The sequence below is a fragment of the Mustela nigripes genome, chromosome 16 (assembly GCF_022355385.1).
Source record: "Mustela nigripes isolate SB6536 chromosome 16, MUSNIG.SB6536, whole genome shotgun sequence".
Taxonomy (NCBI): Eukaryota; Metazoa; Chordata; class Mammalia; order Carnivora; family Mustelidae; genus Mustela; species Mustela nigripes.
Genome location: NC_081572.1, coordinates 4690699 through 4816201, shown reverse-complemented (window position 1 = coordinate 4816201; position 125503 = coordinate 4690699). Strand labels below are relative to the sequence as shown.

Here is a 125503-nt window from a genome sequence, read left to right as displayed (position 1 = left end):
CGACCTGAGCCGAAGGCAGCTGCTTAACCAACTGAGCCACCCAGGCGTCCCTGCTGTTTTGTTTTTAAGTAACCTCTAGGCCCTATCTGGGGCTTGAACTCATGACCCCAAGATCAAGAGTTGGAGGCTAACACTCACTGAGCCAGCCAGGTGCCCCGGATATAGGTGTGCGTAGTAAACCCATTTTATCAATGAGGAAACAGGATCCAAGAATTCAGCGTCTAAGGTCACAACATAGTAACATGCAGGGCCAAGTTGGAATCCAGTTTTCCTGACTCGAAGTGCAGGGGCTTTTCTAGTTCCTCTGTCTAGCAAGGGTTGGGGGAGGGGGCGAGCAAGTGAGGTGAGGGGGCAGGGCAATGCGGGCCCCAAATCCTTGATGTCAAAAATCTAGTGAGTTTTGCACTCTACACCAGCTTATGCCTGTGTTCATTTTAATATAAAAAGAATGTCCTTCTTCCCTAAACATTGAGTAAAATTGGCTCTCCAGGAAGACGTGCCATGTTTATTCTCCGGCTTCTTGTAATAATGGCTAATAATAGCTCCCAGTCATTTTGCTGTAACTTAATACCAGGTACTGTACTAAGTGTTTTGCATAGATTATCCACCTCTACATAGATTAGTCCTCGGTGAGAGAGCAAGCATGAGCCCCCCCTTCTGTGAAACACGCTCTGCTGCCTGCCCTCCCCCAGGAAACTGCTAGGTTGTAGGTAAGATCCCTTGGTTTCAAATGCCGATCTCTCCCTCACTAACTAACCCCCTTTTGAGCACGTGGGTCATATCCTAGGTATGCGTGTCACCCCAGTGCCTAGTACAGCGCCTGTCATAGTCCTAGTGCTCAGTGATGTGCTGTATCAGGGGTTGTCAAAGCCCTGAGATTCCTGTCCCTCCGGCTGGTCCATTTCCCATCCTCCCCCTATATACCCAAGGAGCTGCCCCACACTATCTCTCAGCCCTTTTTTTTTTTTTTTAAAGATTATTTATTTACTTATTTACTTGAGAGAGAGACAGTGAGAGAGAACATGAGCGAGGAGAAGGTCAGAGGGAGAAGCAGACTCCCCATGGAGCTGGGAGCCCGATGCAGGACTCGATCCCCGGACTCCTGGATCATGACCTGAATCGAAGGCAGTCGTCCAACCAACTGAGCCACCCAGGCGTTGCTCTCTCAGCCCTTTTGTGGCCCTAGTTTGAGCTACATCAGAGTCCTTCTAGAAGAGGGTCAGTATGTTCCTCCTCTACATCCCCCCCCCTCAGGTCTAAGATGCTCCAGTCAAAGTTGGAGGCTTTTTTTTTTTTTTAAAGATTTTATTTATTTATTTGACAGAGATCACAAGTAGGCAGAGAGAGAGGAAGGGAAGCAGGCTCCCCACTGAGCAGAAAACCCGATATGGGGCTGGATCCCAGGACCCTGAGATCATGACCTGAGCTGAAGGCAGAGGCTTAACCCACTGAGCCACCCAGGCGCCTCAAAGTTGGGGGCTTGACTCCTCCCCAGTCCCTGAGCCCCCAACCACAGTCTGCACGGCCAAGCTGGTAAGTGGGGTGAGCTGGGATGAGAGCATTGGCCGAGTTCTTATTTTCATAATTGCCGAATGAAAACAAACAGACAACAAAGAAACCCCCTTCATTCCCCAACGGAGAAACCCCCAACACCCAGCCCTCTTTGGAGGATAGAGATTCTTCTCAGGGGAATTTTGCTTATTTACAAATATGCCTGCAAGAAACTGAGCTGGTCTGGCCACTCCCTTTGCTAAGGGGCTGGCAGGGTGCAGGAGGCAACCGGGCTGGCAGCACTCTGAGCTGATCTCTGGGAAGCAGGCCCTGTCTTATCCCTATCTCAAACAGCCACTGGGTTAAGAAATGTGCACTTCCCACTGGCCCATGCGGGAGCCTCAGCCTGCTTGGCCTCTCCAAGCTTCCCCCTCCGAGAGAATCCAGATGGGCCCAAAGAACTCCTTCTACCCTGGAGTGCGTATTTGGAGGCTCTAGGGTGCCTTCAGCACCTGGATCTTAGGCTAGGAAGGTGGAGTGGAAGGGGAGCTCCCCTGGGGATCCATCCCACACCCCCATCGCTAGCCTAGCTGGAGAAATGCCCATGCCTGCGGCTCCAGCTGACAACTGCTCAAGAATCATGGGCTTTTGGAATCAAAGGGGTCCTTCTTGCCCCTGGAGCCTTACCCCTTTTTGTGTGGATGCCCTGGGAGATCTGTGAGATTTGCCCAACCAAGTTCACCCTGCAGTACAGTCAGGATTGGGGCCCAGAGGGGCTGGCCCTGAGCCATTCTCACTCCCGACTCGGGAATGGTTGCAGTCCACAGGGCACACTACTTTGTGCTGGGGGCACCAGACAGTTGAGCAATAAGTGAGAGCCCAGGTTTGGCAGGTGCACCCTGTTTCCCCCCTTTCTTCAGCTGCTGGGGCCAAGGACAGCATCTCCACTGAACCAGCTTGAAGGACAATTGGGGGCTACGGTCACTCCACCATCCACCTCTTCACCACCAAGTCCCGGATCGCCGGCACCAACTCATGGGTACCTCCTGGATGACCAGCCAGATGTCCCAAATCCATTTCCCCTAAACCCATGCCTTCTCCCAGACTCCTCTTCCAAGTGGATTGCAGCGTCACTTATCTGGGTACCAAGTAGCCGCCAAGGGTTAACCCTTGATCTGAAGCTCCACAGGCGATCAAAGCCCAGGTCATGGCCCCTCTACCCTCTTTCCAGGCTCCCCCCCAGGTCCAGGGTGTCTCCCCTGGGGGCTGCTCCACGGGGAGATAGGGTGGCACCGTGGTGTCATGGCTAGGAGTGGGATTCCAGATTCCATGGACTTGGGTTTGAGAGGCCTGTGATGCCACCGACTCACTCTGTGGACAAGCTATTTCACTCTCTGAAACTCAGCTTTCTTTCTGTGAAATAAGTTACAATAGTACCTACTTCTCAGGGCTGTTGGCAGTGTAACTGGCGTGGTCTCTACACGGTGGTTTGCGTGGAGCCTGTTCAGTTAGCGGGGACTGATAAACGTTACCTGCCGGTATGAGTTCATCTCCATCTCTTGAGTGCACCGCGACTGTAGCCGCCTTGCTCTACTCCCGCCACCTATCCATCCACCACCTTGCTCCCAGGGACACTGAAAATGCAAACAGGATTCTCCAGCTTCTAGGCTTCCCGTCTCTCTGCGGCTCTCCTGGTCCAGCAGAGAATGACACAGGTAGCCCTTCTAGACTCGGTCCCCTCCACCTACCTCTAACCTTGTCTTCCAGTTCTATGCCCTGCACACATGCGCCATGCTCCAGCCCCGGCTGCACCCCTCAGGACCCCAGGTTTTACTGCCTGGTGCCTTTTCCCTTGCTCACCATCTGCCAGGAAGTTTCAACCCCTGTTTTTCACCAAAAGAATTCCTTTTCATCTCACAAAACCCAGATCGGGCCTTCTTCTCCATGATGTCCTCCAAGCACTGCGCTCCCTGATGATTCTCCCCACTTACCTGGTAAGACCTGTGTGGCTGTGTTGATTCCCCTCTTCATCTCTGTACCCCAGCATCCAGCACAGGTCTGACCCATAGCGCGGGCTCCAGAGATTTTTGTTGAGTGAACAAAACCAGCCAGCCAAACTTTCCCAATGGTTCGAAATGTGTCAGCAAGTCTCCAGGACACCTCTGTCTTTCCTCAAGTCTGTTGCTCTCCGCGTTTGCTAGATATGGGGAGGAGCATACACATATGCCACACACACACACACACACACACGCGCGCGCGCGCGCAAACATGCATACACACACTTGCTCTTTCCTCAGTTTTCAGCCTCTAGGTCTATACTGTCTGGTGTGGCAACCCCTAACCACATGTAGCCCTTGAGCCCTTAAAATGTGGCTCGTCTGAATTGACATGTGTTGGAAGTGTAAAATATACACTGAATTTTGGAGACTTGTTTGGCGAGGGGGAAAGAATCTAAAGTAATCTTAATTTTATAATGATTACTTGTTGAAGTGTCAATACTTTATATGTATTAGGTTAAATGAAATATATTATTAAAATCAAGTTTACCGGGACGCCTGGGTGGCTCAGTTGGTTAAGCAGCTGCCTTCAGCTCAGGTCATGATCCCAGCGTCCTGGGATCGAGTCCCACATCGGGCTCCTTGCTCCGCAGGGAGCCTGCTTCTCCCTCTGACTCTGCCTGCCATTCTGTCTGCCTGTGCTCGCTCTTGCTCGCTCTCGCTTGCTCTCTGACAAATAAATAAATAAAATCCTTAAAAAAAAAAAATTAAAAAAAAATCAAGTTTACCTGCTTTATTTTGGATCTTTTTCATGTGGCTACTATAAAATTGAAAATCACATTATGGGGCTCACATGACCTCTGTGTTGGCCTGCCAGGCTCCAGATGCTCGGGGAGCCGTAGGTCCCTTCTTTCTCCAGGAGGTGGCGATCCCTCCCTGCCTTTGACACCTTCCTTCCAGAAAAGTCTGGAAGGTTCCTGAGGAAACAGCCTGTGTCATCTTTCAGATATCAAACCCCAAATAAGGATGGGGCTCTGCTCAACCATGCACCGAAGCCAACCTATTTATGCAAATGAGGCTTCAAAATAAATCCATAGGAAGTCAAGAAGCTAAATGCCATGCGACTCAACAGAAGAATCAAGACCTAGTTGATAGACACCTGATCTGGGCGGGGAGGGGCACATGGCCTTACTTTCAACCTGATCTCTGTTTTCCAGAGGTTTATAAAGCCCATGGGGTGGGGTGGGGGGCACCTGGGTGGCTAGCCTCTGCTTTCAGCTCAGGTCATGATCTCAGGGTCCTGGGATGGAGCCCCATGTCGGGCGCTCTGCTCAGCAGGGAGTCGGCTTCCCTCTCTCTCTGCCTGCTGCTCTGCCTACTTGTGATTTCTCTCTCTGTCAAGTAAGTAAATAAAAATCTTATGAAAAGTAAATAAAGCCTGTCAGAGAGATGGGCATCAGTGGACACACTGTGTACCCAGCCCGAGTCCACTTTCCGATCCCAGGAACCCTTCCCCCAGCTGCCAGGCACTGGCTGCTGAAACTGAAGGCTTTGGTACCTTTTCAGGGATTGGCCTTGGCTGCAAAAAGGTGCCTCACCCGTCCAATGACTGCCCTTAAGGAGGAGCAAAGCCCAGCCTCTCACCTCCATTCAGGATCCCTCGAAAGGGGCACCCCAGCTTCAGAGCTTCTCCTGGGATCAGCTGAGGTCTCCACCGGAACTGGGTCTTCACGGTTAAATGCCCTCTGCCCACCTCTGCTGACCTTGCTCCCTGATGGCACTTCTGGTAGGTGTCTTCACGCAGATCTGAGCCTCTAAGTCTATTTCCTGGGGAGTCTGACCCATAAGCATTGGTGCTGAGTGTGGTGGGAGGCAACAGACTCTAAAGTGGGTTCTAGAGCCTGCTCACTTGCCTGTTAATGAGGATCCCCACCGTGGTGGGAGGTGTAGTATTCTGGGTCCTAGCACACGACAGTGGTGCAATCATTACAACTTTGGTGGACAGTGACCTAGTGGAAGGAACGGTGGGTGGGGGAAGCGAACAGTGAGTGTCAGGCACCTGCCGCGTATGGGAGAGCAGTCCTTATAAGGACGATGGGACCTCATGACTATTGCTGGGGGCAGTCGCCCTGGAGAAAAACAGCGAAAAGCTGTGGGTGATGGGTCACCAATAGAAGGCTCAGTATTAAAACCGGAGGGTCTCGGGGTGCCTGAGTGGCTCTGTGGTTTAAGCCTCTGCATTTGGATCAGGTCATGATCTCAGCATCCTAGGATGGAGCCCTGCATCAGGCTCTCTGTTCAGCGGGGAGCCTGCTTCCCCCTCTCTCTCTGCCTGCCTCTCTGCCTACTTGTGATCTCTGTCTGTCAAATAAATGAATAAACTCTTGGGAAGAAAAAAAAATAAGCCAGAGGGTCTTCTTGGCAGCATGTAGTGAAACTCACCTCCTGAAGTTAGGGAACAGAGAAAGCTAGAGAAGCAGTTTCCAGACGTACTTACTAAGGGCAACAGGCTCCTAGAGGAGGTTGAAGTCCCAGCCTTAGTGAGCCAGCAATGCCAAGGAGGACCCTCACTGGGAAGAGAGGGGACTCTGAGACATCTGGGGAAATCTGGGTCTCTGGACTCAAAAATCTCAAAGTGCCAGGTTCCCCTTGAGCCTTCTGGACCCTCATAGCCGTGGCCCCCTCTTAAGTGACCCCCTCCTGCCTGGCACAGGTTAGTGTTTTCTCCTTGCCTGAAGATGGAACTCCTCCCTGTGAGACAGACGCGAACCCTCCCCCGACTGGAGGATCTACTCCAGCTCCTCTCTCTGTCCCAGATCAATGACTTGGTCTAAATCACAACTCAACTCGGTTGGTAGCTCGCCGGGCCACTGAAAGGGAGAAAAAAGTTGTCCCCGGAAGGGGCTGCAGGTCCCAGCCAATGTTGCCGACAGGAGCTGGGAGAATGTGGGGCTGCAGTCAAGGGTACTGGGTCAGGAGAGGCAGAACATTAAGTTGGGCAAGGCGAGAGTGTTATTCTGGGAGCACTTTTCCCTGCCGCAAGATTTATCTCCCTGGCAAGGCCCCCGGAAGTCGGTGCTAGCACTCTGCTGGGGCAGCTCTTGGCAGCTTGATGAAAATGATCCCAAGCTCCCACCCCTTGGCTGGCAGGACTGCCCTCCGCTTGCTCAGGAAGCTTGTCTCTACCAAGGTCAATGCAGGGCAGAAGGTCTGCCCCCTGCCGTGGGCTGGGCGTCTCTGCAGGGCTTCCTGGCTCCTGAGCTCCCACAACAGGGGCTGAGGCCTCTGTGGCAACCCATCAGGGCGGCATCATCGGCATCATCGTGGCTGCCTTCTCCCTCTGCCCAGGGGAAAGAGCGCTCCCCGCAAACCATCTGCACGCAGTCCTCCATCCCAGGTTGTGTTTCCTGGGGAACCTGCTTATAACAGGTGAAGGTTGAAAAGGTAAATACAGTTAGGCAAAAGGTGCTCAGAGCCAGGTGTGCAGGGCAGACCTTAGGGCCGGGGAAGGAGTTGATAGAAAGAAACCACCCTCAAAACCACCAAACACTGAGGGCGCCTGGGTGGCTCCGTCGTTAGGCTCTGCCTTCGGCTGAGGTTATGATCCTGGGGTCCTGGAATCGAGCCCGCATCGGGCTCCCTGGTCAGCGGGGAGCCTGCTTCTCCCTCTCCCACTCCCCCTGCTTGTGTTCTCTCTCTCACTGTCTCTCCCTCTGCCAAATGAATAAATAAAAAAACAACAACAAAAAGCCCACCAAAAGCTGGTCGCGCAGACACCATTAGGGAGAGCAGCCTTCCCTGCCTGTTATGGCCTTTCCGCGGCTCTGCATGGAAATCTGGGGTCTCAGAAACGTCATCAGGGTGTCTCTGGGCCCGGTCTCTCAGGGCACCCACCTCTCAGTCTCCCTCAGGTCAGCTCCCCTGGGCCCTGCCGTGGGAACCAGGCAGTTGTCACACTGAGGGGAGGAGAGAGGTCCTGGGCCCGGGTGGATGCTGACGGCCACACCAGGCCAGGCTCCGCAGGTTATCAGAGTTGTTACGGTGCTGGGGGCAGGGGAGTGGGGGCTGGAGGAATACTGTGGGGGATGCAGGAAGTCGTCTCCAGGCCCCAGACACGCCAATGGGTCAGCGTATCTTTAACAGACAGCCTCTGCCCTGTGACCTCTGTTCTGTCACTATGAGTCGGCTCCCCTGCATCTGGCCTCCCTCCCCACCCCCTCTCTCCTGAAGGACTTAAAGGCCACCAGGGGCCTCCTTTTTAAGAGCATCTGAGACCTTTTCTCCTTTTTGTCTGCGTTTGACACTGCTGACCCCCATCCCTTGGATTCTGGGACATGTCTTGAGTCTCCCCTTTCTTCCTGCTAATGTCCCCCCCCCCCCCACCGCCCTGAAGAGCAGACATCCCTTAGCTTTCCAGTAGCACCATGCAGCTCCTCTCAACACTCTTCCTATACCGAGACCTCTGTTGTCTACTTGATCATGAGGACAGCCGCCTCCGTGCCTGTGATCCTTACTGCTGCGGATTGCTGGTGGGATAGGGACTCAGTTGGGTCAGAGGTGAGGCTGTGTGGGGACAGGTGGGGAGTTTGGTAACACGGGCCTCTGGTGGGGGGGAGAGATCTCTATGTGCCTTGCATAATCTGGCTCTAAACCCATAGAATGTTCTGGAGCCCTGAAGCAGAGCCAAGCCACAGCCCATGGTTCACTTGGGACCAAAGAGCCTTGTGGGAAAGAACTGGAACCCAGCCCATAGCTGTCGTTCGGACGTGCATGGACCTGTCTGGTGGACTGGGAGGCCAGAGCGGAGGAAGTGAGGGTAGCACCCCTAAGGGGAGCGGTGCTGGGAGAAGCAGTGTGGTTTGGAGGCCAACGGGCAGAAGCAGAGCTGGGGAGCCATGGTTATGACAGGACCCTCCCCAGGGAGCTGGTTCTGGAAGGAGAAGACTGGCATAAAAAGCAGAACTGTATCAGTAAGGGGTCTCACATGAAGCACCCCGAACCAATGGTCCCCACGCGGGACATTGGATTACACGGACTGTATATCAGATACGCAGCTCATCTGTGGTTCTGCCGGTGATGTCCCCTGTGATGACTCTCAGATAGATGGCACTCTTCTCTTGCCCCCTGAGTCTGGACAGAGCCTCAGAACCTGCCGGGGGGGGGGGGGGGGTTCAAGGGCCAGGGGCGCAGGACGCTCTGAGATGAGTCTGTGCCTCTGAGGTCAGTGCATTTCTCCCCAGGGGCCTGTGGTGGGACCCATATTGTCCCAGCTTCATGGGACATCCAGCCTGGGGTGGAGGTCAGGGCTCTTGGTTTGTTTTACGTGTAAGTGCTCTGCCAAAGACTGCAATTGCAAAAGGGTACAAGGTTTGAACCCCCGCTCTCTGCACATGGCTAGCCGGGCATACTCTTTCCCCACAAGGAAGACCAATAAGATACCAAATTACAGCTCCGAGAATGCGCACTTTCTCAAAAAAACAAAAAAACAACTCCACACCAAAGTGGGGCTCGAACTCATGACCCAGAGATCAAGAGTCACATGCTCTACTGACTGCGCCAGCCAGATGCCCCTAAAAACTTCTTTTCTACTTTGAATAGGGTTGACATATAATGTTGCATTAGTGCGAGGTGGAAATCAGAATTTTGGATAAACAATTTTTTAGTAAAAGTATGTCCCAAATATCACATGGGACAAAGTTCTCTTAAAAAATTACTTGTGAGGGCGCCTGGGTGGCTCAGTGGGTTAAAACCTCTGCCTTCGGCTCAGGTCATGATCTCAGGGTCGTGGGATCAAGCCCCGCGTTGGGCTCTCTGCTTGGAGGGGAGCCTGCTTCACCCTCTCTCTCTCTGTCTGCCTCTCTGACTACTTGTGATCTCTGTCAAATAAATAAAATCTTAAAAAAAATAAAATTACTTGTGGGGCACCTGTTTGGCTCAGTCAGTGGATCGTTGTAGCTCTTGATCTCAGGGTGGTGAGTTTGAGCCCCACGTTGGGTGCAGAGATTACTTAAAAATAAAATTTTTTTTTTAAGATTTTATTTATTTATTTGACAGAGAGAGATCCCAAGCAGGCAGAGAGACAGACGGGGCGGGGCAGTGAAGCAGGCTCCCCGCCAAGCTCCAGCCCAGGATACTGGGATCATTACCTGAGCTGAAGGCAGAGGTTTAACCTACTGAGCCACCCAGGCATCCCTTAAAAATAAAATCTTAAAAAAAGGTTGTTTACCTAAAATTTAAATTTCAACGGGGCTTCCTGAATTTTTATTTGCTAAATAAGGCAACCTCATTCAGTAGGTCCATCTCCTGAGGCTACTCCGCAGGCCAGATGAATTTGATGACAGCCCCTGGGGGAGTATGCTCTGGAGTCAGGACCCAGTTAGCTTCAGAAATGCTTTAGCAGATTATCACTCAGCAAGGCTGGGACTAGAAACACATGAAGTCACTCTCCATCTTGGTGTTTGACATTTTTTTTTCTAGGAGTGTATTTTTGGGGCACCTGGGTGGGCTCAATCGGTTAAACATCTGACTCTTGGTTTTGGTCCAGGTTGTTGGGTCATGACCTGAGCCAAAACCAGGCTCCCTGCTCAGCAGGAGTCTGCTTGTCTCCCTTTCTCCCTGCCCCTCCCCCAGCTTGCGCCATTTCCTCGCTCTAAAATAAATAAATAAATCTTAAAAAAAAAATTAGGGGCACCTGGGTGGCTCAATGGGTTAAACCTCTGCCTTCAGCTCAGGTCATGATCTCAGGGTCCGGGGATCGAGCCCCGCAGTTGGACTCTCTGCACAGCAGGGAGCCTGCTTCCCCCTCGCTCTGTCTCTGCCTACTTGTGATCTCTCTGTCTCTGTCAAATAAATAAAATATTTTTTTAAAAAAGATTTTATTTTTGGGGCGCCTGGGTAGCTCAGTTGTTAGACATCTGCCTTCGGCTCAGGGCATGATCCCAAGGTCCTGGGATGGAACTCCCTGCGCAGTGGGAGGCCTGCTTCTCCCTCTCCCACTCGCCCTGCTCGTGTTCCCTCTTTTGCTGTGTCTCTCTCTGTCAAATGAATAAATAAAATCTTTTTTAAAAATTATTATTATTATTTTTTTTAATTTTAAGCAGTCTCTGCACCCAATGCGGCATTTGAATTTGCAGCCAGCAGATGAAGAGTCACGAGCGCCACCAACGGAGTCAGCCCGGCGCCCCGGGTCGGTTCTCCTAACTTCCCGGCAGAGGGCGCCCTTCTCCCCGTGCTCGTCCACCCCGCACGCCTCTCATCTCTTTCTTTCCCTCCCAGGCGCCTTGTCCTGTTACTCCAGTTGACCAGGATAGATCCCCTTCGCTCGCCCTCCCCTGCCCCCCACGGGGGTTCGGATCCCCCGGTCTAGTCATGTTGAGTGTCCTGTCTTGTCTTGCTTTCTGAGGTTCCGCGTGTCTGGGGATGTTTTCCGCGAAGAGTAGGGCCCGCTCGGCCGATCTGTAACCTGCTCTTCTCCGGCGGGCCGTGAGGGGGCGCCGTGGAGCCACAGGTCTACGAAGGATGGAGAAGGTCTTTACCTTAGACCTTGAGGTTGGAGGCGGGGGTGCCCAGCCCAGGTCCTGACCAAGCCCCCAGAGCCAAGCCTGAGAGCTCAGTCGTAGGTTCCGGGAAGCAGCTTCGTAGCAGTTGAGGTGGGGGTGTGGTAAGCTCTGTGGGTTTTGCTGGGCGTCAGGCAGCAGAGCGGCCCTGGGAGGGGAGGACCCCACAGACAGAAGTGTGGGTGCCCGGGGGGGTGGGGGGGCCGTCTGGGCTGGCCTGGGGTCACCCCAGTGTCAGAGCCGTATAAGCGACCCCGGAATCATGGTCGAGAGCAGGAGTTGGCCCGGCCTTGCGGGTGTAGAAGCCAGGCCCTGGCAGGGTAGGGAGTGCGCTGGCAGGAGCGAGGGGGTGAGTGCTGGCCAGGGAGGGGCTCAGGGCTGTGGGAGGGGTGTGGGCCGGAGGGAAAGCAGAGAAGCCAGGGCTGCCTGCGGGTCTGAGGGCCTGGAGGGGGTAAGACTTGGAGGCAGTCGCCTGGGGCTCAAGGCTCGGGAGGGAGAACTCCCATCAGCTGCTGCGCGACCCTGGGGCTGCCTTGGCCGTGGGGCAGAGCCAAGGTCATTGGTAATCAGGGACATTGGGTGAAACAAGATCTGTGATATTTAAGCAAACTTCAAGTAGAGCATGCAGAAACTAAAGTGCACAAATTGGCAGCCTGCTGAGTTCCCACCACCTTCCTCCTTCAGCTGAAGAGCTGAATGTTGGGGGCGCCTGGGCGGTCCCCAGGTGAGGCGTCTGCCTTCGGCTCCAGTCGTGATCTCGGGGTCCTGGGATCGAGCCCCACATTGGGCTCCCCACTCAGCGGGGAATCTGTCTCTCCCCCTCTCTGCCCCTTGCCCCACTTGAGGTCTCTCTGTCTCTCAAATAAATAAATAAATAAAATATTAAAAAAAAAAAAAGAACTGAATCTTCCGTCACCAGCACCCCAGAAGTCCCCCCTTGGGCGACCGCTGCCTCCCATACACAGATTAGAACAGACTCCAGGGACTCAGAACCCCTCTTGTTGGGGGCTTCTTTCCTTCCCTGTTGCACTGGCGAGGGTCTCGGTGACGCCATGTGTCCTCGGGGTCCTTTGCTCTCACAGCTGGATGAGTTCGCTAAGGAGCTAGGAACGAATTCCCTAGTCCCTTACTGCTGATGGTCATTTGGGCTGTTCCCAGTTGGGGAAGCTTCTAGCTCTATCAGCATTCGAGTGGGGATTGTGGGTCCCAGGGCGTAAGCCCCAATGTAGCAGGTACTGCAAGGTCTTCCAAAGTGGCGGCCGCACCCCCCTCGGGGTTCTTTAAGTACCCCAGGGTAATGGCAGGTGTGGGAGGCCAGGCAGGGTACCGGGAGATGGGAGAGGGCGCGAGTCGCGAAGGACCTCTTGCTTGTCTGGGTTGGTTTTTGCTACAGGTGACCAGCTAGTACGCAGAAGGACTTGACTCTCACGTCTGGATCTGGGGGAAGGACCTCCGAGGTGGGGGTGTCCGAGCTTCCAGAGCACAAAGGGTGAATGCCCAGGCCCCGCCAGGCAGAGCCAGAACAGAGATTAGAGCCGGACCCCTGAGGTTTAGCCCTGTGTGCCTCCCCCAGATTCCAGGCCCTCGGTCAGTCACTGTAATCCCCCGCGTGCAATGTGTCACTCTGATGTTTGACCCTCAGCAGGCGGGGACAGGGCAGCAGCACAGCCGTGCAGGCTCCGTCCTGCTGGTGTAACACAGAGGCGGGGCAGGGATTATAAATCGGAGAACATCCCATGTTCCCCAGTGACATCTCAGCAGCCAAGCGGACCGAAGTCCCAGATTTCCCTGCCTCCCTCGACTGCTGACGACCTCCAGGGTGAGTGGCTCTGCAGTGGAAACACTGGGCCCCTGCTCAGAGTCCTGGTAAGGGCCCCCCCATCTCTCACTCCTCCCCCAACCCCGGGCTCCCAGCCTTCCGGAACAGGAGCTACCCTGCTTGGGGCTTCTGGGCATAGGGAGAAAAAGCGGAGGAGAGAGGGCAAGACCATCATGGGAGAGAAGTCCAAGGCGCCCTAGGGACCCAGTCAGATGCCCTCCAGGCCTGCTCCTCCATACTTCCCCAGACGCCCCCCATCTTCCCGCTGCCCTCATGTGTGCGTGGTCCAGTCCGAGGCCCTCTGAGTAAACATGAAGGCTCCTTGAGAACCCACTCGACTAAGGGTCTTTTTCTCCAGGGCCGATGGCTGAAGCAGCCTAAGAAGCTGGACCCACTCCATCTTTCACAGGCGAAGGACGGGGAAGCCCCTTTCTAGGCAGGTGAGACAGACCGACCCACACCTCTCATCGTTGTTAGATGTGGTCAGTGGCCACCCCTCCCACCGCCTCCTGAGACTTAGATGTACCCGGAGGTCAATGAGGGCAGGATCCGGAGGTTTAGAAGGGCTGCTCCATGGGTACTTCTGGCTGAGAGGGAAAGATGGGGACAGGGTACCAACATTTTACAGCTCCCAGAATCCGCACTGGGTGGGACTCGCCCAAACCCAGGTCCGGCTACTAAAGAGGCAAGAGATGAGGTGCACCGCCACCCTGGCCTGCTCCTGTTGAAGACCGCACCCGTGACCCTCACTCCTCTCTGGTAACAGGTGCCAGAGGGCCCTTTTAGGTGACAAAGGCCACTTCTGAAGTTGGGGCATCCCAGGAGACACCAGCAGCCAAGATGTCCACACAGAGCAAACCCGACCTGGAGCCCGAGGCCTCGGACCTGCAGCCTGGGACCCCAGAGGCCCCCGGCCGCCAGCGGCGCCACACGCTTCCCGCCAGTGAGTTCCGCTGCCTCACTGCGGAAGATGCCGCCGGCGTGTTTGAGATCGAGCGAGAAGGTGAGCGGGCCCCGCCGGGGGTCTGAATGAACCCACCCCCCGGGGGTCTGAACGCCAACACACTCTGCCACGGCTGCCCTTTGGGGAGGAGCCTCTGTCCTCGGTGGCTGGGCCCCGGAGGAGCAGATTGGTCGTGCATTTCTGTGTGTGTGTGCGTGCGTGGGTGTTCAAGAAGGCGGGGATGGGAACCACCCTGGATCCCATTTTCCTGTGGGAGAGGGTGGGGGTGAGGTGCTGGGAGGTGTGGTGGGGGAGACCCCGCCCGGGGCTGCTGAGCTGATGCTTGCTGCCACCGAGTCACCTGCCGTGCCTCCCCCTGCAGCCTTCATCTCTGTCTTGGGCACCTGCCCCTTATATCTGGACGAGGTCAAGCATTTCCTGACCCTGTGTCCAGAGCTGTCCCTGGGCTGGTTCCAGGAGGGGTGCCTCGTAGCCTTCATCATCGGTTCGCTTTGGGACCAGGAGAGACTCACTCAGGTGAGGGCAGGCTGGGGCTGGGATGCCCGACTGCTGGGAAACTTCTGGAAGGGAGGCTGCCACCCCGGGGCCTTGGCTTCTCTTGCTTAGGAGGCAGAGGAGCCCAGGGCCTGGAATGTCTTCCTCTGGTCTTCTCCCAGGTCAAAGGACTTTGGGGCTCAAAGGCCTTCATGAAGGGTCCTCCAAGGGGCGGAGGGTAGGGTACCCACTGGGGGCCCTCCACAGGTGGGAAGGAGCCCCGTTCGGAGGCACTCGGGAGCCACTTGCTCCTGGCCCGGCGGGGGTAGCTGGGGAGCCAAGGATGGGCAGAGACGGAGCCGGACTCACATCCCTGCTCATTCCCAGGAGTCGCTGACGCTGCACCGGCCGGGGGGCCACACTGCCCACCTGCACGTGCTGGCCGTGCACCAAGCTTGCCGGCGCCAGGGCAAGGGCTCCACACTGATGCGGCGCTACCTGCAGCACTTGGGCGGCCAGCCGGCGGTGAGCCGGGCCGCGCTCATGTGCGAGGACAGACTGGTGCCCTTCTACCAGGGGTTCGGCTTCAGCCCCGTGGGCCCCTGCGCCATCACCCTGGGCCCGCTTGCCTTCACGGAGCTCCAGTGCTCCATGCGAGGCCACGCGTCCCGGCGTCGGAACAGCGGCTGCTGAGCCCGGCGCCCTGCCCTCCCGGCTGCCGCCCCACGGCACCCACGGCCACATGCTGGGGCTGCGGGGAGGCAGGCTGGGGCTCCCACCCGGCCCCAGGGTCCCCTTCTCTGCCCTGCCCAGGCTGCCTGCTGAACGGTGCCGGAGGTAGGGCTGGGTTGGGAACTGGGGACAGCAGGTGTCCCCGGACCGCCTCGGTGACTCCCTCATTCTCGGGAACCAAAGGGAAGGGGGACCCTCTGGGCAGACAGCCTCCTTCTCCCCAGCCTCAGGGATTCCCCTTCTCGTCCTCAGCCCCGGAATAGGGAGGAGCTGGGCGCAGGGCAGTGCGGGGGTTATCTCCCAGCTCCCCCCATGGGCCCCCACCCCTTGCCTCGGATACCCCGGATCCTCTTCCCTCTAATAAAGAGTTGTGCTGCATACCCTCCCAGGAGGCTTCCTGTGTGGGGTGAGGGCTGCGGGTGAGGTACGGTGAACGGACGAGGGCTGTGTCTCCCCTCCGCCGCCGTCTCTGCCGGGGCAGCCAGCCCCTCAATGCCCCTGGGGTCCAAGGATCTGACCCGGCCCTCTCAAGGGACCCCCTGAGGCTTTCCATGGGACCCCAAACCTGATTTCCGGTCCAACCAACCCCGCCCAGGTTTTCCACCATCCCTTTGGGCCCAAGCCCTGCCCCTGAGCTCATGGCCGACCCCCCCATCAACAAAGAGTCCCAGCTTTCACTCTGCCAGAACCCCTCCACTCACAAAACGATACTTCTAGAGACTATCATTTACTGCATTTGAGTCTTCATCCATATAAAGTTAGCGTTACTTTTAAAAATTAGAACCATGATATAAACCGGTAGAAAAAGGGCCTGACTGAGCCTTGGGCAACCCTGGGAGCAGGTCCCTGAGGCGGCCCGGCCCCCGCCCCGACTTGGGCAGGAGTGAGGCAGAGAGGGGGAGGGCTGGCCTCCTCAGAGCCAGCCCACAGGGCAGAACACTGACTCCAACGGAGGCCCAGGACAGAGGGAGGACGGCCTCTCTTTGCCACCAGCAAGCAGAGGCTCTCAGCTTCCCAGCCTCGCTGTGTCTCCGTGCTCGGCCTCTGCCCCAGACCACGGCAGAGCCCGTCCCACACGTCTGGTCCAGGAGCAGGAGGGGCGGGCTCGCCGGCCTCTGCAGAATGAGGGGCATGAGCTCATAGGGCAGGGAGGGTGAGGCAGAGGCGGGAACCTGGTGGGAACCCTGGCCACGTCCCAGTGAGGGCACATGCACGGTAATGGTGCGTGTGTGTGTGGCGGGGGGTGGGGGCAGCACGAGCAGGGGCTGAGGGAGGAGGTGGGCAAAGCCCAGGACCTGGGGACGGAGAGAAGCCCATGCCGGAGCAAGGGTCCCGCCAGCAGGGGAGCAGCAGAGGAGCACGTGATCAGGGTGTCCCCCAGACTGAGGAAGGGGGGCCTCCCTCCCGGGAGGAACCGGCCTCTGTGACTGTCCCCATGGAGTTGGCGTGGCTGGCGGAGGGAGGGCCGGGGCCCCCCCGGTGGCGGGTGTCCAGGGTGCGGGCTGGGGCGCTCCGCAGACAGGCAGCCCGTCCCTCGGGGGTCAGTGCAGCACCTGGTCCAGCTCGTACTTCTCGCAGAAGCGGCTGGTGAAGGGCAGGCAGGTGAGGTATTCGATCCAGGGCCAGTGGATGGGGTAGACGTAGAGCCAGATGACGAGAGAGGCGAAGAGGCCGGCAAAGACCAGCAGCGACACGAGGATAAGGGCGCGTTTGCGGTACTTGTCGCTCGTGCCGAAGGTGATGTAGGGCAGGAAGGCGAAGGCCAGCAGCAGGCCACTGAGGAAGCCGAAGATGTGGGCGATGTTGTCGATCCAAGGCAGGAGGCCACAGATGAACAGGAACAGCACGACGGCCGACAGGTTGAGGAAGGCCTTCCAGGGCCGCTCCAGCAGCTGCCAGCTCTGGAAGAGCTCCACGAAGAGGCAGGCGAGGAGGCCGAACTGCGAACCCGCTGGGCCCACCTGGGGCAGGGCGGGGAAGGGAGCAGCGTCAATCCCAGGGGCCCGGTGCAAAGTCGGGGCGCAGCCGGGTGATGGGAGCACCGGGACCCGGCTCCTCCTACGGGTGGGCTCTTCCCAGGGCTGGGGACCCCGCAGCTGAGGCTCCTGGACCAGAGCTGCACCCACTCTTTCTGCAAACACCAAGGACCGACCACGTGCCCAGTGCGCGGCCCGTGCTGTAAGCAGGACAGACAGGCCGACATCAGGCAGCAGACGGCGGGATGGACAAGACACCGAACAAGCCGAGGGCATGGGGTTGAACCGATGGGGAACCTGTCCCTGCTTCTGTGGGTCACGAACGGTTGCACATTACAGATTTCATACAGCTCAACCCACAGATAGGTGACATGCGGGTAGGCAGGCAAGGGTCACGGTCACGAAGAGAAATGAAGCAGAGAAAGAGAGCAAAGCGGGGGACAGGGGCTGGGAAGGTCTTTCTGGAGGTGATGCCTGAGCATGACGCAAAGGCATCACTGTCCGATGCCCCCGGGGACTAGGGGATCAGCCAATAAGCCCACAGCTTAGCTGTCCATCTGCCGTCTGGCCCTGGAGGGGCCGCGCATCCCTCTGGCGGCTCCTGGGGGAGGGGCGGAAGCAGCAGAGCTGGCCCTCCCCGCCCTGTCCACTGTCCCTACCTCCGCCCGGTATGGGAGGAAGATGGCACTGGCGAGGTTGCCGGTGATGCCACTGAGAATAAAGATGATGGCGATGCGGTGCCAGCCGGCCAGCTTCTCCAGGTCCCGCAGGATGGTCATTTGGAAGACCACGGACACGAGGCAGTGCACCACGCTGGGGAGGGGGGCAGAGCAGGCGTCAGCTGTCCCCTATCTGCCCCGGGCTGCCAGCCAGGAGTCCTCATCCACGGGCCAGAGCGGAGGAGGGGGGAGGGGGGCACATGGGCAGCGCAGGGGGCACAGGGGTGTGGGGGGAGGGGAGGGGCCTTTTACCCCGCGTGGAGGAACAGAGACAGCCAGAGCCTGTAGAACTGATCGGGGACCTCGGGGTTGAGGAAGGGCAGCAGCCCGCACACCTTGTCCAAGCAGTGCACCTGAGGGCAAGCACGGGGCAGTCAGTGCCTGTGGCCTAGCTGGCCCCGAGGTGGGGGTGGGGGGCACAAACCTGCAGGCGGTGGGGGGGACACATGGCCGCCGTGCTCACCTCCTCACGCCTGGGGCCCCAGCAGGCCCCACCTTACCTGGGAGCAGAGTGTTGCCTCTTCGTGGAAATAGCCGTGCATGAACTCACAGAACTCGCGGGTGGTGATCTCACAGCTGCGGGCCAGGGAGACGAGGGCATCCGTCAGCCGTCAGAGCCCCGAGGGCCCCTGCCCACTGGCAGGAAGGGGTGCCCCTCTGCGGGGACCCTAGCTCTGGGGCAGGCTCCCCTTCATCCTGCTCACACCATGGGCGACCCCTGAGTTGGGGAGGGAGGAAACTAGCAACTAGCCCGGGGGGTGGAAGTGGGGCGACCAAGGGGCATGGGGCCAGCTGACCTGCCCTTGGTGCCAATGCAGCAGGGGCGGCCCTTGATCTGGCAATCCATGTGTAGGAAGCCGGTGCGGTTACTCCTGGCCTGCTCGGTGCAGATCTGCAGGGGGCGAGGGGGGACGCCCACACTGGGTTGGGCCCCTGTGGCGGCAGGCACCCCGCCCCCCACCTTTCCTAGACCATTCTCCACCCCAGACACTCACGGGCCACTTGGTGATGTCATCGGGCCAGATGTGGGCGCCGCTCGAGGCTGGTTCCTCGCAGGTTCTGGAGGCAGAGGTCAGAGGGGGCAAAATGAGGAGCTGTGGGCGTCCCCCCAGCCTGCCACACCCACCCCCCCGCTAACATCCCCGGGGAGGCATCTAGGACACTCAACCCTGTCTTCTCACAGCCCAGCTGGGCCACCCTGGGACGGTACCTGGGGTCTTGGTGGCACACTGCCCCTGATGTCCGCTTCTGGCCCAGATCAGACTTATCCATGGGGGGCCCTGTATCATCCTGCCACTTCACAAAAGTGGCTAAAGTCTCCTGGAGGATGAAGGAAGGTTGGTTATGCCTAGGATCACACCATATCCACTAGTGAGTAAGGGACCCTCTGAATGGGGGCTCTTCCCCTGGTCCCCAGGGCTCAGGCCCACCTCCCAGACCTCCACCCACCGCTGACATTCCTAAGATCTGGGAATATCACTTCTTTCACTTCTGCGGGGCTGGGGAGGTCAGCACTCTCCCTGTGCTGGGCCAGGTACAGGGGTGTATGGGGCCCAGAAGGAGAGAGGGGATGTTGTCACTGCTCTTGAGGGCCCCTCCGCTATGCCAGGGGCAAGGGAAGGTGGTGTGCAGGGCCAGAGTGGGGCTGGCAGGGGCTGGAGGGCCTGGCCGCACCGAGCAGTCCTTCCGCTGGGTCTGAATGCAGCCTGAGTGGTCGTTCTGGACACAGCAGCCCGAGTCCCGCTCTAAGTCTCGCTCCCGAAGCACCAGCTGCTCGATCTGCTGGTCCTTCCGGATGCAGGGGGAGAACTTGGCTCCCAGGTGGATCAAATCAATCTGGAGGAGGGCAAAGAGTGAGCCTGGGCTCGGAGCTGGCCGCTCGCTTTAGTTTCCCCTGGAGTCCCCTGGTAAGAGGGGCTCCTGGGCGGGCGACAGGGCCCCAGGGTTCCCTGCTGAGATGCTGCCCATCCCTCTGGGCTCCTCACCGAGCTGGGGCCAATCCAGAAGTTCTCCTGCTGGATATACTTCACGCTCTCATACACACCTTTGTTCCTGAGCACCTGGTGCAGGGGCGAGGGGGGGCGGTCAGGGGTTTCCCCATCCCAGGGTAGGGACTCCAGCATGGGGCTGAGAGGTAAAGCTACGTTGAGCCCAGAGCACCCTCCTGCATGGGCCAGGCTGTGGCCACGGGAGGGACTCCAGGGCTGACGATGCTGATGTCTCAGGGGTCTCAGGACCCTCCAAGGGGAGCACCCCTTCCTTAGCCTGACTCACCAGCTGGGTGGTGACGTGCTGGGCAAAGCCCACAGGTGCGATGCCGTACGTGCAGATCACCAGCAGCGTGATGATGATGTGGACAAAGGTGAGCCAGTAGGTGAAGTAGGGCCTGGGGACAGAGGCCCTGGGTCAGCAGAGCCAAACCCACATCCCAACCTCAGCCTGCGGAGCCCAGCCCCCGTCAGCTCTCACTTGGTCTCTCCCTTCCCATTCTGTTCCCCTCCAACTCATCCTTCACCACCGTGACTTTGAAAATCACCCCCAGGTCTCTCTCCCAGCTTAAACCCTTAGAGGTCTTCCTGCTTCTCCAGGCGTAAAGGCTGACACTACTGCCTCCTGCTGGCCACAGGGCCTTACTGCGCCCGCCCGCTTTCTCCTCTTACAGCTCCTGCAACAAACCATGATCCCTGCAGCCCCAGGGCCTTTGCACCTGGCATTTCCTTTGCCAGGGATGCTCTTCACATCTCTTTCTATCAGGCGACCTCCTGCTCATGCTGGCTGCAGCCCTCACCGCCGGCCCGTCCACTCATGCTCTGTCCTCCTGGGACACTTGCTACACTTGTTACTCAGTTTTTGGTTTTGGGTTTGATGTCGATCGGGTCACCACCTGTGGCACATGGTGAGAACTGCCCCTCCCCAAACCTCTGGTTTCCCCCCGACGGTCCCCTCACTCACAGAGCTTCTAACTGTCCCTCTGGCCCACCCTGCACCCCGTCCCTCCTGCTGGAGCTGTTCCAGGGCTCAATGAATCCTTGACGGCTGTTGGGGGCGGGACTAAGGACACAGGCCAAGAAAGCCAGGAGGGTGAAGAGGCAGCAAAGGGCCCAAGGAGCCTTCCCAGGCGACACGTGAGCTCGTGGGGACACCCTGAGGGCTTGTCCCCGCTCTCCTCTCCCATGCCTGCTGAATATGGGGTGCCGCGGGAGAGGGACCCTCGGGGGATGGGCCGGTTGTCCGCTCTTCTCATCCTGCCTACCGCAGTGAGACTCCGGAGGGCGGGATGCTCAGCTGGCTCGACCCCAGCAGGCAGCCCCGGGCCCGCCGGCCGCTCACCGGTGGCTGTCGAAGCTCTCCAGCTGGCGCTGCACGGTGCTGCTGATGCTGCGGCGGTAGCTCCGGTTCAGCCAGTTGCCCACCACGCCCAGCCCGTAGTGCCGCTTCTTGCGGTCAAAGGCGAAGTGCTTCACCCTGGAGGCGATGCGCTTGCCGCGCCTGGCCCCGTCCAGTGGGCCTCGGCCGTGCTCCTTTTTCCTGAGGGGTGGGGGGACGGCTCTCAGCCTGCTGCCCCCGCCCCTCACATTCTAGAAGGGGGCTTGAGGGAGGACTGGGTGTCTGGGGAGCCCTCCCGAGCTGCGCCTTCTCCCTTCGCCCCGGAGGAGGGATGCCCAGACTCACAGAGGCGTCTGCACCCCCTCGGGGGAGACCGGAGAGGCCGAGCGTGGGATGCCCCGGAAGTAGCTGGCCGAGAGTGGGGGAGACTCAAACACGTCATCGGGCATGGAGCTCATTTCCTCCTGCGGTGGGGTGGAGCGGGGGACACAGAAAAAGACAGGACCTCAGTTCAAGGACAGGACAAAGCTAGACGGCTCTTCGGGAGGGAAGCGGAAGGCTGGTGCCCATCCACCCTGACCGTGGTCCTCCAGGCTGGCCCCTCACCCTGCCAGGTCCTCCACAGGAAGACAGGGGCCCAGGAGTTCCACCCATGGGCCTCTGGATCCCTCAGGGGCTTCCGGCACAGCATGATCAAGGCCAGGTTGCCTCTCCTCACCCCCAGGCCACCCCATGCCCTGTGCCCGAGGCCCACACCCCATGCTTGCCTTACTAAAAAACGAGGAGTCAAATGTGTCCGCGCCATCCACCACGTCCTCCTCCAGGAAGCTGGGGTAGGCGAAGCTGCGTTTGACCACGCGGCACCGCTGGCCCGTGGCATCCAGCACGGAGCGGCCCTGTGACAGGGCAGAGGCCCGGCCATCAGGCCCAGATCAGGGGCCACCACCCCTGTCCCCTCCAAAGGAACTGTGAAGCCCCTTCTCCCGGGGCATCACCCTGGGAGATACGAGCTGGGACTCTGCCCAGAGCATGGAGCGAAGCTTCCGTAGCCCCGAACCCATGGCTCTCTCCAAGAGTTTCGGTTCTTCTCACCCTGCTGACCTCACTACCTCTGGCTGGGGCGGCTCCTCCCGCGCTCTCGTTCTGTACCCTCGCCCCCCACACTCGGGCCATCTCCCCCAGCTGCAGCTTCCTGGCACAGCACCGCCGGCCCACGTCTGCCTCTTGGACTCTAGTCGGTGGCTTCTCCTCCCATAAGCCCCTCCTCACTAAAATCCCATCAAACCACACGCTGCTCCCCTGATGGGCCAGGCCCCCTCCACCTCCAGGCCTTTGCATGGGCCCTTCCCTTCACTGAGAATACTGTTCCTTTCCTTCCTTCCCTGGGGAGCTTTCCCTTATTTTTCTGGATTCCAGCCCAAATGCTATCCCAACATCAGCCCCTCTCCTACGCAGGCCACCCCCCCCACCATCACGCTGAGGAGTGACACCGGCCCCCTCGCGGATGAGAGCCCTTCCAGGGCAGTGACACTGGCTCTATCTGCTCCACAGTCCCCATGCCCAGCATGTCACAGGCGCTGAGTGAACTTGGGTGAAGGGTGGTCCCTACACAGGTCACTTCCTGCTTTCCCAGCTCGGGTGGGTGCAGAAACGGGCTTCCAGAACCACGGAGAGCTAGGTCTGGGAGGACGTGGGTGGGGCTCCTGGGCTGCAGGGCTCCTCCCTCTGCCCTTGGCACAGTCTGGGGGGGGGGGGGGGTCTTTGGGAAGACCGGGGTTGGGGGGGCGCAGAGGCGGGGAGGCATCCTCACCTTGAGGAAGGCAGCAGCAGCCTGAAAGCTCATGTGGGCCACAGACATCCTCTTGCGGCGGGGCAGGTGGGAACAGCCAGAGCGGACGCTGCTGAAGGAGGTGAGGGACAGGACCCCTGGGGTCAGCGGCGGGTGCGGGGCATGGAGCCTGTCCACCTCGTCCGGGTGACGGAACGCCCGTCCGCGGGCCAGGGGATCCACAATCTGGAAGGGAGGGCAGGAGTGAGCAGAGCTGGGGGTCCCGGGGCCGAGGCACCTGCCACTCCCCACCCCCCCGCCCCACCCCCACCTCTGCCAGGGGAGCCCACCTTGGGCATCCTGCAGGGCTTTGGCGACTCGGCGCCCTGGAAGGAGGGCACCTCCTGGCTGGGGAGCTCCAGGTCGCGCTGGCACGAGGGCTTGAGCCGGCCATAGCGCACGCTGCAGTGGTGGAGGCTCCGGCGCTGCCAGTGCTGTCGCTTGGCCTCCCAGTCACCGCTGACCCCGAACCACTGGGCCGTGCCCCTGCGGGAGCACACAGAGCTGTGGCCGTGGGGGCCTCCACGACGCCCACGGCAGGACGGGGAGGGCACACTGGCGGGGATCACGGGAGGGGTGGGCAGGGCAGGGGACGCAGGAGGGGCCGGGGGAGGTGTGTGCACGGGGGCCGGGGGACAGGGCACGTGTGTGTGCCGTGCAAGGGTCAGACTGGCTCCCCCTCTGGCTCCTGGGTTGGTACCCGATGACCAGACAGAGAGGGGTAAACAGAGTCCACGGCCAAGCCGAGCTGGGCAGGCCTTGGGGTCCCTCCCGAGGGCCAGAGCCTCCCCTGCAGCCCTGGCTCCTTGAACTCCCAGCCTCCAGGCTGTGACTTTCTACAAGACACCTTGGGCTTCAGCTTCCTTCCCCTGCGCCCGCCCCCCAAATATGCACATTCCAGCCCTGCCCTACTCCTTCTTCTTGGAAGGGGACACAGATGCCGGCCCAGCAGAGGTCCCTAGGGCTGCTGGGGACAGGAAGGGCGCTCACTTGCGAATGCTCTGGGACAGGGAGGCCTGGCGGCGGAAGCCGGGGCGCTTCTCCGAGCTGCCTTCCTGCCATCGTCCCCGTGGCTCCTGGAGGCTGACACTCTTCACGTAGGCTGGGTTCCTGGGCCTCTGTGGGAGGCAGGGCAAGAGGACAGGCTGGGACTTGGTGGAGCCCAGACCCTGGGCTCGCTCTTCTTCGGTCCCCTACACCAGAACCCTGAGAACACACCTCGCTCCTAAGGTATACGCCTGAGCTGCTTTCCTTCGGAATGTAAAGTCACCTTCTCTCCACACTTCAAGGAACCCTAATGTGATTTCCCAACTCCCTAACCAGTGCTCCCCCTTGGCTCCCTGTATGCAAAACAGCCCCCGGGGTGAGTGGGTGGCACCAACACAGGACCCCTTTTATGCCCCAGGACACTGCTTCAAGGCTGCTCTCAATGAGCCCTTTATGGAACGTTGGTCCAGCCCATCTTCATTTCCATTCTCCAGGGGAGCCAGGCGCTGCGGGGTCAGCTGCTGATGCCCTGACCCCCGAGTCTGCCAGCCCCTTGGGGGGGGGGGGCCAGGCAGGAAATGGAAACCGCCGGGACTGGTAGGTAGACCCGTGAGCCTTTCTCGAGGACTGTGCTCCTGGTCGCCCTGTCCACCGACCACCAGGAGATGCAGCTCCTGCGCTCAAGGCTCAGTCCATGTGACGCTGGGGAGGGGGAGGAGGGGGACCTGGTTTCCCTTCTCCCAGCACAAGGCCTCTGTCACTGAGGCTCAGGCAGAAGGGGCCGCCTCTGCCCCAGTGGTATTGCATGGGCACAGCTGTTGCTCCCCAGTGAGCCTGTAGGCTGCCCCCTTACTTGGGGCAGCATGCTGGCCTGCTCGCCCGGCGCCGGGTTCTCGGGAGGTGGGATGGTGATGGACAGGTTGGGCGGCTTCCGGCTCTGCAGGCGGCTGCTGGACACAGAGGAGACGCCCTCGCCATTCTTGTCAGCGGAGGCCATGGTGGGCTGGGCGCAGGGCGACTGGAATGAAAACAGGGAGAGGGGGTATGAGCGTGTCGACAGGTGGCAAGACAGGAAGGGACCTGGGGGCCCCGGTGCCAGGGCAGGTGGCCCGGGCTGAGAACCACCTGCTGAATGCCTAACTCTGGGGTCCAAACCGCCGGGGCACAGACGGACTGTGACCTGGGCAGCCCGAGAAGTATAGTCTATTTCTGTCCTTTGTTTGCATTTCAGGCCCGGAGGGGTCTGGGGAATCCCCACCCTTCCCCCTCCTTGCCTTGGTGGTCTCTCTGCTTCAGGCCAAGAACCACACCTAGAAAGGAGCCAAGGGCAAAGGACGGGGATACAGTGACCTTGGCTGCCTGGTCACCCTGGTCAACATAGGCCAGGGGCCAGAGGGCAGCTTCCTCGACCTTGGGGCAGGGCTTGGTGGAGGACAAGACGGCTCCAGGGCAATCCGGTGCCCTACCTGCAAACACGAGTTCCACAGCTGTGCGGGGGAGCAGGTGGTTCTCCGAGGGGCCGTCCTTGGGTTTCTAGCAAGGAAATGGTAGCTCAGCCTCATAACCAGACAGGCGGGAAAGCCACCACGCTGGTTCCTGTCCCCTGGGCTGCCTGGTTCCTTTTTCAAAGGTAACTGAAACTGCCACCTGTTTGTACTTTTATCTTTTTGTGGAGAAAAAATGTTAATCCCAGTGATAAAAGTGGCATATGCTCATTGCAGAGACAAAACACAAAAATGACTGACGATTATAAAGCAGAAAGTGAACTCACAGTCTGCCCGTCACCCTGTCTTCCAAGAAAGAGCCTCTTTGCACCCGGAGAAGGATACATGTACTTAAAATTTTACACGCTCACACCATATCCTTTCCGTAAGCCGCACATCAATGCATATAGACAGATCTACCTTTTTCTTTTCTTTTTTTTTTTTTTAAGTAGGCTCCACACCCAGCGTGGAGGCCCACAGGGAGTCTGAGCTCACGACCCTGAGATGGAGACCTGAAGATCAGAGTGGGATGCCCAGGGGCGCCTGGGGGCTCAGTGGGTTAAAGCCTCTGCCTTCGGCTCGGGTCATGATCTCTCTCGGTCCTGGGATCGAGCCCTGCATCGGTCTCTCTGCTCAGCGGGGAGCCTGCTTCCTCCTCTCTCTCTCTCTGCCTACTTGTGATCTCTGTCAAATAAATAAATAAAATCTTAAAAAAAAAAAAAAAAAGAGTGGGATGCCCAGCGGACAGAGTCCCCCAGGCGCCCCTACCTTACCTTTCTTGACGACTGCAAAGATTTCGCTGAGTGGAATATACCAAGATTTAACCAGACCGATGGCTGTTTGGGGTGTGTTTGGCATTTGGGACTCCTGTCCAGTGTTAACCAACGCCCTGGCCTACACCGTGCACCTGTCCCAGTGCTATCCCAAAACGAACCTCTAGAAGTGGAACTGCTGGGTTGGAGAGTAAGTCCAGCCTGAATTTCAGTGGATCCTGGGAAATGGCCCTGCCAAGAGGAGGGGGCAGTTTACCCCCCTTCCCCACCCCCGCCCAGATCTGGGGCTTGTCCATACTCGCTCGTGGACCCCACTCCCACTTCCGCTCCAGTTCCAGCCGAACCACCGCTCTGCCTGTGCTACCCCCTCCCTCCTCACGCGCTCTGCTCTTTCTCTGGCTAAATCCTTCGCTTGCTCCACTCCCCACTTCCCGAAGCTGCCGGAGCTGACCTGGTTTCCCTTCTCCCAGCACAAGGCCAGGGACCCCACATCCACCTGCTGACACAGTGCTGACCCCGGGTATGTGGAGACCCGGGGAGAGTCACATGGAAGCCCTCTAGGTAAGGGCGTGTGGGGACCAACATGTGACAGAAAGGTGACACAGCAGCCACACGTGGCCTGAGTCCGTCCGTCCCCTCCATCTCTACGCAGCCCCCCAGAGCCACCATCTTCTCTCCACTGAGGGGTCACAGCAGCCTCCTGACCCCTCCACCTGCTGCCCCTCGTGTCCCCAGCCTCATGACCAGCAACAGACATCACCTTTTAAAACCACCAATCACACCACGTCTCTCTCTGCTCAACACTGTCCCAGGATTTCCCGTTCTCACCTACAGTCCATGCTTCTCACTGGGGTCTCTGGGCCCTGAGTGGCTCTGTGTCCTCCTAGACCCTGAACCCGCCCCTCTGAGCCCCTCCCTACCTAGCACCTGCTAAGCTCTGCCAGGAGGCACCAAGGGGTCACGGTCAAGAGCATGGGGCCTCTTGGTGGCTCAGCTGGTTGAGTGTCTGCCTTTGGCTTGAGTCATGATCCTAGGGTCCTGGGTCTGGGCCCCCGCTTCAGGCTCCCTGCTCGGCGAAGAGCCTGCTTCTCCCTCTGCCTATTGCTCCCCCTGCTTGTGCTCCCTCTTTCCCTCTTTGTCAAATAAATAAAATCTTTAAAAAAAAAGCATCCTGCCACTCACTGGGTGGTCTAGCCTTGACCTGCATTTGACCATGAAGTCACCCACATCCTCACTTTGTAAGGAGGGAAAGACCTCCCCCAGGAGAGGCGCCCTGAGCATCAAATGAGAGAATGCATGACGCACACCTGGCAGGGTGTGGACACAGAAACTTGTTCTAGAATGTTCACAGCAGCATGGTCCTCAGAGCCAAAAGGTGCAAACAACCCAGAGGCCCATCGACAGGCCAACGGAGAAACAAAGCGTGTTCCATCCACATAATGGGATTGAGTCAGCCAGAAACAGGAGAGCAACACCGACATGGGGTCCAGCACGGCTGAACCTTAAGGCTGTTATGTGAAGTGAGAGAAGCCGGACAACAAAGACCACATGCTCTGGGAGTCCATGCATATGAAAGTGTAGGGGGTAGGGGATAAGGGGCAGCAGCTAAAGGGTGGGTCTCATCAAGCGATGGAAGGTTGCACGGACCTGTGAATATACCATAAACCACTGAATTGTACACTTTCTTTTATTTTTTTTTAAAGATTTTATTTATTTTTATGACAGAGAGAGAGAGATAGAGAGACAGGGAACAGAAGCAGGGGGAGTGGGAGAGGGAGAAGCAGGCTTCCTGCTGAGCAGGCCACCCCAAGCGGGGCTCGATGCCAGGATCCTGGAATCATGACCTGAGCCGAAGGCAGATGCTTAACAACTGAGCCACCCAGGTGTCCCTGAATTATACACTGTAAATGGATGCAGTTTATGTGGATTAAATGGACTAAATGTGAATTATAGCTCAATGACGCCGTTGAAAAAGTCTCAGGCAGGTACTCCATAAACATTCGGCCTCTGCCTGTGTTCAAGTCTTTCTTTCCTCATATCAGATCATCACACAATAGAGCAGGTGGCTCCTTCCTATCATTCTGGTTCCAGCTTGGGTGCCACCGCCTCCGAGGAGCCCTTCCTGACTGCCCAAAGCAGCTCTCCCACTCCTGCTTCAAGCCTCTCCATGGCTTTACCCTGGTCACCCTCCTCTCTCAGGCGTATTCCCTGCGGCACCACCCCCTCCAGCAGAGTACTGGCCCACAGGTAGTATCCATACGTATTGGTTGAAAAACAAAAAAGCAAAAGAAAAAAGCAAGCAAAGCAGCAGGTGCCTTGGGCCCAGCCCACGCGGCTACCCAGTGTCCTACCTTCTGGGTTTGGACTGAGCTCACTGCTTCCCGGGTCTTGCTGCAGGGGTCTTCAGAGCATGTTCTAGTCCTTCCCTCACTCTATGCAGATGCTCTGGGGTCGGTCCAGCTTCAGCTCCGTGTAAAGGTGGACAGATGCCAAGATAAGAGGCTTCCAGGCCAAACGGGGCCGCTCACTTGGTGAGCACAGCCTATAGGGAGGGAAGGGCAGGTTCAAGCAGGCGTGCTGGAACAACGCATCTTTCAATCTTCCTGACCTCAGTCTCTGCATCTATAAAATGGGGTCATTCCACGGGCCTCATGGGTGAGGGATTAGGAGATCTGCTCTCCTGCAGTAAGGACCTCCACTCTGGGCCAGGAATCCCAAATCAGGACAGTCCCTATTTTTTGTGTGTGTCAATGTAACTTCATGAGAAATGTGTTGGCTTCTTCTGATTATGACTTCCTTTCAAACAGAGTAAGATGTATGTTGAAGGCAGCATTCAAATGAGTTACAAGTGTTTCTTTGGGGATACCTAGGTGGCTCAGTGGGTTAAAGCCTCTGCCTTCGGTTCAGGTCATGATCCCAGGGTCCTGGGATCGAGCCCCACATCGGGTTCTCTGCTAAGCAGGGAGCCTGCTTCCTCCTCTCTCTGCCTGCCTCTCTGCCTACTTGTGATCTCTGTCTGTCAAATAAATAAATAAAATCTAAAAGAAAGAGAGAGAGAGAGAGAGAAGGGTTTCTTTGTTGTTGTATTAGCTCTTTAACTAATTGAGATCAAACCCACGCAACATAAAGTTAAGCGTTTCAGAGAGACTGCGGCAAGTCGCCAAAAGGTCTTGCACAGAGGAGCTCTGAGGCAGACCCTCCCTTAGCAGAACCCTGCAGGCTGCTGGGGGCGGGCAGGTCAGTCCTCAGGAGCGCCAGGCTTGGCCCCTCGCATCCATTATCCTACTTTGTCCTCAAAACACCTCTGAAGGTAGACATCTCCCATCGCCCCCATTTCGTGGATGAGAATGGAGGGAGGCTCAGAGGGGTTAAGTGACTTGCCCATGCTCACACTGCCAGGAGGGGGAACAGCTGGGTCTTTTCAGAAACAGGAGGCCCCCCCACCCGCCACCAAAGCTAGGGCACACTGGGGGCTGGACAGATCCCTATCAGGGTGACCCAGTATAGTCCAATCCAGAAGGAAACGTACTTTTACTCAATAGTACTTTGCAAACTCTTTTCCTCAGCGGCCTGGGGTTACCCAGAGGGGTACGTGGGACAAACCGGCTGGGGCCAGGTCTGTGCCCTCCCTCTGATTTCACAGGGCGGCAAAGTGTTCCAGCTCTAAGAGGGACTCTGGTTGTGCAGGGGTTCCTGAGGGGGGATCTGAGGCAGAGCTGGGGACGCAGGACACTTTCAGGGTTTGCTGAATAGACCAGGCATCCTTACTTTTATCCCAAAGTTCTGGGAGTCCTCACTCCACACCTCAGGGCAGGCAGGCAGCGGGCGACAAGGTCCCTGAGAGATGATAGGCAGATGGGCCTCAGTGCCAGGCTGGCTGGCACCTCAGACGCCACTTTACCTCTACTCTGGGGGCAGCTCCAGGACAACAGCCTCCCCTGGGGCCACTGCATGGAAAGTTCTCCGGTTTGGTCTCCTTTGGGATCGGGGGCAGCAAGAGGGCACCAGGCAGGCGCTGTTCTGCCCCAAGGAGGGAAGGAGGCAGCCGATGGAGGAAGGCTGGGAGAAAGGTTAGGACGAGCTGCTGAGTCTGAGCTGGGGTGAGGTCATCAAGCACGCAGGCTCCCTCTAGAAGTCCAAGCTGATCACACTTTCCCAGAGTAAGCACCCAGTGCCCTTCAGAACCTGTCTTCACCCCCAGCAGACGCACATGCCCTGCAGGTCCCCTGGCCCCTACTTTCTCACCTGAGGCCCTGCACCTAGCACAGCAGGCTCCGCCTCATCCCCTGGGCAGGTGAAATGTCACCTCCTCCAGGAAGTCTGCCCTGTCACCATCAGGCAGAATCAACCACTTTCTCACCTGCCTCCTCCAGCATACTGCAGACACCTGGCTGTGTATAGGTATCCCCCTCCCCGAGCAGCACCAAATCTGGAAGTTGGCTTCCACTAATGGCTAACAGGATAGAAGGTGGGGGGGAGGGGGCATATGCACAGTTGCAGACTGTCAGTCCACAGGTACCCCAGACTAAACCTATCCCTCCCCCAGTTCTACACTCAGCCCAGGAAGGGAGTGGCCCACTCCGGAAGTCTCCAGGAGGTACTCTCTGCCCTGCTGGGGATCTGTGACCATTGTGGGCCGAGGAGGGCAGATGCAGTCCCAGGATGAGCCCCCACTGGACCTCCCGCTCCCCTCTCTCAGCACAGCCTGGACTCCCCGGCCTGCCCTCCCATCCCAAAGCCATAGCACCCTGGTTGGGCCCTCCGGCCTGGCCTCCACCATGCTGCTGGCATCTGTGCCAATGTCCTGATGCTGGGGAGACCGGACTGGCCCCAGGGGACTTCTGGGGGCCACAGGGAGAAGTGGCTGCGCCCTGGAGAGCAGAGGCAGTGCTGGGGTCACACCTCCCTGGGGAGGAGTGGGGTATCTAAGAGAGCTATTTCACCATCTTTGTGGTCAGTGCCGAGTCCTAGCCTGGAGCCAGCTTTACTCCTTGGCCTCAGTTTTCTTCTCTGTTAAGCAAGGGACTTGGGGGCGCCTGGGTGGCTCAGTGGGTTAAAGCCTCTGCCTTCGGCTCAGGTCATGATCCCGGGGTCCTGGGATCGAGCCCTCCATCGGGCTCTCTTCTTAGCAGGGGGAGCCTGCTTCCTCCTCCTCTCTCCCTACTTGTGATCTCTGTCTCTCAAATAAATAAACAAAATTTAAAAAAAAAAAAAAAAAAGGCAAGAGACTCGGAGGAGGTGATGGCCCAGCTTTGACACCCACCAAACCCGCAGCTTAGTACAAAACACCAATTTCCTACAGCCCCTCTCCACCAAGGAGGGGAGGGCCTACTCCTGAGACTTCCCCCAACTTGTGCAGAAAAGATGGGCAGGTGTACCAGAAGCCCAGTGTCTTCCTTGGGGTGGCGGGGGGCAGAGGGTAGGGCTGGCAGTACGGGGGGCCACAGAACCCAAGTCTTGGGCACGGACGAACCCAGATGGAAAAAGTACCGGAGCTTTGGGAGCAAACCGCCCCACACGTATCTCCCACGCCCCAGAAATGCTTGCTCATTGCAGAGGAAATTGTGACATCCTGGGACAAGGCTTCCTCCTGGCCCAGTCACATCCGCTGCTCTAAGACCCCAGGGCTACCACAGCACCCAGCCGGGGGTGGGGGACTTGTGTGGAAGGTCTGAGAGCCTGTCCCCTCCAGCAAGGAGGGAAGGAAGATGGCTGGATCCTGGTCTCAGTGGGGCCTTCTGCCCCGGCCCAGAGTAGCAGGGCCTGGGTAAGGGCAGCGACTTCGGGGGGGTCCATCACAGGGTGCGGGTGGGGCAGATTCAAATCATCCTGAGGTGCCCAAGGGTTGGTACTTCTGTACCCACCTCCCCCACCCCCCTCCAACCAGTGCTGTAACCCGGCTAAGAACAGCCCAGGTCAGGCACACAGGATAGAAATGCAGACTCAGAAAGCACTCACTGATGCCGCTGGACAATCTGGTTTCCCCACAAAGGGTGGGGCTGGGCATTGCTAGCTAAGCTGCATCCCAGCAGACACAGCCACAGTGAGCAAGGCCTCGGCCGGAGAGGTCTCCCCACAGAGCTCTTCCTGGGCGGGCTCAGGCAGGGTGCTGGGTGAGCATCCCTTCTCCTTGAGCCTGTGTGGCCCCACTGTCCCCTCGCCACCTGCCCCCAGGGGTCTGACTCCAGTCCCTTCTCTCCCTCCCCACCCACCGGCCCCCCTAGGCACACCAGCTGGCTGTGAAGGCTCCCCTGGTCTTGCTAATGGCAATGGGGTCTCAGCAATCCCCAGGCTCTGAGGACCTCCAGAACCAGGACGGGGAGTCAGCAGCTGCAGCTCCGGATGCAAACAGGAGGCCACAGACAGTGGGGCTTGGCCTGTGTGGCCGAACTGGGGACAAAGGGAAGAAAGGGGCCCTTGGACAAGGGGTAACAAGCATCCCCTCCAGCAAAGAGGCAGACCACTACTAACTACTAGGCTCAATCAGGACGTTAAGGGGACCTCCCGGGGTGGGGGTGGGGGGCACACAGGTCCCCTGAACCAAGGAAGGAAACTGGCCCCCAGCCCTGGCTTGCAGCTGTGGGCGAGTGGAGGGAAGGAAGATGGCCCGGGGCTGCTGGGAACCTGTCTGTCCCCTGATGAATCACAGAATGATAGGGTGACAGTCAGGAGCAAGGAAGTGGCCTCTCTCCGCTGCTTCCCTGCCACAGAAACTGAAACCGGCTGGTCCCTCCCCACAGCCTTCTGGGAACCAGGGCGTTTTTAGAAAGCTGCAGAGAAGAGAGGAAGCTGGCCCTCGCCCACTGTGCAACCCCCAGCAAAACCCCGAGTTCTGCTGACCTCGGGGGAAGTGGCTCCAGCTCCCCTCGAGACCCGGAAGGGACAGCTTATGTAAAGGCTGTCATCTAACCCTGTCTCCCAACAGGCGTCCCGATGGCCCGTGACTCACCCCAACACCTCCCTGCGCTGCCAAGAGCGGGCTGGAGCAAAGGGCAGGGAAGCGCCCAGCGGACGCTGAGGGTCTGGGGACAGGACTTAGGAAGAGAGAATGCAGAGGCAGAAAGGGAAGGGGACACAGGGTCCCTGTCAGAGGCTACGAACTCTAAGTCACGTGCTGGTCAGTTAGAGACGCCAGCGGGTCGCCCTGTCCCTCTCCTTCCCTCCCGAAGCGAGCACCCACTTCCCCAGAGGTGCAAGTCCACGGACTCGGACTCGGACTCGACTGCACTGTGGGGCTGGGAGGCTTCGCGGCTTCGCGGCCGGTGCAGAGGAAAACTGAAAGCACCTGCGGGTTTGCGCCCCTCCCATAGGGAGAGTCCCCATGTCTCCACCCTCCCCACACACACCTTAAAAGCCTTTGCTCAGGGGCGCCTGAGTGGCTCAGTGGGTTAAAGCCTCTGTCTTCGGCTTGGGTCATGATCTCAGGGTCATGCTCTCTGCTTGGCGGGAAGCCTGCTTCCCCCTCTCTCTGCCTGCCTCTCTGCCTACTTGTGATCTCTGTCTGTCAAATAAATTTTAAAAAACTCTTAAAAAAAAAAAAAAAAAGCCTTTGCTCAAACTCAGTTCCAAAGATAAAGAAGGGGGTAGGGGGCAGCAGGTTCAGGGGCTTGGTGACCCACTGGCTTTGCCCCATCAGACCCCAGGTTCTGGACTCCTGTGACCCAGTTATCGTCGCTTGGGTGGCACGGCCAACCACAGACACGGGAAGTGGGTGCTGGGCTCCAGGCCCAGTCGGAGTACATGGAAGTTGGAGGGGGTGCCAAGCACTCAAAGAGCATTCTTACAGTGGGGCAGACCCCAACACCCCTTTGTCCCACCCGCCAGGCTTTCTCGGGACCATGCGCCAGTGGGGCGGGCAGAGACCTCTGCAGGGGGCCCCGCTTATGGGAAGCCAGCTGAGCTGCGATGCAGGGCAGGCAGCACTAAATGCCACCAGGTGTCCCCAGCTGGACACAGTGCTGGACCCTGCCCTCCTAGGTGCCCTCCCGGAGGGCGCTCTGGAACTTTCTGGACTCTACAAGCTGTCTGTGGAAGCACACAAGGGGATGGCGGCTGAGCAGGGATGCAGGTGCCCTCCCATAGCCCGGGGAAGCAGCAGCTCTCAGAGCCTGGGGGCCAACTTCTGCCTGGGGACAACAGGGAGCACAGGGGCTGGTCCCGGGGGGCCCTGCCCAATGGCCCAGCCTCCTCTGGGAAGGTGACCTGTCCTAGTTCTGCTGCTCCCTGAGCATCGCCATGAAGGGGAGGAGTCGGGGGTGGCAATGGGGGTCCAGAAGGCCCTGGTCCTTTCTGGGTCTGATACCAGGGCACAGGATGGCTCCTGGACAGGGACATTGTCTCGACCTGAGCTTGATGCCAGCTGGCTTTGCTCCAAACATCAAAGAGGATTTGCCTCTCTCAGGATCTCAAGGTACTGGAAATTGTTTTTTTGTTTTGTTTTGAAGTTTATTTTTTGGTAATCTCTGCACCCAGTGTGGGGCAGAGCTCTGAGATCCAGAGCTGCAAGCTCCACCCACTGAGCCAGCCGAGTGCCCCTAGGAACTGGGTTTTCACTGGTCCTTAGCACTGGCAGAGGCCTAGACCCTGCTCGGAGGTTAGGGGAAGGGTGGCTTCCAATGTGGGTTGGGGAGCAGGGGAGGCCGGCTTCCCTCCTGCTGGAAGCTCCCCAACACCTAGAGGTGACAGGCTGTTTCCAGACTTGAGCACACTCAGTACACAGACCAGGGCTCTGTCTTGGGCTCACAAGGGTGGGGTCCACCTAATTTCCACTCGACTCCTTGTGGCCTGGCTCTAGACAGTGCAAACACTGCCCAGCTGAGGCAAACGGGTCTTGGGTACAACCCTCAATGCTGGGTACTCTTAGACAAGCCACTTAACGTCTGACCCCAGGCTGTTTATGCTAAAAGAAGCTAAGCAGCCCCCCAGGAGTCTGAAATCTGGGCAGCTCTGTCCCCATTAGTTGGGGCTTACCTTGGGTGCTGGCACCGCTGAGGGACAAAGGCGGACTTACCTTAGCTTACAGAGACGTAAGCACCCAGCCCAGGGTCATTCAGCCAGAAGTCAGGCCCTGGGCTGCCCTGGGTCCCCTCATCTTGATCCACTCAGGCTGGGGCTCTGGGTGCCCCTCACTTCTGGAGGCCCAGGCTGGCCCCACAGCTGGGAGGGAGCGTGCCAGGCAAACAATTTTCAGCTTGTAAACAGTCATTAAGGAGCTAATAAACTTGACTTCCCAGAACCCTGCCCCGGAGCTTGCGGCTTCCCCAGAAGAGGTTGGCCCCAGCCCCTGTGACGACCAAGCTTCAGGGCTCTTGGACATGGGCCCAGGCAGGCCATTAAAGCTGGGGGTGTGAGGCTTTGTCATTCCCGCCTCACCGCAGCCCCCTGCCTCACTCTGGGGCAGCACAGATTCACTCGCTGTGGAATGAGGAGGGCTGAGGCGCAGGGCGGGACAAAGCCAGGACTCAAACCCTGGCATGGCCACTTACCTGCCAGGAGATCTCAGGCAAGTTACCACTTCGGAGCCTCGGTTTCCTCTGCTGGGAAATGGGCTGAGGTCCCACCAAACCCGCCGATCCAGCAGAGATGACATCAGACGATGAATGGACGGGGCCTGGCACACAATCAAGGGCCACTAATTGGTGGCTTCTTTTATTCCTGGCTGACCGCTGCTCACTCAGTCTCTCTATCTGAGCCGAGAGCCCTGGAGGTTAACAGACCTCTATTTGACAGGTGGGGAAATTGAGGCTCAGACACGTCCCCTGTCCCGGGTCCCATTGTTGTGCACGCACGGGGGTGGGGGTGGGGGTCCTGCCACCCTGGACCTGGTGAGGTGAAGTGGCCAAAATCCAGGCCTGGGGTGGTGAGCGAGGTGCGGAGGGTGAGTTTAGGGGTGGGCCTGGGAGACTCCGGAGCTCCTCCCAGTGCCCCAGGCAGAAATGACCTCACCCGGAGCTTAGGAAGTCCTGGGCTTATCAAAGGGCCTTCTCAAACATTCTCTCACACTGTCTGTCACTCTGTCATGATCACCAGACAAGGTGAGAGCCAAGACTCGGGCCATATTTCGGTGTCAAGTCCTGCTCCTGGCCCATCCCACAGGCCTTCCGCAGGCTGCCCTGGAGGCCTGACCTGGGGACGGCCATCTGGACAGGGAAGAGACTCTTCTTGTTGGACGTCAGGGGCATGACCACCTGACGGAGCTCTTGGCTCAGGTCCCGGGGCCCCACGTGGGAGGCAGCCGAGAAAAGCAAGGCTCTGAACGGCTTACCTTGTTCCTGGCCCCACAAGCCCAGCCAGAGGGAGCGGAGGCTGAGGGTCCCCGCCTCCATGAGCCCCTCACCCCTCATCCTGACACCCGTGCAGGCAGGCAGGGAGAAGCCCCTGCTGAAGGAGCCAGCACGTCCTGGCCTGAAGCTCCTCTCCCATGTCCAAGCCCACCCTCCATCCCCTCAGCCTTGGTGCAGCGGGGGTCCCCACCCCAGACTGGGCTGGGCCACTTCTGTAGAGTCATTAGAGCACTGCTGCTCTTCAATGTGCTCTTAACTAGCCCTCCCGACAGCCCACGGGGCAAGGCCCCTGTCATCACCACGAGCCCGTGCCAAGGGCCCAGAGACACGCCTCTGACAGCAGGCACGATGCCCTTATCCTCGCGGCTCCCACCTCAGACCCCGGGCCCAAGACGTCCCATGGTCACCCCTGGAATCCTCACAGCAGGCATCCCAGTGGACTACCGCGGCCCCACAGCACAGCTGCGGACACTGAGGCACGGACCACAAGCGGCCCTCCTTCTACTGACCACGACCTCGTGGGCCACCACGGCCGCCAGCTTCTGGGCCTCGCTCCTGGCTCCCCCACGCTGGGGATCACCGTCCTTCCTTTCTCCCAGCCTCCTGGCCAGCATCCCTGACTGGCACTGCCCACTTAGCTCCAACCACCGGCACCCCACCCCCACAACAGGCCTCTGGCAGCTTTCAAAGTGCAAACAAATGACTTGTGTCTGGGTCGCTGGATAAGTTTACACAATGATGGAATGTGAGTGCTGGGCTCCCGTACCTCCCTGAAGACGACAGGCTGAATTTTTTTTGACACTCAGATCTGACTCCCATAGGGAAGCAAGAGTAACTTTATGGGCTGTAGGGGAAAGCCCTTGTTTTGCCCCACGGATGGGGCAGGTGGGGCAACCCCTCCCAGCCCATACCCTGAGAGCTGGCCTCGCCCGGGCACTGCCCCAACCTCTCCACCGCGCACAGGTTAGCCTGCACCAGCAGCGGGCGTGGACCACCCGGCCAGCGCTCCCTCAGCCAGGTCCAGCTGGGTAGGAAACGCGGAGCAACGCTGTGAGCTCACTCTGGAAATCCCCACAGGCAGCAGGGACAACACTGAAGACTGCTCCAAAGTGGGTGGTGCAGACCCGAGGGGATGTGTGGAGAGGGGGAGGCAGACCAGAGCTCCTCTCCCCAGATGCTTTCCCCTGGGGGAGGGGGCGGGGGCGGGGGCCGTGCCGATCCTGCCCCCACTCATTCTGAATCACAGAGAAGTACCAGGTGGCCCATTCAAGTCACCTGTTTTTGTTTCAGGATTTTAAAAAAAATTCTTATTTATTTAAGTGATCTGTATACCCAATACAGGGCTCAAAGTTATGACCCCCAAATCAAGTCACATGCCCTCCTGAGCCAGCCAGGTGCCCTGGTTCAAGTCACCTGTACACCCGAACAGGTCAGGGCACGCACGGACACACCCCCTCGATATCTTCCTGCTCTTATCTGCTCTCCCATCTAGCACGGTTTCTGGCAAGTCGAGGGGAACACTGTGAGAGCTCTGGCACTAGGAAAACACCACCAGGGAGGAAAAGCCAGACCCAGACCCCGGCAGCCTCCATGATGATGTATTTGGGATGTGACTAATCCCTCCCCCCCCCTGAGAGGAACGGATGTCTCCTCCTGGGCCTCCCGCGTGTCTTGTACCACGTACAGCTGTAGCTCGCACGGGAGCCAACCAGACAGGAGTCAGTCAGCAGCTTAGCAGCAGGTAGGCACAGGGTTGGGGGCTGGGCCCGAGAACACAGGTTGGGGGCTGGGCCCGGGTTCAGGGTCAGGCTCTGCCACTCGATTCCTTAACAGCTCTGCACTAGTCCCAAGTGCTCCTTGTGCCACGAGGGACCCACTAAAGGCGGAGGACACTATTAGTTTCTTGTTCAACCAAAAGACGGGAGTGTCCCTCCAGCCCTTTAAAGTTAAAAGCAAACAAAAACAAAAACAACCAACCAGAAACTGCCACCTGCTCCTTTTGTCCTGCCTGAGCTCCCAGGCCAGGAGGCCAGGGTCCAGAAGTCAACAGGAAGGGGGCAGCGGACACTGTCAGAAAACAGGAAGGCAGGGCAGCGGGTGGCCTGGGCTCCTGGGGACAGACAGCTGCTTCACTCCACCCCACCCCTCTAGAACAGCCCCCCACCCCTATCCTCCAAGACCTGGGCCAATGTTCCTGAGCCCAACTCAAACCAGAGTTGTCCCTACTGGGGTCCCCCTGGCCTGGCACTTGGCTAACACCAGGAACGGGGGTGCCTTGCTCTGCCAGCAGTGGGGCCCACCATGGGGCCTCTTGCCTAATTCGGGGTTCCCACAGCCACAGAGGCCCTTTTTTGTTGTAGGAGGGAAGCAGACTGGGGGAGCTGCAGGGAATTAGAAGCCTGTTAGTCCTTGGATGTTATTTCCCTGGTGTACATAGCTGGAAGAGTTCGGTGTCAGTTTAGAAGGGAAAAATCCAGCAGGTCACATGATGCCAGGAGTCCATGCCTGTCCTAGCAATCCAGCTTTGGGAAAATCTATGAAAACACAGCCCCCTCCCCCATCTGCCCCCTCCCCCAGGGGGATATTTGAGCTTGAGGGCTGCCTTAGGGGTGAGGCACTCCAGGACTGAGCTATGAGAAGGCCCTGTTCCCAGCCCCTGGGACTCAGCTCCTGTCCCACAGCACCCAGACCGGCTTTGTGCAGAGACTGTGGTTTGAGCAGGGAAGAGGAAGGTTTATGGCACCAAAGGGAGCCTATTGCTAGGGGAGTAACTGCCCTCACACCTCTTATCTCATTCAAGTTTATTTTGTTCCTCCCCTAACTCCGGGGGAAACTGAGGCAAGCAGGGGAAGTCAGTGAGAAGTAACCTGATGAACCAGGGGCGGCACCAGGGTCTCTGAACCTCAGCACCGCACTGACATTTTTTTTTTTTAATATTCCACCCATTTATTTGACAGACAGAGATCACAAGTAGGCAGAGAGGCAGGCAGAGAGAGAGAGAGAGAGAGGAAGAAGCAGGCTCCCCACTGAGCAGAGAGCCGGATGCGGGACTTGATCCCAGGACCCTGGGATCAGGACCTGAGCCGAAGGCAGAGGCTTTAACCCACAGAGCCACCCAGACGCCCCCGCACTGACATTTTGAGCAGAGTAATTCTTTGGGGGGGGGGGGGGAATGCTGTCCTGTGCGCTGTTAAGATGTCTGAGCAGCATCTCTGGCCTGGACCCACTAGCCGCCAGTAACAACAGCACTCCCCTCCTTCTCCTGAGCTGTGATAACCTCAAAGTCTCCACTGTCAGATATCTCCTGGCACCAATAATCAGTCCCCGCCTTGACACCTCACTGCTCTAGAACAAGCTTCACTCCCCACTCTACCCTCCACCCTACCTACAGAGTGAACAGGAGCACATCTTTTTTACTAGCCAATGTCACCCACACGGGGTCCTAACTCTAGCCACTTGGGAACCAGCTGCCAGTGCACCTGTGGGGTCTTTGGCAGCCCTTCCCAGCTCAGACACCCTCTCAGGAGCTCCAACCCCTCAGCCCTCTCGGGTGAGACCTGGGCTTCCCCTCTGCCCTGGGATGGGAGGGTGCCTCTAGCAGCCATAACCCTTTCCAACCCTAACCTAACCCAAGGCCCTGGAAGAATATCAGAGGGGGCCAACCTTCCCCAAGGCCCTCGGTCCAGAAGTCAGGACTTCTGGGTCCAATTTCTGAGCTTCGATCTAGCCTCGCTGTGACTCCGCTCCCCCGCACCTGTTTCCACCCCGACGAGGCTGAGAGCACAAACTCTGCCTCGGAGTTGAAAGGAGAGGGAAGGATCGGAGTTCCAGGCGCTTCTGGGAGGAAGGCGGGACCGCGCGGTCCTGTCCCCTTCCTTCCGCGGCCTTAAACTTCGGCCCAGTCGTCGTGCCCTCCCCACATCTGGTGACCCGTGGCCAAGGGACCCCCTTTGGCGTCTTGTCCAGCCGAGCCCCGGGGACCGGCAGACCCGGTCCAGCACCTCCGTCCGAGTCCAGCCCCGACCTCTGGCCTCCGGCGAGGCCCACGTGGGGCCCGAGCGCTCCGGCAGGGCGAGCACCCTCGCGGGCCGCACACCGTCGCCCCAGGCGAGGTTCGGGACCGACCCCGCGGACCCCTACGGCGCCTGCCGCCCGGCCTCCGCGTGCCGGCTCCGCCCTTCGCCCCGCGCTCACCTCCCTGCGGCCCCACGTCCCCTGGACGCAGCTCCGAGCGGCGCGGGTCAGCGGCTGGGCGGTGGCTCCTGGGGGCGGGGCCCCGGCGCTCCGCCTCTTCCCTACCTGCGCGCCGGCGGTGGGGGCGGAGCCGGGCCGGCGGGGCGGGCAGAGGGGCGGGGCCTGGTGGCCGGGAGGCGTGGCCGGAGCTCCGGTCCTTGCGGGACGCTGCAGCTGGCCGCCGCGGAGCCCGGGACTTGCGAGGGTCGCTGAGTGCTCCGCCCCCTCGGGGAGGGGGGCGTCCCCGCCTGGGCAGAACCCTGCTTTCCGCCGGAGCTGGTCTCTTCCCGGCGCCGTCCTCTCCTTCCCGGACAAAGCGCCTGATCTAGGTCTGCACTGCCATCACGTCACCCCCACGCCCCCGAGAAGTCACTCCATTGATGACCACCTCCCATCGGCTCCAGCCAGCTCCTTCATTCTAAGGCCAAGTGGGCCTGTTCCTCGAGCGCTTCACCCTTTCTTTGAAACGTATTTGGAGCCTCTCAATTACTCCAAGTTCTGCTGCGGGTCCCGCCTCGGCGAAGCCTCTGATCTCAGTCCTCTTCATCCTGCTGGGGGCGGAGGCGCCCTCCTAGGCCGGGTCTTGCTCGCTCAACTTCCCCCGCCCTCATCCGCCCGCCACCTGGGATCGGAGAGCGGGTCCCGGGGCGGGGGTCGGGGGAAGCCCGCGCTGGGTGCCTGCGTGGGTGCCCGGGTTCTCTGGAGGAGTCCCAGCACTCCTTTAGGGCCACCCAGTGAAAACTCGATGTTGTCTCTGGCCCGGCGACACACAACCTTCCTGATGGGGCAAAACCTTGACTCACAGGGACACCTGCAGCAGGAGGGGATAGCCCTCAGGATCTGGAGATTCGGGGCCCCGGGGGAGGGCGTGCGCTGCCTCCAGGCAGGGTGGCCTCGGCCCACGCTCTAGCCCCTTGGAGCCCGTTCTTAATTTGCAAAGTTGCAAAGCCTGCCTGGCTTTCTCATGTGGTTGGCCGTGGGGATGCAGAGAACAGAACCTGCAAAAGGTTGCCCCATCAAGTGTTAATTAGTGGGGTTATTATTACAAGGGGGGGGGTGCCCACAGCTAGAGGACCTTAGCTCAGATCCTGACCCTGCCACCTGCTATCTTTGTGGCCTTGGACAAATCCTGCCACCTCCCCAAACCTCTGCTTCCTCCTCTGTAAATTGGAGTCATGTAAGAAGCCGGGGTGGTGGGGGGGGGGTGGGGCACACCTGGCCTGTGCTAGCAGCTTCTGGCAGCTGCTATGGTTACTACTGTTCCTGTTGTCACACTAGGACCCCATTTCTCATCAATTCTGAACCAATTCCTATTCCCAGAGAAGCTGGCCTCTGATTCCTGATCTCCCTGGGTCCCTACCTCTCCCTAGCTCAGTGGCCCCCTGGGGGTCCCACCTTTAACAGCCCTGTGGCCAGGACCAAGATTGCTGAGCCTCCCTACTCCTAAAGGCATTAGCAGGGCCCGCCCAATTCCCTCCAGGGTGGGCGTGGGCTGGGTGTGGGCTGGGTGGGAGCCGGGTGTGGTGTGCCAGCCGGGGCCCCTGCTGGCTCTGGGCCACCCGGTCCTTCTGCCCTCCTGGCCCCTTGACCCGAGTCTGGCTACCCAGGTGGACTTTCTTCCTCCTCAGCAGTAAGAGGACTTGGCCCTAGACTCCCCCTTCGGCCTAGACAAAACTGTGGCCAGGGGAGCTGGGAGGAACCCCAAGGTCAGCATGCCCCTTTCTCAGCCCTGGAGGCTCTTATCTCCCCCTTCCACGTTTGCCTGGAGGAGCAGAGTCTGAAGGGAGACTCTGCTGGGGGGGGAGGGGCTGGTTCCGTGGGACCAAAATCAGGCCATCCTGTTGGTCTCAGGGCACAGCCAAGACCCTGACCCTTTAACAGAGCTCCTGAGAGGGGTGGTGATGGGAGGTTAAGAAGTAGAAGGGACCAGTGCTGGAGGGTTGCTTCCCAGTGGCACATGCAAGGACCCATTATTGTGTGCCCGCCACAAACCCCGGGGGGCTGTGGAGACAGAGAGGAACAAGATTGGGGCCTGTGTGCAAAGCGCTGGGGCTCATTGCGAAGGTGGAAGTGCACAGGGGCTAGAAGAAAAAGGATGAGGGGGGCCTGATCAGAGGGCTGTGAAGTGTGATCCCAACTCTTGTGACAGCTCAGAAGGGGTACCACTAGGATCCTCTCCATGTTAGCGATGAAGAGCCCGAGGCAGAAGGAGATGAATTGACGCAGCTGGGGCGGGAGGCAAGTCACAATCTGACTTAAGATTCTGGCAAATTCTCCAGATACCGGAGCCAAGGGGGCGGTCCTGGAACGCCTAGGAAAACCGTAGGAGCCCCCAGGAGGAGAGGGACTCATGGCGGTGATTGACATCAGGGATTTGTCCGCTGGAAACAGAGCCCACCGCCCAGGGCCCAGCGACGTAGGCGCAGGGATGCGGACTGTGGCCTTGGCTGCAACCCCCTGCACCCGTGCGGCCGGAGGGCAGGAGGGCGTCGAACAGACTAGGGTATAGTTTGCGGTCGTGTTGCACAGCCGTTAGAAACAGTTCGGCAACTCTGTGTGCTGATGATGAGAAAGACATCCAGGATACATGAAGTGGAAAGCAGACAACAGCCGGGCGCGTGTTTGACATAACTCCATTTGCCTGTGTTTAAAGAACGTACCCATGGATTTGCTGGTAGATCCACAAACACAGTCTGGAAGTCCATGTGTGGGGTGACCCTGCGTGGGAGGGTAGTGGAGACGAGCAGGACAGACACGTGCTTTTCATTTCATACCGTGTGCATGTATTAATCACTTACAGAAAACACAGTCTAAACTTTTTCTAAAATTAGCCTAAAGGGGGAAGCGCCTGGGTGGCTTCGTCAGTGAAGTGTCTGCCTCCGGCTTAGTTCATGATCTCTGGGTGTTGGGATCGAGCCCCACGTCTGCGTCAGGCTCCCTGCTCAGGCGGAGTCTGCTTCTCCCTCGGCACCCCCTGGTGCTCTCTCTTTGCCTCTCATAAGTAAATAAAACCTTTAAATAAAATTAGCCTAATGGTATCAGGAGGGTCTGGACAGGGAGGGGTGAAGAAAGGAATTGCTGGTGGGAAGAAGAAAAACAAAGACAGAGGAGTGCGGGATCCCTGGCTATGGTCAGGGAGCTTCTGGCCCCTGGTCTGGCTGCATCCCAGGACGTGCTGGGGAGGCTGATGGGCAACAAGGAGCGGGAGGCAGGACGTGTGTAAGGGAGATTCTGCTAGGTCTGGAGAGGCGTTTTTATTTTTCTGTAAGCAGTGGGGAGTTTTTAAACTGGAAAATTGCATCTAGTATTTTACTCTTTGAAAAGTGCTTTCATAGACATGGTTACGATTTTCATCTTAACAGCAGTCCTGCAGGGTAGGCAAGCCAGGCTTTATAGATGAGGAAACAGGCTTTGTGGAATAAAGACCACACACTCGGAGTTTTAAAATGAGAAGCTTTGTCCTTTGTAAGCACTGCTTTGCAGGAAGACTGGGGAAGGGAGCAGCTACCACCGGCACCCCCTCCCAGCACGCGAGAATGATAGGCTTTCTTTCATGTCTGAGCAATCCCGAGACCCCCACCTCACGACATTCAGATCAAGAAGGTGGGACATCGTGACCCCCAGAAGAAAGGGCAAGAGGTTCCTGAAGTCATAAGTTAGCGAACTCAGGGAAGGTTCTGATAAGGGATGCCTGGGTGGCTCAGTCGGTTGAGGGTCTGCCTTCAACTCAGGTCATGATCCCAGGGTCGTGGGATCTAGTCCCATATCAGGCTCCCTGCTCAGCAGGGAGTCTGCTTCTCCCTCTGCCTGCCGCTGCCCCTGTTTGTGCTCATTCTCTCTCTTTCTCATAAATAAATAAAACTTTTTAAAAAGTTCAGATAATATACCTTTGAAGGATGTCCCTGTGTTTGTCCAAGAGAGTAAAAATATTAGGAGTCTTTTTATTAGCTGAGATTCAAAGAAATTTAGAACACATAAGAAAGCTCTGTTGAATGAAGCTCACTTTCTTGTCAAGGTTCAGAGAGGTATAGGGCTGTGCCCAAGGCCACACAGTTGGTGGGGAGCAGAGCTGGGTACTCTACCCTAGACCCATGTTCTTTCCAGCATCATGGACCACACCCGTATTACAAAAGGGTCATTCTGCCTGTGCTTAGGACAGACAAGTTTGGCAAAGTTAGCAAGGTGAGTGAGTGAAGAGGCTACTGCAAAGGTCCGGGTCAAAGGGTTGGGGAAAGAGGCTGGGGCAACGGAGCACAGAAGAGGGATCAGAAAGGCATCCCTTCTGTCCAGAATTTGGCTGACGCAGGACCTCAGATGTCCTCTCCATTTATGTTCTGGGTTTCCCTCCCCACTCAGGGACTCTAGCCCGGCAAAGTTCGAGGAAGAGAGCTTGGGCCGGCTGAAGTTGAGGGCTTTTTCCGAAAAGGGAGCCAGGATCTCCTTGGACCCTGACCGCTAGCATTGATGGTGCAGAGTCGCCACCTAGTGGTGATTTGGGGCACGGCACCAAGGAACCCCACCTGGTCTAGACAATCCGGGGAAGCCATGATTCATCTCTGTCCCCTCTTCCTTCTTTCTCAGCAGAACACCTGGCAGCCCCACCTAAATACGACAGGCATTAAAGCTACAGGCTCACCCATAAAGGGCTTATCGGCGTTAGTAAGCTGCAAAAGCCTATATAACTCGTCTTTGCCACCCTGCCCTGCTTTCAGAAGGTCATGCCCAGGAAGGGGCACCAGTGACCTCTCTCAATTTGGGTGCTCATGAACTACAAGACCCCAGGTACCCTAGGAGCTGCCTGCCATCCAGGTGAAAGGCTGGGGCATCCAGTGTCCAGAGGCTGTTGCGGTCAGACTCTTGGGCCCTGAGATGCTTTTCAGCTCCTCTTCCTGGAGCTCTCTCCTCCCCCAGGGTGACCTTGAACTCTCTGCCTCTCCCCCAGCAGTCGCTTCTTGCACGTGCTGTTCTCAATCCTTTATCAGCCCTCCTCTGGGGCATCCTAGTCTCATCCCAGACGTGGTCATTCTGACTGGCCTTTGGGAACGGACTTGGAATATTATTCTGGAGCCCACATTACCTCCCAGATCCTGGCTGGGCTCATCCTACCGACCCCTGATCACTGCTGCATCTTCTCTGCCTCACCATGGAGGCCGCAGTCACCCTGGGAGGACCGTAGGGGGAAGGGTGGGAGGTGAGGGGGGGGCACCGGCTTTGGTGGCAAATACACCAGCATACCCGCTAACTAGCCATTTGATGAGTTACATTAGGTAATACAGTAGCTGAGGGTTCCCCAGGAAGACACCTCAGCCTAGAAGGTCCACCCGGAAGCCATAAACAAAAAGATGGACAGATCTGATGGCATAGAAGCTGTAGACTTCTGTGCCGCACAGATGCCCTCCACAAAGTGAGAAGCCAAGCAAATGGGAGAAAGCAATCCCGACGGTTGTAACTGACGAAGGGTCAATATCTAGAAAGTTCCCCCAAACTTAGGCACTTAAAACAATGCACACTATGACCTCATAGTTTCTGTGGCTCGGGAATCCATGTGTGGCTTAGCTGGGTTCTTGGGCTCCGGGTATCTTATGAGGCTATCATGGAAGTGTTAGTGAGCCTGTGGGCATCTCAAGCCTGGCTAGGGGACAATCCAATTCCAAGCTCCTTGGTAGGTTCAGTTCCTACTGGAGGCAGGGCTGGCTTCACGGGCACGTGACCTGGACAGTCGCATGGAGCCCCGTGCTCAGAAGGGCTCTTTTTATTTTGTTTATTTTATCTTTTATTTTTAAGCCCTCTCTACACCCAGCATGGGACTCGAACTTACAACCTTGAACCCAAGAGTCGCGTGTTCTACCAATGGAGCCAGCCAGGCGCCCCAGAAGGGCTCTGTACTAGATTTAATGCTCTGTTGTCTATTTGTCTAATACTTTTATCTTTGAACTTGTGTTTTGTAAGCGAACCAACGGGACAATGGAGTGAGTACGTGAGCTGAGGAGATACGCCTCCTCTGTGTCCGCCATCAGTCCCTGTGGCTCCCTTTGCATACGTCATTCAAGATGCCCCAGGAACCCCAGGCGTGGTCCAAATGCTTTCTGTATATGTCTCAATTCATTTCATCCTCCCAACAGCCCATTGTACAGATGCGTAACTGAGACCCAGTAAATTCAAGTCATTTGTTCATGGCCTTGCATGCAGCTGGGGAGTGGGGCATGTATTCTTGGAGCAGCATATATTCTAGAGAGACCCTAGAGAAAGACTGTTATTTCTTTCTTTTTCCCTCCTTCCTGCCCTCCCTTCTTCTCTCCCTCCCCCTCGTGCCTCTCTGTCTTTTTCTCTCTCCCTTTCTTCCTTCCTTCCTTCCTCCTTTTAAAAGTAGGCTTCTTGCCCACCATGGAGCCCTGTGCGGGGCTTATGCTCACAGCCCTGGGATCAAGACCTGAGGTGAGATCAAGAGTCAGCCTTTCAACAGACTGAGCCGCCCAGGTGCCCCTGTCATGTTTTACTTTAAATTCACAGGTAGGTATTTCTGGAATCTTTAACGATAAGAATATACAAATGTTGGGACACCTGAGTGGCTCAGTTGGTCGAGCATCGGCCTTCGGCTCACGTCCTGGGATGGAGCCCCGCATCCGGCTCTCTGCTCCGCGGGGAGCCCGCTTCTCCCTCTGCGTTTCCCCTTGCTTGTGCTTCTGTTTTCTCTCTCTCTGACAAATAGATTAAAAAATCTTTTTTAAAAAGAATAAGAATATATAAATGTATACTTGTAAATTTGAAAAAGAAAATAAAAAGACAGAGGAAGAAAAAAAAGGGAACTCCTTGGTCTGTGTTCTTCTTCCTCCTGGAGCCTGGTCCTTGCCCTCCCCGTGCCCCCACCGTGGCTTGCAGCCCTGACCTTTGCAGCACTTGTGGGTGGGGGTCACCTCAAGGCTTTCAGTTCCTTGGGGCCCCTGGAAGTAGCTCCCAGGGTGGGGAGATTCTGGGCTAAGCAGAAAAAGGAACCATTCCAGAGCCCATGGGCCCCAGCGGTAACCTGACTCCCCGTCTTGGGCCCCTGTAACTGGGGCTTAGTCCTGGGTCGTAGAGTAAGGCGGTGTGGATCTGAACCAGTGCGGGTCTCTTGATGCCAGTGTGACATGGTGCTGATGTGGGACACAGAGACAGAATAAGAATTATTAATTTCCTTACCTACTGACAAGACCTTAAAACAGGCAGAGTGACTCTCCTCTAGGGACTGAACTACCCCCTCCTTAAGGATGTGTTAAGGGCAAAGGACAATCCTAGACTGATGACCCCCCACCCCCAGCCAGGATCCTGTAAGTCGACTTTAACAATTCCTTTGGAAACCTTATCTCTAAACCTCCAAGATAGTGTCCACAATCATTCCCAAGCATATGGCCCACTGATAGACATCTAAAGGGTCTCATGAGAAGGTTTTATTACTGGTAATGAATAACCTTTTCCCCGGACAATAGCTGGACCCTCAAGGTCCTAGACACCTTGCTTCCAAAATTCCATAGAGACTTAAGCCATCCCTAACCCCCTCTCCAACTTACAAGTATATAACAGACCACTCCTCACATCCCCGGGGCAGCAGCTCTTCCTGCCCACGGGTCCTGTCTCCGAGCTCTAATAAACCACCATTTTGCACCAAAGATGTCTCAAGAATTCTTTCTTGGTCATCAGCTCCGGACCTCACCCCACCGAACCTCACCTCTGTTCTAGAACCTCATCAGTGCTGCCCCTCTCTGTTCTGAGAAACACAAAAGCTGGTCTTTCCCTTTTCTCTTCTCTTCTTTTTCCTTTTCTTTCCTTTTCTCTTAAGATTTTGTTTATTGATTTGGGAGAGAGCGGGAGAGAGAGTATGAGTCAGGAGAGGGAGAAGGAGAGGAGAGGGAGAAGCAGGCTCCCCACCGAGCAGGGAGCCCGCCGACTCGGGGCTCGGTCCAGGACCCGGGAACATGACCTGCGCTGAAGGCAGACGCTTCACTGACTGAGCCCTCCACGCGCCCCACAAAAGGTCTTTGGGGGAGCTTTGCTCCCTCAGGCTCCACGACCCAAGGGGATGTAGAAGTGAGGGCAGAGTCTGGATCCCCCGCCCCTCCCAAGCTCGGAACACCTGGGCCCCCACCATCGGCCCAGATGTCGGGTCAGGAATGAGAAACCAAATATTAGGTGTGAGGACACGCTCTCTCTCTCTGAAGCTCTGGAGGACCTTCCCACCTCCCCCCACAGTCTCAGATCCCAGGTCCCCCCTCGACTTCCTTAACCTCCTCCATTATCAGCTGCTCCTTGTATAGAGCCTTCTGGACCCCAGAGGGCCCTCTGGATAATTCTTGGAGCAGGGCCTGGCCAGACCAGCAGGGCCCTGCAAGTGTCTAGCTTATAGGAGGAGCAGGGGGGTCCCTGCTTGCTTCCTTCCTCTTTCTTCCTCTTATGGACAAAGCCAGCTAAGCGGAGGCCCCCAAATTCTCATCTACCTGCCTTGTTGAAGAAAGGGTCTTTGCTAAAGATCTCGAGACGAGATCGTCTTGGGTTTAGGCTGACACACAGAAGGACGTGTGGCCACAAATTGAGGGACATCCAGAGCCACCAGAAATGAGTGAGCCTGTAAGTGTTGACAAAGTTGACAAAGTGTTGGGTTGACAAACCCAACCAACTGGCCACCCATGGTGTTTTATCTATCGTCCGTTTTTTTTAAATAGAGATTTTATTAGCTTTTGCCACGTGGTTCAGATTATGGGAGGATATCTTCATAAATAGGTATGGGGGCTCACGTTTTTCCTTTTTGCCTCAGGATACGTCCTTTCAAGTGAGGGAGGAAGGTGGGCCACAGGGTAAGGGAAGCGGGAAAGGAAGGTCCCTGGCAGCCTGGTCCAGGGCCTCCGGGGCGGGGCCCAGCCAGTGGCCAGCAGGGGGCACTGTGGGGCTGTGCAGCGGAGAAGGAGCAGCAGCCAGGGCACTCCCCCCCCCCACTTTCCTGACACCCCATCACTCACAGCCTGAGCAAGCAGGGGGAGCTGGCCCAGTTGGTTAGTTCTTTAGCGACAAGGCTATCCCTGAGTGTAGAGCACAAAAGCCCACCCCTTGCTCCCCGACCCTGGGGCCAGCCCCCTGGGGCCACCTGGGCCCTGCCCAGCAGGCCAGGGGTGGACTTGTCCCTCCCCCACCCCACCCCTACCCAGCAGCAGCTCTAGCCCCCTGTGTGCGGGGAGTGTCCTGTGCCTAGGGGGTGGGGAGCAGAGATCAACTCTCAAGGGCCACGTTCCAGAACGATTCCAGTTTTGCCAGTCAAGAGGCTCCTTCCCTACTTGAGTCCACTGAAGTGAAGGGGGGGGGGCGTCTCTCTTCCCGGAGGCTCTCCCCACCCTGCCCACGGATGCCCCCTCTCCTCTCACAGCCCTCACAGCCCTCACCCTCTGGCTCCCGCTCAGCCTGAGCTCACCAGGGGCCATCAGGCCCGGGATGGGGGCGCCCACCCCCTCCATCTCCCTGTCTTTGCTCTGTTTCCTGCGATCTTCCTCCTTTGTTCACTGCCTTCCTCTTTCCATCTGTGCCCCTCAAGACTGGTCTTGGCCCCCCCCCCACCCTCTCCCGTCCCTCCATTTGCTGCTTCTGATGGCCTGATAGTCAAGTCGCCCTGTCCAGAGCATGCCCATGTCCCCGGCACTGTGGCTGGCTTCCAAACTCCTCTTCCTCCTCCGGGTACCTGTCTGGTTCATTCCTATTTTATTTTACTTTTTCTTTTATATTTATTTTAATTATGTCTCACTCCTATTTTAAATTAGAGGGGACTATGCAGTTCAGAAAGGCTAAGTAACTTGCCCAAAGTCACACAGCATTAGGAGGCCGTCTGGCTCCAGAGTCCAGCTCTCCATCCTGCAGCGCCGCCTCCCGGGAAAGGCCTTGCCCACTCCTGTCTTCTCCACTCTGCACTCACGGCTCGTTCACACAGCTCCCTCTCGGCCCCATGCACTGGTCTTGCTTTCTACGAGCGGTGTTCATTCATTCTTTGGATTTCTTTTGAGCACCTCGGCTGTGCCAGGCCCCGGAGACGAAGGTGTACAGTGCATTCAAAGAGTTCACGGTCTGAGAGACAAGACTCGCCCTGCATGTCAGCTGAATCTTCCTAGGCAGCCGGGAGCCCTCCCAAGCTCGGAGGCTGCTTCCTGCTTCTCCTGCAGCCCACCTGGGGGTAGAGACCTCCTGGTCCCTCCTTAGGGAGCTGTTGCTCTGGCTGTTGCCTCCATCGTGCGTGGGGGTGGGGCAGGCTGGCCTGAGGCTGTGGGGTGTGGGATCCAGGGCTTGGGAAGGGGGTCTGGGCGCTGAGAGCTCAGGGAAGGTGCTAGAAGTTTAAGGTGGTATATGTAAACAGACTTCCTTTCTCAAACCTCCTCTGCCAGACACTTCCGGGAGCTGCCCACCCCCTTCCCCGTGTGGGATACCCAGCGCTCATGTCTAGCAGAGGGGTGGAAGGGGTGAGGGGGGTGGGCAATCCTTGACTCTCTCTCATTTTCCTGAACATCTCTCCCGGATTCCTCCCGGACTTATCTTATGCTCCCCAGGGAGGAGACTTCCAGGACACAACACTGAAAGCCCCTCGATTTTAAAAACAGCACAAACACCCTTCTGGCCCTCCACAGCCCTGCTTCTGGTCTCCAGCCCGGGCTTCCGACTACCCGGGTCAGGGCGTCTGCTCCACTTGTAAGCCCCAGCTCCAAGGAGCCACCGCCGGCCGTGGCTGAGGCAGAGGCGAGGGGGCCCTTGGGTGGCTCTCAAGAACAGGCCTGAGCCCTGAGCTAAGCGGGGGAGGCAGAGGCGAGTGGCAGCTGGCAGGAAAAGACAGAGCCAGTGGCGCGGACGCGGCAAGAGCGAGTCTGTTTAATGACACGGTGGGTCTGGTTACAAACATCAGAAACTACAAAAGGACAGGCAGTTACACGCATGGCTGCACGAGGATGGGACAGGAGGGGACACAGGCACAGAAGCCACAGTAGCCAGACATCCTTGAGGATGGCACACGTGACCAAGGGGCACACACGGGGGACGGGGTCCCCAGCAACTCTGACCCAGATGGGTGGACAGGACCCGACTGCTAACCAGCAGCCCGGGGTCAGGGAGGGAAGGCCCTGGGCCTTCGGCCCACAGAGCTCCAGGATGGGAGGGAGGCATCTGGCCGGTCATGGCTGACAGCCGCGTGGAGCCCCACTCCCGCTGGGCTCCTAGCAGCAAAGGCAGATGGGGCTGGCATTCAGGGTTTCTGTACCACGGCCCCTCCCCCAGTGCGGTCCTCCTGTCCCACACGGCCGGCCCCTCTGTCCGCCCTTGCCCGTGCTGGAGCAAGTCAGGGAGCCACATCCTTTTGGCGGGGAGAGGCGGGGAAGGCCAGATCCTTTTTACCTGGAAGTGGAAAGCAGGAATGTGCAGAGCCGGTCAGAGAATGGGCTGGACTCTGCGGGCAAGCTGGGTCCACCCCTCCCCCCGCCCTGCCCACCCAGGCCCTTGGGTCCCCCGCCACCCTGGCCACAGGTGTAGATCCTGTCTGTGCTGAGGTGGGAGCCCCATCTCAGCCAGAACATTCCGTCCTCTGCCCAGAAGCATGACCAGGACCCCTCCCTGCCCCACACGCAGATGGGAACAACCAAGGCTTCCCGTGTGCCTCTGGGCCCCGTAGATACACAGTATAGATATGTATGTATATATATATATATATATTTATATAGAGATTGTATATAGAATATATCTGTATGGTTGATGAGTGTGCGTGATGCTCTAGATAGTGATGTGGGGACCTGCATGCTGGTCGGGCAGATAGAAATGGGGCTGGCTTAACTCCTGGAGAGACTCACACCTGCCCCGGACTCCTGCCAGCTGCTCAGCTAGGTCTCTGACAGAGAGTACAAAAGCTAAGAAGAGTGGGCCCAGCTCTTGAAGGAGGAAGCGTCCCCACCCCCACAGGCCCCTGAGCTGGGGTCAGCAGACAGGCCGCCAGCGCCACCTGCCGGCCGCTCCAGTGGCGACAGTGGCCACAGCAGAGGCTGCCTCTTTCTGGGAAGACGAGTCAGGGTTTCCTCCAGCTTCCTTGGCACCCAGAAATGGAGGGTCAAGGAGGGTCTTCAGAACTCGGCCTTCTGCTCAAGGTGCTGCCTGGGAGGGGGGAGGAGAGAGGGGGTCCTATGGCCCCGAAGAGGGCAGCGTGGCCGGCGGGCTGTGGACGAGATAGAGATGGAGTTAAGAGGTTACCAGGGGCACGGAGTGGGGCCAGGGAACGTGGGGGTCAGGGGGTGACGGCAAGGCAGGGCACGATCTGCCGGGAGACCCAGCCAGCTGCAGCCAAAGCAGCCCACCAGACCCAAGTTCCGGCCCCCTTTGGCCAGGATCTCGCTGCGTGACCTCAGACAAATCAAGGGGCCCACCTGAACCCCAGATTTTTCTCTCCAACCTGTGAATAACGTCTGTTTGGCTTGACTCTGCGGGATCGGAGTTTCCCGCAGGCAACCGAGTTTGCCTTTCACAAACTGCAAAGAACCTTTCAAAAGTCAGCTCTTTTTCTACGAATTCCGAGACCCGTCTCCTCTCTGTCTGGCTTGTTTGTCTGAGTGCCCTTCTTGTCACCCACAGGCATCCTCTGCACACCAGCCTCTTTGCACTCACCACCGTGCCCCCCCACCTCCCGACTCCCCAAACCACAAGAAAAATGCACATAAAATCTTAAGCAGCACAGTTCAATAAACAGTGGCATCTGGCCCACCACTGCTTCCCTGATAAGAGAAGCTGGACGGAGGCCTTCTAGAACTCTGTTCTGAAACTCCCTCCCACCATCTGAACCCATTTGGACCTTGGCAGGAGTTTGGGTCTGTAGGCCCTGGGCCCAGGGAGACACGCCTTCTTGGGGCCCACACGCGTGCCCTCAGGAGACCGGGGTGGGGGCTAATCCCCAGGACTTCACGGCTGGGGCAGATGGGGGGAACCCAAATTCAAGGTGCCCAGGCCCGGATGGATGCAGGGTTCCAGCCAGGCCCCGCTGTAGCCCCTCCATTCACTCCTCGAGGAGCAGAAATGGGCAGACTGAGATTCTGGTGGTTTCTTAATGTTTGTGATTTGGTGAGATGTAAGTCCCAGGGGTCCAGCTGGGGCAAGACAGGGGAGGGGACAGGGCTTCGTGTCGGGAAACGCTGTCCATGTGTTTCTGATTCACTGGGACTAGTGCTGGCCAGCTCTCTCTCCTTCTCCCTCTCCAGTCCCTCTAGGCCCCTGTAAAAAAGCCCTTTTCTCTAGAAGCAGGAAGTCTTGTCTCCTGGCTGTAAACAAACTCATCTCTGGCAGCCAGAGCTGAGCCTGCCTGGGGAGAGGCGTGGGAGGGCAAGCCCCTTCCCCCCACTGACCCTCCCTGGCCCCTCTGTCTGCTTCCGCCAGCTCTCCGGGCTCTGCCAGCACCTTCTGTGGCTGGTAAAGATCTTCGGCCTGCTTGCCGTCCACCCAGGGATCTGGGGCCGGCCAGGACCCAGCTGTGCACATCTGGAGTCACTGCCTGGCTGCAGCCAGAAGTTCCCGAGGTTTCTACTCTCCTGGGGTGGTGCCGCGGTGGGGGAAGGGAGCCAGAGCAAGCTGGAGCCCGTGTGGTCAGCGGCAGGAAGGCCTGGAGGTTGGGCCTCGCAAGGTCACCCTCAAGGGACCTCCTCCAGAGCCGGGCCTGGAGGCCTTGCGAGCAGGAGGTCCCGGCAGGCTCTGTGGGCCAGCTTGGAGCCCAGGGAGGAGACGCGCCTTTTCCATGGGAAACTGCTGGGAATGTTTCTCTACAACGCGTGTCCTGAGCCGCTGGCTGACCCCTGCTTCCCATTCCCGCCTACGCGCCTCTCCCTCCTTCCTACTCCAGCTCTGCCTCCGCCCCTCCATTGAGCTCCCAGAGCCGCCTGCCCCTTGGGGGCCCAGGCAGGCCTGAGTGTTCCCAGCCACCATGTCTGGGGCCGGCCCTCCCCTCATGCTCCGAGTCAGCGGGAGTCCCCTGAGGCCGGCCACCCTCCTCGAGCCCATCTCCCCGGCCCTCACCCCAGCCCCGGGAACCTGGCCTCCAGGGTCAGCTGAGAAGTAGACCCCGCTGATGGTGTGTGTGGTCGTGGTACCCACACAGGCCCCTCATGGGCCCGGGCACGTGTGTCCGTGTGCACACAACCTCGTGACTCTCCTGGCTCCGGCCCTACTGAGGCAGAGGCAAGAAGGAGCACTGGCCAGCACGAGATGAGGACCGGCCCCCTGTGACTGGTACCCAGGGAGGAAATGGCCAGACTTAGCCTGGCCGGCCTCCGGCCCGATGAGCTAGCCTTCCCGGCAGGAACCTTTTAGAACCTCCCTGTCCTGGGTGGCCTCGGCCTTGAGGGCTCTGAGTGCTCTCTTGTCCTAGAGGAGAATTTGTTCAGGGCTCACTGCCACCCATAGGAGGGGCCTGGCCCTTGCCCATCGTGCCTGCTTGTCAATGTGTCAGACCCCAGACCCAGCCTCCCGGAAATGTTCCTGCACCCCAGGAGAGACCGGAGATGAGCGGGCAGGGGGAGACACGGCAGGGAAGCCACCCGGCCCACCCTCACCCCTCCTCACGTGGTAGTGTTGGGGACCTGCTGTACCCAGCCCACTTCCTTGTAGGCAGCGGTCACGTGACTGTAGATGAGGCCGCGCAGCTTGGCCCAGGCTCTCTGCGTCTCTGCTGGGAAGTCATTGGCAAATTCCTCGGCGATCACCTCGAGAATCACCCCAGAGAGGATCTGGGAGCAAAGAGAGGAGGGAAAAGTAAATGCCTGGGTACCCTGTGTCACCCCCGAAAGCCCCAGGACCCCAGCACCCCTTCCACCCAGAGTCTGGCCAAGGGGATCATTGATGACATGACAGCCGGGCGACTTGGGGGACCAGGCACCACGGAGACCCCATCCTGCGCCCCTCCCCGTCACCACCACGCTGCGGGAGGAGGCTGGGCCGTCTGGTGGTCACCGCTGTTGTCCCAGGGGCTCCCCAAGCGGAGCGGGGTGGGTGGTGGACTGGCCACGCCCACCCAGACACGTACCTTGAAGTACACGGGCTCCACCTTGTGCTTGAGGGCGTGGGCTTTGCCCACAAGGGCGAGCACAGACGATACCTTCTCGGGGTCGTGTAGGTTTTCCACCACAGTGTTGAGGGCCCCCATGACCCGGCAGGCGTGTTTCCGCAGCTGGGGGCTCCGCTCCATCTCCAGGGGCTCGGTCATGTGCTTGAACTGGCTGAAGTATTGCTTGGCCGACGGGAAGTTCACAAAGAACCTGGCGGGGAGGGGTTGCTGAAGCGGGGGCCGCCGCGGCCCCACCCCGAGATGGCCAGGATGATGGGGGTGCGGGGTAGGAGGGGCAAGCCCCCTTAACTGTTTCCACCACCGCCCCTCCTGTCCCTCAGACGCAGACCCTCTCTCTGGCCCAGCTGGCTTACAGGCAGCCGCCCCCCCACCGCCGGGTCCTGCCCATTTCCGTCTTCCAGGCTTGCACACTATCAGCTGTGTCTCCCAGGCCTCTGCCTTTCTTGCTCTGGCCTCATTTCCAAATCCTACACACCCTTCAAGGCCTGCTGTAGTCCCAGCAGAGAGGGTAAGAGCTCTAGTTCTGGAATCTCAGGCCAGTGTCACCTTGGGCAAGGGACTTGACTTCTCTGAGGCTCCGTGTCCTCCTCTAAGCAATGGGCATCGTTGTCCCCAGCTTGCTGTGGGGATGAACTGAGGCACGGAGGGTGGGGTCCTCCGCACAGTGTGAACACGGGGTGCTCAATAAATGCCAGACTTCATCACAGCCAGGTTAGAGCCTCTCTGCAAACAAAGTAAAGCCCGAGTGACCTAGCTCAGGTCACCCAGCACGCACGAGGGAAGACATGCAACTCAGTCGTCCGGCCAGCTCTCTGCTTCCTCCTCACGCCGCGCTCCCCTCCTTAGCCCGTTGGGCACGTATTGACTGGCTGACTTAATCAGAACTACAGACTGGTCTTACCCTCCTATTACTTCACATCTCCACATCTTGCTTCTCCAAGAAGCCTGTGCCCATTCCGGGGCAGACTCCAGGTCTTTTTAGCTCTTCTTCCCCTCTCCAGCTTACCTGAAATTGTCTAACTTCCCTCCAGCTATTACTCTCACTAGGTTACTCTCATGTTCAAAAACATTCAGTGGCTCCCCATTGCCTACCGGCCAAGGTAAAAATCCTTAACCTGGGATTCCAGGCTTCCTACAAACTGTCCCAACTCAGCCACCTTCTTCCAGCCCAGTCCATTCACCGCTGGTAAAACACCCTTTGGGCTGGCCAGCCTTTCTTAATGCACCGTGGGAGGGATGTCTTCCTCACTCTTTCTCAGGTTGAACTTGCCTCCTAGGAGATGGCTTTCCCCTTAAGGCCAGGAGGGGTTCCCCTGTCACCTTTTACCGATGCTTCCCTTTCTGCCTGTTGGACTGGGTCCTAACACCCAAGGGCAGGGTGTGGCTCTCACACATCCTCTGACCCAGTATCTCCGCCCAGGGCCCTGTGGTCTGCAGGATGACGTTCAGGAGGCTGACCTTTGCATTCCCTCTCCCAGACAGAGCTGGCTGTTGGGGGAGGTACCCGCGGAGAGACTGGGTCAGAACTCCAGGACGTGTCCGGAATGTCTCGGGACAACCTGTTTTGTCAGGTGGTGTCACAGCTCCGAAGTGTCCCCCTTTGTGATCAGAGAAAGCTGATAATGTATCAAATCAGCCCTTTGGCCAGAGAGCCGGGACAGCTGTAGAAAGAGCATCTGGCCGGGGCCGACCCTCCCGGCGACACAGCTGCAGCTGGCAGGGAGGGAGTGACCGAGACATGGTCCATGTGGAGACCAAGGGCGACCTTGGGCAAACCACTTCACATCCCCTGTCTGCTCAAGTGTGAGAGGAGTTCCTCCCGCTCCATAGTTCACAGATACGATGGTGAGGACAAATGAGGCAATGAGTCTGAAAATACATTGGATTTTTCTGGAGAGGCACTGTATGAAGGACAAATGTGAAAAACCCAATCTGGACTTAGATGAGTATCTTGGGCTCTGGGCATTTCACATTGCCATAAAAATAATGATCGCTGTTCGCCCGGTGTGTCGCCGCGTGCAAAACATCTCCACCGGCTCCTTCATTTAACTGCCACGACCAAGCAGGCATTGTCTCTGCTCTACTGATGAGGAGACTTACTGAGCACTTACTAGATTGTCTCATTAATCCTGCAAGAGCCTCCTGAGGCTGGCACTGTTTTTATCCCCAAGTTCTGTTTTAGGAATTGATAGCCAAGGTTGCCCAGCGAAGCGGGGTCAGGAAGAAGAGACTCTACTTGCCCCATCCTGCCTCGTAGGGACGGGGAGATGGGGGGCCAGGGACCCAGGGAGTCTCCTGCCCCAACACCCCGGGGCCAGGTGATGGTCCTGAGGAGTGACAGTCCCAGGGAGCCCCACGGCTATGCCCTGTGCTCTGCTCCTTCATGCTGGGCCTCTGTCCCTGGCCCCTCCACGGACACTCTCGACCCTCCCGGTCCAGGCCTGTGCTGCCTGCCGGGGAGAAGCCTCAGCAGCCAGCCTTGGGGGGTTTCTCCACTCCCAGAGGCATCTGGGCTTCCAGCAGAGCCTGAAATAGGCTCGTCTGAGTGTGAGGGGGGAAGGCGGCAGAGTTACAACCCAGAGGAGAGAGGCTTCCCGGAGCAGGGGTGTTCCCTCTCGGTTGGAGTGCAGGTGTGGGGTCTGGTTCAGACTGGAAGACGGCTTCTCCACGACCACCGGGGGCCTGGCTCCTGGGGTAGAGCTGGGGTGGGGGGTGCAGCTGGTCTTAGCCCAGTGGGAGGGAGGACCCAAAGAGCAATGGGCCAGGGAACTAGTGTTTCAGGCTCTCAGGGGCCTGTGCTTGTGGGCCAGGACTGAGGAGGGCAGGATCTGGAGAGGGGCCTTTGGGACACCCGAGAAGCTTATCCATCTTTTCCTTTCCCCCTTTTTAACTTTTAACAAAGCCTGCACACCCCGCCCCCGCAACAACCTGGCAGCTTGGGGGGCGGGGGGCGGGGGGCAAGAAGAGACCCAGGAGGGGTAGGCTGGTGGGGCTTGGATCTGGCAGGGAGCAGCTGAGCCAGCGAGGGGCTCCCATCCGTCAACACAGAGGTGGGTCAGGTGGAGTGTGGCCTGGGCTGACCGGCAAGCAAGAGCTAATCACTGTCTCAGGCCTTCTCGGGTTAACCATGGCCCTCTCACTGAGCACCGAGCACATGGGGAAAGGGCCCCTGCCACCCGCCCAACCCCAGCCTCCCTGAGAGTCAGAAATGGGGAACTGCAGGGGCACAGAGAAAGATCTTGTCAAGATGTCAGACCCCAGAAACAGCCCTGGCCGTCTTCCGTTCCTTCCTCTGCACCCCTCACTCCTGGGGAGGCTGGACGGGCCCCAGGAGCCGGATCTTGGACATGTCCCCTCCCCGTCCTCCCTGGCAAATGGTAGCATGTCGGTGTTGGGACAGCAGATCTCCAAGGCCTGAAGGATGCCACCTCCTTTCCTCTTGGTGACCCATGTGTGTGCACCGGGGGTACATCCTGAGGCTTGGTGGTCTCGCGTGTGCCGACACACGCGGCTGAGAGCCGCCCTCCGGGGCTGTGGGCCAGCGCATCTGGGAATCCACGACCGTGAGCTTGTGTGGGTGGTCCCACTTGCAGGTCTGTGTCTCAGAATGTCTGATGGCTTCAGGATCTGAAACTCTCTCTTAACCTCCCCACCATTGCCCCCACCCACCCACCCATGTTTCTGGGTCTCGGGGCTGCCCAGGAATCCTACTCCAACTCAAGAGTACTTCTTGCTCTTTTTCCTCCAAAATCTGTTTCCAAGTTGGAATCGGGGAATATGGATCTGGAGCTGGGCTGGTCCTCGGTTTGGGGGGAGGCAGAAGGGAGAGAGAATCAGGGAGACAGAGAAGCCAGAGCCAGGGGCCAGGACCGGGAGACAGGCATGCATTTCACCTCTCCCTTCCACAAGCAAGGGCTCGCCCCATCTCCAAAGAATAAGGCTGCGGTGTCCGCAATCTGGCTGCTTCCCTCTGCGGCTGACAGCGGGTTGAGGGTGAGTGTGTGAGTCTGGGGCCCCAGGGACCCACATGTGTGGGAAGAGAGCGTCAGTATGTGCTGTAGTCCGTTACTAGCTTGTGGGGGTTGGGGACATTAACTCTAGAGCAAAGGTATGTGTCCACCAGCATGTGGTGTGCAAATAAGTTACTTTGGAGGGTTGTGGTACCTGAGGTAACTGAGGAACCTGAGCCTAAGACACATGGCCTTTCCTCTTTAAGGGGTGATTCCAGGGTGGAGCCCTGACTCCTGCCCCTTCTCCCTTTCCCTCCTCAGCTCAGCAGGCGGTTGTACCCTAGGGACTGTCGCTTCTCCACTCACCTGTGCCTCACCTGGGAGCTCCCTGCCCACCCACTCCCCAGGGGCAGGAAGGGGCCAGCTGGGAGAGCCGGTGCCTAATGGCCTGCTCCTTCTGACCTCTATTCTCTGGCCCTTTGCTCGGTCCTTCCGAGAGGCTTTGAACACAGAAAGGGGCTGAGCTGGACGGGGTCTGCTCCTCTTTCTCCCCCTTCTTGGTGGAGCCTCAGTTTTCCCGCCTCTAAAATGGGGAGTCCCCAGTTGAAGCACACAAATTGAAATGTGTGCGGGCGCAGCTGGGCTGGGTGTTTGGGGTCGCTGGTGAGGAAGGCATGCCTGGCCGAGCCAGGAGTTCTGAGGCCGGGGAGAGGAGGGGGACCAGGGTGTCCTCCTTCTGCGTCTGGCTCTTTAGTTCCTAGCCCCCCCCACCGGCCCAGACCCAGAACCGGTTGCTCAGCCAGAGCTTCGCCCATCCCAAGGCGCCCCACACTGCCTGCACCGGGGCAGGCCCGGCCCCAATTTCAGCTGGAGAGGTGGCGCCGGAGCTCGGACCCCGGCCGAACCCGCCCCTGCCCGGAGCCGCTGCCGCCCTCCCGCCCCCGGCTCGGCCGGGCCGGAGTGACACCTACCTCACCAGGATGGCCACCCCCACGTCCTCGCAGTTGGCATAGAGCCGGGCCCACGTAGCCTGCACCGCCTTCCTCTCCGCCTCGGACAGCTCCTCGCTCCGCTCCCTGCGCTCAATCTCCATCTCGCCCGGCACTTTCTCCATGAGCAGCTCCAAGCCCAGCCCGGCTTCGCTCGGAGGCAGCGGGGCGCGGGGCGCCGGGCGCGGGGAGCCGGGGCCGGCTGCGTGCGCGGCGGGCGGGCGGGCTGGCGAGCGAGGGGTAGAGCGCGCCGGAGGGAGGGAGCGTGTCTGTCTCTGCGCGCCGGGTTTGTGTGTGTGTGTGTGTGTGTGTGTGTGTGTGAGTGTGTGTGCAGGGTATATGTGCGGGGGGCGGGGGACCGCGAGCGGGGGGCGGGGATGTGGTCTGCTGGAAAAATGTGAAAAAAAATAAAGCCGCTCCAAACCCCAAACCCCGCGTCGGTGAGCCAATTCCGGCAAGGTGAAGGCTGGGCGGGGTGGGGGAGACGCGGATCGCGCCCGCCAGGCCACCACGGACCTTGACCGCCGGGCGGGGCTGGGGCGTAGGTGTGGTGGGAGTGCTGGGGAGCCTCGGGGGGAGGGGGCGGTCACGCGGCGCTGGGCTGCGCGGGCCGCACAGGAGTGCACCCGGGCGGGCGCGGCCGGGGGGCACAGTGTCGCGGCTCACGCTGCGGGCGGTGTCGGGCTGTGTGCGTGTGTGCTCCCTTCACGCGGCGGGGAACTGACTCAAAGTCAAACAATCCCAGGCGTTTGCGTCGTGGCCGTCCGTCCGAGGGGGCGGACGCAGAACCTCCGGCGGCGCGGGGGTCCCAGCTGAGCACACGCTCCCTCCCGGCTTCTCCCAAGCCAGCCACTGGGGGCCGCGGCGCCACTCCCGGAGCCCCGGACCCCAGGCTCTGGAGGGTTTGGGACTGGGGTCGCCTCCCTGCTCCAGTTCCGTGTTGGAATCCCCTACTGCGGTGATGGGGGACGGCTGTCGAATTTCAGCGCCCAGGCCAGCGTCCCCTTTCCTTCCGGCCAGCACCCCCCCCACCACCACCCCTGCCGCGGTACGTGCGCATGGCGCATGGCGTCGGAAGAAAGGCCCCTGGGTGGCTTATGAATGACAGAGGCAGGCAAAAAACAGGCGCTACCCCGAATCCCGGCCCTGGTGGAGGGAAGTCCACAGGAGGGGTAGCCGGCCGGGCAGGGAGGTGGGGAAGGTGTCAAGTAATCTTGGGGAGGCCCAGGCCCTGGAGACAGCTTAGGTGCCAAAGCTGCGACTAGGCGCTGATTCCGCGAATGCAGGAGACGAATTCTCATTCAGGTGGTCCTGCTCTGCGAGGTGGGAGCACCACAGGACAGGAGGCCGCGTCTGGGCCTGGGAGCCAATGGGTCCCCACCCTGCAAATAAGCTGTTGGGAGCCAGGTCCGACCTCTGATGCCCAGCCCCAGCAGGAGGCCAGGGCCCAATTCTCCCTAACACTCCCTGGTGACCCCGCCCTTCTCAAGACTTTGTGTCCCACTGCAAGTATCAGAAGAGGTTGGCTCTTCTCTTGAGCGCTGGTTTAAGTATGTTAAAATCATATTTCCGAGTAGAGAGCCCCGGTGGAGCCCCAGCTCTGGCCCTCCCTGATGCTCAGGGTTCACATACCTCCCTGGAATCCTGGGCAGGGGTCCCCTTGACTCTGCCTCCATCTCATTTGAGGGAAGGAGAATCTAGTGCCTTCTGTGGGTTTTGGAAAGGGTTGGAAGAGGATGAATGCTCAGACCCATCTCTGCTCCCCAGGCTGCCTGGGCCAGGACAGAGCCCTCTGCACCTGGCCACCTCCCTGAAGCAGTCTGATAGGATGCCCGACGCCAGTGTGGTGCCCTTCCAAGCACCTGCCCGGAAGGTTTCCACCGGAAAATCAAGCAGGAGAAATCTTATGTCTGCTTACTCTCATCTCATCGTTGCAAGTCTTCTGTGTGTTCCTGGTGCAGGACTATATTTGCCCCGTTGTATAGTATATAATGTCTAAGCGGATGCATATACTATTTCACGATGCACACTGAAGATCAATCGTTTAAGGAAGAGGATTGGTCATCAGGAACAGTTGGAGAGAATTGTCCAGAGGGGACAACTGAACGGCTTAGCCAGCCCTTCAATCCCTGGCCTTCCTTGTCTTTCTGGCTTCATCATCTAATATTCTTCTCCCTTCCTCCCCTCCCGATGCCTTCCCATGACATCATTGTTCTGCTGACACTCAACTTCCAGTTGCCGGAACATGCCCGATGCTTTCATGTCTGCAGCCCCCAAAAGAATCTGCCAGCCAGGGGGCTCAACCTTCCTCGAGCCCCTCCCAATTTCGGTGCCCCCAGCTCTTCTTCCAGCTGGGCGTTCCCTAAGGCTTGTAGCGCACCCAGGGCTCTGCCCTCCATCACCTACGTCTCTCCATTGTGGTCATTTATGTAACTGGCCAGGGCGTGTGTCAAAACTAGAAGTCCCTTGAGGGTCCGACCCAGGTCTGTCACATCGACATCCCGAAGGGAAAGCTTGATTTACCCTGCCACCGTGGGCGACAACCTGGTCCCAGCCAGGTTAATCAGTCTGCGCAAGGTCGGGTCTGCTGACCCCACTAAGCAGCTTGAGCCTCCTAATCCAGGGCCAGCAGGAACCTCAGGACAGACGGCAGTGGCTCGCGGAAGGTGACAGGGCCATCTTGGCCTTCTTCTGCGGACCCTGTCGGGGAGGGGATGGGGCAGCTGAGTCATGTGCACCACTCTTTTCGTGCTCAGCACCTTGGCCATGCTCTGGCGCCGCCGATTCGCCAACCGGGTCCAACCGTGAGAAACTGGGCAGTGGACTTGGGTGGGTGGGTGGGTAGAAACTACTGTGGGGCGAGAGCCAAGCTGAAGTTGGGCCCCAGGCTACCTGGACCTTCTGGGAGGGTGGTGGAGGATGGGGTGCAGATTTGCAGGGAGTCCCTGAGAGGCTTTCACTCAGAGCAGGGGGAGTTCGCAGCTCTTCAAAAACTCTGGCTGAAGCTCCCCAGCTTCCCCAGGCCAGAGTGGCTGGGTCCTGCAGGAGAGAGGGTTCTGGGCCTGGGCGCTGCCCACAGCTCCTCTTGCCTGGTCCTCCCGCCCACAGAGAGCCCAGCGGAGCAGACGGGGCAGTAATGGGCAGCAGCTCGGAAACAGACCTCCAGTCCTCAGGCAGGTAAGGCAGAAGAGAGTCAGGGGTGGAGGAGGGAGGGTGTGTCCAAGGAAGAAGCTGTCCGTGCCTGGGGGGCGGGGAGGGGGTGTACGTGAGTGTGTGAGTGTGTGAGTGTGTGTGTGTGTGCACGCTGGAGGCTGGCCCCTCGCCCCAGCCACCCTGCTCCCTGTGTGCCTGGTGGGCAGGCTGAACGTTTTCTCCAGTTGGCAGTGGGAGCCCCCAGCCTGTCCTCTGGACCACAGCTGCCCTGTCTTGTTTGTCCGAATGCGGGGTGGTCCCCAGGGTCCTATCGGAAGGCGCAGGGGGACTGGAGAGAGGGATGGGGCAGAAGCAGCTCCGCCGGCTCGGCTCGCCTTCCCTTCCCCCTCTCCCGCTGCCCCCGCTCAGTCTCGGCGGCTCCTCTGCCCGAGACCCGAGCCCGATTCGCTGTCCGGTGCCCAATAGGAGGCGCAGGAGGACCATGACATCATCAGCGCGGAGTGCCATTGGTTGGGCAGCTCCTGCGGGCAGGACGCTGTCTCCAGTGGCCAGAAAGTTAACTCTTCCCTAGGCTGAAGCCATGTGGCCTTTACAAGGGGTGAAGTTTTGGGAACTTCTGGAATGTTCCTTCCCTGGGTGACCAGGGCCCTTTGATGATCAGGGCTCCTGTGCCCAACAAAACACGGAAAAATCGACGAATATTTGTTAAGAAGATACTATTTGGCACGTTCTGTTGTGCCCGTGGGTCCACCTCGTGCAAGAGAGAGGACAGCATTCTCTCTTGCAAATTTTTCTAGCCTTCTCTCACTCCTAGTGAAACAAAGAACACGATGCCCTCGGGCTCCGGGCCCCTGGCTGGAGGGAGTCTCCCCATAGGGCTCAGAAGCCTGAGCCAATCAGCACACCTGCCTGCCGGGGCACCCCAGTGTTTCCATCTTGGGGTGTGGGACGCGCCCTCAGCCACACGGAGACTGGCAAGCCATGAGAATGGGAGTCTCTGTCTGTGTGCAGCGCCTAACTCCTCCTTGGTGCTGGGATTCCTCCAGGCTCTGAATGTCAGAAGACCCACTGGGCAGCCCCCCGCATGTGCCAGAAACGAGCATTTCTTCGATGCCCTTCCTTGGCATCTAGGCCAGCTGAGATGGCCACAGAGCGCCCAAGGTGAAATCGGCTGACCTAGGTGAAATGGTGAGCCCCGGGCCTCACAGAGCAGGACCCTGTTCACCCATGGAAGGAACATTTCAGAAGTTCCCAAAACTTCATCCCTTGTGAAAGCCACATGGTTTCAGCCTAGGGAAGGGTTAACTTTCTGGCCACTGGAGACTGGTCCTCCAGGCTGAGTTTGGGTCTGGGAGTGTGTAGCCAGAGTCCATGTCCTGACGTCCCTTACTGACTGAAACTCGGAGAAAGCGACTTTTTAATTTATATATAAACTGAGATTGATAACAGTATGGCGTGGCATTGTTTGTGAGGTTCAAATACAGATCATCATAAACCACTTGGCACAAAGCAGCTGTTTAATAAAGGCTGGCTGTTCTCCTGCGTTCCTCTGGTTCTTGGTCAGTGTTCTAGTCATTCCCTGAGGTGTCCCATGTATTAACTCATTTGGGGGTTATAACAGTCCCAGAGGGTTGGCAAGACAAACATTTCTATCTCTCATGAATGGTGGAGGAAACTGAGAGACTGGGAGGCACAAGTTACTTGCTCAAGGTCATCCCTCCGATTTGTGGCCGATGGGGACAGACAGGTCCCTGACTTCAGGCAGTCCGTCTCAGTCACATGAAATGGGCCCGGACCCCTTCTCAGGAGGAGAGAGCCGAATCTGAACCATCAGGCCTGGCCTTGTGTGGTTAAGCCAGAAGGAAGCAGTTTCCTGTCAATTCCTCAGGACCTAACGCCTAACATCTCCAGCCTTCAAGGGCCAGCCTGGGTGAAATTTCTGCTCTCCGATCACCTGGTCACAAATTCCAGCTGCTTTCCCAGCCGCTGCTACCCCTCTTCCATAGTGGGGTGACTCGCTAGGCCTGGGGCAGAAGGAAGTGGAAGTCTGGACGCATGGGAAGGACACCCCCCCTCAATCCTCTGACTCCCGTCCTTTTCTGTTTAGGGAGAAAGAGTCTCTGAAGTAAGTTCTCACGTCTTCAGGAGGAGCTCGGCCCCAGGGACCGACATCAACAGGCAGAGACAGGTAGGGCCAGGTTTCGAGGCTTGGAGGTGAGAGGGCTAGGCTGGGCCCCAGGGTGGAAGACTGTGCAAGGCCTGGCCGTGTGGGAACAGACCACCTGCAGCTCTTTGCCCCTCGGTCATAAGGGGGAGCGTGGACTCTTCTCAGCTCCTACCTTGAGCCTGTCATGGTCCCAGCCACAGGGCAAGGGCCAGTTTTAAGGGAATGATGTGTGATCTCAATGGCGTTTTCTAAGCTAGGAGATGAGGCAGTGGTCATGCTGGGGCCATGCGGGTAGTCCCAGTGGACTTCTAAGGGAGAGGAGGAGCTCTGGAATATCCATTCTGGAATGCAAGCTTCTGCCTTGGCATGGGAGGAAGTGCTAATTTGGTCTGGTTTTCTGTTTCAGTTCAAGTCCCGGCTGGTCCCCCACCTACAAAGGATGCTGTGGTGGAAGGAGCAGCAGCACGCTGGGGAATGGGAAAAAGCAGCCATCGAGAAGGTAGACCCCTCCCCTTGAGGTCCTGGACCTGCTTGTCCTCTTTTGTCCCCTGGCGCTGGTGGCCGGCAGGAGGGGCAGAGATGCTCATTGCCCTGGACGGGCTGCCTTTGTTTGAGGTCTTGAGGATCGTCTGGGGGCAGGCCCAGAGAGGGACTCGGTGGGGTCTACTCTGGGGCACCCCAGCAGCCCAGGCTAGACGAGGAGCAGGTTGAGAGTTAAGGGACCGTTGATAGGGCTTCTCACTCATTCCTTAACCTCATCCTTGAAATAACCCAAGGAGCCTGGGCATATTATTATCCACATTTTGGAAATGAGGAAACACAGAGAAGCTAACAAATTTGTCCGGTGTCATCTAGCTCGTTAATGGTGGACCCCGCCTTCCCGAGCCTCTCATGGACACTGCAGAGCTGCCCCACGCTCTTAACCACCAGGACCTAGTCGTCTCTGGAACCCCACGGCAGTTGGCAGCTGCTCTGTGAAAAAAAGGGGTTCCCCTGGCCTGGCAGCCCCAAAACTTGCGGACCAAGGCTGCGTGGCATCAATGTCCCAGAGTGGCACGCGCTTCCTGTGGTCCTTGCCTCTCCTGGGTCCCCAGCACTCTCCCTGTCACGGGCCGCTTGGCTAGATCATCAGCAAGAAGTGCCCGTTGGATCTGTGACATGTCTGCCTGCAGCTGGAGCAAAGCTTCTCCCAGCCTGGGCTCTGAGCGCGTCTTCTGGGCGCGCGCGTGTGCATGCGTGCGCAGGTTCCAAAGGGGCAGTAGCGTGTGGGAAGGGAAAAAGCATGACACTTGTTTTTGTCAGTCCGCTGACTGCTCAGCACCGCAGCAGCCTCCTTTGCCCCCAGCGGCTCTGCCATTTCTCTCTTCGCCATCCTGCCTGACCCGGAGCAGAGATCAAAGCAGATTTCCGCTTCTGCTCCCTGAGATCCAGGCACAGACCTGCAGGCAGCTGCTCCCGACTGTCTGGAAGCCATTCATCTTGCAAAGCAGCACCCCCCCCCCCCCCCCCCTGACCTGCCCCCCCCCCCCCCTTCCTCACCATCCAGCCCCCAGGCGGGCTGACAGGCGGGGAAGTCTCCGCCTGGCTGGCCCCTGCCAATGGGAGGCAGGAGATGAGGAGTTCTCTAGACAGCAGTCCCTTTGCTGCCGCCCTGTGACTCCACAGATGAAGGAGGGGAGGAAAGGGGTGAGATGCCATAGACTGTGGGGACCTGCACGGAAGCCCTGGGGGAGGGGCTGTTGATTCTGCAGGGAGCCTGGCAGGGCTGTGGAAGCCTCTAGAAGTAGGGCGGGGCAGAGGCAGGGGAAGGGTCTCACCAGGCAAGGAGCTCTGGGCTGGAGTCCCTGGCAGAGCCCCACTGCCCACTTGACCCAGGCCAAGAGTTCGTGACCCCTGTCTCAGCTCCTGTCAGCCCGTCTTTCTGCTGTGAGGCAGGCAGTGGCTTTCCTGGTGACAGGGCTGTCAGGCTGAGGGCCAGAGGACACCGTTCCTGGGGCCCCAGTCTGTGTCCCCGAGCCCGACCTGTGTATTCATTCTCTAATCTCTTTGCCATGTTCCTGTCCCTTCAGCCTCGGCTCTGCACTGCCGTTTCCAGGTGGCCTGTCTCCTTGCACGAGTCTGAGGAATTGTCAGGCCAAGGTCACCTGGCAGGACAGGGGCTGGCTGGCGGCCCAGACACACCTCCACAAAGTGACACCCCTTCGCAGCTCTGTTCCAGGAACCCGCTCAGGGGCCGGTGGCTCCTCCAGGCACCGGTCCCAGATGAAGGGAGGGAAGGCGAGGGGACTGGGGGCGGGGGCGGGGGGGGTGTGGGCTGGCCTTGGCGGCTGCCTGGGCCCCGGCAGCTGGGGTGCCATGTGGGCGGGGCGGGAGGGGCCCCCTCCCCCAGGGAGCGGCTGGCTTCGGTGGGAGCAGATTGTGTTTACACCTTCCCCACACACCTAGCCCACGCTCCCTCTTATTCCCCGGGGCTCTCCCACCCCTGGGCTCTCTGCACAACGTGCACATTTGCAGCCCCTCTCCTGCTGCAGGAAGTGGCCACCCTCAGCCGATGCTGGGCCCCAAGTGCTCCTGTCTCAGCCCACTGTCGCAGGGGTGGACCCAGTGTCCCCAAGAGGCTGCCTCCTCCCATTCTCCCCCGCCCCAGCCCTATTTCCTTGGAAAGAGCTGCTGCTTGGGAATGGGAGCAGGAAAGCCCAGAGGCTTGGCAGACAGAAGGGATTAAGGGCAACCAGAGAGGCAGCGCAGAGACTGAGAGCTGGGGCTCCCCTGGCCCCGGGGGCGAGGGGGCGGGGTGCTGGCTTTCATGAAATATCAACGCAGAATCTGGGAGTGAGGAGTCCGGGCTCAGAGCACCAGATAGGAGTCCAGACTCCACCATCACTTCCCAGTTCTGTGGCCTTGGATGGGTTACTGAACATCCCCAACCTGGGGTTTCTCCTACAAGGAGGATTATGGTAAACCTGTCTCTGAGTGGTCGTCAGAGTTAAATTAGATAACGTGTCTAAAGTGCTCAGCAAGCCTTCCATATATCTGAGCCCGGGAGGCAGTGTTAACTATAGAACAACAGGTCACTTTGCAACAATGGTGGGTTCAGAGCATCTAGTGCTTTGCCTCCTCGCCCCGTGGCCCTTCCCGCCGCCTTGTCTTTCCACACACGCAACAGCAGGGCGATGGGCAGTTCTGAAACAAGCCAGAGCCAAGCCCAGCCCAGCCCTGGGGCACCTGGGAAGACCCAGCAACCAGGCACACAGGACCAGGGAGGATCGCTGCTGCCTCTGTGTGCCTGGAGCCCTGTCCTAACCTCCAGGGGGAGGCCTGGCCTGGACAGCCCCCCTCCCACTGGCTCTGCTTCCCTGCATGTATCTTAGCTCCTAAGGAAGAAGGAGGTGATGGCCTTGATGATTTTCCATTCTCCCTCTGAATGCTAATCTCTCTGCCAGTCGGAGCCTGAGTGACAGGGGAAAGGCTGCTCTGAGCTGCAGGGTGGCCAGGGGCGGCAGCCAGGAGCAGGGAGGTGCCGCTGTCTGCTACTTCTGTGGCTGCTGCCAGTCTCTCCTGGAGATTGGAGCATGACTGGAGAGCTAATGAGGTGGTGGAGGAGGGTGTGGGGAGCAGGAGAGGCAGACACAGCAGCTCTATGAGCCACTGATGTCCTGTGTCACCCTAGGGGACAGATGCTGCCACAGGGAGAGCCCTGCCCATCCCAAACCCAAACACGTGGTTGTGCAGGAGGGTAGTGGGCAAGGGCGCCCAGCAGAGGCCCTAGTTCAAGATGAAGCAGGCGCAATGGCCCCGGGACTGGTCCCACAGTTTCCTAGGGACCCTTTGCAGGACCTCACTTAGGAAGAAGCCCAAGACCTTGAGCTAGAGGGAAGTCATGCTTCTTCGTGAGCCTCGAAAGAAGAGAAATGGCCAAGGTTTACAGTAAGATGATGATACTAATATTAATAATGGTTAATGTGTCTCAAACACTTCTGTGCTAGGCGCTGTGCCAAGTGCTTTATTTATACACATTGTCTCATTTATGGGGCAGGGACTCTTGTCATCCTCATTTACCCAATAAGGAAAGTGAAGTTTGTGGAGCTTGCTCAAGGTCACTGACAGCAAGTAGTGAAGCCAGAAAGCGCGCCCTGGCAATGTGATGCCAAGGCCTGGGGAGGTGTTGGAGCACAGAGGATTCGAATCTCCCGCTGGGGCTTGAGGACATTCTGGGTATGACCTGCCCACCAGGGCACGGAGAATGAGAGCTGTGGAGCCCGCCCCGTGACATTCCCGCGCTCCCTCTGCAGGAATGCATCATTCCAGGCTGGATTTGACTCTGGGCCCTGAAAGGGTGGTCCTGGGTAGCCGACTGAGGGGAGTGTGGAGAGCTGCCTTTCAGGGATCTGTCACACCCCTCAGGGAGGAAGCAGTGGCCCCTAGCTGCGATGACAAGGTCATGGAACTTGTCACTCATTGTCACTGGTGGTCTGCTAGCAGTCTCCTTCAACCAGGGGCAGAGCCCTGGGGGGTAGGAGGGCAGCCAGCGGCCCAGCAGGAGAGCGGGGAGGTTGAGGAGGAAGGCTTTGTTGTTTGTTTTTACAGGGGGAGGGTGTAGGGTGTGAAGGAGATGGCTTCAAGAGGGACCCGGGGACTTCAGCTGGAAACCAATCCTTGTACCTAAGGACAACGGACCCTCTCTGTGGGCTACACATGCCCCCTAGTGGGGATTAAGATGAGAGGGCGCTGAGAAAATTAAAAAAAAAAAAAAAAGATTTCCTGATACATTGTGGCACCTGAGGCTGGATAGGAATGGCCGGTCCTGTGTCTGTGCGAATGCACACACCTGCTTGCACACACACGGGCACACACACGTGTAATGCTATTTGCAGAAGCCGGGCGCACGGAACATTCAAAGGAATGATTTCGTTTCTTCCTTGGTCATTTATTTAAGACCCGCATATCGCTGTGACATACACACCCAGACGGCGACGAAAGGGACAGTGCCTGACTGCGCCAGTGAGGACAACAGGAGGAGCCTGGCCAAGCCTAGTCACTTGACCTTTCCTTCTCTGCACCTTATCTCCCCTCTTAACAAGCAGTGCGGACCCCGGGTGGGCTGGTGCTGAGCCTGAGAGGGACCCCCGACTACTCTCAGAAGAACGGTCTGTTCAGATGAAGGGGATGGACCATTTCCCAATTCTCCCAGTCCAGACAGGCCTCGATGGACCGTGTTTGGAGGCACTGACGATGACTGGCTCCCTTGGCAAGTGTGGATGGAGCCCGTGTGCCAGGTCCCTTGGGTGCAGAAATAGGGTGAGACTTCCTGCCACAAAGAACCAGAAAACCCAGCAAAGTAGAAGTAACCAGTACTTGGCAGCGGGTGCCACATGGGATGGTGACCCCGTGGCTGCCTCAGGTCTGCCTCACACAGGTCCCTGCCTGTGGCGTGGGGCGGGGAACCCCAGCAGACGGCAGTGGTCCTGTTCCAGTGAGGAGACAAGATCAGAGCTCAGGGCAGCGTGCTGTTCCTAAGGATATCCACACAGACCCATGGGATCCCCAAAACAGACGCTATGAAAGTGATCCAAAGGAGAATAAAAAGTGCTTTTGAGAGTATACAAAAAGCACTAACCATAAAAGAAAAACAGATAAATTGGACTTTATCAAAATTCTTGGAAAGCCTGGAAGAAAATATTTGCCAAGCAAAGGTCTGAGAAAGGACCTGTGTCCAGCATATATAAAGAACTTTTACAACTCAATAAGAAGACAGCGGACAAAAAAGGGGAGAGGGTTTTAATAGATACTTTGTAAGAAAGTATACATATGGCTAATAAACACATAAAAAGATACACAATATCATAAGTCATCAAGGAAATGCAAATTCAAACCACAACCACTCAATGGCATGGCTAAAAGACGGACCACAACAGGTGTTGGTGAACAACCATGCCCCTGTACTAACGCATTGCTGGGAAGCCAGTTTGGCAGTTTCTTAGGAAGTTATCCAAGAGGAATGAACCCGTCGGCCCACAAGAAGACTTGTACAGAGAAGTTCACAGCAGTGTTTTTAATAATATCTCCAAACTGGAAACAGATATTAATAATATCTCCAAACCGGAGATATTATTATTATCCAACAGGCGAATGGATCAAAAAGGAGGCAGTGTGTCGGGGCGCCGGGGGGGGCTCAGCGGGTTAAGCCTCTGCCTTCAGCTCAGGTCAAGATCCCAGGGTCCTGGGATCGAGCCCCGCATCGGGCTCTCTGCTCAGCAGGAAGTCTGCCCCCCCCCAACCGCCTGCCTCTCTGCCTACTTGTGATCTCTCTGCCAAATAAATAAATAAAATCTTAAAAAAAAGAAAGAAAGAAAGAAAGAAAAGGAGGCAGTGCATTCACACGATGGAATCCTACTCAGCAATAGAAACGAAATGGGTCACCAAGTGAGTCACAGCACGCAGCCCTGAAAGAAGCCAGACCCCAAAGAGCACCTACCCTGTGAATCCATTCATAGGAGATTCTAGAACAGGAGGAACTAATCTGGAGTGGCAGAAAGCAGATCAGCGGTTGCCTGGGGCCAGGGCTGTGAAATAAGCAGGAAGGGGCCCTTCCGGGTGCTGGAGATGTTCTAAATCCTGACTGGGCTTGTGGTTATATGGTGTGTCACTGATGGGACTATTGAATCGTACATTTTAAATGCATGCATTTTATTGTATGTATGTAAATTATACCTCAATAAAGCAACTTAAAGAGTTTAAAACGACTTAGAGTTTAAAAACAAAACAAAATAAAAGCCAGATGTGAAAACAAATAATCGTTAAGACTGAGTATCCTAAGAAGTGTGCTCAGATAACAAGGGCCCCTCCCCCCTGGCCCATGGAGGTGCTGCGCGTGCACTGTTCTTAATGTCCTGGTGAGCAAAGAGGCTCAGACGGAGGGGCAGCGGTTCTCGAAGGGTGACTCAGTTAGAATCAGCAGGGCTGGGACCACGCTCAGAGCCCGCCTGGGTGCGGAGCCTGTGTTACGCCAGCCTGCGGCAGACCACTCCGAGGAGAGCTCGGGACCGCTGCAGCTTCTCAGGTGAGGCTTTGCAGAGGAGGTGTTGACACAGGAGTTGGAATTTGCTTAGCAGAGGAGAGGATGCGGGGAAGGAGATTTCAAGGCAAAGGGAACATACAAAAATAAGGACAGGCTGGGCAGCCTTGGAGAAGGCAGGACTCCGGGGGAGGGAGAGATACATCCCGAAATGAGCAGAAGAGGTCAACAGGATATTGCACGTACTTCATATTCATTTATTTTTTTAAGAACCCATGAAGCAATAATTTTACGAGAGGCAACAGCTCTGCTGAGCAGGCAGGGGATGGGTGTGCTCTTGGCAAACACAGGAAATAACCACTGCGGTGCCAGGGTCGCCTCTTCTGAGGGAATGGAGTACGCCTTGTCATAATTCTCCTCCAGGAGGTTACAGGTCGTGTGGTCCACGGGCCCAGGTTTCCGCTGAACACCATTGGTGGCGCTCTGTCGTGGTCCTGAGAAATCCCAGGGTGGGAAAAAAAAAAAAAACCTCTGTGCTTTTATGCTGGGCTTTCTAGCTGGCTGAAGTCAGGTCACTGGCATGAAGCAGAATGTGTCCCATTGTCATCCTGTGTTCTTCCGGGAAACTCCGCACAGCCGCGGGGATCAGAAGCTTTGAGGCTGGACTGTCTGCGGTCCGATCTCAAGGCTCCCACTCACTGATCACGTTCACCTTCCTGTCCTTTGGCTCCTTTTGTTGCAAAAGGGGGAGGCGGTGATCATGATCGTAAGAGGGCACATTGGAGAACCAGACCCATCAAGTCTGAGGCGTTAAGCGCCTACAGCTTTTTGTATGCTAGTCTGGCCTCAATACATCGTTTTTTTTTTTTTTTTTAAAAAGGCTTCGAGCAGAGCCTGGCCCAGAGCAAACACTTAATAGACAGTAGCTTTTGTGTTTTCAGAAAGGGGATGTGCACATGTCAGCTCATTCCTTTTATTTTGCCATGACCCGTTCTTTCAGAGAATTATAATGAAAAGAAAAGGATGTGGCACATGTGGATCGTATCATTTAGGATGATTGTGACTCAACAGAACGCCCAACTTAGGGTGGCTCAAACAGTATGGAGATTTCTTTTTTAAATCTCACATTCTGGGGCACATGGGTGGTGCAGTTTGTTGAGCTCCCGATTCTTGGTTTCCGCTCAGATCACGCTCTCAGGGTCGTGAGATTGAGCCCTGCATTGTATGTGTGTGTGTGTGTGGGGGGTCTGTGCTCAACGGGGAGTCTGCTTGGGATTCTCTCTCCCTTTCCTTCTGCCCCTCCCCATCTCTCAAATAAATAAATGTTAAAAACTCTCATTCTGTGTTTCACTGAAACTAACATGCCATTGCTTGCAAAATGCTTCTCACATTCAGAAATATTAAGATGAAAAAAAAAATGTGTCTGTGAGTTCAAACAAAAGGTCTGAAGGTACGGGGCTCCAGGGCTGGGGTTTCGGCAGTTCATCACGAAGACTCTGTCCTTTGTTTCTACCCTGCCACGCCAGACCTTGGATTCTGGCTTTGGAACAAGCCTCAGGGACGCAAGAAGGCTGCCACAGCCTTAAGCAGCCTATCTTCACAGCATCCCGAAGCCAGAAGGGAGGCTGTTGTTTTTAAAAACAAGAAAATGTTCCCAAACTTGGCATAACTGCATCACAAACCCTTTTCTGAATTCCCGGCAGAAGAAATAGATTTATCATAAGGGTCTGGTCTGGTGGCGACTCAGCAAGATCGGCCCTCAGGGCTGGGGAGGAGCTTGCCTCCAATGAAGCGCAAAGCCCACCAGTAGCTTTGTTCTGTTGTGAGATGGAGGAGGAACAGCTGTGGGCCTCCCGTGAATCGTGAATCACCGGTCAGCTGCTCCCAACTAAGCAGCCAGCCACTTGGGATACACCAACCCACCTTCCTGTTCTTGTTAATGACAGCAGGGCTGCTTTTCCCAGTTCAGAAATTAACCTCAGATTCTAGAGACTCAGTTTCCTATTAATGTGGGTTTCAGATACCATATCTGAAATCCCATCAGTGAATGGAACCCGATGAGCCAACCACCAGAACACAGGAGACCAAATGACTAGATTTCCCATCTGTGCTGGGAGCCAAGGTCCTTGACCTGCACAGAGAACATGGGCCCTGATCAGCCCGTGTTGGACTTCTATCACTGACCACTCGACTGTGTGACTCTGTCCATATCAATAAATACAGATCCACACTAGCCGTGAACAACGGCTGCATAGTAATTCCACCGCACAGAAAACTCAAGCATCCCAGACCTCGGGGTGTCTGGCTGGCTTAGTGGAGCACGCCACACTTAATCTCAGGGTGGTCGGTTCAAGCCCCACACTGGGTGTGGATCCTACTTAAAAAAAAAAAAAAAATCACAACATTTAACGCTTTGGTGTCGACAGCTCTGAAACCCTGCCTACTCATTCAGACATCTGATGCATTTTTTGTTGTCTTTCCCACTGATTTCTTTTTTTTTTTTTTTTAAGATTTTATTTATTTATTTGACAGAGAGAAATCACAAGTAAGCAGAGAGGCAGGCAGAGAGAGGAGGAAGCAGGCTCCCTGCTGAGCATAGAGCCCGATGCGGGACTCGATCCCAGGACCCTGAGATCATGACCTGAGCCGAAGGCAGCGGCTTAACCCACTGAGCCACCCAGGCGCCCTCCACTGATTTCTTTTTAAGATTGTTTATTTATTTGAGGGAAGAAGAGAGAGAGAGAGAGAGAGAGAGAGAGCAAAGGAGCAGGAGCAGACAGAGGCAGAGGGAGCAGCAGACTCCTCACCAAGCGAGGAGCCCAATCTGAGCCTCCATCCCAGGACCCTGTGATCACGATCTGAGCCGAAGGCAGATGCTTAGCCGCCTGCGCTACCCAGACGCCCTGTCTTTCCCATGGATTTCTGGCCTGCCCAGGCAGTGTGCCCAACAGGTGTGCAGGCCCAAGCCTTCTCACTGCATTTTGCTCTGGCCTCTTGGCCGCTGCCAAAATCACAGGACAGGTGCCCATCATTCCGGCTAGTAATTTCACCCCTGATCACCCCTGCAAACGCACAAAACCCCTCATTGCTCCGCTCCCCCACAACCAGAAGCCCTGTAATAAGGGTGTAGACACATACACGGTGCAGTCCAACTTAGTGGTGAAAGCTTGGACTTTACAGGCTGGGCTCAAACCCCTACTCCAGCAATGGCCGGTTGTGTGTGAATTTGGGAAAGTTACCTCATCACTCTACGCTTGCATTCCCTCCTCTGTGGGGTGGGGGTAGTGGTGGTGCCCTTCACAGGGCAGTGGTGCACATTAAACAAATCAGTGCAGGTCCAGCGCTCCAGGAGTGAATGGCACATACACATAGTAAGCGCTAAGAGGTATCCATTCTCGCTGTTTTTTCCTACAGCAGGCCGCTGGCCTGCATACCAGCCAGTTTGGGAACTTCCACCCTTAAAACTCCCTCTTCAGGGGTGCCCGGTCAGGTCATGATCCCCGGGTCGTGGGATCGAGTCCCCCATCGGGCTCCCTGCTCAGTGGGGAGTCTGCTTCTCTCTCTCCGTCTCCCTGTGTGCTTGTGCTCTCACTCCCTCTCTCAAATGAATAAAGTCTTAAAAACAAACAGAAAAACTCCCTCTCCAGGGGTGCCTGGGTGGCTCAGTCGGCTAAGCGTCTGCATTTGGATCAGGTCATGATCCCAGGGTCCCGGGATCAGGCTCCCCGTTCAGTGGGGACCCCGCTTCTCCCTCTTCCTTGGTGCTCTCCCTCTCTCAAATAAATAAATAAAATCTTAAAAAAACAAAAACCTCCCTCTCCAAGTCTGAAATGAAAGGAACTTAAGTGTACATGGAAAGAACCCATTCCCCTTTTGGTATTATACAAAACAGTGTCTTCAAGGGTAAGCTAGAGAAGCTTCAGGGTCAATTTTACAAGCTAGAAGGTACTGAGAGGTGAGCCCACGCGTGTCTGTTGGGAGTGTCGTGAGCAGAGGCACCCGAATACCAACCACGTGAGGTGACGACATTAGTGAGGAAACTAAAATAATTAAAGGAGATATTTCCTGGGGCCCCTGGGTGGCTCAGGTGGTAAAGTGAGGGCCTCTTGGTTTCCTCTGGGGTCATGATCTCAGGGCAGTGGGATGGAGCCCTGGGGCAGGCTCTGCGATGTAGTCTGCTTGAGATTCCCTCCTCCTGCTTTGCGTGCTCTCTCTCAAATCAATCAATCAACCAATCAATCCATCCATCCTTTTTTTTTTTTTTTAAAGATTTTATTTATTTGACAGAGATCACAAGTAGGCAGAGAGGCAGGCAAAGAGGCAGGGGGAAGCAGGCTCCCCGCCAAGCAGAGCCCGATGTGGGGCTCGATCCCAGGATCCTGAGATCATGACCTGAGCCGAAGTCAGAGGCTTTAACCCACTGAGCCACCCAGGTGCCCCTCCACCAATCCATCCTTAAAAAGAGACACAGAGGGCGCCTGGGTGGCTCAGTGGGTTAAGCCGCTGCCTTCGGCTCAGGTCATGATCTCAGGGTTCTGGGATCGAGTTCCGCATCGGGCTCTCTGCTCAGCAGGGAGCCTGCTTCCTCCTCTCTCTCTGCCTGCCTCTCTGCCTACTGTGATCTCTGTCTGTCAAATAAATAAATAAAAATCTTTAAAAAAAAAAAAAAAAGAGACACAGACGTCTCCTGTCTCCCACCTTGAAGAACTTACAAATTAAGGTAGGCAGACATAAGCAAATGTAGCAACCTCCCCACTCGAGGTCCCCTTGAACTTCCTGCGCCACCCCAGTCTGGGCCAGGGACAATCTGTGGACCCAGCAGATAAATGACGGTAGCTGAAGCCACCGCCTTGTCTTCCTTTTCTTCCGAGATCAGGGCTCCCACCCCGCGCTCTCTACTGTCCCTGGTGGCGGAAACCGTCTTACCCCCAGCCCCACAGTGGCGCAGAGGATGCGACCGCCTCCCAGCGGCTGTTGCTTGGACTACACTTCCCATGAACGGTTTCTCAACATCGCGAGAGCCCTCGCGAGATGTCTGAAAAGACCTTTACGCAGGCGCGGCTCCGCCTTCTTCTCTGAGGCAGGCCGCGTGGCCGGGAGACATGGCGGCTTCTCTCTGGAAAGAACGGGACGAGCAGTCTCGGGCCTTTGGCTGGGGTAAGTCGGTGGAGGTAGGAAGACGAGGTCTTCGTTGAGCCGGCGCTAGTTCATTCGACTACCCGTCCTCAGAGGCGGGATGGGGACGGTAGCCGGTCTCCTTCCTAAGACGGCTGGGAGGCTTGGGTCGAGTCCTGGGTCGGAAGACGCTTCCCGAGCCGCGCGTGTAGACGGGAGAGCGCTGAGGCCCTCCTCTGGGGCCAGAGGGTCCCTCCTGGTTCGGGGAGAGCTGCTTCCGGCCTGTGCGGCCCCGGGCGTCGCACAGCCACCACCGTGTGCCCCGCGGGTCTCCGAGGCCGGCCCTTAATTCACGTCCAGGGTTAGCGGCCAAGTCAGGCCCCTGGTGGAGCGCCCGGAGGACGCCCTGACCCGTGGTTCTGCTTAACCCTGCAGACAGCCGTGGGTGGGACTGTCGGGTTTGGAAAGCCACGACTCTGCGGCCCCCCCCCCCCCCCGTTCCAAGTTCATTTTTTTTTCTTTCCCCACAGGCTTTTCTTGGGCGTCTGCGGAGACCGTGAGCGCCAGACCTGCAGGCTGAAGCTTAAAAGTACCAGATGGATCCCTGACGTGGGTAAGGACGGGGCCCGGCAGGACCTGCGCGGTCACCGCAGCGAGCACGTCCGGGCGGGGGGTTGGGCTGCCTCGCCCTTTCTTCTGCTGTTCGGTTCGGTCTGGGGAGCACGTGGGCGCAGGAGGCTCGTTCGGGTGACGAGCGGGGTCTGGGCCGGGGGGATTGGCGGCCACTAGGTGTCGCTGTGTGGAATCGGGAGGGTCCCTGCCCCCGGGGGTGGAGGAGGGGAGACCGAGTCAGGGCGAGGCTTCTGGCAGGCCGCGGCTCAGAGTATTTGTGGGTGATTTCAAGTTCCCCTTGTCTGAAAGGACGTCTTTTGTGAGGAGTTCTGACGCCTCGAGGCTCAGCTTTTTGTTTTTGTTTTAACAAGTTTGGGTACTTCAATTTCTTTCTTTTTCCTTTTTTTTTTGAAATTTTATTTATTTGGCAGAGACGCAGGGAGAGAGGGAACACAGGCAGGGGGAGTGGAAGAGGGAGAAGCAGGCTTCCCATGGAGCAGGGAGCCCCATGCCGGGCTCCATCCCAAGTCCCTGGGATCCTGACCTAAGCCCAGGGTAGGCACTTAACAACTGAGCCACCCAGGTGTCCCCAGAGCTCAGCTTTTTAAAATACCGACCTTGAGAATAACACCTGGACGTCATTTCTGTTAGAGTGAAGTATGTTACCCACATTTCTCTTAGAGATTAAAATGTTGACTGTGAACTTTGAGAAAAGTCACGTGAAAACCATCTTAAGCTGTTGAGTGTAAGGATTTTTTTCATGAAAATTCTATAAATGGGGAGGTTTTCTTTTTTTTTTTTCTTTTCTTTCTTTCTGTTTTTAAAAAATAAGCTCTTTGGCGGAATTGCAGAGATTAGGGCGCCTTTAGTGTCTGTTAGATTTCGAGGATGTGAGCCTCCCAGAATTGTTCCTACCCAGATAAGGGAAGGAGTGTGGAACTCTGCTAGCGTCCTGCCAAGCAGTCTCCCAGACAATATTTGATACAACAATCTTTTTTTGTTGTTTTAAGATTTTATTTATTTATTTGATAGAGATCACAAGTAGGCAGAGAGGCAGACGGAGAGAGAAGGGGGGAAACAGGCTCCATGCTGAGCAGGGAGCCCAATGAGGGCCAGGACCTCAGGATCATGACCTGAGCGGAAGGCAGGGGTCCAACCCACTGAGCCACCCACGTGCCCCTGTTACAACAATCTTTTTTTTCTTTTTTTTTTTTTTTAAGATTTGATTTATTTATTTGACAGAGAGATCACAGTAGGCAGAGAGAGAGGAAGGGAAGCAGGCCCCCCTGCTGAGCAGAGAGCCCGATGCGGGACTTGATCCCAGGACCGTGAGATCATGACCTGAGCCGAAGGCAGCAGCTTAACCCACTGAGCCACCCAGGTGCCCCTGTTACAACAATCTTAAGTGGACTGGATACTTTCTCCTTTGCTAGTGAGTGAACAAACAGGCTTAGAGTTCTACAGCTGTTTCTTGTTTTTTAAAGAACCATAAACATTTTGTGGGAGTGCTGTTGGATATTTCAGTTTGATTGAGAAATAATTGAGTTACGAGTAGCCCAGGCGTTCTTCACGAGGGTGGAGTGCACTGATGGGTGCTGCTGAGTATCCTGCAATGCATGACAGCCCCCACCACAGAGAACTAGCCACCCAGAATGTCAGAGCTGAGGCCGAAGCTTTGTATTAGATGGACTTGAGAGCTCTGGGCTCCAGTCCCAGCCTGTTACCAAATAACCCCACCAGAGCCTTATTTCTTTGTAAAATAGGGTTATTGTTTTCCAGATCTGGCTATACATCTAAGGCTGGAGAAGTACATCTCCAGCCATGGTTGAGAATGACCCTGGAGTGAGGCCCAAGTATTGTGTGGCTGCCCCAAGAGCAGTCCTACAGGAACAATTAGATGATCTGATCCACTTTTAGCTCGGGGAATTTTTATTACAGCAAGATTACAGCACTGGCTATTTATAAGTAGCTCTTGGGGCAGATCTATAATCCTCTACTTAAAAAAAACTGATCTAGCTCTGTGGATCATGTTTACGCAGAGGAGAATGAAGGAGAAAATGACCTTGTGTGGAGGTGCCTCCTGGCAGCAGGTTCCTTTGTACAGCTGGCCTTCAAAGGGATGTCCCAAAGAAGTAACTGCACTTTTTAAAAAAGATTTTTACTTATTTGACAGAGATCACAAGTAGGCAGAGAGAGGGGGGGGAAAGCAGGCCCCCCGCTGAGCAGAGCCGGATGTGGGGCTCCATCCCAGGACGCTGAGACCATGACCTGAGCTGAAGGCTTAACCCAGTGAGCCACCCAGGCGCCCCAGTAACCGCACATTTTATTGACACTGGAATATATACTCCATACATACTCTTCCATCAGGCACTTCGTGTGGGGGACTTTGTCTTTAAAAGGGCAGGAAGTGTCAGGTCCGAGATGCTGGGTACATCTAGGCACTGGGTACCAGCAGTTTTTACCTTGGAAGGAAAGTTCTTTTAATAAAGTAGACAAGATTGAGAATTCTTATGAGGGAAGTAAAGCAGAATTTTGTAAGGACAAAGTGGCCTGCGTGTGCTAGAAGCGTCAGCCCTGGGGGCTGGTGGATTGGCGGGAGCTGAGTCCATGATGATCTGAAGTTATCCCTGTCTGAAGGCAAAGAAAGGCCTTTCTGTGGAATATGGACGTCTGAAACTCAGTTCCCAAGTTCACTTTAAGGGAAATTTAGGCTAGATTTGAAAGTGAGCGGCTTGAGAATTAACCTGTGTATATCTTGATTTTTCTTTGCAATTTCTCCTTGCCAGGTACAGTCCCAGCCTTGGTTTCCAAGGCTGGAAAGGATCCTGCGGAGGCAGATGGTGGCCGAGTCCACTTCCCTGGGCCCGAAGCGGAGACTTGTATGTAAGTAGACCCCTTTCAAATAGACTTGGGTGGGAGGTTTGTTTGCCGCTCCTGCCCCGGGTTTAGGATTGTGTTGGGGGCAGGGAGATTTTAACATGGGTTACTTTCTTTGGATGGATGTCTGCAGTGTGTGAAACAGAACGGAGCTTCTCTGCCTGAAGTAAGTGAGAGGACCCCTCCCTAGTTGCTTGTCGTCTCTGTTTCCATCTTCCGTGTCCTTAGGAAGCCCCACGAGCCTGTGATGGTTAGTTATCCCTGTCCGAACATCTCGGCTGAGGGGAAACCGTCTACTCTGAGGCATCGGGGTTTGGCTCTTTGCTCTTAAAGGTTCAGGCTTCATCGGGAATCAGCCTGAATGGACTCCAGAGGGAATTGTTAACCTCACCGAGACCCCGGTGGCATGCGTCATCGCTCTGCAACTTGAAAACCAGTCGTGTGGCTGCCCTGTCACACTCTGGGCCCTTGATCAGTGGTCGTCCTCAGGGCACAGGCTCTGAGAGGGGGCAGACACGGGCAAGTAGCCCAGTTTCGGGTCATGTTCTTAATGTGGAATCAAAGAGTGCTTGTCCCATATTTGAAGGAAATGAATGCACTCTTTGAAACTGACGGGAATGTCGGATGTCTGCCAGCTGTGGCAGGACTGGGACCTCCCTCGGCACCACATTGTGACATTCGGGAAAGAAGGGCTGCCGTGGCGCCAGCAGAGCTATTTGATTTCCAGGTGCTTCGTTCACACTACCAGGGAGCTCTCCTAGGGGTATCTCGGATCCTTTCTGGACAGCGTAATGGGCATGGCGCTGCTCCTGGCATGGCCCAGGGCTGAGTGGGCTGGCGTGTGACCAAAAAGTACTGGGCAGGGTGGTTGTCTGGCTTTGTTACCATTTAAATGCCAGGCTTGGAGTGGGCAGATGGCCTTTGTTGTTGAAATTGGGAGGTATGTATGGGCTTTTTGTATTTAAGGTCACATAATTGTTCAGTCACCAAGGAAGCTAGATTTGGGGTGGGATTTAATAAGCCTGAAGACTGGCCCCAGCAGTTTACAGCCTGTAAGTAAAACAGTAAAAGGACGTGGTAGGGAGTCTGGAAGTCAGCTGCTTGCATTATCGTTGATCCAGAGATTTGACTGCTCTGTGGGTCTCCTGTAGACCTTCAGGTTTGACTTGAAAAGTTTTACCTCCAGAAAAGGGTTGAATGAGACGGTCTCCAGTGCTTCTTGGTGTTTCTCCCCTCCCCGGGCCCTGCTCCCTTGGCGCCTCAGCTGGGGAGGGCAGCCTGCTCTGAAGCGGTCTGTGCCCGACGTTCGGTTAGAACGAGTGCTGCGACGATTGCCTTTCCTTCTCTAGATCTGGCTTTCAGTTTTGAGGCCCGCACTTGACTGGCCCGTCACGCGACTCTCCTTTGGTCTTGCAGGTTCTCTCCTCCGAGACGCCAGATGGAGCCGCGCTGCGTCTGTGCGAACTGTTCATGCCCATAAACCGAGGCCCCAGAGGGAGAACAGTTGGAAGGAGTCTTTGGATTTTCTCTTCAAAAAGGAACCAAATAATTTGACAGTTTACCCCGAAAAATACCTGGCGGTTAGTCAAATCAGGGCATAACTAGGAACATGGAGCCGATCTGGGTGTGAGCGGCGCACTGGCAGGAAGGCGGTGATTGTGAACAGAGAATGACATGTATGTGCTGTGTTTTGGGGAGTGTGAGGGGAAGCAGGTGTTTGGCCTAGAAAGAGGTTTCTCAGAGCAGATTTCTTGTGAAGTTAACGTATCTTGGGCTTAGGATTTGAAGTATAAATAAAAGTTTTTTAAAAATGTGATTCATTTTGAGAACCTCATAAAGGGATTTTATTCTGTGACTCAGCAAATGCATTCTTAAATGAAGGTTTCACTGAGTACTGTTTTTTTTTAAGAGGGGCAGAGGGAGGGAAAGTCACAAGCGGACTCCACGCTCATTGGGGGGCTCTAGGCTCAGCGGGAGTCTAGTTTCTCTCCCTAAGAGTGGGACACTTAACCGACTGAGCCACCAGGGTCCCCCAACTTCCACAGGATGCAATCAGATGTTTTACAGGTTTCCCACTAAATTGATTTTCTGCTTCTCTTAATGGGTTACCACCCACCAGTGTAACTTTAGCATTTCTCAAATCTAATGGATTGACGAAGATTCTGATCGCTACAGATGTGAGCGGAACAGGGACAAGTGAAATGTCCTGGATACAAGGAGTTCAGTCCTGACTTGGGCGACGCTGGCTATCCTGACTTAGGGCAACTGGATTTCTTCACTAGCAACTGATAGTAAGGGTCACTGTCAGATGGCGGAACGGACTGACCATACCGTGTTTCCCACATTTGACATTTTCTTCTGGACCAGTGATTCTATCCAGAGAAACATACTTAGGACACTGCTGTCCTTGAGACTAAGGGACATTTCCATGTTGCCAAGCTTAAGAGAGGCCGTGGCCTCCCGCTTGCTACTCCCCTCTCGTCTAAGCTGCTTCAAGTAGGAAGCAGTTTCAAGTAGCTGCCTCGGTCGTGAAAGTCCAGACCTTGGATCACATACTTGAATTTCTAATGTAGAATTTTGATTTTGGTGACAGTTACCCTCTTGGTAAGACACTGATAGGATCTACTTTCCAAAACCACAGAGCCAGAGGACTGGTCCCAGGCCTTGGTGAATTAGCCAGTGGTGATCAGTGCCACCTTGGGAAGGTTCTTGATGTAGCCAGTGTAGCGGGTCAGACTGGAGCTACTAGTCACAGGGCCAGTAAATCCCAGGGCTTAAGGGCTATGTGCAGGTGACTTGGTTAGTTGAGACTTAACCCTTCCAAATGAAGCCCCTGTGCTCTAAAACTGCCTGGATTTACTGAAGCCGCGATGTGAGGTGGGGAGTTCTTCACCTGATCTTGCACTTCAGTGGCCAGTGGTAATGGATACAGTGGGACTTCCACAGGTGGGCAGCCCTCTTGTGCACTCGACCCCTGTCAAATTACCAGGACTGGCCCATGGTTCTTGAATTTTCTGAGTGATCTGCCTGCTAAACACTCTGGTGTGCCACCCTGTCCCTGTCCCCAACACACAGAAAAGACGCAAGGGTCATCCTGTCATTTATGCAAGTACCTAGTTCAAGTTACATTCTGCCTTTTGCGCTCCCACTTCATCATGGGGCAGAAGGAAAGTGGTCATGTCCTCGGGTGGTGTAGGCATGTCTTAGAGTGACGTCGTGGAGTTGCTGGGAGGCTGGACATGGTCGTGGGAGGGTCTGGCTGGCGAGTGTGCGAGCTTGCACTGCTGCTTGACCCTGGTCAGTGGAGATGTTGAAGTCGCCGCACCCACATTGTCAAGTTCTCTACCAACGGCTGGCTTTGAGAGCCTCTGCTCTGAAGTGTGTTTGCCCTTCGCTGGTGAGGGTCACAGTCTCATATTACATTTCCTTCAGTTTTCAAACACCCAGCCGAGTGGTCGTCTCCCTTCGCCCAAGGTCAGGATATCTGTCTCCAACCTCGAACGGAGTCTTCTTGGAGAAACCAAGAACAAGATGGGGTGTCCCGCAATGAACAGGCTTTGGAAACAGTCAAGTCCAGCTCTCGTGCTCCCTAGAGAAGAAGGGGTTGGTGGAGGGGAGCTGGAGCCCTTCTCAGAGGCTGAAAAGACTGGGGGCCACCTAGGCCACGTGAGGGGCCAGGGAGGGTGCCCACGGGTCCACAGCTCTGCAAGAACAAAGGGCTTGGGTACTTCAGGGTCAGCGCTGGTACAGTCGAAGGATGCCGGCCTTGTGCAGTTTCTTCCACAGGGTGGCTTCCAGGGACAGGTCGTGGTTCACGTAGAAGATGAGTGGCTTCTTAATTCGCTCGAAATAGTGGTCTGAAAATTTCCAGTAATTGCTTGTGATGAATCCATAGGCACTAACCTGGACAAGGACAGTCACTGAATTAGCATTTACTGAGCTCTGTGCAGATAGATTTGTGAAGTGACATGAATTGGGAAAGGCACCCCCCCTTCCTTAATGCTGTGTGGAAAGCACAGGCGAACAGTAGTCGGAGCTCACGCTAGCGGCAGGCCGTGCGATCTTGTACATGTTCTCTCGGCCTCGGGAGAACCTCAGGGGTTCTCCCCATCTCACAAATGGGGCAGCGCTCGGGGGTAACCAGCCACGTCCTCAGTCACGAGCTAGTGAGTGGCCAGGCTGGGCTTCAAAGTCAGGTCTGTGATTCATGATCAAAGCCATGCTCTCTCTCCATTGTTAAGTGTGAGGTGGAGTAGTTGTAAGGGGAGCGCAGGCGGGGGACTGCTGCTTTAAAAAAAAAAAAGAAAAACTGGGAAAAGGAAGGGGACAGTGTCGTGGGGTGGCCCTTGGCCACCGGCTCTTGTGCTGGCCTTAGTGGGGGTCACTGCCCTTTGAAAACTGCTCCTCCACCTCTGCTGGGTTCTTGGGGGCGACCCTGGGAACGTCTCAGGCAGTGATTTCAAAAGCTCTGTGTGGAAGGCTAAACCTGCTGCCCAGCTCAGTTCTAGAATGTTCTCCCAAAAGGATGTCCTTATCCACTCCTGTTGCAATTTTGCTTTCATAAGAACAGTTTGATAACATGCTCCTTAAATACCACAGGGGTGAAGGACAGAGGTCCCCGGGCAGGCGGCTGCTGGAGGAAGGTGAGGCCCAGCACCTGTCCTGGGAAGGTCCCTGCCAAGCCCGCGCGGAGGTAGCTGGGGAGTGGCACTCCCTCCCGCCCCTTCCAGACACCCGCTTTTGCTCCTGTGGCTGGAGAATCCCTTCCCCATAGGGGCAAATTCCCTCCGCAAGGGGACAGGGGCAGGGCCAGTCCCAGGCCCCCTGGGGGTGACAGGCCTCCTGTAGGGCTTATCAGGTCACACCTGCCCCCTGCTGCTGTGGGCTTCTCAAAGAGAAGGCCTCTTACCTGGTCACAGGTGTGCAAAGCCGTCAGCAGCATGAGGGCCCCAGTACTAGGCATATATAGGTCTCCAAAATTTGTGTTAATCAACTTTGATTTCAAAAACCTGGAGAGGACAAGCGGCATCAAAACTCAAGAAAGAGGTGTAGGTCTCAGTGGATGGTTGTGCCCCTACGCTTTCCAGCGACCCATTCCGACTGGCTGGAGAACCGCTCAGAACTTCCCGGCTCTTCCCCATTTAGGAAAAAATCCAAACAAAGCAAACGCAATCGTCTGGGTAACAGAATCAGGTGAGAAGAGGCGCAGGCCTGGGCAGAACCGCAGGTACAACCCTTCCCTCGGCCCGCTCTAGAAGCGGGCACCCAGCCTGACTGCCCTTCTCCGCTACACCTTGCCTTTGCCCCTGGGCTAAGTAACCACAGTGGCTAGGGGACGGGCGGCCTCTTGATCTAGCCTGGAACCTGTGTTTCTTTCCCCAGATTTCAGCCCAGGAGGAGTCCTTAAGAGGCACATGAGCAGAGCACCCAGGGCCTGGGCCCGGAGTCACTGGTGAGAGAAGTGTGCACACACTCTCAGAATCCGAGTGAGGCCACACCATGGTGGCCACCCCGGATTCACATCTACGCTTTGCCAGAAAAACCACCTGGCCTCCTGGAGAGTCTGTTTCTTCCTCTGTGGATGGCGCCCAACCGGCTCCAGTAGGGCCACCCAGAGCCACACCCGCCACCCTCCACCTGCTCTGGAGGGGGCGACAGCAGGGCTTCTCGGCCATGGCGCTATGGACGTCCAAGTAATTCTTGGTTGGTTGCAGGGGCCTTCTGTGTACGGTATCCCTGTCTCTGCTCGCCAGTGGCGCTTACCTAGTGACAACCAGAACGGCTCCAGAGAGGGCCATGTGACACCGCCCCCCACCATTGGAACCGCTGGTAGGAGAGAGGGACTGAGGGCGGGAAGGAGGGGTGAGAGCAGGCTGTTATTCCCGGGTTCCTCCCTGTGGTCGCCTCGGAATGCCCGCGTTTGGGCCCAGAACAGGTTGGCCGTCCCTGTGGGTTCCTGTCCGGGGCGGACAGCCTGCAGTGACGGGTTGGTGTGCAGGGGGATGGGAGGGGGAGCTGTTCTCTGCGTACCCCCCCCCCCAACACCTACCCCTCTCTCAGGTAGCTGATGAAGTCTGGATGTAGTAGCTTGAATTTCCTGGCAGAGGCTTCCGGTCCGAAGTAGGTCTGAGGCCTAGGACCCACGAAAGAAGTGGACAGAGCGGCCCGGGCCGTCGTAGGGCAGGCTGGGGAGCGGGGCGAGGGGAAAGGCGCTGGGCCTGCGGCGGTGCGTGCGGTATGGGCGGGGCTGGGCGTAGTAGCGGGAGAAGGGCGTGTAGAAGGTGGCCGGCAGCACCGTGGGCACCACGTGCGGCTTCCCGCTCACCAGAACCTCGGTGGGCGGCGTGTAGGTGAGCGAGGAGGGCGGCGTGAACAGGGACGGAGGGGTCGGGAAGGAGCAGTTGACCCGGGGGTGGTGGGGAGGCGGCGGGAGCAGGGGGAAGTAGAGAGAGTCCGGCAGAGGAGGGGGCTCCCGGGCCGGGCAGGGGAAGGAGCAGGGGAAGCACTGGTTCTGGGGCAGGGGTGCGGTGGGGGGCTGGAAGAAGGGGGGTTCCTTCAGGAAGCGGGGCGCGTAGGGGGCGATGTAGGAGGGGACGCCCCGAATGGGCCCGATGTAGGAGGCTGAGGTGGCGGGGCTGCGGGAAGGGGACCGCGGGATGGGCACGGGAGGAGTCTGCGAAGAGTTTCGGGAGAGGGATTTCAAGCCAGACTGGGAAGGAGATTTGGAGGTGGGGGGCGTGGGGTTTTGGGAAGACCCTCGGGGCACATGTTGGATATGAGGGCTGGGGGTTAGGGACGAAGCCCGGGAGGAGGGCTGTGAGGCAGTGGGGGTGACAGGGTGAGAGGGGGGCCGGGAGGAAGAGCCCCGGGTGGGGGACGGGGAGGGGGCTGCGGCAGCAGAGCTGGAGTTGGCCTGCTGGTTGGACGGGACCACGTGGTTGGACCGGGACTGGGAGGGGGACTGGGTAGGGGACGGATTGGGGGTATGGGAGGGGGAGCTCATTGGTGTTGGGGAGGCTTACGACCACCCGATCGATGTCTCTGAGCCAGCCCCCCCAAGGGCCCAGTCCCCCCCGTGTCACAAAGCCCACCCTCATGACCAGAGGCCGCGTCAGGAGTGATTGTTGGCTCGTCATGGGGCGGAGGGTTGCAGGTGGGCCAGAGTAAGCGGGCCTGGCCTTTGAGGGCTTAATCCCTAAGGACCTCAGAATCTGCTCTTTCGGGGGTGGGTGGCCTGGTCCCGGAGCACTGGCAGAGGAAGGCTGGTCTTTGTGGCTGCAGAGGTGGCAGGGGTACCTAAGGACTTGACTCTGGGACGAGAAAGTGTCTCAGCGCCACGGGGGGAAGGTCCGGCTGAGGCCAGGACAGGGTTCAAAGGAGCTGGACACCGGCCTGCTGCCCAGGAAGGTGCGGGAGAAAAGTCAGAGTGCCCTTTGTTCTCCTCGCGGTCTCTGGGCCCTTGTCATCTGCTCTCCACTTCCTGGGCACAGTCCTGGGAGGATGCCCACCGGGACGAGTGGCGTGGATGCCAGCCCCCCCAGCCCCACTTCGCTTCCAGACACTGTGCTCAGCCGGCCAGCAGTCAGGAGCGGACAGGCACGGCCCGTGCTGCCGGCTGCGGGGGGCTGTGTGTGTTAGGGGACAGCAACCCTTCGGGGCTACAGCCTACCGCCTCAGGTGGGCTCCTGGGGACCGGGAGGGCTACCTGGGCTCCTGGGGGGAGGGAAAAGAGCACAATTCCCCAGGTGTCTGTTGAATTCTTGGGGATTTTCTTGCTGTCCTCACCCACCTTCCCACCCTGACAGTGGGTCCAGCAGTGCCACATCCCACACCAGCTTGGCCACTCACCTGTCCCCTTTATCAGGGCCCTCGGGGACATCCACACCCAGAATGGCTGATCTCAGCATCACATAGTCCCGGATGTCAGAGGGGATGAAGATGTAGTGCAGGTCCTGTCGGGGCGACAGAGACACTGACCCAGTCCCTGCAGCCCCCCGAACAGGACCGTGTCCTGCTCAGCCTGCCACCGGGTCCTGCCGCCCGTCCTGATGGGAGAACTTCTGCTCTCTGCCTGGAACCCCCCTCACTGGTCTCCCTCTCCTGGTTTCAGTACGTGCTCGCAAATCTTCGGGCATGCTGCAAGAGGCGCGGCTCCCTTGCCATCCCCTTGAGTGACTAATGGATAGAACAAAGCCGAAGGGCTAGTGTGTGACCTTGGGGACGAGGCCGTAAAAGGCACTGCAGCTTCCTTGAAGCGAACTGCCACGATCTTGAGGACACTTTAGTGGCCTCGAGAGGTGCCACCTTGACTGTGGCCTCCGTCAAGCCTTCAAGTGCCCGTAGCCCCTGCGGATCCTGGCAAACACCCAGATCCTGAGCTAAGACCACCCTGCTGAGCTGTTCCCAAATTCCCGACCCCCTGAAACTGTGAGATAATAAATGTATGTTGTTTAAAGCTACACTAAGTCTGGGGAGATGTTAACACCGTGGTAACTCAGGCAGGTAGTGTGGCCAGAAATGTGCTCTTTCTTGTTTTGTCAAGAGCTAAGAGAGGTCCTGCTGTGGCTAGGACACTCCTGAACTTCCTGCTTAGAGGAGGAAGCTTCTAGAAACTCAGCCCAGTCCTATCTAGCACCACAAGGCCCTGGGATCTCCCCCCTTTATGTGACACCCAGACGGCTCCTGAAAGCAAGAGCGGTGTTCCCGCAGCTGGGAACAGTATCAAGAAGCTGGAGGCGGTAGGCGGCCTCGGGTTCCGGCTCCCCTGCTCCCTGGCTGGGCACGCAGCCCCGGGCCTTTGAACCTCAGCCTCCCTCACAGGCTGCTGTGGGGTCAGGAAGGCCACTCAGGGAAATGGGAGACAAGCCCTAGTGCTCATGAGTTCAGGGGGGCCTGGCGGCAGCTGACTATTTCAGCGGCCCCATTGCAGGCACCCAGCATCCCGGCACAAGCTCTCTGCCTACTGGACTGGGGCCACTTGGTTCGCCACACAGAGGGCGCTCTGGGAACTCTGGCACTGACCGTCCCTGACAGTGGCAGGCCCATCGGAAGCCTCACCTGGCCTTGTGGCACAGAGGTGAAGCCGAAATGCCGGTAGGAGATGAGGGAGTTCTTCATTGTGTTCACGGTGAAACCGTAGAAGGAGGTCTTGGTGCCCACATCCTTCTCGAAGCCTTTGATCACAGCACCATTGAGTCTGGTCCAGACAGAGGCCCATCAGCCTCCCGATGGTCACACCATGCTGTGCTGTACTTCCGCACCTGTCCCCAGGCCTCTGGGCAGACCATGTCCCTTGCCCAGGGAGGCACCAGCGCTGGTGGCCCGTCCCATCCAGCCCATCCCCATTCCTCCAGACCTCAAGGAAATGGGCACATCTGGCCCTGGCGGCTCCCCCCCAACCTGCTCGAGGCACCCACACTCCACCTTCAGGGTCTGTCTCTCTGTATGCCTTTGTCCGGGCCCGCCTGCCCATTCCAGGGCTGCCCCTGCCCGTGGCCCTCCCAGAGGATGCTCCCCCAGGGGCCGGTGGGGACTAGCTCCGTTTCCCGCTCCTCCCCACCTCCTGTACCCTATACCTGAACACGTAGTCATGGGCGTCGATGTTCAGCCCCTGACGGGAGCCATTCAGAATGCCTCCGTTCCCCACCACCGCACAGCGAATGCACTTGGAGGGCGGCTTCCCGGAGGCGGCGTATAGCCTGGAGCTCTCGGAGCCATTCAGGAGGCTCAGGGTGGAGTTGATGGCTGTGGGTGCCAGACAGGGCAGGGCGCCATGGTGTGTGTGTGTGTGTGTGTGTGTGGGTGGGTGCTGTCCCATGGGTCGGGGCTGTCCCGAGAGACTGTTTCTGGCACGCCACCTGCCAGAGGCCTGACAGCCCTAACCAAGGCAGGGGGGTGGGGGGGGGGGGGGCGCGTTGAGCGCAGTGTCAGGCTGAAGGGGGGGGTTCGGCTGTACCCTCAGTCACCTCAAGAACTTGAATCACTAGTCCTCTCAAGACTGAATGTTCCACAGTAAAATAATCTGAGGCTCGCGGGGGTTGGGGGACAGAGTGAGCGTGGGGGCGGGGTCTCTGGGCGGTTTCCCACTGCGGGAACCACGGTTGGGCTGTTCTTGACCACCTTTGGACACTGGTCCCAGGAGTTGCACATCAAACCCTCCCTGACCCCTGGTGCTGGCGAGTATAGCAGGTGTCACACAGCAGGGGGGGAGGGTCCGAGCCCGGAGACCTCTTGGGGAGCAAAGGGGCGGGGCGGGGCGGGGTGGGGGTCCCCATAAGGTGCTGTGAAGGCAGGGTCGGCACTTGGGCCCAAAGCAGGAGGAAGGGATTCTCTGGGGTCAGAGGGCTGGGCAAGAAGCAGCCGCTTCTGGTTACCTTGGCGGGAGAGCCCCTGCCAGCCATAGGGGGCTTTATGCTGGCTCAGCCTGTCCCAGAGCTCCTGAGTGAAGAGGGCCCCCGAGAGCAGCACTGGAATGGAGAGATCGAACAGGGTGCGGAAGCGGGGGTGCTTCTGGATGGCCTGATAAAGTGGGTGTTGGCAGTGCGCGCTCTGTGGGGCAGGAGGCAAGAGGGCCAAGCTCCATTAGTTGGGGGCTGTGGTCGGTGGGAACCTTCCTATGGGAGCTGCAGACCCCTGCAGGATGGTTGGGGGGGAAGATCTGCTCTTCCCCTCTGGACTTGGTCCACCAAACCTGCCTGCTGAGCTGGCTTGCGGCATAGCAGCGTGGTGGGGGTCAGCTTTCTGGATTTACCCAAGCCCAGCCCTCTCTCTGTCTCTCCTGGATGCTACACTATCCAGGGCCTGATGGCTCTGGCCTCCTGCTCCTTCAGTTCACACCTAGGGAAACTGTGGGGCACCTTTCCACCAAATGTGTAAGACCTTTGAGGGAGGAATTCCAGCCTGGGCTTTGGAATCCGTCAGTCTGGACCCAAGTCCTAGCTCTTGCCATCCTCACCTGCCTGTAGCCCCTAATGTCTGAATCCCTCACTGCCTCGGCCTGGCTGGGGCTCCCCTTCCCACTGAAGGGGGCTCTTTGCTAGGCCGGTGGTTTGACCAGGGCAGGAAAGAGCTGTACGGTAAGTTCTGCTAACAAAGCTGGAGGCCCAGGCTCACTCACCCCGTGGTTAAGATCTGCCACGCTCTACTAAACACGTGACCCTTGGCCTTGGAGGAGACTTGACGTTTGCTTGTGCGAGTGGACGTCAGAAAGATGGGAGCTCGGGAGTTACTGGGGAGCAGTGGGAAGAGGGTTAGAACCCTGAAGTGCTTATCTGACGGGCACGTGTGTGCGCACCTTGCATGTTCCTCGTGGCTCCCTCGGGTTGGGCGTGGGTCTCTGCATTTACTCTTTGCGTTTGCAATGACAGTCACCCAGAGGCAAACACAAAGTTTGTGTTATGCTCAAACTGTTTCCTATGATACCAGTCTTGCTGGAACAAATTCACATTTTCAAAGCAGGCATTCTAACAGAACTGACTACTAATTTCACTACCGTTCAGTTCATCGCTGGGGTGTTTTCCAGGGCCTTCTTTAAGAGAGGCCAGGAGAAAACTCCTCAGTCTTTGTATTGGGAAAGGCTGTGCTTCAACTGGGCAGCTGGCTTGCTATTAGCTCATGGACACAATGGCAAATTTCCTCTTCCCTGTGGCCACCAGGAAGCTCAGGGCCAGATCTATGGCCTATCCCTTACACCTTGTGGCCCATTTTCCATGCAGTTATCTACATGACATTGTTTGATTCTCCTACCTTTATACTGCCATTTCTTCATTTTATTCTATGTTTTTGCCTTGTTATGTGTATCCAAAAGCCACCCAGAATCCTTTTTTTTTTAAACCTGGTTCAGATATGTTCGCATCAAGCAGCTCAAGGTGCACAGGGCTTTAGGAAACTTAAAGACGGCCCATAAGCTCCCATAAGATGCTTGAGGCTTCTCTTTGGCCTTGCGCGCCAAGGGTCCACCCTGCCTCTGTTCTCAAGATGGGGACCCCCCTCACCTGCCCAGGGCTACTTGCTCCGTCTCTGTACAGCTCAGCTGTCGCTATGTTCCACGCACAGTGAAACCTTTTCTCCCCTAAGGCCACCCTAACAAGTCCCAGGTTGGTGTCTTGGGCACAACTCTTAAACCTGAATGAGCCAGGACCTGACCTCTCTGCCTCACTGTGTCCATCTATAAAAGCTACATGAGAGGGGTGCCGTGGGGCTTTTGCACGAGGCAACACGATTCATGATAGAGCAGGGCCCAGAAGGTTCTCAACCCCGTGGGCAAGGATGGAGCATCTTTCCAAAGTTTGCTCGTCTACTCCATGGAGAGCCGTTTAAAAATTGTGTGAACTCCATAGCAAGAAGGTATTTTATAGTAAGAAGGTGCCTGGCTGGCTCAGTCTGTAGAACACGTGACTCTTGATCCCAGGGTCCTGAGTTCAAGCCCCGCGGTGAGTGCAAAGAGTACTTAAAAATAAAATCTCAAAAAAAGGGCATTTTGAGTAGAATATCAAATTCACAGGCCTTTTAAAGATAAATTACAAGGCTTCCCAAGAGCTCTTCTCCTGGCTACGCCCCTTCTCTGCTCCTGGGGTACAGGGAACCCTGGCGGCCAGGTCTGGCTGGCCACTCAGCTCGAAGCTTCCTGTTTATGGGGTCCGGAGAGCTCCCCCCAGCAGTCTCACCAGAACGTTCTCACTTGCTCTCTTTGTCCCCACCACCCCGCTAACTGGAAGATGCTCGAAACTGCCAGGACAGTCGGCCATTGTACCTTTCTCGGTCCAGCGTTTGATGCCTTGTGTCCAAAGAATGCTCGAGATGATGTGGCATTCCTGGGGGAGAAGCAGAAGTAAAGCAGGGCTCAGACCTGTCCCTCGGAACCTTCTGTCTGATTCTTAGCTCCGGGGGCTGGTAAAGCCTGTCAGAGTCAAAGATGGCATGCCTTTGATCTTGCCGTGCTCTGATTTGGGCCTATGTCTCCCACTTTAGGAACAAAAATATTGTCACATTAGGGGCTCCTGGGTGGCTCCTTGGTTAAGCATCTGCCTTCGGCTCAGGTCATGGTCCCAGGGTCCTGGGATCGAGCCCCACATCGGGGTCTGTCTCCTTCTCCCTCTGCCTGCTGCTCCCCCTACTTGGTCTCTCTCTCTCTCTCTGTCAAATAAATACAATCTTTTAAAAAATATATATTGTCACATTAGTATATTTTGCTCAGCTCTCTAAACCCAGAAATCCAAGAAATCCCATGGCAAGTGGCAAAAATGTAGAGTTTACAGAATTGTGAGATCTGGTTCAAGGATGAAATACACTAGGCGAGCTTGCCAGACCCCTTCCGCCATCTGAGGAAGCTCCCTGCCAAGTCCCCAGAGACAGACGGTCGGTCTCAGATGACATGGTCCCCCTTCCCCTTGGGGTCGGTCATCCTGGCTCCTGCCCTCCCTGTGGCTCCCCACAGAAGACACATGTCTGAAGGCTCACTCCCTAGGTTTATACCCCACGGTCTAGGGAAGTTACTTCTAGAAGCCTTGGTGTCTATATCTGGGCAGCAGATATAATCAAGTAATTCATTATCATTATTAATTGTATCACATCTCCAGGGTGCCTGGGTGGCTCAATCGTTAGGTGTCTGCCTTTGGCTCAGGTCATGATCCTGGGGTCCTGAGATCAAGCCCCACATTGGGCTCCCTGCTCGACGGAAAGCCTGCTTCTCTCTCTCCCACCCCCACTTGTGTTCCCTCTCTCTTTCTGTGTCTCTCTCGGTCAAATAAATAAATAAAATTTAAAAAAATATATCACATTTCCAGTTGTTGGAAGGGTTCACACAGAGACACGATATTATCTCACACGACAAGTGTCCTCTAAATGGTAGCTATTGTTACCTCAAGGAGGAAGGGGAAGTACCTTGTTAGGACAACCTCTACGACTGTGTCCCTTCCGGAGGGAGGGAAGGGGCCCGTGTTACTGCTCCGCCCCTACTCCCACCTCCCAGACGACCCCTGCATTGGGGGAGACGGCAAAGAGCGTGGAAGGAATAGGGGCCTTTGTCTACTCAAACGGGTGTCGGGCTTCTCCTGGACTCCTCTCTGCCCCGGCCCCCACAGCCACAGGGAAGCAGGTGGGGAGGGCTTTGGATCACCAGGCTGTTGGCAAGGAAACAGCGGCCTCTTGTTCCTTGCTTCTGACCTGCTGAGCCAGCTGGGCCACAAGGGAGCCCGGGACCTGCCTCACTTTTCAGGTGAACCCCCCGGGGCAGAGGGGGAGGGGCGGGGATGCTCCCTTGCCCCATCTGTCCCTTTCCCCTCAGATGGCCACCTGCCCCCCCACCCTGTGGCTCCTCTCCTCAGTACCACAGAACAGCCTCTCAAGAGGAACCGGGACCCCAGGACACAGCCTCAGGGGAGGTTCCCCGGGAGCATCTGAAAGACACCTGCGCCCGGGGCCTCACCCCTGCAGTTCTGATCTGACTGGTCTAGGCCTCCTCGCCAGGTGATTCTCATGGGAGCTGGGCTTGAGAACCAGAGGAGGGAGCTGCTGGCCAGGGCAGCTTGGAGACCAGAGGGATAGAGTTGTGGGTGAGGGGCTGGGGAGCCCCCCTCCTAGTTCTGTTTTGCTGCCCTGAACACCCCAGTCGCGGGGAGGCCTGCTTATCTCCAGAACCCCCCTCGGTGCTCAGTGACTTCTCCCAGCCCACCTTCTTAGGAATTCAAGGGCTTCTAGACACACCTTCTAGATGAGCCCAGAAGAAGTGGAGAAGGGAGCCAGCTCCCCTATGGTCCTCCCGCAGGTTTCACTGGCCTGAGGAGAACTAAGGACCTTGTACAGTAGTCCTCCCCTACCCTGGGGGTAAGCTCCAAGACCCCCAGTGGAGGCTGCGACCGTGGAGAGTACGGAACTCTGCGCTCGCTCTGTTTTTTCCTCTACATGCAAAGGAACGCTAAAGTTAACTTTGTAAATGAGGCACAGTAAGAGAAAAACAACAATTGATAAAATAGGACGATCATAACAATAGAACGTGAATGTGGTCTCTGTCAATATCTGACTCTGTGAATATCACCCTTCTTGCCCCTGTGGGAGATGACAAAATCGGAGGGGGGGGAGTGATGGCCGCACTGTGACTTACCGTTAGTTCAGGCTCCTACTGACCTGTCTGTGGGGGTGGGGGAGGCCGATCTGCTTCCAGACCTGATTGGGGGTGAGTGACTGACACAGAGGAAAAGCCAAACTGCATATAAGGAGGTAGCCCTGCGGTGCATTTCCCATAAAACAAAGTCTACTCAATTTGGATCTACTCTTAGGAATTCTAGGCCCCTGGATGTCCTTTCTTTTACAAAATGAAGGACAACAGACACTGTCAGATAACCGCGGGCGGGACCTATATCTCTCCTTACCACCACCACCCCACCCTTAAAAAGGATTTTCTTAAAAATTACTTTTTTCCCTCTTATTTATTTATTTATTTATTTCACACACACACACACACACACACACACACACACACACACAGAGATCACAAACAGGCAGAGAGGCAGGCAGAGAGAGGGGGGAGGGAAGCAGGCTCCCTGCTGAGCAGAGAGCCCGATGAGGGGCTCAATCCCAGGATCCTGAGATCATGACCTGAGCTGAAGGTAGAGGCTTAACCAGGCTAAGCCACCCAGGTGTCCCCAAAATTGCTATTATGTTTTAAAGATTTTATTTATTGGGGTGCCTGGGTGGCTCTGTTGGTTGGGTGTCTGCCTTCGGCTTGGGTTGTGATCTCAGGGTCCTGGGATCGAGCCCCAGGTCGGGCTCTCTGCTCCGCGGGGAGTCCTCTTCTCTCTCTCCCTCTGCGCCTCCCACTGCTTATACTTTCTCTCTCTCTGTGTCAAATAAATAAATAAAATATTTAAGGAGAAAAAAAAAAGAGTTTACCTATTTATTTGACAGAGAAAGACACAGCGAGAGAGGGAACACAAGCCAAGGGGAGTGGGAGAAGCAGGCTTCCAGCGAAGCAGGGAGCCTGATACAGGGCTCCATCCCAAGACCTTGGGATCATGACCTGATCCAAAGGCAGAAGCTTAACAACTGAGCCACCCGGGCACCCCTCTTTTTTTTTTTTTTTTTTTTTTTAAGACAAGTCTAGATATCCTAATGCCTGGAAACTCCTGACCCAGATTCTTCTGCCACAGGTGAATTCCCGGGGCTGGCTTCCCCTGTCCAGCCTGCAATGACAGGCCCGCAAGTGCGGAAAGACCAGGCCCCAAGGCACCCCAGTCCCTTCCCAAGCTCTCCAGGTGGCCAGGCCATCTGCTTTCCCACCCCAGGGCCCCAGCGGGTGGGACACCCAGCCTGCTCCCCGCTGCTCCAGACCCAGCCGCCCCCCACCCACGCACCCCCTACAGCGGGGCCCTCCTGGCCAGCCCCTGGGGCTCAGCCAAATCGCAAACCTTAGGGGAACAGCAAGAAAACGGACACATTCTTGGCTGGTATGAGCTTTTTAAAAGATGAAAGACCTTTCAAAACTTCCGTGGAGGCACAGTGGATGTCCCACACCCTCATATTTGAAGTTTATTAGATATTTTCAAAGGATGTTGAAATGTGTTTTAAAACTTCACGTAAAATTCACAAAGGATTCTTTCTTAAACCACACCTTCCACCTTCCAGGCCCTCGCCTGCTGCAACTCCTGACTACGCTCAGGTGTAGTGGCTCCAGGTCCCCGCGGCCAGAACCGCTCTGTTGTAGAGCCACTGGGTTCCTAAGGACTTGCAGGTGTTCTCGTGCTGTTTTGCAACTTTAGATGCCTCCGGACCGCGTTTCCTGAGAACTAACAACTAACTTGCCTTTCATCCCGTCGGTTTGGTGAGGAGCGCGCAGGTTGGGAGGCGCTCGGAAGGCAGAGCCCGGCCTCGCGGGTGGGCGAGCCTGTGGGGGGCCCTGGCGGTCCCCCAAATCCAGACTCCTGCTCAGCTCGATTCGCCTCCCGGACGGAAAACCAAATTCTTCCGGGGCTTCCTCAGTACCTGGCACCATCACCTACCGACGCAGGCTCGGAGCTTCGTCCTCGCCCGGCACACATGCAAGGCAGGTGTGCGCTGGGCGAGCAGGAGGGAGGGGAGCCGGGAGGCGGGTGTTGGGGGGGCTTGGACGGAGCCCGGGATCGGCCGCGGTCCCGGGGGGGAGGCCGCCGCTTCGCCGGAGCGCGCGCAGACGGCGCTTTATCAAAATAAACGGAGCGAACGGCGCGCGGGCCAGAGCGGCGACCCGGCGCGGGGAGGGCGCGGACGGAACTGGGAGTCTTGGGTCCCTCCCCCAAAAGTAGAATCAGAGAAATGTGACATTAGCGAGGGACGGTTCTTGACAAAAACGAGGCTGTTTTGTCCGACCCCGACGACCCTGCCAGATCTGGACAAAGTGTTTGGAATCACGGCCGGAGGGTGATTCCCACCCTCGAGGCTCCGCGGAGCGAGTAGCCAGTGCGCAAAGGGGCGAGATTCCCCTCGGGCCCCGGCAGAGGCTGTGGGGCCCGGGTGGAGGCTTTGGGGACAAAGGGCCGCGGCCCGAGTCCCCGCCGCTAGCCACCCCAGGGAGGCCGACGCGGCGGGCGGACTGAGGGGCCCGGGCTGGGCGTCCCGTGCGTCCCCCGCGCCACCCCCCACACCCCCCTGGTCGGACGGCGCCGCAGCCCCTACCTGGCTCCGGACCGGGGCCCCGGGTACGGCCCCACTGCCGAGGAGTACAGAGTGAAGAGGATCCCCGAGCAGGCAGCCGCGAGCAGGAGCAGCAGCCAGAGGAGCTGGCTGCGCGGGAGCCCCATGCAGCCCCGGCCTGCGGGCGCCCCGTCCGCCGCCGTCCCGGGCCGAAGGGAGAGGCCCGGGCGGGCCGGGCCGGCCTCCCGGAGGCGGCCGCCCAGCCCCACCGGCCCTGCCCTCCTCCAGCCCCCGCGGCGCCTCCCCGCCCAGCAGCTCTCCTCCTGCCCGGGCTCGCCGCACCCTCGGGGGGGTGCGTTGGCGGGTCCCGGGGGCGGGCGTGTCGCCCCCTCCCCCACCCGCTCGCGGAGCCGCTCGCGCCCCTCCGGCGCTGTCCTCGTTCCCCGGCACTTGGGCTGCGGGCACCTGCGCGAGCCGGGGTTTGGCCCGGGCGTTGTCCCGCCGCGGTCAAGGGCAGGCGCGCGCGGGCCGGGGGGCTGGCGAGCGGGGCGGGGCGCGGGGAGACGCCGCCACCTGCCGGGTGGGCCGCGCACTGCTGGCTCCCGGCCTGCGCCCGCGGTTTCCGGACGCCTGACGCGGGACAAGCCGCGGCGGGGGCGCTCCCCCTCGGAGGGACCGTCGGGACCTGTCGGTCCGGCCCTGGCACCTGGGCCCCGTCCAGAAGTGCGGGAGAAAGGACGGGCCGGGGAGGATGGAGGAGCCGACCCTGGGTCGGCGGTGGAAGGGACAGGGAGGCAGGGCTCCCACAGGCGTAGGATGGGTGGCCGTCCCGGGCCGCCGGGACCCTCAGTCACGTTGCATTCCGTTTCCAAACCCGGGCCAGCCTGGAGCTCTCGGCAGCAGAGAGACGGCCTGAAAGGTCCCGCAGGGCCTCTGGTGTCACCAGATGGGGCGTCACCTGGAAGGGCAGGGCAGCTCTGCACCCGCCCCCCCCCCCCCCCCCCCCCCCCCCCCCCCCCCCCCCCCCCCCCCCCCGCCCCAGCCCGCGCTCACGAAGAGCCCTCCACGGGCGCGAGCGGCAGGTGGGACCGTATATTCGCGGACAGACAGTATCCAGGGGCTTCGCCTTCCAAAGCCTGGGAGAGCCCCCAGCCCCCAACTGTCTGGAACTTCAAGGATGAGAGGCGCCTGTCCCTTCCAGGAACGTTCTGCCCTCACCTGTTCTCCACCTGTGCGAGCAAGTCTGGGCGATGCAACAGGTATCCGTCCTCTGCAAGGCAATCCGGGAAGCAGGAGCCGGCGCCCAGGGCGGTCATGGGTCATTCAGGCTCGACTCTCTCACCTCCTCTTATGGGGACCAAGTCAGGGTCATGGGCGCGCACTCACAAGGGGACGGTTGTTCCCTTCATTCCAAGACTGTCTGCACATGGGGCTGTGCCTTGCTACCGTCTTGACAGGCACGACTCAGAATCAATGGTTTCATGTGTTTCATTTCCATCTTTGTGGGTTTTAGTCATCAAAATCCCTGTAGATGTTACTTATCCCTTGATCAGCACCTTATGCCCTTTCTTCAGTGGTTAATAAGACACGAGACCCTCTCTCTGAGCCTGCAAATCCCACGCCCACTCTTGCTCTCTCTAAATGCCTCTCCTACTTATGGAGAAAGGGAATCCTGTTAATTTCTCCTTCTTCTCCCTCTCCTTCTGCTTCTGCTTCTTCTGCTTCTTCTTTTCAGACTCACTGAGACTTGTTTTGTGGCCTTGAAGAGAATGTATCTTCCACTCTGTTGGCTGGGATGTTCTGTATATATCCGTTAGGTCCATCTGGTCTAAAGTGTCATTCAATGCCAACTCTTCATTTCCTCAACTTTGCATCATTAAACCTATAAACTTGGCCCTACCCCAACCCAGCCTCCACCCGTTTGGACACCAGCTTGAGATGTGTGTGTGTGTGTGTGGGGGGGTTCTGTCCTCTTGTGTGGGAGTTGGCCCCCCACCACCTGTGTTAATGACTCGAGTCTACTTTCATTGCCTTTAATACCCCACTCAGACCAAGGCCTCCCATCTGTCCCTCAGCATTTTCATTCTTCGTCTTCTACAACCTTATCCTGCCTCCATCTCTCTGCCCCTGTGTGCCTCCCAGCGTGTCAGCCCCGAAGCTTTCTTTCGTGTCCAGGCAGGAAAAGCTTATGACCCCTGGGAGTCATCATCCAAGCTACTCTTTCATCATAACCCCGAATCCCCTGTGTTCCTGGCTTTCTGCCCAGCCAAACCCCCACCTGGATGCATGCTCTGAGATCTGCTGCCCATGCCCTGGCCTGGCTAACAGCTGCTGGGAGTAGCATTCAGCTTCAGCCGGGCTTTCTACACCTGCCATTTTCTGGTCCTTGGTTAGCTCCAGCCACCCCCCTGTACCTCTCTGGCTAGAGGAAGTCCATGTGTCTCTGTGGTTACCTGCTGCACTCCTGAAACTGTCCCCCTCCTGGCCCCCCGTTGATGCCACCAAGGGCCTTCATGTTTCCCAGGAGAGCAGATGTTTTCCATTCTAACACTGCTACATCTGCCTCTGAATTTGAACTTGACAGTGTCCTCGTGGTTACTTTAGGTCTTTGTCTGTTAAAGTCAGTATCTGGTCATGGTCACAGGCTGTGTGGCCATGGCCTGCGGCCGCCTTTTTCTAGTATGAGAGCAGAGTCCTGCTTTCCTGCTTCTTTGCTTGTCTCATACGTCTTTGTTGGAAACTGAACACTTTAGGTAATATATTGTAACAGCTCTGGGTACTGGACCCCCAGTCCCCATCTCAGGCCTGTTCTCTGCTTGTTTAATGACTGGGTGGCTTATTTTAGTGAAGCCTCCCACCCCCGAGTCCCGTGAAGTGTTAAACCTTTGATGTTGTCCTGCAGGAAAGTGTGATGTCGCGTTGAGTATGGTCATCCCTGTCACCCTAGGTTGGCAGCCTAGGTTGGCAGCCACTTGGCCTGGGCTCGCTACACCTCTTTCCCTGACCATATCCACCTGTTCAGCTCCATTAATTGCTAGCTGATTGCTTTACGGTTTGTAACAATGTCCTGGGGCATAAATTGCTTGATAAGACTCCAGCTCCTCTGCAGGAGTGGCACTTGAAGTTAGGGTCTCTACTAGCTGTCGCTTTGCCTGGTTCTCTCCTGCAAACCAGCTGGCTCACACTTGAACCTGTAGCTTCATCAAATCTATCAGTCTGCTCCCAGTTCCCTCTTACCACTGTTTTCGGGAGCACCCTTAGGGATGAACTTCTCCACTCTCTTTGCAAATAAAGTCAATTCCTTTGTGAAGAGATTAGGACCTATGTAGAGTATAGCCTACTTCTGTCCCCCCCCCCCCAAATCTCTGAGCCAGGGCTCTGGAACTGGGGTGGGGACCATGGTGTGCTTCTCTCTGAGTGACACATTTTGGTGTTGAGCACGTGAAGGATGGGAGGCAGCTTGCCTCTCCTGGCATGAAACCACCGTCTTAATGAGCCAGGGCAGGGATCACCATACTCAACGCGACATCACGCTCTGCACAGTCTCCATTCCGTGAGTGGGAGCTGAACAGAAGAAGGGAGTCCCCACCTCTTGGCCACACTTGCCCAGAACTCAATCTCAACACGTTGCTGGTGTAGGATGACAGATGCTGATGTCCTGTTCCTTCCCTCTGACACGGAGCTGAGGGGAGAGGGGGCCCCGTGTTCTCAGCTACACCCCTCTGGAGCAGAGGTAGGGAGAGAGGGAACAGTTTGGGCTCAAATGCCACACTTCTAAAATTGTAGTGGATTTTCTTGAATAGGTGTTTCTTCATTTGTGTATGCCCATAGGACCACTTCTAGATTATTGTAAATGGTTGTCTTTTTATATAGGTGAGTCCCTCATATTGTCATGTTGAAGTCCATCTTTTTTTTTTGAAGTAAGCTCTAGGCCAAACGTGGGGCTTGAACTCATGACCCCAAGATCAAGAGTTGAATGCTCTATGGACTTAGCCAACCAGGCACTCCCAAAGTCGGCACTTGCAATGGTTTTTACGATCATTATGTCCTCTTATTGGGTTGATCCTCTTTTTGTTATGTAAGGTCCTTCTTTGTCTCTTCTTATAGTCTTTGTGTGTGTATATATATATATATATTTTTTTTTTAAAGATTTATTTATCCATTTTAGAGAGAGAGAGAGCAGAGGGAGAAGCAGGAGAGGGAGAGAGACTCTCAGGCAAACTCCCTGCTGAGCCCAGAGCCCGACCTGGGGCTTGATCCCAGGACCCTGAGATCATGACTTGAGCCAAAACCAAAAGTCGGCTGCCCAACTGACAGAGCCACTCAGGCACCCCAACACAGTCTGTTTAAAGTCTATTTTGTCCAAGGGGTGCCTGGATGGCTCAGTCAGTAAAGCGTCTGCTTTTGGCTCAGGTCATGATCCCAGGGTCCTGGGATCCAGTCCCACTTTGGGCTCCTTGCTCAGCGGGAAGCCTGCTTCTCCCTCTCCCTTTGCCTGCCACTCCCCCTGCTTGTGCGTTCTCTGTCAAATAAATAAATCTTTAAAAAAAAGTCTGTTTGTCCAATGTAAGTATTGCTAGCCTGAAGTCTTTTTTTGGTTTTCAAATGAAAACACCGCAAATACTTTTCCATCCTCACTTTCAGTTTGTATGTATCTTTAATCTTGCAATGATTTTTAAAAATGATTTATTTATTTGAGAGAGAGAGAGAGACAGCACGAGCCGCAGGGGTGAGGGGAGAGGGAGAGACTGTTGGGCAGACTCCGCTCTGAGCACGGTGCCCGACTTGGGGCTCCATCTCACGACCCTGAGATCACGCCCTGAGCCTGGTCCTTCACGGACTGTGCCACCCAGGCACCCCTCTTGCGACATTTTTTAGCTTAACGTTGGCTTCATTGTTGATCTATTACCTTAAAATTCAATTGTTGGATCAAGGAAATTTGAAATACAAACTGGATATTTGGTTAATCTAAGAAATTGTTCGCTTTTTTAGATGCAATAATGGTATTGTGATTTTTAAAGCTTAATTAATTTTTTAAAGGTTTTATTTATTTATTTGACAGAGAGAGATCACAAGTAGACAGAGAGGCAGACAGAGTGGGGGGAAGCAGGCTCCCTGCTAAGCAGAGAGCCCGATGCAGGGCCCGATCCCAGGACCCTGAGATCATGACCTGAGCCGAAGGCAGAGGCTTAACCCACTGAGCCACCCAGGTGCCCCTGATGTTAGAGTCTTAAGAATTATAATAATAAAAAACATAAAAACATAAAAAACATCATTAAGGTGAATTAAAATCTTGAAAAGTATACATACCTACTTTTCACTGAAGATGTGGATGGATTATGACTTTATAAAACCAGGAACACTTCAAAACTTGAAGTCCTCTCTGTTCCAAAGCAATTTTGTGTAAGCATCTTCGTATAATAAATACATCTTTATGAAAATCAATTTTTATTTTTCAGTCTCTGAAGTGGCATGAATTTCAAGAAAGCTTCTAATCAAAATTTATTAGATATTCTAATTATGTATCAGAGGCTGGTTTTGTCATTTCAATCAAAACCACTTTTAGATGATTAACTGTTTTATGGAAAAAAAAAAAAAAAGCCATGATGAAAATTGTCCCAGTTGTATTTCAGGAATTTATAAAAGCACAAATTGAGGCACTGAATTGAAGCTGAGTAGCACTGAGCTTGCAAAAAGAAAACACATTTGATGACCAGATTTTGAATGTCAGCCGGAATGTTCTGGATCAGTAAGAATGTGGATTAGCATTTGTGACTCAAACAATTAGAGCCTAATGCTTTTCAAGAGTTAAAAGATTTCTTTTTTTTATATTTTTCTATAGGCCTATTAATGGAAAGGTTTTTTTTTTAACCTCTTGAAAATGTCAATTTCTTGAAAAAAATATAAGAAATGAAGAACTAGTTTTGACAATAGCTCATTTGCCCACTTGTATCACACAGGGCAACTGATAAAATTTTGTGTGATTATAATGGGTCTTGGTAACAATAGGAAACAAAAATGTTAAAATTGCGGAACTTAAAATGATTTTATTATTCCTTTTTTTTTTTTTTTTAAAGATTTTCTTTATTTATTTGACAGACAGAGATCACAAGTAGGCAGAGAGGCAGGCAGAGAGAGAGGAAGGGAAGCAGACTCCCTGCTGATCAGAGAGCCAGATGTGGGGCTTGATCCCAGGACCCTGGGATCATGACCTGGGCCGAAGGCAGAGGCTTTAACCCACTGAGCCACCCAGGTGCCCCATATTATTCACCTTCTTTTTAAAAATTTTATTTATTTATTTGTTTGAGAGAGAGAGAGGGAGAGCATGAGAGAGGAGAAGGTCAGAGGGAGAAGCAGACTCCCAGCAGAGCTGGGAGCCCGATGCAGGACTCGATCCCAGGACTCCGGGATCATGACCTGAGCCAAAGGCAGTCATTTAACCAACTGAGCCACCCAGGCACCCCTAATCTTTTTTTAAAACATTAATCTTTTTGGAGCACCTGGGTGGCTCAGAGGGTTAAGCCTCTGCCTTCAGCTCAGGTCACCGTCTCAGGGTCCTGGGATTGAGCCCTGCATTGGGCTCTCTGCTCAGCAGGGAGCCTGCTTCCTCCCTCTCTCTCTCTTTCTCTCTGCCTGTCTCTCTGCCTACTTGTGTTCTCTGTCAAATAAATAAATAAAATCTTAAAAAAAAACCACTTTAAAAAATTAATCTTTTTTTTTTTTTTAAATTTTCAAGAGAGAGCAGAGCAAGCAAGAACATGAGTTGGCGGGGGGAGGGACAGAGGAAGAGGGAGAAGCAGACTCCCCACTGAGCACGGACCCCCCCCCCCCCCGTATGGGGCTCAGTCCCAGAACCCTGAGATCATTGACCTGAGCTGAAGGCAGAGGCTTCTCCCACTGAACCACCCAGGCGCCCCCACAGCGACTTTTTTTGTTAGTAGTTTGGAATCCAAATTGAACCCATTTGCCATCTCGATGCTAAATGTTTCGCAAATCTGGGCTCATTCCCCCACTTCTGCTGTAAGCGGCCAGCAGCCGTATGGATTATGACTGTCTTTGGATTCCCTTCCCTGCATGCCGTCTTGTCCCCCCAAATTCACTTTGCACTCAGCTGCACTGCTGATGTGATTTACATCAAAGTTCACTGCAACGTTGGAAATACCTGGTCTCTGAGGCACAGTTGTCCTTAAAGGGCAATTCAAGGGGCGCCTGGGTGACTCCGTCATTAAGCGTCTGCCTTCGGCTCAGGTCATGATCCTGGGGTCCTGGGATAGAGCCCTGCATTGGGCTCCTTGCTCTGCAGGAAGCCTGCTTCTCCCTCTCCCACTCCCCCTGCTTGTGTTCCTTCTCTGTCTGTGTCACTCTGTCAAATAAATAAGTAAAATCTTAAAAAAAAAAAAAGGACAGTTCCAGTGGCAAGATTTGGCCTCGGTCTCAGCCGCCACAGGACCACCTGTCCGGACTTCACTGTATTTGTCACGAGGGCGCTTTCTGATTACTGGGCCTGGTACATGAATACATTGAGGTTCCGTGCGTGTGTACAGGCAGGTGCGTGCTGAGGGAAAGGGGAACCAGGGGCCTTCGGTGAGTTCCTCAACATTATGCATGCCCGCCCCATCCTCCTGTCTCCCCTGCCTGAGTCCTCTTGGGGAACCTCTGTGGACTTTCTTCTAGAGGACAAGATCAGGCATGTTCTCTCTGCTGCTGGTCCCCGGTGACAGTGTGTCCCTCAGTCCTGAAACCAACACCCTGCTTAACTGCTTCCTTCCCCAGTGAACCCTGGGGTGCGGACGCCCCTTGCCGAGTCTCACCTGCTGGTCCATGACTTCAGAGTGGTAGCCGGGGAGGGAGAGGGGTAGGGATGTATGCTCCAGCCATTGTCCCCCTGAATTCCCCTTGGAGGGCGACCTTCAGAAGGTGATGCGGTAGAAAGCTCCAGAAGGCGGCTTGCAAAGCCACGGTCCCACCTGTGCTGTGTGGACTGGGACAAGTTCCCCCAACTCCTTCCTTATGCCTCAGTGTCCTCATTTGTAACATGGGAATGACAATAGTCCCAATAAAGATGGCTCTGTTCACTCAGTGTGCCTGCAGCAGTTCAGGAAGCGGCGGAACCCTCATCCAGACCAGGGCTGTTACGCACCCCCCCGTGCACACTGCTGGGGACCCACACCAGACCGTGAGAAAGACCGGGCCCTTCTGGGTGGAGCTCTGCGTCGGCCCGTCCCGCCAGGCCCTGGACCGTGAGAGCGGTGTTAGGTGTGCGAACCCCGCGTCACCAGGCACCACAGGTCCTGCCGTCCTAGAACGCACACCCTCCTCCCAACAAGAGGCCAAGTCCATTTCCCCACACTGTGACTCATGGACTGGCCTCATGACTTCCTTCGGCTAACGGAATGAGGCCCAGAGGTCACTGTGTGCCTTCTGACCGTCGGCCTCCAGTGACCTTGGGGCTTCTGCTCGTGTGCTCTCGGGTCCCTTGCCACCTCGTCCAGGAGCTCGCTCTAGCCTCCTCGAGGATGAGAGGCCGCACCGCAGAGGATGGAGACTCCAGGAACTGGGGCCGGCATGACCTCCCAGGCGGGAGTGAGGCCACCATGGACAGCAGCCCCATCTAGCCCCTCGATGTCCGCACCTGCAAGGGTCACCCCGGGCCAGAGCAGAGGGAAATTGACCCCAGCCCCAGTTGCTGGTCCATAAAATCATGAGCCTTTAAGCTTTCAGATTTTGGAAGGCCTGGAGGGCAGCCTCACGGGCAGCGGGCTGTGCTCATTAGGACTCTTGCCTTTGGGGTACAGCTGCTGGGAGCCCCTTGAGCTGTGAGCATTTCCTGCCCAGGCTCCAAGACAGGGCTTGGGGTGTGCTGTTTGTTCATACCTCGCCCACAGATGTGGACACTGTTAGTCTTACCTCACATCTCAGATCCTTGATGCCTGGCCTGGTTGATGAGAAAATACAGGCTCTGAGCAAGCGGAAGGAGAGTGGCTCATTTAGAAGAAGGATTGCACAACCCAGGAAGGAAGGTCAGGTCGAACCACCAACGCCACCTAAGGCCGTGGAGCGCGGGAGGGGCTCCTGGGAGCTTGAACTCCAGGGCAACAGGAATCCTTTCCAGGAGGTTTTGTTAGAACAGCTTTAAACAACTTTTTAAACAACTTTAAAAAGAGGGGAAGAAAAGGGGTTGCTTTAAACAACTTAAAAAAAAAGTTCTGGGATTGAAAACAAAACGCAAACCCCATGTTTTTTTAATTTAAAAATTCACTAGACAATCTGAAGAAAGAAGATAGCCTTTGTGGAAATCCCAGTGATTGACAGAGGGAAACAGCAACAACAGCCCTGTTTGTAAGATGTGAATTATAACGCAGAGAGGCGTGGGGTAAGCGATGAGGGAGAAGCCGACACCCGGAAAAGGCAAAAGACCAAGAGACGGCAGAGAAAGGCACTTCACAGGTAAATGTTTCCTGGTCCGAGGGAGCTGGGTTCGCAGGCTAGAAGGGCTCTCGAACACCCGGGTGGGATCACCACGGCCAAGCCAGACACGGACAGACACGGAGGCCTCTCCTGGCCACACTCTGGAATTCCAGGGACCAGAAGGTCCCGAGGGCGAGAATGGGCAACAAGAAGAGAGAGTTCCCCTAACGTGGACTCTCGCAGAGGCTCCTGAGAGGGCTGTGGGTGCGTTTCTAAGTTCCTTCAGGCCACCAGCAAGAGTGGACGAGCGTCTCTATGCCCAGCCAGGCGCTGTGGCGGCAGGGGGTGCTTGGCCGGTGGAAATGGTCTTCTCGGGGCGCCTGGGTGGCTCAGTGGTTTGGGCTGCTGCCTTCGGCTCGGGTCATGATCTCAGGGTCCTGGGATCGAGCCCCGCATCGGGCTCTCTGCTCCGCAGGAAGCCTGCTTCTCTCTCTCTCTTTCTCTCTGCCTGCCTCTCTGCCTACTTGTGATCTCTGTCTGTCAAATAAATAAATAAAATCTTTAAAAAAAAAAAAAAAAAGAAATGGTCTTCTCGAAGTCAGAAACCTGCCTGTTCCCTCGCCCCAAACGCCTCTTCGCCAAGCTTCCCTTGTGGACCTCAATCATGTCACCTAAAGTGATTTTGCTGATCTCATGAGCCCCCAGCCCTGACACACTGACGTCACTGCCGTTTGAGGAGACCCCGAGATGACAAGCAGCCCTAGATCAGTCTGAGGCATCTGTGGGCGAGAAATTCTCCGTCTATGACATGGGTTTGGCTCTGCCAAGTTTGTCTTTCATTCGGAAGGAGTGTGGCGCCTACACGGAATGAAAGGGCATGCTGGGCCGTGTTTTCCCTGCATTAGCCGTCAGCTAATGTAGCTGTCACGTATCGCCCTGTGTGTGCCGTGAGCGATCCCAGGACCCCTGGATCACAACCTGAGCCGAAGGCAGACGCTTCACCGACTGAGCCACCCAGGCGCCCCAAGAATGCCATGTTTTAGTATCAACTGATTTGCAAACAATTCTGTGGCCAACTATAAATCTTTGACTGTGGTAAGGGGTACTTTTCTCCTGGGAAACCAGGGTTGCACTTGAACCTTTTTTTTCCATGCAGGTCAACAGGGTGTGTGTGAAGACCACCACGGGGAAAAGCCCCTGTAACCACCCTCTCCTCAGCAAACAGCACACCCTAGGAAAAGCCGGAACTTCCATCCTGCTTCTTAATCTCTCGTAATCTCTGTGGCAGCTCAGTGGGACAGGGATGGACAAAGCAGAAAATTGTGCGCAGTATTAGAATTGTAACTTCATCTTCCAAATCCCCTAAATCTATTGACATAGCAACAGGCGCCCGAGGAGAGATGAGAAAGGAGGAACGTGTTACCCAGGGGTGGGGGGTGGGGTGCCAGATAGGGTGCGTACTAGATCCACGGCTCCAGAAAGGCCAGGGAAGCTGGGAGTCGGGGATTCCTGCAAGCCTGTGAGCCGCACCCTTGAAAGGGCAAACCATGGTTCCGCCCGTTGGCAATCAGCTCCCTTCCTGGCCCAAGCTTTGAGTCCGGCCCAGCTCACGGCTGGTGAGAAGAGGCCTTAGGGTTTGGAACTGGGAACTTGGAGCTGTTTAGCCTGACAACTTCTCTCATGAAACCGTAAGTTCCCGTCAGCATTTTATTTCAAGTCTGCGAGAGGACTAGGCTGTCAGGAAAGCCAGTTTGAGGGGCACCTGGGTATCTCAGCTGGTGAGGTGTCCAAGTCTTGATTTCGGCTCAGGTCGTGACCTCAGGGTCATGAACTTGAGGCTGGGGTGGGGCTCCCCGCTCAGCGGGCCGTTTGCTGAGATTCTTTCCCTTTCCCTGTGCCCTTTCCCTGCTCTTAAACGCACATGTGCACTCGCTCTCTCTCTCAAATAAATAAATAAAATATTATTAAGAAAAGAATATGTCACAATACATATAACATACAAAATATGTGTTGACTTGTTTATTCTCTTGGTAAGGATTCCAGTCGACAGCAGGCTATATTAGTACTTACGTTCTGGGGGATCTAAGAATTACATGAGCATCATTATAGCAAGAAAGAGCCGCTGCATAACATTGTGAGACCAGATATAAGAAAGTAACCTGTGCTTGAAGGTGTTAGACCTCTCCCCAGAGTTAGAGTCAGCTGTGTGGGTTCAGGACTGCTCAGAAAGGGCTCTGTCTCAGGATTTCCCAGAAGCAGAGCCTGAGGCAGGGATTTTGTCAATAGAGGCTCTCCGGGAAATACCTGGAAGGGGGAGAGGAAAGGGCAATCGAGATGGGGCCCCAGGTAAAGTCTAGACATGGGTACCCAAACAGAGATGACACCACTCAATTGTCCTGACCTAGGCATGGGGACAGGCCTTCACACTCCTTCAGTGAGGCACTGGACTCCAGGAAGGGGGTGCAGGGTGGAGGGTCCCAAGATTGTCAGAGCAAAGGGTCCCATCTGCCAAGGGCCGTTCTCCGGGGAAGGGCACAGGTGTTGGCTAACAGCCTGGGTGCTGCCACACTAGCTCGGGGCTGGGGATTTGGGTGGATCCTTAAAAGAGTCTGTTATCCTCACCAGGGGGGAGTTCTGACCGTCCTTCAGGAGGTTGCTCAACGATTGCATCAGAAATGCCTGATAAAGAGACTTCACCTTTTTTTTCAGGCTCAAGACTGTTCCTTTCTCAGAAGCTTGTACCTTATTTCCCCTTTGCACAGGCTTGTGTGTTCCTCGGGCACACAGGTCATGCACAGGACTGTAGCTGATGAATGGCAAATGATCATGGTTTTTTACCCCCTCCTACCTGAAATGTAGGATAATCTTTTTTTTTTTTTTTAAGTTTTTTTATTTTGTTTTTGTTTTTGATTTAACAAGGCTCCATACCCAGGGCAGAGTCTAACATGGGGCCTAAACTCAGGACCCTGAGATCAAGACCTGAGCTGAAATCAAGAGTCAGATGCTTAACTAACTGAACCACCCAGGTGACTCAAAGGTTTTTTTTAAAAGTTTATTTATTTAAGTAATTGCTATACCCTATGTGGGGCTGGAGCTCACGACCCTGAGATCAAGAGTCCCATGCTTCACTGACGGAGCCAGCCAGGCCCTCCCAGGACAAGCTTTTAGATGTGTTTAGTGGCCTGTGGCCATGGTGGAGAAATCCCATGTCATCTTTATCTCCCCTTTCATCTTTATCAGCGTGGGTCTTCTGGGCTCAAGCATTTTAAAGGTTCTCCTTACTTCCTGGGAAGACAGCATTTCACTGTCTGTTTTAGGGAGTACTGTTCGGGGATTTTACTGTGGGGCTTAGTGTACTCACGAAGTTGTTTAGGTTTTCCTTCATTTTCACTCTATCAGAAGAGCCCAGTCTACCCCTGTGTCTTTATTTTTACACAAAACACTTCACTTCTGACATCTGCAGGCAAGTTCACCTGGAGACAGCGTCAGATTCCACAGGTTAAGGGGCTCCATCCTGATGAGGGAACAGAAGGAAAGCATTGGCTGAAGACAAAGCATTAGCTGACATCCTGCAACTGACTCCCACCCCCCCAACACACACATACACTCCTGAGTGGGACACGTGACATTCCTCCAGGAAGCTCCCTGTCTTCATGGTAATGCCTTGCTAGGAGAAAAAACAACCTTAACTTTGACAATGACAAGGCCTCCCATGTCTTGTAGGTCCTCTTTAGCAGATGAAAGTTCTTTTGAAAACCAGCGGTTTTCCCTACCCCCAACTCCTAAGTACATAATCAGCCCCTCCTCACAACCCCAGGGTAGCAGCTCTTTCTGCCCTGGGGTCCTAACCCCTTGCTTTAATAAAACCACCATTTTCACCAAAGATGTCTCAAGAGTTCTTTCTTGGTCATCTTCCCCGGGCCTCACCTATATTCCAAAACTGCATTAGTCTCTATGAAGCTCCATCAGGAGAAGCTTCCGTCCCTATGGAGATGGGATTCCAATGAACGGCTGTGTTGGTCCACCTGCAGACTCTCCAAACCCCATACTACTAGGGGCTTCATCACTCTATTTAAAGCCCTTCTCCCCTCTCTGGAGGATAGTGGGTGGGGCTAAACATTCCAAGCTTCTAATCTTGGCTTTGTCTCCCTGATGACCGGCCCCCATCCTGGAGTCCTTCTGGAGTCACTGCCTTAGAACAAAAGCCATTCCTTTCACCCAGGGAATCCCAAGGGTTCTAGGAACTGGGTGTCAGGAGTGGGATGGATCCAGGGGAGGGGCCAGGGAGGAGAGACCAATATACATTTACATTTTTCTCTTATCTTACATTCAACAATTTTTTTCTTGTTTGGCTCAGCTTTCTTCTCTCATTTCAGACTTTTGTAGGACCATTTCCTTTCCTCTAGAAATACATTCTCTAGAGGCCCCTATAGTGCATTTCTGTTTGCAGTTAAACTCAGTTTTTAGACATCTGAAAAGGCCATTGGTTCACCCTGTTGTTGCTACTTTTACAGATGTGGGGCTGACATTCTCTCAGCACTTTGAAGACACAAATCTGTTGCTTTCTGGTGTCTGTTATGGCTGTTGAGAAAAGCCCGCTACTGACTGAATTATAGGTCCTTTGTAATTGTTCTAGATTTTTCTCTCTGGCTGCTTGAAAGATCCTTGCCTGAGTGTTGTGCAGTTCACCACAGGGTGCCGTGTGCAGATTTCGTATTTATCCCTTTTAGCGTACATTATGCTTCCTGGGCTGTAGATTCCTATCTCAGGGCGTGTGGCTGGCTCAGTGAGTAGAGCATGTGATTCTTAATCTCAGGGTTATCGGTTCAAGCCCCATGTTGGGCATGGAGTGTACTTAAATAATAATAGATAAATCAAAAAGATTCATATCTCAATCACATGTTGAAAATTGTCCACCTTTAACTCTTATAATATCGTCTCAATTCCATTCTCTTTATTTATTTATTTTTTTTAGTGGTCGGGGGGAGGGAGGACTGTTTAGGCTTACATTAGATATTTTTATTTCATTTTCTATATTTTTTCAAAAGATTTTTTTTTTAATTTATTTGTCAGAGAGAGAGAGCACAAGCAGGCAGAGTGGCAGGTGGAGGCAGAGAGAGAAGCAGGCTCCCCACCAAGCAAGGAGCCCAGCAGTGCAGGACTCGATTCCAGGACCCTGGGATCATGACCTGAGCTGAAGGCAGAGGCTTAGCTGACTGAGCCACCCAGGCGTCCTTCATCTTCTATATTTTTAAAACTCTCTTAATTAAATATATTTATACCTCTGCTGGAAAATTTCTTTAAATCTATCAGTTTATTAATTCTTCTCTTTTTAAAAAATATTTTATTATTGTTTTTCTAAGTAAGCTCTACGTCTAACAACAGGGCTTGAACTCATGACCTGGAGGCCAAAACTCACCTGTTCTTCCAACTGAGCCAGACAGGCACCCCATCGCTTTCTAATTTGCAGCTTTTTTTTTTTTTTTTTTAAAGATTTTATTTATTTATTTGTCAGAGAGAGAGAGAGGAGTGAGAGTGAGCACAAGCAGACAGAGTGGCAGGCAGAGACAGGGGGAGAAGCAGGCTCCCTGCTGAGCCAGGAGCCCGATGTGGGACTCGATCCCAGGATGCTGGGATCATGACCTGAGCCGAAGGCAGCTGCTTAACCAGCTGAGCCACCCAGGTGTCCCTAATTTGCAGCTTTTTTATGGGAAAGAATTTGAGGCTAGGGAGATACCTCATTCCTCATCAAACTTTAACCTATTAGTTGTGGCATCCGTTAATGATGCTTGCTTAAACCTATAAATATGATGTTTGTCCAAAGGTGGTTCTTTAAATTCTTCATCCCAGCGACAATTATCGGATAGCATTGTTTTGCTTTTTAAATGAGGTATGCCTGGAATTACTTATCAGATTCTTCTGGAGCATTAAAAGGTCTTTTTTTCCCATCGCATCGCCATGCGCCATGCTCCCTGCTCTTGGTCCTCTACTCCCTGTTCCCAATCTTTAAGCATTTTCTCATCGCTCAGTGATGATCATGGCAGTGGCCAGAACATGGTGTCTCGTGGCCACACCGGGAGGGCCGAAGCAACCGTGACCAACAAAAATTCCCCTTTCACAGGCTGGCTCTGGGTGGTGAAGGCTCCCATGTCGTCCGCAGCTGAACCCACTGAGCTTGGCCATTGCCTACTTGGGTAGGATTCTACTGCAAGAGAAAGCATTTCCTCCCTGCCGCCATGATTTGTTTATCTGTATCACTATAGACCTGTTGATTCCTGTTCTATTGAATGTGTTGCAATTCTTTACTATCATTATTTGTTTTGGGGTCCCTGGCTGACTCAGTCAGTAGAGGATGTGACTTTGAATCTCAGGGTTGTGAGTTCAAGCCTGAGTCAGGCATAGAGCTTACTTAGGGAAAAAAAAAAAAAAAGAATCCCTATTTTAATTTGTTTTCAGTCTCTGATTGTCCTGTGTGTAGCCAGTTGGAGCTCCTTCAAGCTCCTTTCTATGGTCTTTTGATGTGTTCGCCATGGTTTAAGCACTTCCTTACTTCTGGGATCATAAGATGTTCCAGGTTCATTTTATGCCTTCCTTACCCCGGCTGTGGAGCCGGCCATTTGTCCAAAAAGGCCCTGGTTCCTTCTTGTGGAGAACAGTGTTTAGGGACCCATGATCTGGTCCCCAGCATGTGGTCGTCATTACTAGAGTGTCATTGCTTCTAGGCCCTCACAGCTGAGAGGGAGGCAAGCGTGTGTGCGTGTGCGCGTGCGGGTACATATGTCCCCTTACATATAATACTGTGTCTCACATCACAAGTGTGCCCTGATGCCTCCAATTCTTGTTCACTATCGTCTTGTCCCTTTCCGTATTTACAACTTTCTTTTCCTTCTTAAAGAACAAAACAAGAAACAAGAAAAGTACAATTTTCCAAATGTAGAAGGGAGCGGTGCTAACAATTGTCAGCCCGACTCTGAGCTCTAACAGAATATGTAAACATTTTTAGATCCACTCTCATGTTTCTACTTATCCATACATATATTCACATACTCTGCCTGCCCCCTCTCACTGCGGGCATGTAGAGAAAAGTAAGTCTTACAACTCGCAGCCCGGTGACGCATTCTGGAGGCACACAGAGTGACCTTCCTCCAGGCTCAAACTCCCTCAGGTTCATACTACGCTGGAGGCAGAGTACAACCTCGGTATAAGTTAGGGTGACCTCCAGGACCCCATAAGTCTTCTTTAAAAATCCGTTTGAGGGGCGCCTGGTGGGCTCAGTGGGTTAAGCCTCTGTCTTTAGCTCAGGTCATGATCTCAGGGTCCTGGGATCGAGCCCCACATCGGGCTCTCTGCTCAGCGGGGAGCCTGCTTCCTCCTCTCTCTCTGCCTACTTGTGATCTCTCTCTCTCTATCTGTCAAATAAATAAATAAATAAAATCTTAAAAAAATAAATAAAAATCCCTTTGAGGGTGCCTGGCGGGCTCCGTCAGTAGAGCATGTGACTCTTGATCTCAGGGTCATGAGTTTGAGCCCCGCGCTGGGTGTGGAGCCTACTTAAAAAAAACAAAACCAATAAAAATCCTTTTGAAACGTCTTCTATCTCTACTCCCTCCCCACCTCCCAAGACAGATGTTGGCAGTCATCTTCCAAATGTACGGCCGACTGATACACATCTGAAGGGTCTCCCTGACGTGGGAAACAAAGGCAGAGGAAAAATTACTACGTTTCCTACTACCTACAGCCCATTGACAAGTCCTTGAAACAGGCAGAGTGATCTTCCTTTAGGACTTCCTTTAGGACTCAACTTCCTTTAGGACTCAACTGCCTCCATGTTAATACTTTGCTGAGGGCAAAAGGCAGTCCTGGCCTGACCCCTTCCCCCTACAATCCTGTAAGTCTATTTTAACATATAAAAATTCCTTTGGAAATTTCTTTCTTTCTTTTTTTTTTTTTTTTTTTTTAAGATTTTATTTATTTATTTAACAGAGAGAGAGCACAAGTAGACAGAGAGACAGGCAGAGAGAGAGAGGAGGAAGCAGGCTCCCTGCTGAGCAGAGAGCCCGATGCGGGACTCCATCCCAGGACCCTGAGATCATGACCTGAGCCGAAGGCAGCGGCTTAACCCACTGAGCCACCCAGGCGCCCCTGGAAATTTCTTTTATCTCTAAACCCACCAAGCATATGGCCCACTGATATACGTCTGAAGAGTCTCATGACTAAGTTTTATTAGGCAGTAATAAATGACCTTTCCCCAACAACAGCCAGCCCCCTCAAGGTCCTAGACTTGCTTCCAGAATTCCTTCAAAACTTAAGCAATCCCTCACCCTCTCCCAGCTTGGAAGTATAGACTAGGCCACTCCTTCTGACCCCACTGCGGCTCTCTCTGCCCATGGGTCCTGTCCCAGCGCTTTAATAAAATCACCTTTTTGCACCAAAGGTGTCTCAATAATTCTTTCTTGGCCTTTGGCGGCTTTGAACCCTAATGTTCTTTCCTACATCATCATCATGAACATTATCTTAACAGCAGCTAGCCCCTCAAGGTCCTGGAAACCTTGCCCTAAATTCCTTAAGGACATACACTATCCCCAACCCTGAACTAACTAAAAAGCATAGAATCAGTCATTCCTCACAATCCCAGTGCTCTTCTCTCTGCCCATGGGTCCTGGCCCCCTGCTTAAGAAAGACACCTTTCTTTTGCACCAAAGACATCTCAAGAATTCTTTCTTTCTTTCTTTCTTTTTTTTTTTTTTTTTTAAGATTTTTATTTATTTGACACAGAGAGAGAGAGCACAAGCAGTGGGAGAAGCAGGCAGAGACAGAGGGAGACGCAGGCTCCCCGCCACAGAGGGAGCGCTCTGTGGGGCTGGATCCCAGGACCCTGGGATCATGACCTGAGCTGAAGGCAGACGCTTAACCGACTGAGCCACCCAGGCGCCCCTCTTTTCTCTCTTTCTCTCTCTCTTTCTCCCTTCCTTCTTTTCTTCCTTCCTGAGAGAGAGAGAGCAAGCACAAGAGCACATGTGCAGGGGGTTGTGGTGAGGGAGAGACGATCCTAAGCAGGCTCCACGCCCAGCACAGAACCTAATGTGGGGCTCCATCTCAGGAATCTGAGATCATGACCTGAGCCAAAATCAAGAGTTGGACAATTATGGAGGCGCCTGGGTGGCTCAGCCATTAAGCCTCTGCCTTCAGCTCAGGTCATGATCCCCAGGGTCCTGGGATCCAGCCCCACATCAGTCCCCCTGCTCAGTGGGGAGTCTGCTTCTCCTTCTCCTACTTCCCCTGCTAGTGTTTCTTCTCTCTTGCTGTGCCTCTCTCTGTCAAATAAATAAAATCTTTAAAAAAAAAAAAAAGGAGGGAGCAAGTTGGATGCTTATCTAACTGAGCCACCCAGGTACTCCGAAGATATTAGAATCCTTTAAAACTGTCAGGTGATCTTCCCAGAAGACCAGGAGAGGTCTGTTGTGGGTGGCACAGATCAGCTGACATGTAACATTGAGATAAGTAAAGTGTTGTTGCATTTCATTTTGGATATAACTTTCTTTTCTGATAATGAGAAAATTGGTTTCCATTATCCTTAATATATTTACTTATTTGCTTAATCCTATAATACACTGAAAGTGCTTTCAGAATTACTAAGCCAGGGGCGCCTGGGTGGCTCAGTGGGTTAAGCCGCTGCCTTCGGCTCGGGTCATGATCTCAGGGTCCTGGGATCGAGTCCCGCATCGGGCTCTCTGCTCGGCAGGGAGCCTGCTTCCCTCTCTCTCTCTCTCTCTCTGCCTACTTGTAATCTCTCTCTGTCAAATAAATAAATAAAATCTTTAAAAAAAAAAAAAAAAAAGAATTACTAAGCCACAGCACTGTGTACAACAAACCTACCGATCAGAATTCAATATTTACTTGCAATTCTTTTTGTCTTTGTTCTGAGGACATATAGTTGAAATATAATCCTGTGTCCCCCACTGCGTCTGTGTGGTTATAAAAAAACATTTTAATACAATTAGGTTCCATTTTTTTTTCTTTCCATTTTTTTTTTAAGAGTTTACCACTTTGTCTTTTTTTATTTTTTTTTTCCAGTTGCTTTGTAGGGGCCTACTTAGCCAGAGCGACTCCATCTCAGTTAAACAGCCATTTTGTTGTTTCTGCAGTAAAACAGATGGTGATCCTGCACCCCACGCCCCCAAGGGAACTTACTTAAAAGCAAGTCTGGGAAACCAGTAAAATATGGTCAACCAGTCCCTGATAACAGAGCCCAAATACACGGATGGTCAGGGCAGGGGGAGATCACAGAGCCCAGAATGCAGGGTTGAGTCAGGCCAGGCGGAGACATCCAATCAGTAAAGCAAACACACTATCTCCTTAACCACCAAAGATTGTAAACCCCACCTTTTGGGCACCAAACGAGGGTGCCAATTCTGACCAGAGTGATAGGCCAGTTCAAACAGCTACTATAGGGTAAATTGTAATTCAGTTGGCCACCTGCGTGTGACCTAACATGACTGTGCATCTTTCTCTGCATGTTACGATCTCGTTGGCCAGGCTCAACCACAGGGCCTTTGCTCTGTAAAAGCTAGTCTGTGAGGCTGGGGGTGGTCGCTCTTTCCATAAGGGATGGCCCTGGCTGGTCGGTCTGATTCTTGGTGCTGGTGCGAAATAAAGCTTTGCTTAACCTTCGCTTTGTATCAGTCTCGCTCCTTTGATCACGGACCCCATCAGCTTATCTTTGTATTCCACGTTGGGATTTTCCCCCATCCTGGCTGATTTTAATGTTTTTTGAGGATTAAGTTTCTGTTAAAGAAGAAAAGAGACAACGGACTCCGAATACAATCACTCGTGCTGGGCCATATGTCAGCAACCCAAGACTTCTCAGCTAATGTGATTGCAGTTTTAGCCTTTCCCGGGATGGTGACCTTTTCCCGGTCAATCTGGAATTACCTGATCAGCACCCCTGAGGTAATCTGCAGGTGACCTGTGTGACAGACCCCAACCCTTCCCCCAAAGGAAGGAGACTTTTCCTGAAACAATCCACTCTTTTGTTAGAAACTGCCCCTCCCCCAACCATCTTTGGCCTATGAAAGCCTTATATTTTGTATCGCTCTTTGGAGCTCTTTTTTGTTTGTTAGATGACATGCTTCCCAGTTCACGGTTGCTAAATAAGGCCAATTAGATCTTCATATTTACAGTTGGATTTTTTTTTTTTTTAAACAGTACAAAGGCAAAGCTATGCCAAAAGTTACGCTTGGAGAAGGGTCACTCCCTCCCCACCCCTGTTCTACACGCTCATCCTTTCTGTCCTGGTCCCCCATTCACCCCGGAAGGGGTTCAGAACCAGTCTGTCCAAAATGTGCCCCTTGGGTTGTGGACGACTTAGAATGGAAGTCAGTCACGACCTGTGGGCCCAAGAGAAAGTTATGACTTCCTCTTAACTACTAAGAAGAATCTACATTGCAGTTCTTTCCCAGAACAAGACTTACTGCCAGAGGTAAGTTCTATCTGAGTGACCCATCTGTACAGCAGGGCAAACATCTCGTTAGGAAAGATCCTCTCTTCTCTTTGCGCTGTGAACTGCTCTCCTTCCCTCGGAAGCCTGAGCTCCCATTCCCTTCCTTGGCTCAGAATGGGGACTTGGGAAACAAAGGCAAAAGAAAAAATTAAATTTCCTTATAACCTGCAGCCCATTGACAAATACTTGAGACAGGCAGGGCACTGATGAAGTTCTAGAACATAGGTGAGGTTCGGTGGGGTGAGGTCTGGAGCCAATGACCAAGAAAGAATTCTTGAGACGTCTTTGGTACAAAATGGTGGTTTATTGAAGCACGGGGACAGGACCCATGGGCAGGAAGAGCTGCTGCCCCAGGGATGTGAGGGGTGGTCTATTGTATACTTGTAAGTTGAGGAGGGGCTTAGGGATGGTGTAAGTCTCTAAGGAATTTTGGAAGCAAGGTTTCTAGGACCTTGAGGGTCCAGCTATTGTCTGGGGAAAAGGTTATTCATTACCAGTAATAAAACCTTCTTATGAGACCCTTTAGATGTATATCTGTGGGTCATATGCTTGGGAATGATTGTCGACACTATCTTGAAGGTTAAGAGATAAAGTTTCCAAAGGAATTGTTCAAGTAGACTTACAGGATCCTGGTTGGGGGTAGGGGGTCAGTCAGGCTAGGATTGTCCTTTGCCCTTAGCAAAGCCTTGAGGTAGGGGTAGTTGAGCCCCTAGAGGAGAGTCACTCTGCCTGTTTTAAGGGCTTGTCAGTAGGTAAGGAAATTTAATAGTTTTTCTTCTGCCTCTGTGTGCCACATCAGTATAACACTGCTCTAGGAAAATCTCAACTGTCTTAAAGTTGATGCTTTGCTAGAGGAAAAACAGGCTTAGCTCGACAATATTTTGCAAGGCCTCCAGTATCCTTTGAGTCTTCTTTAACAGATGAAAGTATTTTTGGAAGCATCCTTTTTTCCTTACGTCCCTCAACTCACAGGTATACAATCAGCCACCCCTCACAACCCCAGTGCAGCAGCTCTGTCTGCCCATGGGTCCTGTCCTTGTACTTTAATAAAATCACCTTTTTTGCACCAAAGATGTTCCAAAAATTCTTCCTTGGCTGTTGGCTCCAGACCCCAATAACACCTCTCCAAAATGACATCCAGGGCATATATACCTCATTTTACCTTTCTGTCTTTGAACCTCTCATGTATGTGGGGTTCCTGTACATATGAAATTAAATTAGATTTTCTCCTATTACTCTGTGTCATGTCAATTTCATTCTTAGACCAGCCAGAAGAACTGTTAAAGGGTAAAGAAAAAATTTTCCTTCCCAACACCCCATTTAGGTAACCAGTCTCACTGGTTTCTGGTATCTTTTCCTCGCATTTCTGTTTTGCAAAAATAAGCAGGTACATGTATATTGATTTCTTCTTTCCTATGTAAAATGTATAAATGCTATACTCTTTTCTCTCTACTTAAAAAAAAAAAAGACTATTTATTTGTTTTTGATAGAGTGAACAGAGGGAGGAACAGAGGGAGGGGGACGAGCAGACTCCACTCTGAGCACGGAGCCCCACGTGGGGCTCATCTCACGACCCTGAGATCACAACCTGAGCAGAAAACAAAAGTCAGATGCTTAACTGACTGAGCCACCCAGGTGCCCCTTGTCTTTACTTTTTGAAAACAATTAACAATATACCATAACAACCACACCATGCCGGTTCACAGAGATCTTCCTCACTTTATTGTTCAGTCCTCCATTGTGTGGCTGTACCATTCTGCACGTTTTCGTCTCTTATGTTGAAGTAGCGCAGCTGTTCCCAGTAGTGTGCAATTTTGAACAACGCTGCAGGGAGCCACCTTGTGTCTATTTATTTTTGTATTGTTGGAGATAAAGCTTCAGGGTAAATTCCTAAAGAGAGGATTTTTTGGTCAAGAGGCTGTTGATTGCTGTTAATTGTGTATCCTGCTGATGTAGGAGAGACTTTAGGGTTCAAAGCCAATGGCCAAGAAAGAATTCCTGAGACGCCTCTGGTGCAAGAAGGTGTTTTTTTTTTTTTTTTTTTTTTAAAGATTTTATTTATTTATTTGACAGAGAGAAATCACAAGTAGATAGAGAGGCAGGCAGAGAGAGAGAGGAAAGCAGGCTCTCCGCCGAGCAGAGAGCCCGATGCGGGACTCGATCCCAGGACTCTGAGATCATGACCTGAGCCGAAGGCAGCGGCCCAACCCACTGAGCCACCCAGGCGCCCAAGAAGGTGGTTTTATTAGAGCCGTGAGACAGGATGCGTGGGCAGGAAGAGGTGCACCGGGGTCACGAGGAGCGGCCCATTATAAACTTTCAAGTTGGGAGGGGGTTAGGCACAGCATAAGCCTCCCAGGTATTTTGACAACAAGGTTTCCAGGATCCTGAGGGGTTTGGCTAATTTTAAGAAAAGGTTTCCCACATCACTGCTACCTAACTCTATGGGGCGCCTGGGTGGCTTAGTGGGTTAAAGCCTCTGCCTTCGGCTCCGGTCATGATCCCAGGGTCCTGGGATCGAGCATGGGACTCTGCTCAGCAAAGAGCCTGTTTCCCCCAACCCCTGCCTGCCTCTCTCCTGCTTGTGATCTCTGTCTGTCAAATAAATAAATAAAGTCTTTAAAAAAAAAAAAGAAAAGAAAAGGTAATTTATTGGTGTTTAGTAAAAACTCAGTCATGAGACTCCTCAGATGTTTATCAGTGGGTCATATGCTTGGGGGATGATTGCCAACATGCATCATGTGTGGTAGAGATAAAGAAAGCTCCCAAAGTTATTTTTTTTAAAGATTTATCTATTCATTTATTTGACAGAGAGAGAGAGAGATCACAAGTAGGCAGAGAAGCAGGCAGAGAGGGGGGGGGGAAGCCGGCTCCCTGGTGAGCAGAGAGCCCAACGCGGGGCTCCTTCCCTGGATCCTGAGATCATGATCTGAGCCGAAGGCAGAGGCTTTAACCCACTGAGCCACCCAGGCGCCCCAGCCCCCAAAGTTATTTTTATTTTTTAAGATTTTATTTATTTATTTGACAGAGAGAGATCACAAGTAGGCAGAGAGGCAGGCAGAGAGAGAAGGAAGCAGGCTCCCTGCTGAGCAGAGAGCCCGATGCGGGACTCGATCCCAGGATCCTGGGATCATGACCTGAGCCGAAGGCAGTGGCTTAACCCACTGAGCCACCCAGGCGCCCCCAAAGTTATTTTTATAAGTTAAAGTAGACTTACAGATTCCTGGGGGTTGGGCTAAGATTGCCTTTACCCTTAGCAAAGTATTAACATCGAGGCAGCTGCGTTCCTAGAGGAAAGTCACTCTGTTTCAAGGACCTGTCAGTGGGCTGTAAGTAGTAAGGAAACTTAATTTTTCTTTTGCCTTTGTTTCCCACGTCACTGCTACCTAACTCTATCAACACCATAGAGCGTATTGTATCATATACTATCAGCAGATGACCTCTGAACCTACTTCCTCGAATTTAAATTCAGGCTACCCAGACATAAAGGTTGAGCCTCATTTATCTGGATCCAAAGTGAAGTCAACCATTGTGTTAGCTCACTCCGGATGTACCAATCAAAAGATGCAGAAAAGAGATCATCAGAGGCAAAAAAGAATTAGAAAATAATCTATGTGCCGATGATATGATAATAGACCACACCCTTCGCCAACAGTTACCAGGGAGAGGATTTAATGTAAGAGAAAATCCATTTAGAACAGCAACAAACAAGATAAAATACTGAGCAGTGCATTCAACAAGGAATGTTTGAAATCTGTATGAGGAAATACTAAAATACTGAAAGACACAAATTTGGAGAAGTGGAGAACCATCTCTTGCTCTTGGAAAAGAGGACTCGATGTAATACATCCATTCACTCTTCCTGGGGAAATGTATAAATCAAATGCAATTCCAATTACCAAAACTTTTTTCCCCCTAGATCCTAAACAGATATTAAAATTCACACGGAGGAATAAACATGTAAGAACAGCTGGGAAAACGTGAAAAAGACAAGCTGAGCATTCCAGAAATGGGGCAGAGGGAGGCGGTGGGGTGGGGTGGAGGGGGAGTGTGTGCAAGATATTGCCACCTGCTGCCCAGAGCTGGTACTGCAGCCTTTCTGAACAAAGCAAATCCTGTCCTATCTGTATTAAATTAGCTTTTGATCCTTGAGCATGAAGTCTACAAGACAGCTTACTTTTCTTTCTCTCTCTCTCTCTCTCTTTCTTTCTTTCTTTCTTTTTTCCTTCCATGCCCTCCATCTCCTTCATTGGGGGCCTTTATTCGGTTTGGGATCTCTAGAATTCTTCTGGGCTTCGGAGTCCAAATCCTGTAGCTAGAGCTCGAGGGGATAAGATGAGCCGAAAAACCTTTGGCTTGTTCTGGGTTCTCTACATGAGGTCTGAGGAAGTGCAGGCCCGGCGGGAGGATGGACAATGAAAGGGGAGGAAACTGGGTCCTTGTGGCCTCAGGTTTTTACAGAGAGTAATTTTTTAAAATCATTGTGGAATGGGTACCCCAAAAATCGTGCTACGGATTATACAACAGTGGCCTCAGGACACGAGAGAAGATGTTTTTTCAAGGGTAGAACAGTAACTCTCATACAAATACAAAATGAACGCATGTCAAGGATTTTATTCACTGGTTAACTAATGAAGAAACCACCAAGATGCAAAAACCGGTTCGAAGGAGAACCTCGAGTACAGACAGACACACAGGCAGTCAGGAACGTGAACACGCATTTGCTTGTTTGTACAGAACAGGTCACTGCCCCCCCCGGGGGGGTCATCATGTGCCTCTTGACTGTACAAGATTTATTTGCATCTTCACGGGCAAGAATTATTTTTATGACTATCCATTTTCTGCAACCCAGAGAGTTGTCAAAGAACTCAAAGACAAGGAAAGGTCCAGATCCTTCTAGAATCAGATAAGCCCCAGGAGGAAGGGTCCTGTAGACGATCCCTAGTGAAATTAAGTAAGGCCTTCAAGATTTCACAGCTGCTAAGTACAAGATTTGGAATTCAAAACCAAATCTCCATGTCTCGTCTCGTAGGTTGGGGCTTTTCCCTGCCGGCGTCAGGTAGCTTTTGGATGGTGAAGGGTGAGATTCAGTGGGCGGTGTGGGCCCATAATCACTCCATTTAGTTCAAATTCTTGGGTCTCAAGACAGGAGTCCTCCCTCCTTTGAGCATCCATGTTCCAAGGTCTCCAAGGCCTCAATGGGTCATTTGCCATCTTGAACGTGTCTCCCCCCTCGGTACCAGAGTTCCCCGGGGGGACAGGGTCTGGAGGGGCCAGGAGGCTGGCCTGAGCTCCGGGAGAACGGTGGTTAGAGTCTCAAGGTTCCCACCTTGCCCGTGCCTTGGAACGGCCCATGAGACCGCAGCGGCCCAGGCCCCAGTC

General features: G+C 55.4%; 7 protein-coding genes and 1 non-coding gene across 11 annotated transcripts in view; 3 read left to right on the top strand and 5 right to left on the bottom strand.

Annotated features, from left to right (window-relative positions):
* The first annotated feature begins 5079 nt into the window (after positions 1-5079).
* Positions 5080-15401, top strand: AANAT (aralkylamine N-acetyltransferase). 2 transcript variants are annotated; one of them, XM_059378989.1, is made up of 6 exons: positions 5080-5274; positions 12690-12863; positions 13222-13303; positions 13630-13866; positions 14189-14343; positions 14689-15401. In XM_059378989.1, exons 4-6 carry the CDS (start codon positions 13704-13706, stop codon positions 14992-14994), a joined length of 624 nt encoding a protein of 207 aa, XP_059234972.1. In that variant the 5' UTR covers positions 5080-5274; positions 12690-12863; positions 13222-13303; positions 13630-13703; the 3' UTR covers positions 14995-15401. The 2 variants fall into 2 exon arrangements, with proteins under 2 accessions (XP_059234972.1, XP_059234971.1); XM_059378988.1 differs by having other exon boundaries at positions 12687-12863.
* A 343-nt stretch (positions 15402-15744) lies between these two features.
* Positions 15745-40707, bottom strand: RHBDF2 (rhomboid 5 homolog 2). 3 transcript variants are annotated; one of them, XM_059380402.1, is made up of 21 exons: positions 35613-35702; positions 29896-29964; positions 28479-28669; positions 25337-25403; positions 24724-24888; positions 23874-24001; positions 23174-23369; positions 22866-23069; positions 21823-21951; positions 21401-21519; positions 21059-21256; positions 20003-20114; positions 19714-19788; positions 19403-19564; positions 18939-19048; positions 18724-18787; positions 18526-18620; positions 18229-18304; positions 17981-18081; positions 17669-17822; positions 15745-16994 (listed from the first exon to the last, which is right to left on the bottom strand). In XM_059380402.1, exons 5-21 carry the CDS (start codon positions 24865-24867, stop codon positions 16575-16577), a joined length of 2487 nt encoding a protein of 828 aa, XP_059236385.1. In that variant the 5' UTR covers positions 24868-24888; positions 25337-25403; positions 28479-28669; positions 29896-29964; positions 35613-35702; the 3' UTR covers positions 15745-16574. The 3 variants fall into 3 exon arrangements, with proteins under 3 accessions (XP_059236385.1, XP_059236384.1, XP_059236386.1); XM_059380401.1 differs by lacking the exons at positions 28479-28669; positions 29896-29964 and adding an exon at positions 40605-40707 and having other exon boundaries at positions 35613-35737; XM_059380403.1 differs by lacking the exon at positions 29896-29964 and having other exon boundaries at positions 35613-35698.
* Positions 40708-51493: 10786 nt separating this feature from the next.
* Positions 51494-61033, bottom strand: CYGB (cytoglobin). The gene is made up of 4 exons (XM_059378856.1): positions 60653-61033; positions 55690-55921; positions 55230-55393; positions 51494-52842 (listed from the first exon to the last, which is right to left on the bottom strand). The coding sequence occupies exons 1-4, from the start codon at positions 60793-60795 to the stop codon at positions 52809-52811; spliced, it is 573 nt and encodes a 190-aa protein (XP_059234839.1). The 5' UTR covers positions 60796-61033; the 3' UTR covers positions 51494-52808.
* A 2084-nt stretch (positions 61034-63117) lies between these two features.
* Positions 63118-65952, top strand: PRCD (photoreceptor disc component). Its single transcript, XM_059380167.1, has 3 exons — positions 63118-63474; positions 63779-63847; positions 65931-65952. Exons 1-3 carry the CDS (start codon positions 63401-63403, stop codon positions 65950-65952), a joined length of 165 nt encoding a protein of 54 aa, XP_059236150.1. The 5' UTR covers positions 63118-63400.
* A 15379-nt stretch (positions 65953-81331) lies between these two features.
* Positions 81332-81413, top strand: LOC132004611 (small nucleolar RNA R38). The gene has a single exon (XR_009400566.1). It is a non-coding gene; the product is annotated as a small nucleolar RNA R38 (small nucleolar RNA).
* Positions 81414-84696: 3283 nt separating this feature from the next.
* On the bottom strand, positions 84697-99474 carry ST6GALNAC2 (ST6 N-acetylgalactosaminide alpha-2,6-sialyltransferase 2). Its single transcript, XM_059380404.1, has 9 exons — positions 99256-99474; positions 94361-94421; positions 91983-92157; positions 91185-91353; positions 90667-90805; positions 89458-89561; positions 87659-87742; positions 86519-86618; positions 84697-85512 (listed from the first exon to the last, which is right to left on the bottom strand). The coding sequence occupies exons 1-9, from the start codon at positions 99378-99380 to the stop codon at positions 85345-85347; spliced, it is 1125 nt and encodes a 374-aa protein (XP_059236387.1). The 5' UTR covers positions 99381-99474; the 3' UTR covers positions 84697-85344.
* LOC132004210 (uncharacterized) lies at positions 87743-89276 on the bottom strand. Its single transcript, XM_059380405.1, has one exon. It carries the CDS (start codon positions 88610-88612, stop codon positions 87743-87745), a length of 870 nt encoding a protein of 289 aa, XP_059236388.1. The 5' UTR covers positions 88613-89276.
* A 25241-nt stretch (positions 99475-124715) lies between the features above and the next one.
* The window catches only part of ST6GALNAC1 (ST6 N-acetylgalactosaminide alpha-2,6-sialyltransferase 1), a 4156-nt gene continuing 3368 nt past the window's right edge, over positions 124716-125503 (bottom strand). Inside the window, exon 8 of the mRNA XM_059378464.1 lies at positions 124716-125503. This exon is cut by the window's right edge and continues 190 nt beyond it. Coding sequence (XP_059234447.1) covers positions 125502-125503 — 2 coding nt within the window. The 3' untranslated portion in view covers positions 124716-125501.

Coding starts and splice junctions, on each gene's coding strand:
- AANAT (XM_059378989.1), top strand. CDS start 13,704: ATGTCCACACAGAGCAAACCCGACCTGGAGCCCGAGGCCTCGGACCTG. Junction 13,867..14,188: donor GTTTGAGATCGAGCGAGAAG/GTGAGCGGGCCC, acceptor CTCCCCCTGCAG/CCTTCATCTCTGTCTTGGGC. Junction 14,344..14,688: donor ACCAGGAGAGACTCACTCAG/GTGAGGGCAGGC, acceptor GCTCATTCCCAG/GAGTCGCTGACGCTGCACCG.
- RHBDF2 (XM_059380401.1), bottom strand. CDS start 35,716: ATGTCATCTCTGCTGGATCGGCGGGTTTGGTGGGACCTCAGCCCATTT. Junction 23,070..23,173: donor AGCCCTGCAGGATGCCCAAG/GTGGGCTCCCCT, acceptor CCTCCCTTCCAG/ATTGTGGATCCCCTGGCCCG. Junction 18,621..18,723: donor ATGACATCACCAAGTGGCCC/GTGAGTGTCTGG, acceptor CGCCCCCTGCAG/ATCTGCACCGAGCAGGCCAG.
- CYGB (XM_059378856.1), bottom strand. CDS start 60,795: ATGGAGAAAGTGCCGGGCGAGATGGAGATTGAGCGCAGGGAGCGGAGC. Junction 55,922..60,652: donor GGGGTGGCCATCCTGGTGAG/GTAGGTGTCACT, acceptor CCTCCCCGCCAG/GTTCTTTGTGAACTTCCCGT. Junction 52,843..55,229: donor CAGGTCCCCAACACTACCAC/GTGAGGAGGGGT, acceptor TCTCGTCCACAG/CCCGCCGGCCACGCTGCCCT.
- PRCD (XM_059380167.1), top strand. CDS start 63,401: ATGTGCACCACTCTTTTCGTGCTCAGCACCTTGGCCATGCTCTGGCGC. Junction 63,475..63,778: donor TTCGCCAACCGGGTCCAACC/GTGAGAAACTGG, acceptor TCCCGCCCACAG/AGAGCCCAGCGGAGCAGACG. Junction 63,848..65,930: donor GACCTCCAGTCCTCAGGCAG/GTAAGGCAGAAG, acceptor TTTTCTGTTTAG/GGAGAAAGAGTCTCTGAAGT.
- LOC132004210 (XM_059380405.1), bottom strand. CDS start 88,612: ATGAGCTCCCCCTCCCATACCCCCAATCCGTCCCCTACCCAGTCCCCC.
- ST6GALNAC2 (XM_059380404.1), bottom strand. CDS start 99,380: ATGGGGCTCCCGCGCAGCCAGCTCCTCTGGCTGCTGCTCCTGCTCGCG. Junction 90,806..91,184: donor GCCCATGACTACGTGTTCAG/GTATAGGGTACA, acceptor TGTCTGGACCAG/ACTCAATGGTGCTGTGATCA. Junction 86,619..87,658: donor ATCAGCTACCTGAGAGAGGG/GTAGGTGTTGGG, acceptor TGTCCTCTCCAG/GTTTTTGAAATCAAAGTTGA.